The sequence below is a fragment of the Felis catus genome, chromosome A3, assembly GCF_018350175.1.
Source record: "Felis catus isolate Fca126 chromosome A3, F.catus_Fca126_mat1.0, whole genome shotgun sequence".
Lineage (NCBI taxonomy): Eukaryota > Metazoa > Chordata > Mammalia > Carnivora > Felidae > Felis > Felis catus.
Window position 1 is genome coordinate 758,528 of NC_058370.1, and position 118,926 is coordinate 877,453.

At 63.3% G+C, this 118,926-nt stretch overlaps 5 protein-coding genes and 1 long non-coding RNA gene across 31 annotated transcripts; 4 read left to right on the forward strand and 2 right to left on the reverse strand.

Moving 5' to 3' along the window:
• The first annotated feature begins 210 nt into the window (after positions 1-210).
• Positions 211-8,734, forward strand: SRMS (src-related kinase lacking C-terminal regulatory tyrosine and N-terminal myristylation sites). 3 transcript variants are annotated; one of them, XM_019828008.3, is made up of 8 exons: positions 211-834; positions 4,089-4,210; positions 4,679-4,842; positions 5,480-5,663; positions 5,771-5,929; positions 6,389-6,570; positions 6,661-6,817; positions 6,944-8,734. In XM_019828008.3, the coding sequence occupies exons 1-8, from the start codon at positions 473-475 to the stop codon at positions 7,135-7,137; spliced, it is 1,524 nt and encodes a 507-aa protein (XP_019683567.2). In that variant the 5' UTR covers positions 211-472; the 3' UTR covers positions 7,138-8,734. The 3 variants fall into 3 exon arrangements, with proteins under 3 accessions (XP_019683567.2, XP_044909313.1, XP_044909314.1); XM_045053378.1 differs by having other exon boundaries at positions 6,661-8,734; XM_045053379.1 differs by lacking the exon at positions 211-834 and adding an exon at positions 2,755-3,376 and having other exon boundaries at positions 6,661-8,734.
• A 473-nt stretch (positions 8,735-9,207) lies between these two features.
• PTK6 (protein tyrosine kinase 6) lies at positions 9,208-19,554 on the forward strand. Of its 6 annotated transcripts, none has more exons than XM_045053382.1 (8): positions 9,208-10,703; positions 12,167-12,288; positions 12,602-12,762; positions 13,235-13,388; positions 14,441-14,602; positions 15,725-16,014; positions 17,146-17,299; positions 17,643-19,554. In XM_045053382.1, exons 1-8 carry the CDS (start codon positions 10,474-10,476, stop codon positions 17,849-17,851), a joined length of 1,482 nt encoding a protein of 493 aa, XP_044909317.1. In that variant the 5' UTR covers positions 9,208-10,473; the 3' UTR covers positions 17,852-19,554. The 6 variants fall into 6 exon arrangements, with proteins under 6 accessions (XP_044909317.1, XP_011279093.1, XP_044909319.1 ...); XM_011280791.4 differs by having other exon boundaries at positions 9,219-10,703; positions 15,725-15,906; positions 17,534-19,554; XM_045053380.1 differs by lacking the exon at positions 9,208-10,703 and adding an exon at positions 10,745-11,508 and having other exon boundaries at positions 12,633-12,762.
• Positions 19,394-21,000, reverse strand: PPDPF (pancreatic progenitor cell differentiation and proliferation factor). Its single transcript, XM_003983311.6, has 5 exons — positions 20,843-21,000; positions 20,343-20,424; positions 20,097-20,174; positions 19,902-19,998; positions 19,394-19,824 (listed from the first exon to the last, which is right to left on the reverse strand). Exons 2-5 carry the CDS (start codon positions 20,395-20,397, stop codon positions 19,710-19,712), a joined length of 345 nt encoding a protein of 114 aa, XP_003983360.1. The 5' UTR covers positions 20,398-20,424; positions 20,843-21,000; the 3' UTR covers positions 19,394-19,709.
• A 17,869-nt stretch (positions 21,001-38,869) lies between these two features.
• Positions 38,870-48,178, forward strand: EEF1A2 (eukaryotic translation elongation factor 1 alpha 2). Its single transcript, XM_023250968.2, has 8 exons — positions 38,870-39,021; positions 40,344-40,565; positions 42,227-42,406; positions 42,823-43,119; positions 44,595-44,745; positions 46,009-46,265; positions 46,914-47,148; positions 47,773-48,178. The coding sequence occupies exons 2-8, from the start codon at positions 40,422-40,424 to the stop codon at positions 47,898-47,900; spliced, it is 1,392 nt and encodes a 463-aa protein (XP_023106736.1). The 5' UTR covers positions 38,870-39,021; positions 40,344-40,421; the 3' UTR covers positions 47,901-48,178.
• A 584-nt stretch (positions 48,179-48,762) lies between these two features.
• LOC111559736 lies at positions 48,763-59,276 on the reverse strand. Of its 2 annotated transcripts, XR_006594976.1 has the most exons (5): positions 58,749-59,276; positions 57,238-57,312; positions 54,141-54,760; positions 49,413-53,922; positions 48,763-49,326 (listed from the first exon to the last, which is right to left on the reverse strand). It is a non-coding gene; the product is annotated as an uncharacterized LOC111559736 (long non-coding RNA). The 2 variants fall into 2 exon arrangements; XR_002740870.2 differs by having other exon boundaries at positions 48,763-53,922.
• Positions 59,277-59,382: 106 nt separating this feature from the next.
• KCNQ2 (potassium voltage-gated channel subfamily Q member 2) lies at positions 59,383-113,531 on the forward strand. 18 transcript variants are annotated; one of them, XM_023250986.2, is made up of 19 exons: positions 59,383-59,792; positions 76,170-76,260; positions 76,938-77,064; positions 77,480-77,655; positions 78,254-78,379; positions 81,233-81,343; positions 82,046-82,141; positions 86,657-86,751; positions 87,897-87,926; positions 90,733-90,801; positions 94,007-94,036; positions 97,833-97,922; positions 98,023-98,076; positions 101,248-101,471; positions 102,017-102,122; positions 102,456-102,587; positions 104,295-104,402; positions 106,946-107,069; positions 107,322-113,531. In XM_023250986.2, the coding sequence occupies exons 1-19, from the start codon at positions 59,497-59,499 to the stop codon at positions 108,012-108,014; spliced, it is 2,778 nt and encodes a 925-aa protein (XP_023106754.1). In that variant the 5' UTR covers positions 59,383-59,496; the 3' UTR covers positions 108,015-113,531. The 18 variants fall into 18 exon arrangements, with proteins under 18 accessions (XP_023106754.1, XP_023106738.1, XP_023106745.1 ...); XM_023250970.2 differs by lacking the exon at positions 97,833-97,922 and having other exon boundaries at positions 59,384-59,792; XM_023250969.2 differs by lacking the exon at positions 97,833-97,922 and having other exon boundaries at positions 59,385-59,792; positions 102,014-102,122.
• Positions 113,532-118,926: the final 5,395 nt, after the last annotated feature.

Below are 118,926 nucleotides of genomic sequence, written 5' to 3' on the forward strand. Positions count from 1 at the left end.
CGGTGCCTCCTTCTCTGAGGGCAAGGCTCGGGTCAAGGGCGGGCGTGTGGTTCACTTGAGCGTGACCTCTTGCGTGCGCCCCCACCTCCGTCGTCCCACCTGCACCCACGGCCCCGCCCCGAGGCCCCGTCCCCTAGGCCCCGCCCCGTGGCCCGCCCCAGAGGCCCCGCCCCAGAGGCCCCGCCCCATGGGGGGCCCCGCCCCCAGAGGCCCCGCCCCCCGGCAGGTCCTGGGGCTGCGTCCGCCCGGGCCAGGGAGAGCGGCTGTGAGCCCCTGGGCACGAGCAGCTGGGGGGCAGCCGTGGCGTGGCCACCCTGCGCCCCTCCCTGGTCTCAACCCCAGCCCGGGAGGCGGGCGCCTTGTTGGAGGGCTCTGCAGTGACCTGTGGCCCACGCTTCGCGCCACCCGCTGACCCCTGCGGCCGCGGCCCCTCCGCTGAGGGCCCCGGTTTCGGCCCGGGACGCCCCGGAGCATGGAGCCCTTCCTCAGAAAGCGCCTGGCCTTCCTGGCCTTCTTCTGGGACAAGATCTGGCCGGTGGGCGCGCCGGACGACGGCGTCCTGGGGCTCCCCGACCCTGAGGCCGGCGCGGAGCCAGAGCCCCCCGCCGCAGAGCCCCGCAGCTCCCCGGCGCCCGCGCAGCTCTTCAGGGCGCTGTACGACTTCACCGCGCGGTGCGCCGACGAGCTGAGTGTCAGCCGCGGGGACAGGCTCTATGGCCTCAAGGAGGAGGGCGGCTACATCTTTGCCCGCAGGCTCTCCGGTCCGCCCAGGGCCGGGCTGGTGCCCATCACCCACCTGGCCAAGGCCACCCCGGAGACGCTCTTGGACCAACCGTGAGTATCAGCCTGCTCTGCAGCGTCAGGAGTGAGGACACAAGTGAGTCCTAGGATCACATGTCCCGACCCACCCTTCCTCCCTCCTGTCCCTCACGCCCTCCCTCCTGTGGCCCGGACCCACGAGGCCTTGCCATGCGGCGGTGAGCGAGCACACGGGGCGGCGCACACACACCGGTGACTGTCTCCTGGTCCTGCCAAAAGGGAGGACGGTAGTGGCTCCTGCAGGCGCGGTCGGGTCCGGTGCTGAATAAGCCGCACGGCGCGTACACACGCCACTGGCCGGGCCCCCAGCACGGTGGTCGCTCTGGGGCCCGGTCCCGCCAGCCGGGCCCTCCTGTTCTCACACAGGGATTCAGCCTGGGGAGCCGAGCACTCTGGGGGTCTCCACAACATTAAGCCGAGTGGCCATTGCTTGGAGGGCAGGGGCCAGGGTCCTGAGTGTAGTTCCAGGTGAGACATGACACGGCCCGTCCTCCCTGCGCTCCTGATCAGGATGTAAGTGACCAGAGGGGCCCTCCAGATGCAGTGAGGGGGTGAGGGGGTGAGGGGGTGCCATGCTGAGTCGGAGGGCTGCATTCACCTGCCCCTCACCGGTCCACATTCACCCAGAACTCTCCTTGCTGCCCTGGGCCAGGTGCGGGGCAGACATGACCCCGGCCTTTGGAACTGCTCCCAAAGAAGCTTGTATTGAGAGGGGGACACAGGTGGAGAGGGGGGCTCACCCATCCCGCCCTCCCCCCCTCCAGCATGCCCGAGGCCCCCAGGGCCGGGGCATTCCACAGGCAGGGATTGGCCGGCACGGACACCTGGAGGGTCACACGCCCGTCTGCAATCGTGGAGGGAGGAAGACAGACAGTGTTGGCTCCGCTGCAGGGCTTGGAGAGGGAGATGACCTCTCAGCCCAGGCTTAGGGTCTGAACGACAGGGTAGCCGTGGGTCCACCCGGCCCCGTCTTCGTAGACATCGTGCACGGGCCTCAACCATTCGATCCAAACTCTGGTTGTGGCCCCACCTGTCTTTCCCCTTAATGCAGTGGGTCAGCCTGGATGTCATGGCCGTCGCAGTGCCTGACGTCCAGACAGATGTGGCACTGGCTAGGAGGACCTCCGGGGGCGGCAGAGACGCCACCCCCCAGCCCCGGCATGCATGGAGGTGATGTGCTGGATGAGAACAGGCCAGAAGCTGGTCGGTGACCAGGCTCAGCAAAGCCAGGCCCAGCTGCCCAGACCCCTGCCCTGTCAGACCTGCCCAGGCTGACACTGGTTTCTTATCCTGTGCCCGGCTAGGCTAGGACTGAGCCCTAGACATGTCCTCTGCAGACCAGCACTGGGTCTCAACTTCACTCAAGCCATCTCTAGTCCCCTGGGGGTTTTGCATGTGGCCTGGAAAGCCTGAGTCCTAGGAAGGCGCCTCCTGAGGGGACTCCCACCCAGTGACCAGCCTGCTGGGAGCGATGGGAGGGACCAAGCAGCCGTTCTGATGGGGAGGGGGCCCACAGTCACTCCAGGTGTGGAGGGCAGATCCCATGAGCCACTCTTAGAGGTGGCTGGCAGGGCTGGGAGCGTCAGAGGGGGCGGTGCCGGGAGGAAGCAGTAATGAGTGTTTGCCTGGGCCTGGGATGAAAGGGCCGACCACACTCACGGTGTCATTAGCCCCAGACACCTGGCTGTCTGTCCTCAGGGCCAGACTGGCTGGGCAGGGGAGGAGCCTCGTTCTCAGGGTTGAGGGTTGACCTGAGAACGAGGCTCCTCCAATCTTAGCTCAGCCACTGCCCCACCCCGGGGAGAGACTCCCGAGAAGGTGCCTGAAGCTCAGCGTGTGCAGGGTCTTGGCCTGCCATCGGCCTTTGCTGTGGGGCTGGGGACCCTTCTGCCCCTCCTCTCCCCCCCCACCCCCCGCCCTGCTGTCCTGGGAGGGGCCTCTGTAGCCCTTCTGATGCCCTCCTGGCTGGTGGGCCGCGGAAGGCGGGGTCTGGCTGCGTAGTTCCTAGCTACCCACCCCCCCCATAGCTCCCCAGGTGCCCAGAGGCCTCTGTGCCAGTGCCAGCCTCCCTCTGTCTCCCTCCTGCCAGGCACTGGCCTCACCCCAGCCTCCCGGCAGCATCCGCCTGCCTGGGATGGCACAGGTTTGACCACCCAGTCCCCTCTTTTCAGGGCACCCCCACTTTGTGTCGACTCACTTCGAGTCATGCCTGGGGTCCCCTGGGATAACTGCCAGCCCCACACGCCCAGGTGGGGGTCAGAGCCCACCCTCCAGCCCCCAGAACCCTGAGTTTGCCCCCGTCAGAGGGGATGAGAGCCATGCTCACAGGGCTAGTCGCCTAGTGGCTGTGCCTCCCCCTTACAGGAGGCAGGCCTCCTGCCACGGGGTCCCCAGAATCTCCGGGAAGCAGGAGCCTCCAGGGTGGGAACCTGACTCAGGCATAGGGCTCCCCGACCTGGGCCTTGGGAGGCAGACACAGGCAATGGGGTGGGGCCTGGTGCCTTTCCATTTTCCTTCCAAGGATGCGGAGCAGGGAGCTGCACCTGGTGTGGCCCAGGTGGGTTACGGCCCAAAGGGGTGTCGGATGGGGGAGCCCCGGGCAAGCCCTCACCCCCTGTCCCGCTCCACGCTCGGGTGCGTAGGCTCCTGGTATCTGGGCACCCGGTGCTTGGAGCATCTCAGCGTGTGGAGGGCCGGGGGCTGGGGCCCCTCAGAGGCAGAGGTGTTTTGAGCCCCTCCCGCCTCTGCAGGCCTGGCCAGCCTGGCTCAGCGGCCTCCTCCAGGGCCTTCCTGGCCAAGCTACCGTCAGCCGTGCTGTCCTCCCCTCGGGCGGGTGGGCTCTGCTTGGCCCGGCTGCTCGTGGTCCTCCATACACCCCTGCAGCCCGGCTGGGACCGCTCGCTGGGGGCCCTGGTTCCTGGTGCCCCCCTCCCCCGGGCAGGGGGGGCCGGGGCCGGGGCCGGTGGTCATTTTACGAGCAGGGCTAGTGGAGAACCTGCGGCCGAGGAGTGTGGACAGTGTCTCCCGACTCAGGTCCCTGCTGGTGGCCGGCCCAAGTGGTCCCCCTGTCCCCTCCCCGACGGCTCCAGAGGCTGGGCACCAAGGGCTGGGGCAGATGCAGACCTTGGGCCGGGACCCTGCACTGGGCCCTGGGTGCACCTTGTGCCTGGGAAGACGGTGGGAGCCGGGCATCGGGGCCTCTGACCGGTGTGGGGGCAGGGGTCGCTCAGGTCTGGGCCTGCTGGTGACCACCCACCTGCCCTTCGCAGCTGGTACTTCAGCGGCGTCAGCCGTGCCCAGGCCCAGCAGATGCTCCTGTCTCCGGCCAACGGGCCTGGGGCCTTCCTCATCCGACCCAGCGAGAGCAGCCGCGGCCACTACTCACTGTCAGGTAACGTGGCGGCCGCTAGCGCCTGTCCCCGGGCTGAGCCTGCGCCAGAACGCCCCTGACCTTGGGGCAGGTGCTCCCCAGGCCTCGCTGGCCGCACGTCGAGCTCGAAGGCACCTGCAGCTGGTCACCTCTCAGCTCACCAACCTGCTGGTTACCTTCCCTCCTGTGCCTCTGAGCTGCCCGGCCTGCACAGCCGCCCGGCCATCACTCACCCTCCCTCCCTTCTTCCGCTCATTCTCGGACTCTCCACGTGCCCTGGGCTCTGTGCCCTGTGGCCAGGAGCCCCCAGTGCCCCTCTTACTGCGCCTCTGGCTTGCGGCTGTCCACGCTCCCTCCTTTTCCGTGAGGCCCCTGAGGCGGGATCCGAGCCCGGCCCGTGGAAGGTTGTGGTGGCCATCTGGTTGGGCTGGCGGGAGGGTCTGGGGCAGGCAGCAGCCGGAGGAGGCCTTCATCTCTGTGTGCTCACAGTCCGGGCCCAGGCCAGCGTTCGCCACTACCGCATCTGCACGGCGGCTAACGGCCTCTACCTGCAGGAGGGCCGGCTCTTCCCCAGCCTGGAGGAGCTGCTCGCTTACTACAAGGCCAACTGGAAGCTGATCCACAACCCGCTGCTGCAGCCCTGTGTGCCCCAGGTGGGTGGGCCAGTCCCGCCCCCGCCCCCTGCCCAGCACACGTGGGGAGGGGCAGAGGGGGGTGCGAGCCAGGCAGCAGGCCCAGGCCGGTCTCCGAGCGCGGCTGCAGGGGTCTGACACGGCCCGGAGCACTGGGGGCCCTGCCTGGGGTCGGGTTTGCTCTCACAGGTACTGCGTCTCTATCTCCAAGGACTTCTGGTGCCCGCCCCCCCCCCATACCCAGTTCTGTGGGGGGCAGGTGAGGGCCGGGACAAGTGTGGGGAGGCGTCTGGGGAAGGTGCCCACAGCAGCTGTGCGCCCCAGGAGGAAGCTGTAGGAGGAGACGCCGGCACCGGCGGCACACCCGTGCCAGAGCTGGAGCCCCCGGGCCACCACGCACCAGCCGTCCTGCCAGGGGCCAGGCAGCCATCCAGTTGCTCTGGTTTCTAATGACGGTCTGGCCAGGCACAGTAATGAGTGCGCGTGGGTGGGAGTCCACCTCCGGCAAAGGGGCCACTTAGAGCCCGGAGCCACCGGGGCTAGACTCCTGGAGCTCATCACCTGGCTCCCCAGGCCTCCACCAGGCCGGCGTAGGGCGAGCGCCGCGGCACAGGTGCTGGAGGCCGGCGCTCCAGGGGGAACTGTCCCCTCTGTCCAGGGCGCAGCAGGAGGAGGCCCCGAGTGCCCCCCACCCCCTCAGCAGCCTCTCCTGCAGGACGGGTGGGAGCGGCCTCGCTCCGAGTTTGCCTTGCGGAGGAAGCTGGGAGAAGGCTGCTTCGGGGAGGTGTGGGAAGGTCTGTGGCTCGACTCCACACCGGTGGCAGTCAAGGTCATCAAGTCAGGTGGGTGAGGCCTGCCCGCCCCTGTCCGCCCCGCCCTCTGGCCCCTCTCGCCCCGGGGCCGCGGCAGGGTGGCACGGGCGGGGCCTGGAGCGGTGCCTCTCCCGCAGCCTACGTGAAGCTGGCAGACCTCACCGAGGAGATCCAGACTCTCAAGAGCCTGAGGCACGAGCGTCTCATCCGGCTGCATGCCGTGTGCTCGGCCGGCGAGCCCGTGTACATCGTCACCGAGCTCATGCGCAAGGGCAATCTTCAGGCCTTCCTGGGCAGTGAGTCCTGCCCCCGACCAGGGGCCGCGGGCGACCCAGTTCTCCCCGTGCAGCCACGACCGTCGGCCCCCTTCTCGGCTTGGGCCTTTGGCGGCGTGCCAGGCTCGACTGTCAGGGCTCTGGCCCACAGCGGGCTCGGGCCCCGGGCCCGTGCTGTGCCTTGTGGGGGCACTCGGAGCGTCGAGGTTCCAGGCTGAGCGGGTGCACGAGGGGCGGGGCCCGCCCGTGTCACCAGCCCTGCGCGCCTTCCCTGCCTTGGCTCCCCTCTGTGTCTGGTCTCTCCCGGGGGCCCGGGTGGGTTGCCTCACTGAGCGGTCCCTGCACAGCACAGTGACCCTGCAGCCTTGGTGGGTAGCCCTGCCCTCACCCCCTCTTCAGGGTGAGGAGGCTGAGGCACAGGCGGAGGTGACCGGTGCAGACGCCCGGCCCCCTGATGGCCCGCCCCGCCCCGTCCCACAGGCCCCGAGGGACGGGCCCTGGGCCTGTCCCTCCTGCTGGGTTTTGCCTGCCACGTGGCCGAGGGCATGAGCTACCTGGAGGAGAGGCGCATCGTGCACCGCGACCTGGCCGCCAGGAACGTGCTTGTGGGTGATGACCTGGGGTGCAAGGTGGCCGACTTTGGCCTGGCCCGGCTGCTCAAGGTCAGTTCAGCTTGAGACCACCGACCCCGCCGTGGCTGGGAGGCGAGGGCGCCGCTCCGCCCCGCCCACCACCGGTGTCCCCTCACCCAGGAGGACATCTACTCCCCAAGCAGCGGCTCCAAGATCCCCGTCAAATGGACGGCGCCCGAGGCAGCCAACTACCGCATCTACTCCCAGAAGTCGGACGTCTGGTCCTTCGGAGTCCTGCTCTATGAGGTCTTTACCTACGGCCAGTGTCCCTATGAAGGTGGGCCGCAGGGGGGGCCTGATGCCGGCCGGGCAGGGTCTGGCCAAGAGCTGGGGGGAGGCGCCCACGCTGAGCCCTCAGCGGAAGAGAGCCCCCCCCCCCAGCCCTCTCGTTGCCCCTCGCCAGGACTGAGCAACCACGAGACCCTGCAGCAGGTCACCTGGGGGTACCGGCTGCCGCGCCCGGCGTCCTGCCCGGCCGAGGTCTATGCGCTCATGCTGGAGTGCTGGCGGAGCAGCCCCGAGGAGAGGCCCGCCTTCGCTGCGCTGCAGGAGACGCTGGACGCAGCCCGCAGGCGCCTCCACCCCGCCCTCACGTGACCTGGGGCGCTGGACGCAGGGGCTGGGGCCACTCCCCGCCCGCGTGTCCCCGCAGGACAGCACTGGCCACCAACACACACGGGTGCCGGCAGCCTGGAGCCAACTCTGACCGAGGGCTGAGGGCCCTGACACACACACTGACCCACACTGTGTGTGTGGGTAGCTGACACACGCAGACACCCGCTGACACAGGAGGGTATGATGGCCTTTGCCCTGCGTGACCCAGTGTCCCTGCCGAGGGAAGAACTCGGCATAGAAGTCCAGGTGGGGGGATGCGCTGGGTCTGCCGCCCTGGACGTCCTCCACCCCCTCCCAGGTCGAGAGCCAGAGGCCGGACTTCCCAGTGTTCTGCAGGGCCCCCCTGTGGCCAATGTCGGGCTGGCGGGCAGACCCCAGGCGCTGGGCACACACGGCCCAGGAACAGACCCCGGCACATGGGAAGGCAGCGGGCACGCGATGAATGCACACCGAGCTGACCCAGACACACGCACAGACACGCATCACCCACAGGCCGCAGCCCCAGCCCCGGAACAGACCCGGAGCTGTCATGGCCCACCAGCTGGTTCATCGTGGCAGACAGACAGCTGGCCCCATGCGGCCCAGGCCCCCGGCCCAGGATCCTAGCGTCCAGACCGGGGACCCAGAGGAAGCAGGACTTCTGGGCCACTGGCAGGACTCTGTGCCGGCCGCGGGAGCTGTGTGATAGTCCCTTCCATTTCCCTGGGGCCGGAATTGAAGGGGCGGAGGGAGGGACTGGGTCAGGCCTTGGGAAGGTCCGGCTGGCTGGCTCTTTCTGGGGACGGGGCAAAGGTCAGGGAGGCAGAGTCTGGGCCTCAGCGGCTCAGGGCCCCGGGTGCTGGCCTGCCCGTGCAGGGTCAGGCAGGGGTGGGTTGGATGCCACGGTGTTCAGGCAACTGGGTCACAACCCGGTCTCTGAGGAAAAGGAAACTGGAGGTTTCCAGCGTGTGACTGCTCCCCCAGCGGCTGATTTCAAGCCACTGTTGAGGTCACTGAATGAGGAGCTGGGTGCTGGGAGGGGAGGGGGGACGAACAGCATTGCTTCTCAATCATCCTGCCCAGCTCTGGTCACTAAGAGACGGACAGACGGAGGGCCGGGGTCCCGGGCAGGGGAGATGTATGCTCAGGGTCTTTACCCTCCACTCCTGTGCCCCCCATGATGACAGCTGCGCCCCGAAGGCCTGTGGGACGGAAGGACAGAGGCGGCTGAGTCTGCTCACCGTCTCCTGGAGAGAACCGCCCATGTGCACAGTTCGAGGCAGGGTGCGCCTGCTGAGGCCAATTAGCCCCGCCCCGCTTGACGTGAAGTGTTGGGGTTCGGAGCCGACGGCTAAGAAAGAACTCTTGAGATGTTTTTGGTGCAAAAGGTGGTCTTATTAAAGCGTGAGGACAGGACCTGTGGGCAGCAAGAGCCGCACTGGGGTTGTGGGGGGTGATGGGTTATATAAAATGTTCTATCCTATGGAGGGGAACGTGACGTTAGGGCTTCAGGAAATTGAATCCATAGGTTCCCGGGAGTTTGGCTGTTGATAAAATGGCTTTTTTCCTTGTAAATCATGAAGACGGTTGTAGACTGACAGACTCGTGTCCTGCGTGACCGTGATCTCTACCAGTTATCTGTTTGCCCCTTTTCCTTTGTTCTGGGGGCCAGGAGAGCGTGAAGAGAGTCACACACATCCCATGGGGGAGGGGCCGAGGCGGGGGAGGGGGTAGCTTGTGCTCAGCCCTCAGCTGGCCTTTGTTTCCCACATCACCACTGATGACAGGCCCTGCCCTCGGGCTGGCAGGAGGCTGTGCAGGGCTGGATGGTGGGGGGCTTCCCAGAGGGGAGGGTGCTGAGGTCACCAAGGGGAGGGCCGCACAGAGGGAGGAGGGAGGACACGGCAGGGCCCGGGTATGAGTCAGGGTTGAGTGGGGAGAGGACGGGGGCTCCTTACATTGGGTGCCGGGCGTGGGCCAGCCCTCACGGGGGGGGGGGAGGGGGGGCGGGAGGAATGGGTGGGCCTGGCGGCAGCCCCAGGTTCCCCCACCCCCCACCCCCCGGTCCTGCCCGCGACAGACGGAGGAGCAGGTGAGTGTGGCGTGGGGCCGGGCCGTGGCCTCTGAGGGAAGGAAGGGAGGGAACAGCTGGGCTTGGACCAGACGCAGGTGTGCGTGGGGGTCACCGGTGCGTGCCTGGCGTGTGTCATCAGCCACAAGCTGGACGGGTTTGGTGCTCAGGGGCTTCCAGGTGTGGCCCGGACAGAACCGGGACGTCCGTGCCCAGGAGCCGACTGGAGCAAATGGCCCCACAATGAGGGAGGCCTCGTGGCTGGTTGGGGGGGGGGGCTGCCTTGGAGCCCTGGGCGCGGGAGATGCCTCGCAGGCCCCGCCCAGCCGGGCCCCCTCCCCACCCTGCTCTGCCAGTAGGACTGTGACCTTACTGAATGACCACACTCCTGTTCTTGACCCTTCCCTTTCCAAAAGAGGGAAGGGCCAAGAAATCAGGCTCAGTATCTGGTTTTCCCTGGTCCTTGTCCTCCCGGACCTCCCATCAAGGGGGCAGGCTGGGGCAGGCCGACCACGGATGGACGGCGCACCTGGAGCCCTCCCCGCGCCCTGGCTGCCGGCTCCCCTTGGGGGCTGGGCCCCGCCTGCCCCCACCCCGAGGCCCCGGTGGCGCTCCCTCTTTCCGGCGCCTGCCCACCCTGTCCTGTGTCTTGGAGGCCAGCGCAGCTCCCCTGGGTGGTCGGACGTCTGGGGAAGGGAGTGTGTGGTGGGCCCCCAGGGGTCAGCCTTCAGGGAGGGGATGGGAGGCCACACCCACCGGGGCTCCAGGGGTGACTCTGGAGAGCTCAGCCCCAGCGGCCCCGGGGGTCGGGCAGCGCTGATGTGCCCAGGGGTCTCCGACCCCCCTCCCGCTCACTCCCACCTAGGTTCCACTCACGCCAGAGCCCCGGTTGCTAAACTGGACCCCAGGGAGGCCCTGTCTGACCCGCTACTCGTCCCCCCCCCTGGGAGGGCGGGGGCTCAGGTCCAGCCACGCGACCGTGTGGTGGGCACGCTTTCCAGGGCAGGTGGGCGGGAGCAGTACCCAGACTGACTTGGCCTCAGTGGGCAGGAGGACAGGTGGAGCCCAGGGCAGAGGCCCATCCGGGCTGCGGGTGCGGCCGGCCTGGCTTAGCCGCCTCGGCACCAGGAAGTGGGCTGGCTTCTCGGCCGGGTGGAGGTGGCCTGTCAGGGCGGGCCCCACCCGCCGTTCCTAGCCACAGGTGGTGCCGCCACCAGCCCGGTGACAGGTGTTGAGGCCAGGAAGCCGGTCCTGCCGCTGCACCCGCCATGGTGTCCCGGGACCAGCCTCACCCGGGCCCCCGGTACGTGGGCCTGTGGGACTTCGAGGCCCGGACGGACAAAGAGCTGAGCTTCCGGGCTGGGGACCTGCTCCACGTGGCCAGGAAGGGGGAGGAGTGGTGCTGGGCTGTGCGGCTGGACGAGGCGGGCAGGGCCCTGGCTGAGGGCTACGTGCCCCACAGCTACCTGGCCGAGGAGGAGACGGTGGAGTCTGAACCGTGAGTGTCCCCATGGCCCTCGTGGGTCACCCCAAGGCCCCCCCCCCACTCTGGGCCCTGTGGCCCCTCGGGAGCTCAGGGTAGGGCAGACCTCAGGACAGAGCTCTGCACTGCTGCGGCTGGGCTCTGGGGAGGCCGGTGAGGATAGGGGACGTGGGACTCCATTTCCCTATGGTCCCTAGTTGGGGCCAGACCCCACCACGCTGGTCCCGGGAGAGCTGACGAGGCTTTCTCTGTGCGACATCTGGGGATACAGAGCCACAGCGGCAGGCGGCCCCTTCCCTGGGCTCCCCCACGGTCACTTGGAGGTGCCAGGACCCAAATAGGACAGAAGGGTCCACGGTGGGCTTCCGGGCCAGCCGACAGGAATGTGGTCTGCGTAGGCGTCCGAGGCAGGGACTGAGCCTTTTGGGGAGCAAAGCTTCGCTCACCTTCCAAACAACCCAAACCAGATGCATGACCTAGTTAGAGGGAGCAGGAAGGTAATTGCGACATGCCGGGTCTGGGCGTGGGCCGCGGGCTTTCCCATCACCGGCAGGGAGGCTCCTGGAGGTGGTGGTTGGTCCCAAGGGGCTGCCCAGGAAACTTGGGTCACAAGGGCAGCCTGGAGTGGGCGTCCGCACAGCCCTCCCCGAGCTCTGGGCCAGGATGGTCCAGAGTGAGAGGCCCCAGGAGCTGCTGCGAGCCAGTACTGTCGCACGGTGAACGGGCGTGGGGGTTTCCTCCTGCTGAAGAGGGACGAGCAACAGGGTCGCAAACCGCACAGCTTCAGAAGGCAGGGTCCGGCCACGGGGATCGTGCAGAGGTGGGCGTGATCGGTGCTAAGGCCCCGAGGTCCTGAGAACCTAGTGCACTTGTAAAGCAGGAAGGAAGCAGGGTGGTTGCAGGGGTGAGCCAACGAGAGAGACTCCAGAGGTGCTACCTCGGCCAGGCTCAGGGTGGGGCGTGGCCCTCACGAGGCTCCCCGCGGGGGCTTCCTGTTCCAGGGACCCCTGCAGGAAAAGGGGGAGCTGAGGGCCGAGCAGCCGGCAGCAGAAGTCACCTAGGTAATTCCTCAGACCCCACCCTGCAGCCCAGAGTCCAGGGCTCGCCCGTGCCTGGGCACCAGTGTGTATGAGCAGGCATGAGTGTGGGTATGCGTGTGTGAGGGCACACGTGCAGAGCCTTGCCGCTCAGACGCCGACCCCAGGCCCCACAGTCCCACAGCAGAGCGTCTGTGACCAGGGTCACGGAACAACGTGGTCCCTCTCACGGGACAAGATGGCACATCTCTGGGACAGGAGTGGCTCTGAGCCCACAGACAGGGGCTCCCCGGGCAGGCCTTTCCTTGGTGTCCGGACGGGCCATTTGGGGGCTGGGATTCAGCGTGGGCAGGGTGGGAGGAAGCGGGGGCAGAGAGGGCAGGGGACGAAGGTCAGTGTGGGCTCAGGACTGCCCCCCAACCCCTGCAACCTGCCCTGCAGGTGGTTTTTTGGCCGCATCTCCCGCTCCGAAGCGCTGCACAGGCTGCAGGCAGAGGGCAACACAGCCGGGGCCTTCCTGGTCAGGGTCAGCGAAAAGCCGGGTGCCGACTATGTTCTCTCAGGTACAGCCTCCCTGGCCCTTCTCCCCGCTCTGTGTCCCCCATGCAGTTGACTCTGGGGCCGCTTGCCCCCAAACCCAGCCCCGCTGGCCTATGCCTCTCTGTCTGCCACAGCCAGGACCTCCCTCTGGCGGGCGGACACTCCGCCGTCCAGGGCGGCTCGTCCCATTGGTCCTGGGTCTGGGTTTTCTCCCATCGCCGCTGGGCATGCCGGGGGCGGGACGTGGGGCCCGCGAGCGCTTCTCGAGAGGGGACTGTGATGGTGGGCGCGTGTCAACGCGCGTCCCTGCCTCAGCCCACCCTCCCCGCACCCCAGTGCGTGACGGCCAGGTCGTGCGACACTACAGGATCTGGAGGCGTGCTGGCCGGCTGCACCTCAGCGAGGCCGTGTCCTTCCCCAGCCTGTCCGAGCTCGTGGACCACCACAAAGCCCAGAGCCTGTCCCACGGCCTGCGGCTCACTGTGCCCTGCTGGAAGGTAGGGTCGCCTGCACCTGCTGCCCCCACTCGTCGCCCGCCTCCCTCTCTCCTGACGTGGGTGGCGGGGGCACGGGGACACCTGGCCCCAGGGACTCTGGCCATCTCCAGCCATGTTCCCACAGAGCAGGGCGTGGGGGCAGGGCCGTGCCTTCCTTTGCTGGGTCACCCTTGCCCCTGGGCCAGGGAGAGGCCTGTGCTCCTGCCAGTCCCGAGTCTCTCTGGGGCAGTGGGAGCCTGGGGACAAGAGCTCTGTGGGACTGGCACTCAGGTGGATGTCACTGGCCTAGAGTGGGCAGGTGAGGGTGTCTGCAGCACATGGCTGGGGTCACCAGGGCAGTTCCTGGGAAAGCCTGGCTGCGTGCTGGGCCCCGGGGCGTTGCCCTGAATCCGAGGATAGATCAGGGGCTCCCATCCTGGGGTCAGAGTGGGTGGGCTGGGTGATGGGCACGGCACCCTGCCTGTCCCTCCAGCATGAGCCCAAGCCCCTGCCCCACTGCGACGACTGGGAGATGCCACGGGAGGAGTTCACACTGTGCAGGAAGCTGGGGTCCGGCTGCTTCGGGGAGGTCTTTGAAGGGCTCTGGAAAGACCAGGTCCGAGTGGCTATTAAGGTGATTGCTCGAGGTGAGTGGGCCCCAGGCCAGGCGCCCCAGCAGGGACTTCGGGCCTTGCTCCCTGGGGACGGGCGGGGTGGCCAAGCGTCCCCGGCATCCCCCGCACCACCTGCGGCTGTATGTGCATCGCATGCATCGTCTCCAACAGTGTCCACGTGGTGTCTTCCTTTCAATGTGCGTTTTTACCGAAAATGCGTTTATTTTATGAAAAAAAACTTTTTTATGTATATTAATTTTTGAGAGAGAGAGCGAGAGCATGCATGAGCAGCGGAGGGGCAGAGAGAGAGAGAGACACAGAATCGGAAGCAGGCTCCAGGCTCCAAGCCGTCAGCACAGAGCCCGACTTGGGGCTCGAACTCGTGAACAGGGAGATCCTGACCTGAGCAGAAGTCAGTCGCTTAACCGACCGAGCCACCCAGGCATCCTTAAAGGCATTTGTTTTAAAAGGGAATTTTAAATTCTTTTCAAGTTTAGTTTTATTTATTTTGATAGAGATATAGACAGCAAGCACAAGTGGGGAGGGGCAGAGAGAGAGAGAGAGAGAGAGAGAGAGAGAGAATCCCAAGCAGGTTCCATGCTGTCTGCACTGAGCCTGATGCGGGGCTCGAACTCATGAACTCTAAGATCATGGCCTGAGCCAAAATCAAGAGTTGGACACTTAACTGACTGAGCCCCCCGGGCACCCAGGCAATTTTAAATTCATAACGTACATGGAAAGCTATTAAAATAAATAGATCACTAGACATCTGAAAGGGTTCGTCTAAAGTCTCCTGTGAACCCACTAGAGGTCTGGACCCCCGCTTCAGGAATTGGGGCAGGGGCACGTGGGGACACACCCGGGGGGTGAGCCACTCCACATCAGGCTGGGGACAGGGCATCAATGCGGAGCCCGGTGTGTGGCCAGCAGGTGGTGGGTTCGGCACGGCCTTCACGTGGACGCTGTGGGGCGGTGCTGGGGCGCCCCGGGGAGGGCGCCCACGTGTCCCGAGCCGCTGCCGCGAGCGGGCGGGCGGGAGGAGGCCGGGACTGGGCCGCACCCACGGAGGCCGCCTGCCCCCGCAGATGACCTCCCGCACCAGCACACCTTCCAGGCGGAGATTCAGGCCATGAAGAAGCTTCGGCACAAACACATTCTGCCGCTGTATGCCGTGGTGTCCGTGGGGGACCCCGTGTACATCATCACAGAGCTCATGCCAAGGGGAGCCCTGCTGGAGCTGCTGCGGGGTGAGCTGGCCGCGGGGCCGCACTCGGGGCTCCTTTCCTGGGGATAAAAGTGACACGTGCTTGAGGGCGTGGGAAACTTGCACAAAGAAAGAGGAAATCCACATGGGCTCAGTCGGTTGAGCGTCCGACTTCGGCTCCGGTCACGATCTTGCGGTTCGTGGGTTCGAGCCTCGCGTCGGGCTTTGTGCTGACAGCTCGGAGCCTGGAGGCTGCTTCGGATTCTGCGTCTCCCTCTCTCTCTCTGCCCCTGCCCTGCTCAACTCTCTGTCTCTCTCAGGAATAAACATTTAAAAATTTTTAATAAAAAAAGAAAGAGAAAACCCAAATTGCGCCCGTACCAGGGACAGGACAGCCCGGGGGCTCCTTGACAGCCTTACCTGCTTAAGAAATGATTTCAAATATCCTGTGGTAAATGCACCATCCGTTTATCTATGGAGGTCAAGTGAGATAAGACTAGACAGGTCAGCCCTCCATCCCCATTAACTGAGACCATTGTGTTCAAATGCCAGGCGTGGCCGGCCCACCTCTTAGCCTGGGGGACACGCCGGCCTGGTTCTTGCGGCTTTTCTTTCTAGAAGGTGCTGACCTTCTTTTGGTGTCCGAATGTGCACGTACACTTGCACACGCATGTACACAGACACCCTCATGTGCTACAGACACACACAGACACGCACACACTTCAACATGCGCGGACTCACAGACCTCGTCATCTGTACCTCATCGAACACCCAAAGCGAACGCGGCCACTGCCTATTAGCTGGGGCGCCGTTGCTACGAGCCCTTCTCCAGAAGGCGGCCCCACCGACGGCACGCTACCGCACCCACGAGCTGTGCCTGTTTGGCAAGTCCCCTCTTGCTGAAGCTTTCTGAGGTTTTTAGTCGTGTGAATAACGTTGTGATGAGCTTCTCTGCACTGACACTTCCGTGTGGATCCCCAGGAAGGGAACCGGGGAGTGGGGCAAAGGGCACACGCGTGGACCGCATCTGGCCTTCCAGAAGGGCCATGACAGGTGCACTGTTCAAGTCAGGCAGCCACCCTCTGTCCCAGCGGCACACAGGGCCGGTGGAGGGGAGGACGTGGCCCCCTGCCCCTCTGACCGTGGCCTCCCCTGGCCTCTGCAGGCTCTGACGAGAAAACCCTGCCCGTCTCGGAGCTGGTGGACCTCGCATCACAGGTGGCCGAGGGCATGTGCTACCTGGAATCGCAGAATTACATCCACCGGGACCTGGCGGCCAGAAACATCCTTGTGGGGGAAAACAACATCTGCAAAGTCGGGGACTTTGGGCTAGCCAGGCTCATCAAGGTAGGGCCCGGGGAGCACGCAGGACTCCCTCTGCCCATGGAGCTGGGGCTCAAGGGAGGCCGGCTGAGCAGCCACGGGGCGGGACGCCGGAGTAGCGGCAGCTCCCAGGTGAGGCCCAGGGCGCAGCCCTGATGGGGTGGGCAGGCCTCTCCGGGGACTGAGAGCTGGAGGGGCAGGGGGACCCCCGGAGGAGAGAGAAGCCACACGGGGGCCGGTGGGGCGCTCCTGGGCGGGTGGGGCACCTGCTCACTCTTTCATGGTGTCTTGCGTTCAGCGCTCAGCGAGGGGAGAGGGTGGGAGTGGCTTGTGAGCTTAGGGCAAACGTCCCCCCCACAGAAGACACTTTTATCGTGGAGGGTTCTGAAGACAAACGTGGACAAAACGGTGTAACGAGCCCCCCCCCCCCAGCCCCATCCGGTGTCCCCTCCTTCCACGGTTAGACCCAGGTCGACACGTGCACACTGAGACTCCAGACAGAAACAGACACATTTCTGACAATTAATGGGACTCCTTAAGGTCATCACATGCCCCCTCGGAGCTACGTTTCCAAATTCCCGAGAGCCAAGAATTCATTTGTTTGCTCCCACTGCCTGAGCCCTTCAGTCTGTGCTCCCCTGCGGCTCCTTCGGTGCTGGGCCTGGCTCTCTGGCTCCCTCTTCCCAGAAACCCCCCTTGTGGCAGGGCCTTCCACTCAGGGCGGGGTCTGTCAGTGGGCGAGTGGGTTCTGCCTCAGTTCCCCTGGCATGGTGGGGCACTGATGGCCAGAGTCCAGGGCCCTCCACTGAGGGGCTGATACCCTGATGCTGTAGTCCTTGACTGTAGGCTGGGTACTTCTAGAAAGGCATTTCCCTCATTCACTTGGTGGCCGGCCCATCCGGGTTGTCTCTATGAGCCCATGGTTTGAACACACCTGCAGGCTCCAGCGTGGCAGGCACTGTCCCTGCTCGAGCTCACGCTGGCCGACCTCTGGGACACGGATACCACCTGGGAGGGCCACGTGTATCCCAGTGCTTCCTGCGCACCCCCCACCCCCCAGCCCCTGAATCTGGTGGCCCAGGGCCTGCCTGTCTCCCAGTGCCAGCACCACCTCCCTCTAGTGGCAACCGTCCATCATCAGTGCCATCTGCTCTGGCCCACCGCGAACCCAGCTCCCCACGTGCGTCCCCACGTGCGTCCGTGCTGCGGGGCCAGAGCCTGCAGGCTGCCCCATGGCCCGCCCCAGCACATCTCCGCTCGCAGGAGGACATCTACCTTTCCCACGGCCGCAACATCCCCTACAAGTGGACCGCCCCGGAGGCCCTGTCAAGAGGGCTTTACTCCATCAAGTCGGACGTCTGGTCCTTCGGGATTCTCCTCCACGAGATTTTCAGCAGGGGTCAGATGCCCTATGCAGGTACTGGCCCCCAACAACGTCCCCAGCTGTGGGCAGGGTGGGAGGGTGCCGCCACCTGGACTCGGGGCATGCGCCACACAGACCGCCAGGCTGCCTCCCCGGGGCGGCCTCCAGACGGCGTCAGGAGGGTGCAGGGGATGCAGAGGGCAGGAGAGCGGCCCAGGGTCCCCCGGGAGGGTGGAAGACGGCGGTGAGGGGACAGCCCCCGCAGCCCCTGCTACCGGCCCGCCCCAGGCATGACCAACCACGAGGCCTTCCTGAGGGTGGACGCGGGCTACCGGATGCCCTGTCCCCCGGAGAGCCCACCCGCTGCGTACAAGCTGATGCTGTCGTGCTGGAACAGGGACCCGGAGCGGAGACCCTGCTTCCAAGCCCTGCGGGAGAAGCTCTCCAGTGTCAGCAGGTACGAGAACCCGCTCTGAAAGGGACACCCCTCTGGTGCTGCCTCTGAGGCCACGAGGCCCTGTGAAGGGGGGCCCGGGTGCCGCCCTGGACCTCAGATCAAGGGTACGGGCAGACGAAGGTGTGGACGAGTTCGCAGGACCGGGCTGAACGCTTGGGGGACGGAGATCCTCCAGCCAGGGGCCCACCCTGCCCCGGGGCTGGGGGAAGCAGTCCCCTTGAAGTCGGGGGGCTGAGGCTGCCCATTCCTCCTGTCTGCTCCTCAAAGACACCAGCTCCTGGAAAGTGCCGGGACTCTCCACAGCCAGCTCTAACCCTCCAGGAGCCTGGCCACTCTTCTTTCCAAAGGGAGTGGACCTGTCCCTGGTCCTGACTCAAAGCCCATCAGCTGTCAGGACCAGGGCGCAGCTCCCCCAGGTGGGACATGAGGAGGGGCCTGGATTTTGGGCGGGCTCACCCTGGGTCACCTGGCCTGTGGGCAGCTCCTGATATGGGGCGACATGGCCTTCTCAGTACTCTGTGAAAACGGGCTATTTGCTGGTGGGGCACTGCGGTCTGCTACCCAGGGCCGTGGCCATCAGCAGCCGCCACCAGGAGTCCTGAGGGCCTCATCTGGACGCTGTAGCCAGGAGACTGGGCACCTGCCCCCACCCTGGGTCCGTGTGAGGTGGGAATGAAGGCCTCCCCTACAGGCCTCAGCACGGACTACTGGCTTTGGGAGCACAGGGGGCCTGGGTAAGACTGCACCGACCCTGCAGCCTGCCTTGACACGATGAGGGCAGACACGACAGCGGCCCTTGAGGGCCATCAGCTACACGGGATGCCCTGGATTGGACTGAACCGTTTCTAGCACAGAGTGGGGGCAGAGTGGCCAAAGAGGAGGCTGGGCTCCCTCAGTGGCCCGTGGGGCCCCTAACTTCATACCAAGCCCCCATTCACGCCCTCCCTAAGCTGCCCCCTCCTGCCCAACAGACCCGGGCCAATCTCTGCTGGCCACTGAAGGTGTGTGGACACACAGTCCACCAATCACGCCCGCCCATGGAGGCTGGCGGAGGACGACACAGCCACACCCTCCCAAGGCTGGAGTTCGTCTAGAGCCGGGTCACCAGCGGTGGGAAGGTCCCTTGGGAACGCCCCCGTACCACTTACGACTCAGTCTTAATTTTGGGTCCCTGCCCCCAGAGTTGGGGGACCCTACCCAGAGCGCGTCCTGCAACAGGCTAGAAGAGACAACACCCTCACAGGAAGGCTCCGGGAGATAGTCCGGCCCCGTGAGCCGCACACCAGTTGGGACAGCTCTGGTACCGGCCCCTCACTGCCCTCCAGGGTGTCAAGGGCAGGGGCCCTTGCCAAGGTCCTTCCAGGGGCACCAGGTCCCTCCAGCTGACGGCCCCTAAACCCACAAGCAGAGGCCCAGGACTCCAGTGGCTGCCCCGGAGCTTCTTGTCCAACCTCTGAACTGCCTGCTCTTCCAGGCCCCCCACCCCTTCTCAGGTGCCAAGGCTCCACACTCGCTGTGGTGGCTTGCCGCTGTGAACCTGGGCCAGACCCAAGAGGTGGCTCCCCAATGAGGGAACCCAGGAAGGCCCAGGGAACAGGGCCAACTCTCCATCTCTGCCAGGAAGTGAGGTTGAGAAACATCAGCTTCTCCCACGGGCCCCAGGGGCACATGGTCACACACACCATCAGGGCTACTGGCTGCTCGGTTTATTTTCCACTTGGTGCAAGGCACACGGTTACAGGGTGTAGGGAAGGCTTGCGTGTGGCTTGGATAGTAAAGAGTGGGGTTCTCTCGACTTCCTTTTTGGTGTTTTGTTATTTTGATATAAAAGAACCCAAGTGCTTCTGCCGCAGCCCGCCTAGTCTATGGGGGGGGGGGAGGAGGGAGGGGAAGAGGGGAGGGGAGGGGAGGAGGGGAGGAGGGGAGGGGAGGAGAGAGGGGAAGGGGGGGAGGGCAGGGGACCGGCTCTGATGAGCCTAGCGCCTCCTGCAGCCTGGCACGGGCCACTCAGGACTGGGGCCTGGTGTTGGCTTTGCCAGGCTGGCCACCAGGCTGCTTCCTCATGGTTTCCAGAGCCAGGTCGCAGGCGATGGAGCCGCTGGACGCCTGGGGAGATTCCGAGCTGGGGGAGAGCTTGGGGTCAGGGGGGGTTCCACCTGCCCCCACCTCCCATGCTGGCCCCCAGGAATGTGGACTCACCGCTCTGGGGACTCCAACACTGTAGCCATGAACGGGAGAGTGGACTTCCCGAAAAAGAAGCTTGCCCACCAGTGACCTGGGTCAGCCTTGGGGAGACCTGAGACAGGCAAAGTAGGATGGTGGTGCCCCTGCCTACTCCTGGTGGGATCCCTCCAGATAGTGCCGCCCACCGAAGGGGAGTGGCCCTGCGCTCACCGGGGTGGTGAGGGATGGCTTCCCCAGGATACTCCGCACTTCCGCAGGAGCTGTTACTGGAAGTGGAACCCAGGCGGCCTGGAGAAGAGAGGCCTGGTCAGCTCTGCAGGGCACCGAGTCCCCTGCCCTGTCCACCAGGCCAAGCGCTGGCTTTGCTGGCAGCACAGCGGCAGAGCCAGCGCTTCTAGCGGCCCACCCCCCGCCCCGACGGGACCTGTAGGGCAGAGGACGAGGGGGCTGACTTACGCCGGTAATAGTCGTGGGTGGCCACGAGCGAGCCGCTGGAGGGGATGGCTGCCATGCTGTCGCTTCTATGGCCGGTGGAAGCCTGCGCACACAGGGGTCGGGGAGCCCCCCTGGTCACCCGCCGGCCCTCGGGAGGGGCGTTCCCCACTCGGGTACCCGCCCCCACCCAGACTCCGGAGTCCGCCACGCTGAGTTTATTTCCCGAGCGGAGGCGGAGCCCGAGCCCGGAACTCCCGGCCGCCTTCATCGCGCAGGGCGCGGGCGGCTCCAACCGGCCCGAACCGGCCGCGCGGGAGCAACAAAGGCGCTTTGTGCGCGGGGCCGCGGGCCCGGGGTTCCGGGCACCTGCCCAGCCCGCCCGTCCCGTCCGGCCTTAGCCCAGCCCGCGCCCCCGGCCGTCCGGCCTTCCGTCCGCCAGTCTGTCTGTGCCGCCAGCCGTGGCGCACGGGGGCGCCCCTTCGGATCGCTCGATCCCACTCACGCGCCGCCCGGGTCCTCACCTAGGCGGCGACCCCTCGCGGGCCTCGGCGCGCGATCACGGGTGGCGGGGACGGGGACGCTAGGCCACGGAGCCCATTTGCAGACGAGACCGCCTAAGGCCGCTCCACGACCGAAGCGCGCGCGGAGTGCGCACGCGCGGCCGCGCCCGCTTATATAGCGGCTCCGCGCTCGCGTCACGGGGGCGAGGCCAGGCGAGGCCCCGCCCTGAGACTGGCCCCGCCCCACTCGTCCAAGACACACCCCCACTCCCGACCCCCGCCTCTGCGAGGCCCCGCCCCGAGCTCGGCCCCGGGCCGCTCCAGTCCCATTGGGCCCCGCCCCTGGGTCCGTCCGAACCCCGCCCTTAGTGGCCTGGCTCCCGCAGGCTGGCCAGGGTGCAAGTGCCGACCTGCGGCATCGGTCCGGTCTGGGGCCACCTGGGAAGCCCGTCTCGGCCTGGCCTGGAATTGGGATGGTTAAATGACCTCCCTACCCCGTCCCGGAGCAGTGCCTGTCCGGCCACCTCCCCTGTCCTAAAGAGACCCTCTCTCCTGTCTCAGAGCAAGGCTTGTCCACCCTTCCTGAAACCCGGGGACCCCAGGTGGTCCAACCTGTCTCGGCCTCTCCAGCCCTTCAGAGGCGGTGGGGGCGCTGGACGTGGCCACGCAGGCCCAGCCCCTGCGGTGCCTTTCTCCTTCAGCCTTCTCCACTGGGGACAGAGCCAGTCCCACTGTCACCCAGGACAGACTGGGGCCTCTGCTCTGCGTGCCCAGCCCTCCAACCAGATGTGGGTCCCCAGCAGCTCCCTTCTCTGCCTCCGTGGGCTCGGGGTGGTGCCTGGAGCCCTCCAGCTGGGCTGTGGCAGACAAGGCCCTTCCGGGGTGTCCCTCTCCCAGTTCTGGTGGCTCTGGGACCCACACCCCAGGCCTCCAGCTTCAGCCAGCATCCCCCTGCTTGTGAGCACAGCTTGCAGGGGAGGGTGGGGGTGGGAGGGCAGCGGGCCAGGGAGGGGGCCTCATTTGAATGAGTGGAGGTAAAGAACTGCCATCTGGGGATGTCTCCCCCAGCGGGAAACAGAGGCCCCCTGTTTGGGGCAACCACAGAATGTTCCCTGAAGTGTCTGGGGCCTTGCCACACCCCGGTTGGTCAACCAGGACGACAACTTCCTTTTCTGTTGTGGAAATCAGCCCTCCCCCCAGCCCCTCAGCTCCTTGTCAAAGGCCCCGAGCCCCAACCTCCCTCTGCAGGGAGAGGCAAACTTGGCTTTTTGCATTCTAGGCCCTGGCTGGGTGTCTCTTCCCTGATGGTTGGGAGGGTCTTGAGAAGTCCCTGCGGGCATCAGGGAGAAGCCAGGGAGATCTCATAATGCCTTCTGCCAGGCCCTCCCCATCTTCAGACCCCGGCAAGGACCCCTCCAGGATTCCTGGACCTCAGTCCAACTTCTCACCCAGCAGACAGGAAGTCAAGGCCTCAGGAGGGGAGGGACCTGGCAGCCCCTGGACGTGACCCTTTATCTGGCTGGGTGGGGGGTCGAGGCTTCGGACATTCTGACCAGGACCTGGCTTGGGCAGTGGTGTGGCCCAGGGCACTGTAAGAGGAGCTCAGTCTGGTTAATGCCCACTCCTTGTCCACCTTCACCCTCTCTTCCCCGTGGGCGAGTCCCCTGCTGGCAGTTCCGGGGGGGGGGCTCTCACGCAGGGGGTCAACCAGGCCACACGCATGGAGGAGACAGCCTGGCCCCCGCCAGCTCGCTGTCATTTCACCACAACCCCAAGCCGCCTTCACAGCCGACGACCTTCCCCTCTCGTCGACTCCCGCTGTCTCCAGTTTCCTGTCCCTGCGTCAGGCTGATTCTGGATCATAAACTAGGTGTGACTTGGTGCGAATCACATTTAATTGTTAAAGGACATTTGTCATCCTCTACCTCACCCTCACACTCACCACACCTCGAGCCCCTCCGTCAGGTTAGTGGGTCAGTGGCTGTCTGGGGTCCGTGCTGGGGTGCCGCCATGGGCTTCAGTGCCAGCCCCTGATGCTGGCCTGGAATGGGCCAGGCCCATGTGCACCCCCCCCAACTCACGGGGTGCCTGTGCCTTTGCCTGACTCTTCCTCCCCTGAGAAGCACCGGACGCCCCTCCCAAGCTAGGGGCAGCTCCTAGGAGGCTTGGAGCATGACTGGATTTGGTGTTTTGTGGTCCACAAAGGTGGCTGGGGTGGCTGGGTGCCAGCTCTGTGCTGGGTGCTGTGGGGGAAACCGAGGCCAATAGCACCTGCACTCACTGCACAGTAAAGACACAGAGAGCGAGGCAGGGATGCTCGGGAGGGGTTTCTCATGCCCCCAAGAACACAGAGGTGGGCCTGACTCAGACCTTGCACCGTTCTGGTACTCAGTACATGGGTTTGTTGAATATCTACTATGAGCAAATGGCTGAGCCGGACAGGAGTGGAAAGGCCAGTCCAGAGTGCAGGGGGACCCAATGCGGTGAGGCAAGACAGCAGAGGGGGTGTCAGGTTTAAGCTGAGATCTGAGGAAGGTGGAGATGGGGGGAGGGACCGGCAGGGACACCCTGAGACCCAGCTCTCAGTGCTGCCGGGCAAGAGCAGGGAGGCTGGTAGACCCTGGGATGGGGAGGGGCCAGGTCGGCCCACTGGGGCCACTGAGGGTCACTCGTAAGGCAGATTGGTCAATGTACTGACCAGGAGGGAGCAACGTTCTAGTAAGACCCACAGACCTGTGGTCTGTGGCTGAGTGTGTGACTGTCTTGTGGTATGTCTCACACACGCCTCCAACAGGACTGTGGTTTCAGGGCTTGAGGACCTTGGACAGCGTTTATGGCCAGAAAATGGGGTCGGGGCTTGGAGGTCAGGCCACAGTCTCTGAAGCAGTGGGGTGTCTGTTCTGAATCCTGGGCATGGTGGTCACTCAAAAGGGGCGCAGCTGGGGTTGGGGGGTGGCAAAGGCTGATGCTACTCGGGGGGGGGCCTGGGTGGGTCAAAGAGAGTGTCCTGGGGGTGGGGAGACACCAGTGTGAGCAGGAGGAGGACAGGCTGGGATCCCTGGGGCAGACCCATCCTGTGGGGGGGGGGGGGGCGGGTTCTGAGCGGAGACAGCTGGGATTGGGGGCCACCTGGAAGGATGGGGCCAGCTTGGGGCTCCCAGGGACAGAAGGGCTGCCCAGCCTCTGCTGGGAGGGGCTTGGTGCTGGAGGCCGGTGTTGACGTTGCTTTCCCGGCTGAGGCTCGTCTGTCTGTTCTTCCAGAGAGTACTGGAAGCCTACTGTGTGCCTGGCAGTGCAAGGCCTGTGTGTGCAGAGCTGGATGAGTGGGAGCCCCTGCTCTCCCAGGGCTCAGTCCCAGGCTCAGTCCCCAGAGCTTGAGAACGTGCTGTCACAGCCCCCAGGGCAGGGAGGTACACAGGCCCTGGACCCAAAACCCCTCGCACACTGGGCTCAAGGTGCGTGGAGGTTGAAGCTATGTCCTGCCTCCTGGTGGGGAGCAGCGGGCGAGGCGTCCTTCTGCCTCCCCCCAAGTGGGCACACCAGGCACGGCCCTGCAGGCTGGGCAGTCCTTCCCTGAGGCCTCAAAGCTCCTCCTTCAGCTGTGCTCACAACAGTGAGGGCCCTGACGCAGCTGCTCCCCAGGGACCCAGGCCTGTGCCTCTTGGGGGCTTCTCGGGTCTTCTTAGGCCCGGACATCTGGGGCAGAGGGTTCTGGGAGAAGTGTAGAGGGGCCAGGCAGTTGGGGTCCTGACCCCCCTCCTGCAGAACCTCCAACCCCAGGCACGGCTGCCTCCATCGCATGGACAGAAGCTTCAGACTCTCACAGGAGAGACCCGGAGTGGTCAGGCCGGCCTCTGTGGCTTGGAGCTGTGACTTCTTGACATTTTGTCCCTCTTTCACATGTGAGCACCGGTTCTATGACTTTTCTATGACTTGGTGCTTTTCACTTCAATTTGACTAGATTTGCTTCCGTTCACACTGACCCTCTAGCTCCAGCCAGCCAGGCCCTTCCTCAGGCCACATGACGCCCCACCCTGGCTGGGTGCAGACATGTGCTGGGTGTGGATGCCAGGCAGAGCCTGTGAACCCCCCTCTAGGGCTGAGGGCAAAGCCAGCCATGCCCAAGAGTCACTTACCTCAGGGTCGGGGACCCTGTCTGGGGGCCTGGGCAGGCGGGGCACTTGGCCGCCACCTGGCTGTGGTCACCTCCCCTCTGGGGCCCCCCCTTGTAGAAGTGTCATAGGCCAGGCTCTCGGGAACAGAAGCGAGATGGAGACTGAGAGGCAGGGCGCATGTTGGGTGGGGGGCCGTGGGGCCAGTGGGGGTCCTTGGCGTGAGAAGGGACAGTCAGGGGTAACCTGCATTGGCCCCCACCCCACTCAGACCAGCCTGGGGAGGAGTCCTGAGGCGAGGCGGCTCTGTGGCCTGTGACGGAGGCCAGCCCTGCGGGAGCTGTCAGCAGGGACTGTGTGCTGACCACCCCAGCCGCGCAGCGAGGCCTTCCCTGGAGGAGTGTGTCTCCCGTCTCCCCAGGCCACCCTCCAGCTGTCCGCTGGGCCAGCTGACACATCCCCAGCCTCACCGGCATCTTCAAGAACAGAAAATCTGAAAGGAGGCGTTTTTTTTTTTTTTTCTTTAAAGTGTAAACAGAAAAGCTACATTTACTGAGCCAGGAGGGTGGAGGCTCTGCCAGTCCCCCCACTTACTAAGTGTCAGGGACCCAGAAGGGGGCTTGTGGGACAACCTGGTTACAGTGGGGACCCATCGCCACTGGTGCTTCCCCAGCCCGTGTGCGGACTGCGTGGCGTGGCCTGAGGTGGGCGATGCTCCTGTCTGGTGTCCACCGAGGCACCGAGAGGAGGAGTCAGGGCCGCTGTCCTGCCGGCCGGCCCCCAGGTGTGGCTCCAACATGGGGGGGGCATCCCCAGCTCTGGGGCCATGAGGCCTGGGGTCGAATCTGCCTCCACCTGCTGCTGGCAGCAGGACCCCCCACCCAGCCAGCCGCTCAGTATCTGGGCCGGGCGGCCGAGCTTGGACAGGTCAGCCCTTCCCTTCCGCTGGCTCTGCGGGGAGTGTGGCCATGTGCCTGGAGGGTGATCGCGTGCTCAGGGTGCACAGGGCTGGGTTCTGTGTCGGGAAACACCCGAGCCTCCAGCCACTGGGGAAACGGTGACAGAATAATCATTCAGTGGGGCAGAGATGTGCGTGCTGCCTCGGGCTGGTCGCACAAGGTGGGCGGACATCTCTGCTGAACACCAAGTGGCCGTCCCTCTCGCGGCCACAGGCTCCCGCAGGGTGGCAGGGAAAGGCTCAGGCCCCGGGGGTTGCTGGGACTGGGGCTCGAGTCCCAACTGTGTCACAGCCGCGTGACATCTGGAGCCTCCACTCCCTTCTGGGGAGATGAGAGGTCAGGGTAACGACCGTGCGGTCCTAACAGGTGTTCCGTGGTGACGGGCTGGGAGAGGCAAGGCTCACAGCAGCCCCTCATAGCCGGGCACTGTGGCTGTGCGAGCGTGTGGATTGTCACCCTGGCCGCAGGTGTTTGCCCTGAGGTGAGACCTGTGCCGAAGCCAGAGGCCAGGGCTGGGGCCCTCAGGGCTCAGCCTACTCCTGGGGAATGAGGGTCCCCCCGGGAGCCCAGCAGCCCAGCCCCAGCCCCTGGTGCCCCAGGCAGCAGCTTCTGCAGGCTTCTCCAGCACACGCACTGGCACCTCTGTAGGTGGAGTCACCATTTGCAGAAGAAAATAAAACAGCTGACTGATCTTTGGCGAACGATGTGGGGGCACTTTGTGTGGCCGGACGATGTCCTCGGGGGCCGCAAGCCCCACGCTGTTCCCGTTTCCCTACCTGTAAGGTGTAAACGCTTAGACCAGCACTGAGCACGTAGTGCTGAAAGTTAGACATGATCTTTGTTAACAGTGCTTTTCACTGCTGGGAATAGCCTAATTTGTTTACTTGTTGGTTAAACAAAATCTACAGGAAGAGAGTTTGTGTCCGTCGTGCGCCCAATGGCTAAGAAAGAATCGGCCATGTAGTAGACATTCAATAAATACAGTTGATGAAAGGATGAATTGAGTAATGAAAGACCTTACAGATTTCGGGCGTGAAGGGGTGAGGAGGTCAACAAATGTTCTCCCCAGATTGCGACTATACACCTGGAAAAAACTGTCAGAAACAACCGTTTTAGTGCTCAAGGCACACGACAAGCTGAAAAGAGTTCATTCATCAAGAATTCTGAGTTTCAGGACAAAACCCAAAATTACTTGGCATAAAAGCCCCAGGAAAATCTCACCTGGTGTGGGAAACAATAAACAGGCCTGGGAGGCCCAGACGCTGGATGATCGGACTCAGGCTCGAAAGCACCTGTTACCAGCAACTGGGAGCATTCATACCGTGTGCTGGGGACCCAGCCTCCGTCCATGACGACAGCTCAGAAACGAGGATCAGAAAGGTTTTCAATCTAATACAGAGCACTGGCGAAGAACTCATGCCAAGTACGTTCAGCATTGTGCACGTTGGAGAAGGTCTGCACCCCCCGTCCAGGACTGGGATGAGGCAAGGACGTCCACTCTCGCTACAACTCCTCCACACCTCCTGGGAGTCTTGGTCGGTACGATGAGGCGAGGAAAAGAAACACAAAGCCTATGGGTCGAGACTGAGAAATACAACTATCCCTGCTCACCGACAACATGATGCTCTGTGGTCACGGAAAGTACGCCAAGCGGATAGAGCAAACGTGACCGGCATGAGGCAGTGTCAGCCATATTGTGACACGCTAGCAATTTACAACTGGAAGCAGACATTTTTTTATTTTTATTTTTTTTAAGTTTATTAACCCATTTTGAGAGAGAGAGAGAGAGAGAGAGAGAGCGTGTGTGTGAGTGGCGGAGGGGCAGAGAGAGGGAGAGAGAATCCCAAGCAGGCTCCATGCTCTCAGGGCAGAGCCTGATGCGGGGCTCAATCCCATGACCCTAGGATCATGACCTGGGCCAAAATCAGGAGCCTGACACTCAACTGACTGAGCCATCCAGGCGCCCCCCAAACATACCATTTTTCAGTTACCCTCTGTCCGTGAAGCACTTACGTATAAACCTAGCAAGACGTGTGTGCCCAAGGCGAAATGCCAAAGGAAGATGTCAAGCCAGACCTAAGTAAACGGAGACTCAACACAGCGAAGACCAGCTTCCTCCAAACTGATACACAGACTTAGGGCAATGCAAGTCAAGTCCCTGCGAGATCAGTGAAAACAGACAAGCAGGTCCTAGAATTGGTGTGAAAAGACAAATAAGCTACAGTAACCGAAACATGTTTGAAGCCTAAGAACAAGGAACGATCGCGGTACCCAGATCCTTTCATGGAGGGTAAGTTCTAAGTTCCCAGAACATGGACGTCACCGTTTTAGAGCGCGCATTTTCGCACATTCGCAATGTTGTGCAGCCATCACCTCTGTCTAGTTCCAAAGCATTTTCATCTCCCCAGAAGGAAACCTTGTGCCCACCAAGCAGTCCCTCCCCCAGCCCCGGGAACCACCAATCTGTGTCTGTCTCCGTGGAATCAGTGTCTGGCTTCTTTCCGTCAGCCTAGTGCTGTCCAGGTTCATCCACACTGCAGCACGGATCAGTACTTTCTTTCCTCAAAACAACGTCTATTGTGGTAAAATACGCGGAACAACATTTACCACCTCAGCCGTTTTCAGTGTGCGGTTCAGTGGCGTTAAATGTACTCCCAATGTTGTGCGGCCTCAGAGCCACCTGCATCCGCGGTGGATTCATCCGCTGAAGCTGCGACTCTGTCCCCACTGACCCCGGTCCCGTGTCCTGTCTCCCGGTGGCCACCTCTCGGCCCTTTGTTCCCAGGACTTTGGTGTCGGCGTCTCCTGTCTGGCTGTGACGGGGGCTCCCTCCCGTCTTTATTTCCTCTGGTTTAACTTGTTCTCCTCCTCCTAGTTCCCTAAGTCTGAACGTTACATTGTTGACATGAGACCTTTCTTGTGTTTTCACGTGTGTTTATCGCCATAAATGTCCTCCTTCCGGTATTTTAGCCGAGTCTCTTGTGTTCTGATACCTTATGTTTTCCTTTTCTTTCCTCTCCGAGTATCTTCGGAGTTTCCTAGTGGTTTCTTCTTCCGGAGTGTGTTGTTTAGTTTCTACAAACCTGTAGGTTTTCTACTTCATCCTATTGTGGTTCAAGGAGCTATTTTGTGGATCTATCTTTTAAAATCCAGCAAGATGCAGCCTGGGGCCTGTCGTCGGCTCTCTGCTGGAGACCGTGCTGCTGATGCGTGCTGTGTGTGTGTGTCTTAGACCTGCTTGGTTCATCATGTTAAGTCCTGTTTCCTTACCTTCCATCTGATTGTTTGCTCGTTATGGACAGTGGGGTACCGATGTCTCCAACAATTGTTGTAGGAATGCCTGTTTCTCCCTTCAGTTATGTCAGTTTGGGTTCATGTATTTTTTTTTTTAAGTACAAGATCTTTTTTTTTTAACGTTTATTTATTTTTGAGACAGAGAGAGACAGAGCATGAATGAGAGAGGGTCAGAGAGGGGGAGACACAGAATCTGAAACAGGCTCCAGGCTCTGAGCTGTCAGCACAGAGCCCGACGCGGGGCTCGAACTCACGGACCGCGAGATCATGACCTGAGCCGAAGCTCGTCCGCTCAACCGACTGAGCCATCCAGGCGCCCCTGGGTTCATGTATTTTGATGATCTGTTATATAGGTTCACAGTGCCTAATAATGTTCAGTATCTTTTCGTGTGCCCATCGACCATCTGCAGATCTCCTTTGGATAAATGTATATTCATATACCTTGCCCATTTTTTTAAAGTTTATTTATTTATTTTTGAGAGAGAGAGAGAGAGAGAGAGAGAGACAGAATGTGAGCAGGGGAGGGGCAGAGAGAGAGGGAGACACAGAATCCGAAGCAGGCTCCAGGCTCTGAGCTGTCAGCACGGAGCCCGACGCGGGGCTCGGACTCAACAACCATGAGATGGTGACCTGAGCTAAAGAGGGACACTTGACCGACTGAGCCACCCAGGTGCCCCTCCCCTGCCACCCATTTTTAAATTGAGTTGTAAGAGTTCCTTATATATTCCAGACACTGGACCCTTATCCAACATGATCTGTAAATATTTTCTCCCATTCTGTAGGTTGCATTTTCACCGTCTTCATAGTGTCCTTTTTTTGCACAGAAGCTAAACATTTTCAAGTCCGGTTTACTTATTGTTTCTTTTGTTGCCCATGTATTTGGTGCCACATCTTAGAAACCACTGCCAAATCCAAGGTCATGAAGATTTCCACCTGCGTTTTCTTCTAACAGTTTTATAGTTTTATCGGGCTTTTGATCCATTTTGAATTCATTTTTGTATATGGCACGAGGTAGGGCTCCAAATTCATTCTTTCGTGTGTATTTATCCAGTTATCACAGCGCTACTTGTTGAAGAGACCATGCTTTCCACACGCTGCCTGAGTCTGGCAGTTGCTATAAGACTATAGTAATCAGGTCAGCATGGCCTCGGCAAAGACACGGACATAAATCACTGTGACAGAAGAGCGTCCGGAAACAGCCCTCCCACACACATGCCCGACGGTGTTTTGAGAAGATGTGAAAGCAATTCGACAGAGAAAGTATAATTTTTTCAATAGGCGGTACTGGGAGAACTGTACATCCTTATGCAAGAAAAGTAACACTTGACCTAAATCCCACACCTTCTATAAAAATTAACTCAAAAGTGGGTAATGTCTCCAGGTGGGGCACATAGAACTTCACGGCTTTGGAGGAAAGTATGGGAGAAAATCTTTGTGATCTGGGGTTAGCCAATGTCAAAACATGATCCATGTAAGAAAAATATTGATGAATGGACTTTATCAAAATGGAAAATTTTGTGCTGTGGATACAAGTACAAAAAGAGAAGCCACCGGTGGGGAGGAAGTATTTGCAAATCAAGTATCTAACAAAGATTTAAAAACATTTTTTTAACATTTATTTATTGCTGAGCGACAGAGCACGAGCTCTGGGGAGGGGCAGAGAGGGGGAGACACTGAATCCGAAGCAGACTCTGGGCTCTGGGCTGACAGCTCAGATCCTGTAACGGGGCTCGAACCCACACACCGTGAGATCGCGACCTGACCCGAAGTCGGACACTTAACCGACTGAGCCCCCCAGGCGCCCCTACTTTGGCAGTTTCTTAACAGGTTAAACACACACCTGTCACACGACCCAGCAGCCCCTACTCCTGGCATTTGCCCGAGAGAAACCCAGATGTGTTCACACAAAAACTTGCGTGCAAATGTTGATGCATTCATGACTGCCCGAACTGGAGACAACTCAAATGTGATTCAGGGGAGAGGCGGGTAGATAACCTGTGTTCTCGCTGTATATGGAATTTTATCCATCGATAAAAAGGAACAAAGGGTTGCGACACAGCGACCTGGATGAATCTCCAAGGTGTTATGCTAAGGGAAAGAAACCAGCCCCAAAAGGGACATGGTGTAAGCTTCCGTTCACATGACGCTCCCAAGACGACGCCACAGTAATGGAGAACAGCTCAGCGGCCGCCGGGGCAAGAGGACCATCTAAGCATAAAGCGAGAGCGTGGAGGAGAGTTTTGGGGGATGGGACAGTCTGTGTCCTGAGCAACGTGGCTACAGTCATCTGTGCGTGTGCTAACATTCATCCAACTGTGTATTCCCCCAAGAGTCCCTTTTCTGTGTGACAACTTAAAAAGATAAAAACAAAAAATAATTCAAAAAGCACAGCCACCATAGTAGAAATGGATGCAGGTAAGAATCATCAATGAGTGTTGGGTTGAAAGAGGATTTCGATGAGGAACAGGGTATCTACAGAATCCAAGGTGCATCCTCATGGATTAGCTCATACTTACGAGGGGAAAATAAAACTTTGCTACAGGAAAAGCTAGCGGCCACCACCGTCACTGGGTCGTCGGGGGTGACGTCCCCGTCAGGAACTAACCCCGACGTGAGGCACCTCCCCTTCGGATGCGTTGAGGGGAATACGTGTTGCTCGGCGGGGATTCCCACCAGGAAAGTAAAACTTGAACTCATTCGTGCAGAAGCATCAGAAGCTCCAGAAGATGGAACTCTTCAAAGCAACTGGCCTCAACTCTTAAAAAACGTCAGTGTCATAAAAGACACAAACGGCAGAGGAACTATTTCCAGTTAGACGAGATCGGGACATGTGACTTGGGAAACCAGCGTTCGGTCCCAGACCGGGAAAAGCTGCCGGGGTGGCTGGCGCCATGGGAACAGGGCTCGTAGACCGAAGTGTTGTGTCAGTTGGAAGGACGCAGTCGAGTGCTGAGGGCAATGATTTACGCAGCCCCTTCGCAAGTGGCTTGAAAAAAGAACATGCGTAGACACACACACGGAGAGTTGCACAGATGCACACAGAGAGGATTGCATGGACACACACACAGAATTGCATGGACACACACAGAGAATGAGAACGCAGATGGGCAGGCATTGACAATAGGGTGCCGGCGAAGGGCGCCCGACGCTGGGGGCACCTACTCTTGCAACATTTCTCTAAGTTTGCAATGATTTCAGAATAAAAAAATGTACATGTGTGGAATCTACTGCTTCCGGCCACGGTGAAATGGCAGGTGGCAGGCCAGCCCTGTGTCCACGAGGAAGCGTGGAGCTAGACCCCATTGCGGCAGCCGCCCCAGGCGGTGGGGGGCCCAGGGAGTAGGGCTGCGGGTGGAGGGAGGTGGGTTCAGCGGACCCACACTCGCAGGGTCATCCAAGTGGGTCAGGCTGAGGCTGGGGCGCAGGCCGGCTGAAGCGCGGGGAGCGGCTCGGGTCTGTGCCTTCTGGCCGGGGGAGCCTGGGGGGCTCACGGAGAGCAGACACCACGGTCTGTGTCCTAGTGTACTAGTTATCTATTGCTGCATAACAAATGATCACAGGTTAGTGGCTTTACAAAACATGCGTTTATTGTGCACACCCAGCTCCCTGGGTCAGGGGTCCAGGCACGGCTTACTGGGTCCTCTGCTCAGGGCTTCAGAAGGGTGCCACCAAGCCGTCAGTTTCCTTACGAAGCTCACGGTCCTCTTCTAAGGTCACATGGCTGCTTTCTTTGGCTGGACAGCTGGAGGCCACTCACAGCTCTCAGGGGTTCCTTGACCTGTGGCCCCTTACAGGCCTTCTCGCATCTTGGTAGTTCTCTTCTTCAAGGCCAGGAGGAGAATCCCTCGTTCCGGTCTGTCTGCCGAGACAGGGTCTTAAATAACGTAGGCCAAGTAAGGGAGTTATAGCTCACCCCCTCTGTCATGTTCTGTTGGCTGGATGCAAGCCACAGGCTCTTTCTGCCCTCAGGAGGAAGAAGTTACTCCCGGGCATGAATCCTGGGGAGGGGGGGTGAGTTGAGATCGGAGCCAGAATATCAGCAGACATCCCGTGCTGGGCACCACTGGTATCTGGACCTGGCTGGGGTGGAGAGACCTTCTGACTTATTTCTTTAAGAGATAAGACTACATGGGGCGCCTGGGTGGCGCAGTCGGTTAAGCGTCCGACTTCAGCCAGGTCACGATCTCGCGGTCCGTGAGTTCGAGCCCCGCGTCAGGCTCTGGGCTGATGGCTCGGAGCCTGGAGCCTGTTTCCGATTCTGTGTCTCCCTCTCTCTCTGCCCCTCCCCCATTCATGCTCTGTCTCTCTCTGTCCCAAAAATAAAATAAAAAAACATTGAAAAAAAAAAAAAGAGATAAGACTACAGGGGCACCAGGCTGGCTCAGTCAGAGGAGCACACAACTCTTGATCTCATGGTCATGAGTTTGGGCCCTGTGTTGGGGGGTAGAGATTACTTAAATAAATAAAATTAAAAAAAAAAAGAGAGAGAGAGATGGGGTGCCTGGGTGGCTCAGTCAACTTTGGCTCAGGTCATGATCTCACGGTTTGTGGGTTCGAGCCCCGTGTCGGGCTCTGTGGTGAGAGCTCAGAGCCCGGAGCCTGCTTTGGATTCCGTGTCTCCCTCTCTCTCTGCCCCTCCCCCACTCACACTCTGTCTTTCTCCCTCCAAAATAAATAAACATTAAGAGAGAGAGAGAGAGAGAGAGAGAGAGAGAGAGAGAGAGAAGAGTACCACCTACAGTAATGTCTACTCTAGGACCATCTAAGAAAAGTTAAAGCTGAGCCTCATGAAAGGCTGGGGGACCAAGACTGAAAGTTGAATCTTATCCATCTGAGGGAAGTTATGTTGGGTGTTCCACAAATCAACACCAAAAAGCATGAAAACAAGCCCCTACAGGCCCAGCGATTGAATGGCCACTAAAATAAGAACCCACAGTCTCCAGAGGAAGATAACAGAATCCAGAGTCTTTACAGAACATTCAGCATTCAGCCAAAAATTACTAGACGTGCAAAGAAATAGGAGCATTTCCTCATACCTGCAAGGAAAAAAGCCAGCGATCAATTAATTTTCTCTCAGCGGTGAATTTATCCTTCAGTGCCTGCCCTATGGAATGATCTGCTCACCGTAAAGCAGAAATGCTTCGAGTAAGTCTGTCCGTCATCACAGAGCAGGTTTTGAAGTGGGAGTTTAGAGCCAAGAGGCGCTGGACAGATGACGGCGCACACCTGTGGCTCCGAACCCCATCCCCGTGGCGTCCTCGCACAAGTTCACACACAGCGGCACACGGCAACCTTATCGTGGAGCGACACTGAATGCGGAACCCCGTACGGCAGTGAGAAGAAACAACTACCGTGTAGACCGTGTATGTGAAGTCTGAGAGTAGACAACATGATGCACGGTCTAAGAAGTCAGGACAGTGGTCACCTCTGAGAGCACGAGGGAGTGTTGTGTTTCTTGATCTGGGTGGCCAGGTACCTTTGTCATTTGTGCACTTTTCTCTAAGCATTTCCAAGGACAGTCCCCGCACCCCCCCCCCCCAACCTTTTCTCTAGCCAAGGACCAGCTTCCTCAGTCTTGCCAGTAGGGAGGGGGTCTCCCCTGGGGCAGGGCAGGCTCTGGACCTCTACCATTGATGGAGGCTGCCAACAGCCTCCTGCACCAGTCACCCTAAGACACCCACGAGGCCTCCTGCTCTGGAGGCAGGTTATTCCCAATTGCCCTGCCGAGGGTTTGCTCTACCTACGAGGTGAAAACATGGCCCCAGAGTTGCTAAGGAGCCTCAGGATCCCCAGGGTTGTCTGCCTGGAGACACTCCTCCTTGAACTGAGCACTGAGGCCTCTCCCTGCAGCACCTGAGGAGTGGGCAGTGGGTCCGTAGACCCTCCCCAGGGGCTCCCTCCGTCTCTGGGCCCCACCATAGGGGCTGCCCCTTCTTGGCCAGAGAGGCTGACCCATCCCCTGGGCTCTCCAGTGGCCCCCCAGCCTGCCATGGACCATATGGGGGGGGCTGGGCCCCCCCCCTCCTGGTGCTAGGCTGGAGCCCTGGACTCTGGGGGGGCTCAGAGGGCAAAGCTCGCCAGACTCCTTCCCCGGTGGTGGCGCTGGGCTTGGGCAGGGCAGGGGTGGAGCTCTGGTGGCGGCAGGAAGCTGCCCTCCCAAGCACTGGTGACACTAACCCGGGCTCTGGGTGGAGCTCTGCTCCTTCGCCATGGCAACAGCGCCCCGCTGTGTTGCTGGGGGATCGGCGGCCCCAAGTGCTGGTGGCTGGTAGGGCAGGCCCGGCTGACCGTCCCTTCCCTGAGGGGCTGCGTCCCCCTCTTCGGGGCCTCCCACCCTCCAGGCACGCTGGGTTTCTTAAGGTGGGCCGTTTGGGGGCCTAGATTGTCTAGTAAGTCACGCCCTGCACCCCGTTCCACTCGGCCCAGGGACCGAGCCCAGGGCTGGACGTTCGGTGGGGCCCCTGCCTAGCCTTGGGGTCTAGTTGGGGCGCAAGCAGCCGGCCCGCCACCCCCCCTCCAGCCCCGCCCCGGCCCTGCCACCAGGCCGCGGCCCCCAGGCCCCGCCCGCCGCCCCCTCTGGCCCCTACTTCTCTGATTTGGGGCCACGATCTCGCTTTTCCGAGGGGAGTTCAGCAGCCGACAGTTCCTCCTCCATGGACACCACCTAATGTGCGGACTCATGGGCAGCTCAGTTCCCTGGTTGTCCAGCCTGGGGAGCTGGGGGAGGGAGGACCTTGACCCCAAGGCCGTCCAGGGTCCTGCTGCCCAGGTAGGCTGGGAGATGAGATGTGACTGACCCCGCACGTGAGGGTGAACACCGGAAGTCCTGGGGACAGACAGGAGCCTGTGGCCCAAGGCCAGGAGTTGAGGTCATTCTGAGATACCCCAAGGCTGGAGGGTGTGCTCAGCCCTGACCCCCATCCTGCCTCCAAGTCACTGCCCGGGCAGCAGCTCCCAGGGTGACCACTGGCCTTGGCCCCGCAGGAAGGCACATGCCCAGCTGGTCAGTTATGCATTCGCAGGTTATTATTAACCCAGCAGTGACATCACCAGCAGCCAATAGGAGGAGGGTTTATTTCCAGGCTGACAGCTTGATAACGGTTAATTTTAGCTGGGTCTTCTTTCCACGGGCTCATGAAACCTCAGCCCGTCAAAGTGGGGGCTGCCTGTGTCTCCCCAAACAGCTCCCCGCTGGGGGTAGCTGGGGGCCACCGGAGGGGACAGAAGGTGTGCCGTGAGGCGGTGGTCCCTTCTTTGCTCCCCCTCCCCTGCCCTAACCACCCCCTTGGCTGCTCTGGGGGTCGTTGTGACTAGAGGCTCGGATTTGGGAGGGGGGGGGTGGGGGGAGTTGGAGGGGGAGGCGTGGCAAGCCTGACCTGGGAGGAGGGGAGGAGCGCAGGCGGGAACCGGTTGGCCTCTGCCCAGGAGTGACACTGCCGGACTCAGGCCTTCCAAGCTGCCGGCAGGTTCCGCTCTCCTTGCTGTGTGACCTTGGGCACTGTGGCTTGTCTGTCTGTGCCCAGCTGACTCTTGGTCAGTGGGTGCCCCGCCGCCTGGTAGGCCCACCCAGCACTTGATGAACTCACAAGGCCTGGAGACGGGTTATTTAGTATTTGGTGTTTGGTTCTGTTCAGTGACCTGTAGTTATTAAATGCTGTGCGATGGTGAGGAGGTGTTAGTTAGTTTGGGGACTCTGCAGTCAACGGGCTTGTTCAGCACTGTCGGTGTCTTATTATGCAGTCTCACCGTCCAAGAGAGCTTGAGTGTCGCCACCTCACCCAGCCTCCCAGGGCCCTGCAGGCTGCCCCGCTGCAGGTGCACGGGGCGCATCCTGGGGACACAGAGGCACCTTGGAGAAACCACCCGAGACCCCTCGGGGTCAGCGTGTAGGTCCTTCAGGGAGGATGCTGCATCCCACCGGCAGCGGCTGCTCCCCTGAGCAGCACCTCCCGGCACCGGCCTGCCCCCGGCAGGGGTGTCACAACGTGATTCGGTCCCCACCAGGCTGACGGCCGTGGGTAAGCCCAGAGTAGGTGCGCAGTCCAGACCTGTTGACGGGGAGCGGTCTGCAGGCAGCCCGGGGTCCTGGGCGCTGGTGGTCCCTCTGGGGAAATGGGGGTGGGCATCTCCAGGGACCTGGGCCTCCCTCAGCCTTGGTTTGGCCCACCCCAGCTTCAGCCAATCCCGATGTCTCCCAGACCCCTGCTAACCTTCAGGCGGGAGGGACGCATTAAATATAGAGGGCAGCTGGGCAGGGGGTGGGGTGGGTCTCCGTTTCTTGCCAGGAGTTTATTTTTAATTCCTGGCTCCTGCGTGATAGTATCAGCAGCACTTAGAGGTGCCCGGAGTCATCTGTGAGCCCCTCCCTGCCTGAAAGGGCCAGGAGTCCGTCTGTCTGTGGGTGCAGACCTTGGTCCTGTGGGGCAGGTCCCCTGTCCTCACAGCCCAATGGGGCAGCCTGTCCCTCCCTCAGAGACCTCTCCCTGAGCAGGGGAGACCTGCTTGCCCCCCCCACCCCCACTGTGCTGGGCCCCTTTCCCCCCTGACCTCTGAGGGTCCCATCTCTGAGGGCTCTCTCAGCCACTGCCCCCGTGCAAGGAGCTGGCACTAGGCCTCTGCTCTCACCCACTCAACACACATTTCTAAAGACCCTGCAGTCACTAGGAAGAGTAAGACAGGAGCGGTGGCCGGACCATGGCAGATGAGGCCACGGGGAGAGGTGCCAACGGCGGAGAGGCCTGTAGACTTGGTTTTCACACAACACAGCGCTTCCCCGTCCCTCCCCTGAAAACCCATTTTGGCCATTGCCCTGGTCTGCCCAGGACCCTCAGAGGTCCCCCATCTGTGGCCTGGGACTCTGCTTCCCTGGGGGCTCCTGCCCGTCGTGCACACCAGGGCAGCCCAGGAGGCACCAGTGGGCTCTGGGAACAGACCTGGGTGCTCCCTGCATGGAGAGAGGCCCAGGGTGAAAACAGTCCTTTCCAGAAGCCTCGGAGGGACGGTGGTGGAGGTGGATCGCCTCAGGCCTCAGGTCACTCTGGCCAACTGAGGGGACCCCGGACACACCATTTTCAGTCTGTCCCATGGGGCCGGACTGGGGGCACGCCAGGGTGAGGCCACGTGGCAGGCACCCAGGCACAGGGGCCTGGAAGCAAGCAGATTCCAGGGTCTCGGGGAAAGGACCCATTCCGCAGAGGCCACACTGAGGAGGCAGAACAGAGGCCTGTTAGGGCACCAGCCACGTGGAGGGCCAGGCCGGGGCTCAGTCCCTGACCTCAGTCCCCTGACCTCAGTCCCTGCCCCCTCCTGGCCGAGGCCTTACCTGCTGTTACCCTGACCCCACCTGTGTTTTCCGGTACCTGGGGCTGACCCCTGGCCGGAGACCTCCCTCGGCATCTGCAGTGCCCTCTCGCTCTCTCCAGGAGCGCCTGAGCCTGGCCACTCCGGCTCTGCTTCATCTGCCCTCCATCTCTGGCTGTTCCTCTCCCGTCGCCTCCCTCCTCTCCGTCTCCCTCCCCCTGCCCCCCTCTCTTCTCTCCGCGCCTCCCTGCCTGCACTCCCTCCGGGTGCGTCCGCGCCTTTGTCGCTCGCTCCCTCGCCGCATCTTTCTGTCGCGTCCCTGCCGCGCCCGCGCGCGTCCGCCGTCCCCGCATCCCCGCATCCCTCGCGTCCCCGCCCCGGCCCCGCCCGCCCCCCTCCCCCGCCGGTACCGCATTGCCGTACTGCAGGGGCGCGGTGCACTGCGCCCGCTCCGTCAATAGGTGGACCCCCTCCCGGAGAGATAAAACCGCCGCGCCGGCGCCGCTAGTCCCTCTGGCTGAGATCTCGGCTCTGGGTAAGGACGCTCGGCCTCCGGGTCTCCGGCTCCATCCCCAGCTTTCCGCAGAGGGCCCTCTCTCGGGGGACCGGACCTGGAGGCAGAGAGGGGCCAGGGAGGCGCCTGGCCAGGCTGCGCTGCTCGCCCCGGGCTTCGGCCAGCCATCCCACGCGCCCGGACCGGCACCAGGGTTCGGTCCCTGCGGGCGACAGGGGCTGGGGTGGGGGCACCGCGGTGGCGCTTGTTTATGCGGTGGTGGTGGCGGGGGAGCGGTCTTCTGGGCGGCGGCGATGGCCCTGCTGCCGTGACCTTGGAACCGGCTGGGGCCCTGCGGGGTTGGGGCAGGGTCGTCCTTGCTGGGGGCTGCTGGAGATGCCCGCGGAGGGGGAGGCAGTGAGAGCCCGGAGGCACTCGCCACCCTGCCCCCACTGGGTGGGCCTAGGGGTGTCCGCTTGGTGTCTGCACCCTAGGGTGCACTCTTTCCCTCCCCCAGGCACCTGTCCCCTCCCGGGCTGCCCAGATTTCTTCACTGACCTCCAGGATGGGGCAGGGGCTGTGACCTGGGTTCTGACCAGAGGGAGAGGGGGAGGGGGTGCCCCCCTGCCCCCACCAGGCTGCAGGCATCGCTGTCTGGCTCTTGCTGAGCTTGGCTGCGGGGCCAGATTCTTCTCTCCTCTTTCAGAGCCGGCACCCCACTCCCTTGCCCTACTGTCTGCCCCCTGCCCGGGTCCGGGGAGGGCCCAAGCTATTCTAGGCCCCCTGTCTGGGCACCACCGCCTTGTCGGAGCTCTGGCCCGGCCTGTCTCCCCTGGTGCCAGCCTGCCTGGCAGGGATGAGGGGAAGATGGCTCCCTCTCTGCTGGAGGAGAGGAGTGGGGAGCACTGACCGCCTCTCCACCAGGCGACAGCTATGCTGGTGGGGGTGGGGCACAGCAGTGGGCCTGGGACTCCCGGTAGGGGAGAAGCATCGGGGACAGAGCCCCGGAGAGCAGGGCAGGGTGACTCATCACCGGGCTCCTGGCTGGTCATGGGGCTCGCCCAGCTTGGCGCTCCTCCCCCGCCTTCAGGGGGGGTTAGCCTCCTTCATGGGGGTGCCCTGTGGGCACAGCACCCCGATATTTACTGCAGATTGGACTGCTGGGGCTTGCCACTTGACCCGAAAGGGCCAGGCCCAGGCTGGGGGGTGGTCTTCCCTCCCTACTAAATGTGGGAATGCGGCCCCTGCCTCGGGGCCAGGTGTGTGGGCAGGGGTGGGGGTGTGCTGGCAACCTGTGCAGGGCAGTGTCTCTGCTGGCCTCCGTCTGAGGCTCTCTGTGGCCTGTCCCCCACCCCACCCCACAGAATCACTGCCCGACAGCCCCCTCATCCTGAGCCACAGCGCTCCAGCTCGGTCCGGCCCCTCCCCCCACCCCGGGCAGAATGGGCAAGGAGAAGACCCACATCAACATCGTGGTCATAGGCCACGTGGACTCCGGCAAGTCCACCACGACAGGCCACCTCATCTACAAGTGCGGAGGCATCGACAAGAGGACCATCGAGAAGTTTGAGAAGGAGGCGGCGGAGGTGAGCCTGGGGGCCCCTGTCTTTTTCGCCACACTGAGGGGACAGCTTCCCGCCTTGGAGGCCGGGCTGGCGCGTCCCTGACTCCAGGCACAGCTGATCTCCTCCAGGGCACGAGGGCGTGAGCCCTAAAGGAAGCCGCGTGGGGGACAAATATCTGAGAGAGTCCAGGTGGAGTGGCATGGGCGGGGGGGGGGGGGGAGGTGGGGTTGCCTCCCTCTGAGGATGTGCTTGGTGTTGGCGGGGGAGGGGTGGCCCGCTGGCTCTGCCCCTGGGCAGGGGAGGTGGCCTGGACGCAGCATTTCTGCTGCCCCCCTGCCACAGCAGGCTCCGGAACTCTCTGCCACACTGGACTTGAGAACCTGGAACGGGTGGGGTTCCCGTGTCTCCAGGGCCGAGTGCTGGGGCTGCAGGCACTGCTGCCCTCACTTGTCCCGGGGCTGGGCCACGACTCAGGGTGGCTATTAATAGCTCACTGATGGGCACCCGGCCCCGGCCCGTCAGCTCCACTTTCTCATGCTGGGCTGGGGAGGGCTGCTTGTCCAGGGCGGCACTCTTTGGTGGGGGGGGTTCCTGGTTGCCTGGTGAGGATGAGAGGGGCCCCGGTGACTGAGCTTTCTCTCAAGTGGCAGAGACCCCCGAGTGGGAAGTGGTCACGGAGTGTGGGGGTCTGCTCTTTGCGACCCCTGCCCCCACCCCTGGGCTCTGGGAGAAGCCCCCGTGTGGGGGGCTGTAAGGGTCCTCTCCTGGATGACAGAGGGGTGGGGGCCAGGGCCCAGGAGGAGCCAGTTGCTGGCCTGGGGTGACCTCGCTCGGAGTGTGTGTGTGTGGGGGGGTGCTGGGCCGCCTCCCTCCGCGCCTGGGCCCAAACGCTGCGTCACTCCCTCCTTCCCTGCGGGTTTGGCGCTGGGGGGAGGCCGTGGGTGTTTGCAGGATGTCTGATTCAGGTCTAGCTGGGTCCCATCTGGGTCCTGGCAGGGCGGCCCTCCTGGCCGGGCAGCCTCACATCAGCCCAGCTGGGCGGCAGTAACCACAGCTCTGGGCCCGGCACGGGGGCCTCGCTGGGCCGGGCACAGGTGTTTGCAGGTGGGGCGAGGAAGGGGAGGAGGGGCCTCAGAGCTACTAGGAAGCCTTGGCTGTCTGTAGAAAGAGCTGGAAAGCCCGGCCCTGCCATGCAACCTCATCCAATTTCCTTTTTATTTTTTGTCTTAAAAAAAAATCACAGAGGGGTTTTGGGCTTGACACGTCGACAGCGGTGTTGCAGGCCTGTGGCTGACGCAGCGATCTGCACCTGCGGGTGCGGGGGTCGCCAGCTTCAGATAAAGGGGAGCCCCCAGCCAGGGGAGGGGTTTAAATCGCCTGGGGGCTTCTCCGCAGGCCTGACTCCCAGGCCCTCGCGCCACCTACTGGTGGACGTTCAAATGGCAAGCATCGAGGTGGCAAAGGCCAGACCTGGGGCCACAGGATGGCAGGGCCGAGGTCGAGGTGTCCCTCAGAGGTCCTTGCATCTGACTCCCTCGCTCCGGAGATGGGATCGGGGTCCTGGGGTTCCAGTGGGGAGCGAGGGAGGCTGTCACCCAGGTCTCTCCGCTGTGACATGCTGCCGTGGTCCAGGGGCTGAGTCCCAAGCCCCTCCCTGAACCATCCCCCCCCCCAACCCCCAGATGGGGAAGGGCTCCTTCAAGTACGCCTGGGTGCTGGACAAACTGAAGGCGGAGCGGGAGCGCGGCATCACCATCGACATCTCCCTCTGGAAGTTCGAGACCACCAAGTACTACATCACCATCATCGATGCCCCCGGCCACCGCGACTTCATCAAGAACATGATCACTGGCACGTCCCAGGTGGGCAGGGCTGCAGGGGGCCGAGGGGGCACCCGTTCAGTACACACCTGGGGGCCCGGGAGCCTGGAGGGGTAGCTGGGTTTCCTCTGCTCCCTTGCCAGGGCACAAGGAGAGAGAGGGAGAGGAGAGGGAGAGCGAGATGACCTCATCACACCTGGACAGAGTCCCCCACAGAGCTGACCAAGGGCCCCGTCATCTCAGCTAGGCAGAGGTGCCCACAAGGACCACTGGCCACTGTCAGGGCCGCCTTTGCAGACAGACAGACCCAGTCACTGTCAGGCCATTCGCGCGGATGGACGAGCCCCTGCTGCTGCCCCTAAGGCCCAGAGCCCGAGGGCCCGTCCCGGGGCACCTGCCCGGCGGGGGCCCAGTGCGAGGCGGGGCCCGGGGCTCACTGCACCTGACCTGCCGGGCAGGCGGACTGCGCGGTGCTCATAGTGGCTGCAGGAGTGGGCGAGTTCGAGGCGGGCATCTCCAAGAACGGGCAGACCCGTGAGCACGCGCTGCTGGCCTACACGCTGGGCGTGAAGCAGCTCATCGTGGGGGTCAACAAGATGGACTCCACGGAGCCCGCCTACAGCGAGAAGCGCTACGACGAGATTGTCAAGGAGGTCAGCGCCTACATCAAGAAGATCGGCTACAACCCCGCCACTGTGCCCTTCGTGCCCATCTCCGGCTGGCACGGCGACAACATGCTGGAGCCCTCCCCCAACGTGAGTTGCCCGGGGCTGGGCGGGGCGGGAGGGGGGGGGGACGGGGCCGCTCGGAACCCTGCCCGGGAGCCCAGGGCACTGGGTCAGAAGGCCTGTCCGCAGGCTCCCCTCAGCCCCACTGTGTTCCCTTAACCTGCATGACCCTGGGCACCCGGCCCCGTGGGTGTCTGCCTGGCGGGCCGCCGCCTCCTCGGGGCCTAGGCGCCGTGCCCATGAGGCCAGCAGAGGCCCCTTCTCTGGCCAGGGGTACCGGCTCTGGGCAGGCAGTGTGGGAGCAGCGGCCGCCACGGCCTAGGCCCAAGCGCTCTGTCGCAGGAGGCTCTGCCCTTATGGGGTTAGTTGTCGTCTCCCCAGGGTGTGGAGCGGGCTGGGCTCTGGGAAGGGCCGAGGCCCCGCTCTCCGCTGGCCAGCTGGGAAGTTTCTGGCTCCCGCAGCCGGCATCTCAGGGACTCTGACTCAGCGGGAGGTGACGAGGTGGGGCCCGAAGTGGTTTTCAGAACGTGAGAACAAGGGCCTGGACGCAGCGAAGGCAGAGGACTGCGCTGGCCTAGAAGGGTGGCCTTTTGCTCCAGCCAGTGCTGCAGCCACCCACACTGAGCTGGGCGGGCGTGGAGGGGGCCCTGGGCCGAAGCTGGGGACCCTGCCCCCGTCCCGCTAGGCTGCATGCTCGCACGTGGTGGGTCCCGCACAGGATGTCACGGAGCAACCAGTGAGCCGCCACTCCCCACCCTCCTGGCCGGGCCGACAGAACACCCCAGCCCTGAACTTCCCGCTCCTGACCTGCTGCTCAGGGAGCCGTCTGTTGATCTGTGCTGCCGGGAGGACACAGCCCCTGGGAGCGGACTGGGCAGCACTTCCGGCCCCCTCCCCTTCTCCCTGCCTGTGGCCAGTGGGTCGGGGGGCTCCAGGCAGGAGAAGCCCTGGGCAGTGCCGGGTCAGCCGTGCCTGGAGACAGGTGGCATAGCGGTCGGGGGCCGAGGCCGGACCCTCTGCCTCTAGCCTGGCCGCTGGCCGGACTCTGGCCCCTCCCGCTCTGGTGCCGGCCCCGCCCAGGGATCTGAGGGCTGCCAGTAAGCGGGGCTGAGCTGGGCTGGGCTCCATGCTGGACGCTTATTCAGGGGTGCCAGAACCCGCCTCCGTCTGAGTGCGGGGTGAGCAGTCTGGGCTGGGGAAGGGGCCCCGCTGTTTTTTTCGCCAGACCTCCTTTCCCAAGGCTTCTGTGATGTTGGGAGCGTGGACCGGGGCTGGGGAGGGTGCAGGGCTGCGCAGCGTCTCGATGGCACGAACAGGCTTAGGGTGAACCGTTGGCCGTTAGGTAGCGGCGAGTCCCGTGCTCCCCTGCTCCCCAGGCCCTCTCAGGTCACATGCCTCCACCGGGATTTCTGGAAAGGCCTGGGGAGGCCCTGGGGCTGTGGGGCAGGGCGGGGCAGGTGGAGGCGGTCTCTGCCTCCAACGGACACCTCCTTCCTGTCCAGATGCCGTGGTTCAAGGGCTGGAAAGTGGAGCGTAAGGAGGGGAACGCCAGCGGCGTGTCCCTGCTGGAGGCCCTGGACACCATCCTGCCCCCTACACGCCCCACAGATAAGCCCCTGCGCCTGCCACTGCAGGACGTGTACAAGATCGGCGGTGAGTGACGCTTCAGTGCTGGACGCTCCACCTCAGGCAGCTGGCCCAGCCCACCCTGGCCGGGTCTACCCCTCACACCCAGCTCCTGAGACCAGGGCCCCTGACAAGGAGGGTTCGAGGCCAAGTTATCTGCCTGTCCCTCAGTGCTGCACACTTTCTGGGAGCCATCCATCCACCTGTCCATGTCCCATCCATGCTCCATCCATCCATCCACCCCATCCATCCATCCGTCTATCCATCCACCCCATCCATCTGTCCATCCACACATCCATCCACATGTCCATCCACCATCCATCCATCCATCATTCATCTCTATCCAGACGACTGTGTACCCCACACATTCATCCGTCCATCCATCCATCTACCCACCCATCTGCCTATCTGTCCATCCAGACATCCACCCACCCCTCCCATCCATCTATCCATTTATCTGCCCATCCATCCATCCATCCATCCACCCACATACCTACCCACCCTTACCCGTTCATCCGTCTGTCCAGGGTCTTTCTCTCTTCAAGTAAGCACTGAGCCCTGTGCCAGGAGTTGGTGGCATAAGGGTAACTCACATGTCCCCTTCCCCCATGGCCGTCCCAGTCCTGTGGGAGACATGACCTACCCCAGGCATGAGAAATGCTATTCGTGAGATGACAGAGAAACCACAAGCAAACATGAGGCCCACAAGGGGCACCGTGGAGACCCCCAGCCAGGGGGCTCGTGCAGAACGGGGGTGTCACACTCACCTAGCACAGAAAACCGCCACCAGCCTCAATGTCTGTCATACCACAGCCAGGGATATGGGAGTAGGGTCTCCCTGCATGCACGCTGGGGGACCCCGCATAGCCACTGAGCAGGCACACAGGCGTCAGCAGACCCATGAGAAGCGCTGGTGCCACAGTGTCCCTCTGGGGGTGGCTCCCTGAGACAGGCAGGCAGTCCTGGGTGGATGACCTTGACCCGTGCTGCTGCTGCTGCCTCGCCAGGAGGGGCCTCAGAGAAGGGAGGGGTCCCCACAGTACCGCCCCCGGTCGAGATGGGCCTCCCTCTGCCCATGCTCCCCCCCCCCCCCACTTTGCTCCTGCCCAGCACCACTAGGGGTTCTTTCTTGTTCAGTCCTTTCTGTTCCCGACAGAACAGGCCAGGGGAGCCTCCACTTCTGTCTGAACCTCAGTGTCTGCCTTGTCTGGGGTCTCCCCCGTCTCTGCACTCTGCCCATGTGGCCACACCTCTCCCCCACCCCTCACAGCCCTCTTTCCCTCCACCCAGGCATTGGCACCGTGCCCGTGGGCCGAGTGGAGACGGGCATCCTTCGGCCGGGCATGGTGGTGACCTTTGCACCCGTCAACATCACCACGGAGGTGAAGTCAGTGGAAATGCACCATGAGGCCCTGAGCGAGGCCCTGCCTGGCGACAACGTCGGCTTCAACGTGAAGAACGTGTCGGTCAAGGACATCCGCCGAGGCAACGTGTGTGGGGACAGCAAGTCCGACCCACCCCAGGAGGCTGCCCAGTTCACCTCCCAGGTGCGCGGCTGCAGGGGCCGGTGTGGCCCGTTCCCTCAAGGGTGGTGGGGCTGTCATCGCACGGTGCTGGGCGCCTGGGAAGACGTAGACCCCCGCTTTACAAACGAGGCCACCCAGGCCTGGAGAGGCTGGATCAGGGCTGAGGGCACTCACGGGAAGAGCGGACACCGGAGGCGCCCGGCCTCTGAACCTCACTGAGGTCCCGCTTGAGTCCTGAACACGTTTTTAGTAGTTTATTGCCGGAGACAGCTCTACATTTTTCTTTTCTTCTCTTCTCGACGTTTTCACGGCACCCTCTTGGTCACCCCTTCGTGTGACAACAGGTGTAAAAATTGGCTTCCTTGACATATAACCGAAGTGTAATAACTGAGGTCCGCTTTTCTCATCCCCCTGCCTCAGCTCTGGCCAGTGCAGACAGTATGAGTCCTGCCCAGTGGCCCTTCATGCAGTGCACTTGCTGGCTGTTTCTCTCCTGTGGTTTGCCAGATGCTTGATGAGGACCCTGGGGTCCATGTCAGGGGTGTGGGTCCCTGACCTTTCCCCACGGCCAGCACCTGGGCCCCTGGGCCTAAAGCTTCGCTCCGATGCCGTCTCACCCCCTCTGGGCACGCCTGACGGCCTTGTGCCCTTGTGCACCTCTTCCTCCAGGTTATCATCCTGAACCACCCAGGGCAGATCAGTGCCGGCTACTCACCGGTCATCGACTGCCACACGGCACACATCGCCTGCAAGTTTGCGGAGCTGAAGGAGAAGATTGACCGGCGCTCAGGCAAGAAGCTGGAGGACAACCCCAAAGCCCTGAAGTCCGGTGACGCAGCCATCGTGGAGATGGTCCCTGGGAAGCCCATGTGTGTGGAGAGCTTCTCACAGTACCCACCTCTCGGTGAGCTGGGCAGGTGGTGGAGGAAGGTGCGGCCTGGGTGGGGCTGGTCCGGGGCCGCCAGAGGACCACTTCCGGGTGGGGGGTTTGGCGGGGGGGGGGGGGGGTCCTTCAGTTTGCTCCGCTTAGAGTTTAGCAGGAGACCTGCGGCCTCCGTCCCATGAAGCAGCCCTGCCGGCCAGCTCTGGGATGGTGTCCTCCTCTGTAGATGAAGGCCCCGGGCCCCATAGCCAGTCTAGTGGCAGCATTAGGGCTGACTGCCGGAGCTGGACAGCAGCTGGCTGGCCGCACACACGTCCCTGGGATAACCCACCGGCCTCTATGCGAGAGCTGCCTCGTGCAGGCTGCCGGCCAGCTTCGTCGTAGCTGTGCCTCGCCAGGCGCGCTCCAAGAGCGTCGGCGCGTCCTTGGACCCCCACACGCCCGGGGCGCGTCCTGCAGTCGTTCCTGCCACCCGAGAACCTGATAGCGCTAGCGTCCCACACTCCTCGGGCCGTGGCCGCACCGCGCCACCTGCAGCCCCGCTGGGCAGGGAGCAGCGGGCGCGAGTGCGCCTGCGCCCGGCGTGTCCCGGCCGGGGCGGGGCCAGGCCGGCCCTCGCCCACCCCTCACGCCCTCTCCCCGCAGGCCGCTTCGCCGTGCGCGACATGCGGCAGACGGTGGCCGTGGGCGTCATCAAGAACGTGGAAAAGAAGAGCGGCGGCGCCGGCAAGGTCACCAAGTCCGCGCAGAAGGCTCAGAAGGCGGGCAAGTGAAGCACGGGCGCCCGCGGCGCGACCCTCCCCGGCGGCGCCGCGTACCGGCCCCGCCCCCGGCCCCGCCCCCGGCCCCGCCCCCGGCCCGGCGCCCCGCCCCCCCGCCAGGCGCATGTCTGCACCTCCGCTTGTAAGAGGCTCTCGGTCAGCGACTGGATGCTCGCCATCAAGGTCCAGTGGAAGTTCTTTAAGAGGAAAAGCGCCCCCGCCGCCCCCGCTTCCGCGCCCAGACTTCGCCGCGCTCAGTGCCCGTTTTACCAATAAACTGAGCGACCCCAGAGCCGTGTGCGCCTGCTTCTGGGTGAGGTGGGGTGGGGTGGGCGGGGGCCGCCCTGCGCTCTCCCCTAGCCCCTTCCTTCCGGCCCGGATGGCCTCCCGCGTTTACCCAGGGTGGGTGGTGGGGCGGGGGTCCCCACACACGCTGTGGCCCAGTACTGGAGGCCCGATCCGAAGTGCAGCTGGTCTGGCTGGCTACGGAGGGGGCGAGTTTTGGAATGCCCTCCTGGGGGCATCCAGCACAATCAGTCACTTCGGATCCACAGAAGGGGGCTGTTTTGAGGGTCTCTCTGAGAGCTGAGGGCTCCTCCCCCACCAGTGATTGTCAGGCACACTGGCCCCCGCGTCTCACTCCCCTCCCCAGCCAGTCGCCTGTGGCTGGAGGAGCACCACCACCTACATCCCGCTCCCGGCTCCTCAGCTGAGCCCTCCCCTCGCCCAGGAGCTCCAGCCGCGCAAAACCCTAGAGAAAGCCCTGACTTTGGTCATCGAGGTTGCGGGTGGGGGGGGGAGGTGGCAGGGTGGGGGGGGGGAGGTGGCAGGCCCACCCCTGCCCCGCCATCCCTGCTCCAGGAAAGCAGTCCCAGCCTGTGCCCGGTGTTGGTGTTGCAGAAGGAGCTCGGGGTGGGGGTGGGGACGGGCAGCTGGGTCACCCAGGCTCACAGTGCAGACGCCGTTGCCTGTGGTGGGAAATGGGCTGGGGGCTTCCCCTCCAGGGTGGGCAGCAGGCCAACCACGTGAGTCTCCTAGGGTCACTGCAACAAATCACCTCAAACCGGTGGCTTAAAATGACAGAGGTGTCCTCTCTTACCGGCCAAAGTCACCACCAGTGGGACAAAATTCAGGCCTTGGCAGGGCTGTGTTCGCCCCAGAGGCTCTAAGGGAGGGTCTGTTCCTCACCTCTCGCAGCTTCCGGTGGCTCCAAAAGTGGCTTGGCTTGTGGCTGCGTCCCTCCAATGTCTGCCCCATGGTCACGTGGCATCCCTTCTGTGTGTCAGATCTCTCTCCGTCTCCTCTTATAAGGGTGCATGTAGTTGGCTTTCATGATGGTCCGGGCTAGTCTCCTCATCTTGAGGTCCAGCATTTAGTCACTTCCGCAGGACCCTTTCTGGCCACACAGGCCCCATCAAGGTTCCAGGGATTGGGAAACCTGCGGGGGCACAGGCAGGCCACCACACTGGGTGAGGCTGCCAGCCAGGAGAGATGGGCCGCGGAGGGGCCGCTGTGTGTCCCCACCTGTCCCAAAGTGAGCATGGGTCTCAGGAAGGCGCATGAACAGCGCGTGATGAGAAGGAAGGGCCGAGTAGCCAGGCAGAGTGCGGTTCCCAGTCTGTATTCCGGGCAGTGGCACTGGGGGGGCAGAACCACGTGGGAAGGGTCTGGATTGATCCGTGGAGGCCGCCAACGGAGATGGCCTGAGCGGGAAAACACAGACACAGGGAACCCAGTCAAATTTGGATTTCAGATAAACAGTGGATAATTCTTTAATATGTCGTATACAGTATTCACACCAGAAAAGTACTTGTTCTTTATCTGAGATTCGAACTGGACTGTCTGTTTTGTCTGCGACCTTGGGAGACCAGGTGCCTCCCGGTGCAGGCTACCGCCACCGGTGGGGGACCCGCTGACCCTGCAATGTGTCTGCTCCAGGAGGCTGTCAAGTCGAAGAAAGCTGTGAGCCGGGGACAGGGTACGAGTGAAAGAAAGCCTCACTGGGGTGAAAGCACTTCATGGTCTGTAGTGGTCCCTGCCCTCCTGTCCCAAGCTGTCGCCACCTGGCTCCCTCTGGGAGTCCTGGTCACCTAGACACTTCGGGTGGGACGAGGTCAGGTCCTGCCCCCCAGAGGTCTGTGCTCACAGCCCCTCTGCTGGCCCCGGGTGAGGTGATGGAGGCAGGCCCAGGAAGGTCCAAGCGCCCGGATCTGGAGCCTGGCAGGGCTCCGGGCCTTGAAGCACCCCTGCCTGGTACCAGGCTCAGCGTATGGCCCACGGGACGGGCAGGGGATCGTGGCTGGAGGAGGCAGAAACCTGGGGCCTCAGCCCGGCGGGGTGCGGTGGCTCTGGGCCTCCACAGGAGCAGCACGCCTCCCCGGGATTTTCCCCAGGGTCCAGCAAGGGGGCTCCCCTGCCTCCAGCACCCTGCCAGCAGGACGGCGGGAAGTGCCCAGGCTGTTCTGGAGCCGCCCACACTCGGAAGGTGGGTTCCTGGGGTCCGGTGGGCATTGGCCACACCTCGGGCTTGAGACACTGCAGGGAGATGAGCCCCCCCCACCCAGGGGAGGGCTGGGGTGGGGGGACTTGCACAGCCTCTCGTGTGACACTCTGGCCCTCGGTTCTCACCCCATCACACAGTGACAAACGTGTGGCGTCATCACACGTCACGGCCTCTGGAAAACTCCACATATAAGAGAGAACAGTAGTGACAGAGACAAGGTCTTGGTAGGACTATGGAAGCAGTTTCGACCTCTAGGGCCTTCTAGAAGGTTCTTGGGACCTGAGGGGCCCGGACCGAGCTTTGACAGCCCCTGGTCTCAGTAGCATTGCAGGTGGCAAGGCGCCAGGGACAGAGCAGGTGTCTGAATAAGCGACACTAAGTGCGTGCTCACAGGTGCGGCCGGTGGGCTCCCCTCCTGTCTCTGCCGCTGTCCAGCTCCGGAGTGGCCACTGGAGCCGTGGCGGTGGCCTGCAAGAGTCAGGTGGGGGTTCAGGCTTGGGGTGTGGAGGGAGCTGGGGGGCCTTCCTTTGCCCCAGTGGCGGGGGGGGCCCTTTCCTACCGCAAGCAGGGGCTGCCGAGCAGGGTAAGGGGCAGGGTCCACCAGGCGCTTGGGGGGTAGGGTGTCAGCTTGAGGAGCCCCGTGGGCAGCTGGGCACCACAGCCCTACGGTGCCGCCCGGGGTAGGGGGGCCACAACCTGAGGCCTGGGGGCCCAAGTCGGGGACACGGAGTAGCACTCACAAAGGGCTCGTGTGCCTGGGCTGCCGAGGAAGATGTGGAGGCCCAGGGAGGTGGCCTGCCTGCCGGCCACAGGGCTGGCTCCGGCCGGGGCTCAGGGAGGCTACACCTGAAGTCGGGGCCTTGGGGCCAGATGCTACCACCCTTGCTCGGCTGTGAATAATTTAAAGCAGGACCCCCGGGACCCCATTGGCAGCTTCGCTCTTCACTTTGGGTGCCTCTGAAAAATTCATGAGTCTGTGGGGTCCTGCTGAGCTGGCCAGATCTGATCCGTCTCCTGCCCTTGTCTGCCCGGGGCTCCTGGCGCCCTCCCCTCAAAGCAGAAAGCTCGTTCTCACCGTCCCCCAGGGTCCAGGGTAGCCCTGGCAGTGACAGTTTTGGGTCTGAGCAGCAGTTTCAGACCCCAACAATGGGATTTTGGGGTTTCTCACAAGAGAGCCACCGTCTTGTGGGTGGCCGTGGGTGAGTCCCCTCCTGGGTGCCCTAGTGTGGCTCAGAGTGGGACCACGGGAGTGCCCCTGGTGCGTTCCCAGTGTGGGCTCTGCGTTCCTGTGCATGACCCGGATGTGGAACTCTGCGCATCCGTGTGTGGCTCCGTGGGGTGTGGGGAGAACTCGGTGGGCGTCGCGGAGCCCTCGGGAGCTGGTGCGGTGTGCGTGTGCACGTGTGTGTGCAAGTGCCTGAGGGTGTAGGTGATGTGCGTGCACACACGAGCACGTGTCCCGGCCCTTCCTGTGCCGCTGGCAGGCTGCAGAGTCAGAGCTGAGCTCCTGGGAGGCATCTGTGGGAGGCCGGGTCCAGGCCTTGCTGGCAGTCCTCTCTGTCCCATAGCCCTGCGGGGAGAAGCTAGCGGGGGCGGGTGCACCGTCAGGGGTACGATGTCTCGGTTGCTCCCAACGCCGCCGGGGTGAGTCCGTGGGAGCGGAGCACGGTGTCAGTAGGAGATTCAGGGTGCCGGCTCCTTTCCTGGCCTCACTTGCTGCTCCTGGTGTCTCACCGTGGGGGTCAGCGGGGGAGGAGGTGAAAGAGGGTGGAGGGGGCCTCGAGTCAAGACCAGCCCAGACACGGGCTCGTGGGCCGGGAGTCGGGCCGTGGTGGCGGCCAGCAAGGAGGCCCAATCAGCCTCATCACAGGAGGGTCTGGGCCCGGACTGGGTCTGAGTGGGGGCCAAAGCAAGGGTTGGGGGAGGTGGCGGCATCTGGGTTCTCCTTATCCTGTGTCCACCTTGGGCAGAGTGGGTGGGCCCGGAGGGGTCAGTGAGGGCGAGTGCCAGTCAGTCTCTGGGCTGTGGCCCTGAAGATACTCGGAGGGCTCGATGCTGGCAGCTCTGGTTGGAAGGGGAGCTTTGTTCCCCCAGGCTCCCAGGAGGGGGCTTGGGGGCTGTGGGCTGGCACACAGTGCCCGATGGCCCTGGTGGGGTGCCTGGCCCGGAGAGCCCACCCTGGGATCTGACGACTGCCAGCCGCCACTCGAAACTGCGCCTGTCAGGCGGGCCGGGGCCCCTGGGTTCCAGGGCTCAGCTGCCTGCACGGTGTAGGGCAGCGCTGAACCAAACGGGGAGCCGGGGGCACGCAGAGGGAGGGAGGTGGAGCAGAGGGGTCCCGTGGTGGGGGGTTGTAAAATGTCTCCGTTCACCTCCTGGCCTTTGAGCAAACCTCTTGCTCCCCAGAGCGGGTGGGGCCCGCACAGCAGCTGTCTGCACCCTTAGGGCTGCCGTCTGGGTAAAATGGCTCTCCCGTGTCCCCCAGCTTTCCCGGAAGGCTGCGGCCGTCTCTGCTGGGGTGGGGGTGCTCCCGGGACGTTGGGTGCCTTGGGTGCCCTCTCTCCTCCCTGTCTTCACTCTGTGTGTCTCCCGACACCCACGGTCTTCATCTTGGTGGAGAAAGGCAGTACACGTTGTAAATTCAATGCACTCAGAGCCGGCCCTGGTATGGATTCATTTGTGTTTCCTTTGATGCTGATAGAAGTCTCCCTCGTGCCAGGCACGGTCTAAATGCTTTACAAACCTTAACTCATCTCACTGTCGTAACAACCCTGTGATGTATGTACTGTTATTAGGCCCCATTTACAGGCTGAGGAACCGTGGTACAGAGAGGTTCAGCAACTTGCCCAAAGTCACACATGTAAATTAAGCCTCCGAACTGTGAAACCGCAAAGACTCCATTGTTCTGTGATGGGGTGAGAGTAGTGTTTTGTCATCAGGCTAGAAAAGAGCATCCTGGAAGGTGCGGGGCTACTGTGTTACGCTCTGACCGCGAGCTGACGATGAGCCCGACCTGTGTGGACCCTCACAGAGATGCTCGCCTGCCCAAAGCCCTTGGCGGGGCGCCCTCCTTTCCAACCCCTCCCAGATTCCTGCCTCCTTTCCCATGAAAATGCTCATCGCTTGGCTTGGGTATTGTTAGGAGCCTTAGGGAGAAAAATCCACGTATTTGCACTATTTTATGCGAAGGTGTGGATGGTTAACTTACCGGAAATATTTGCATTTTAAGAGAAGACCTTGTTAACCTAAATCATGGTGTCTTAACCTCTGCCCTATTGACATCCGGGGATAGATAATTCTCTGTTGTGGCGGTGGGAGGGCTTTTCTGTGCCTTGTAGGAGGGGCCGGTAACACCTGCCCCAGGCATGTTAGACAAAGATGTCTCCGGAAGGAGACCACCCCTAGGGGAGAGCGACTGGCCTGATGGATCTCATCTCTGTGGGTAGGACGTCAGGAAGGGATGGGGTCAGCACACCGGAGCTGGGAGGAAGGATGGAGCACTTTCTTCAACTGCAGCCTGTGTGTGGAGGTCTGTAAGAAATGAGGGGAGAGGGAGCCTCCAAGTGGGGAACCGGGGCTGCTGGGGCACCTCCTGCCCCCCCCCCCCAGACCCCGGACACCACTCAGCCGACGCTGCTCGGGGCACTGTGCTGCTCTGCTCCGTTCAGTGCCCCCGCAGCCCCACCAGGTGGGAGCCATCTCTCCCCGCCTGACCAGTGAGGGAGCCAGGGCCCTGCCAGCTCGCTTACCTGGTCTGCCCAAGGTCTCAGAGCTCAGATGAGCTCACCGGGCCATCTCAGCGCTGTACTCTGCAGCAACAACACCCTGCCTCCGGTGATGCTACGGGGTGCAGCCTGGTGTCGGGGCGCAGCCCGGTGCTGCTGGCAGAGTGGGTCATCAGGGGCCACCCCAGCAGAGCCCTTGGTGCTGGCCAAGGACTCCAGCTCTGTCTGGGCCGACGTGTCGCCGGTCTGCTGGCTGGAGAGTCCAGCCTTTCTGTCCCTTCCTCCTAGCTTGGCTCGGTGGTGACCTTGTGCTGGGTGAAGGGGTGGGTGAAGGCCTCTGACAGCCCATGGGTTCTGCCCCAGGTTAGATGGCTCTGTCCAAAGCCTACTGGACATCTGGCCAAGCAGGCAGGGCACTCAAACGAGCCCAGGCCAGCAGTGGGCGGGCAGCCAGGGCCCAGATGCTGACAGCCTGTGTGTGGGGGAGCTGACCACTCTGCTGGCAGGGAGCCAGTCTCCATGGCATTGAGCTCCAGCTGCCCATGTCCTCCATGGTCTACCCCAGCAGCCCCTGAGCCACGCAAGCCCCAGGCTGCAGTCATCAAGGGCACATCCTGGCTCGAGGCTCCAAGCGATGTCCAGCCCTAGAACAAAGTGACTGTCATTCACAGAATGTTGATGAACAGCTTCTGTGGGCTGTGAGTGTGTGCAGGGGGCTGTGAGTATGTGTACTGCCTGTCCAGTGGGGAGATGAACAGGAGGCAGCAAACACGTGACACGGCTTCCTACCACGCTGGGGAACCAGAACTGAGAAGGAGGGCGGGGGTCCACTTCAGGGAAGACCCGTAAGCAGGGCCTCCCAGAGAAGATGCCCAGAGACCTCCCTGTGCCGGCGGCTGCGGCAGAGGTCAGGCCAGGGGTTACCCCTCCCAACCACCACCCTGTGTGTTCCGTGTTCCCTCCTGGAGAGGGGGGCAAGGGGGTGGGAGGGCGTGGGGCCGCGAGCAGGGGGTTCCCTTGAAGGCCCAGATCCACCTCTACTCCCCAGCCCGTTTCCACTGTCACAGGCGACCACAGGCTCCTGGTGCAAGGAAGGGCCTGTGGCTGATAAATACAAATCAGCCCTCATATGATTAGCTGTTCTGCTGGGGGCTAGGGAAGCTTGTTGGGGGCTCTGATCCTTGAAAAAAAACCTATACGTTAAATTTTCATTGACTTTAGTGTGAGATGTTTCCAAAAAATCAATGCTTTCGTATTGAATCTTTTCCTTATTGTCCTGTTCCCCCATGAACTGGATAAATTCAGCCCTTCCTCCTCCTAATGATGGAAAATTCCCCGGAGGGGAGGGCTGGGACTTTCTGTCGGGTAGGCACTTCCTGTTGTCCAAATTACAGAATTAAGACAACAGCTCTGACCCAGGTTAGGAGATTGAGAGCCTGTCTCTTCTCATTTCCCCAAATTAAGTCTTGTTTCTTGGCCTGGTGGAGTGTCCTCTCTGGGCCTCCGCCAGGATCATCTGTTTTCCTGAAGGCACCGCGATTGGGGAAGGAGCTTGGTCCTCCTCTACTGGGAGGAGGTGGGTGGGTACAGGGAAGTCTGATTTTCAATGTCTGTCCCCAGTGTCCCCATGGTCACTGGCCCACGGAACTCAAGTGTCTGCAGACACCTGGGCATAAATATCTTCTCTGTCAACAGAGCATCAGGCTGGGGCTGTGCTAGAAGGGCCCCCACAGGCAGGGTGACAGAGCAGCCCCTACTCTACCACGGAAGGGCCAGTGCAGCCTCACCGCTGACCTCCCTCGGCCAGGACAAGCAGCCAGTGGAAGCCTGTTCCTTCTAGACTTACTTCCCCTGCACTCTGATGTCTTCTGGACCCACCGTCACGTGTTGTCTGTGAGACTAGGGTCGTGACTTCCCAGGACTGCATTCCAGGAAATGCCAAGCCCACTCCCTGTCCTGACCACTGTGGGAAGAGTCACCATGTAGCTTCTCCACGGAGGGTATCATCCAGATGTACTTTGATTTGGCCTGCACCAGTGGCAGCTGTGATAGCTACCGTCCACACATTGTGGACCCTGTGCCAGGCTCTGGGGGACACGGAAGGACACACACAAAGGCAGGGGTGCCAGGCTGGGAAGCGGGGTCACAGCCCCGTGTGGTGAGTCCCTGATCGGAAGGGAACACGCAGGAGCGCTTTGGGGGCAGGTGGGGACTTGTGAGAACTCGGAGCTGTCCTTCCGTAAGACGGCAACGGTGGCCAACGTTCGTTTCTCAGCTCAGGAGTCCGATCTCGGCTGCTTGGTGTAGCCAGCGATGTGGGGACAGGAGGAGGAACCGAGAGGAGAGCCAGGAGCAGGGTGCTAGGCCCTAGGTTCTGGGGGGAGTGACCGGAGCTGGAGGTGCTGAAAAGACAGCGCACAGCCCAGCCTGCCCGCCCGCGTCCCGGTGAATGGTCCCTCCGGACCCGAGCTGGGTGCTGTGTGCATCTGGATTTTTCCACTTCTCTTTCCTGGATCCCACAGTGCAGTTTTGGCAAAGATGGCTTGAGCCTGAAAGTCTTTCCCATCTATTTTTAAATAAATGAAATTCCTGTCTCTTGTATGGAATTCACCCCAACTGAGCATTTTCAACGAACTGCTTCCCTGGGCTGCAGGGGTGGAGGGCACTGTTGACCAGGTTGCCGACAATGCAATCCTTGTACGTAGCACAACACTGAAAGCATACACGTTCAATGAGCCAGCTCACTGAAAGGACGTCCTAGACAGAGGAAGCAAAGATCTTCACGCCTTGAGGTGGGCTTCGCGCGCCACAGCCCCTGAGGGTCGAGGCAAAGCTGAGTGTGCAAGAGAACAGCGGGCTTGCGCGTCCCCAGCAGCCTCCCCTCCAGCCTGGCTGTCGGTGCTCCTGCTGGAGCCTCCCCCAGGGGACTGTGAAGGCAACCTGGGGCATGTGGGTCCCCTTGGGGTCCCTGCGGAATCCTGGTCCCCTCCCACCTTCGGGGCACCCTACACTCTGGGATGAGAACAAATGTCACGTTGATGCCTGACTCTGGTCTCGGCGAGCACACAACTCTCCCTGTGGGCCTCCCTGATCTCTCCCGCCTTAGCCTTCCGGAACTTACCACGAAGACAATGGAGACCAAGTTGGTGATGTAGGCTGGGAACCGATGTCTCCAGGTCAGCTTCACCAAGTCCACCTACAACAGGGAACAATGTCGGGTCACCTGGTGCGAACCGTCACAGAGGAGAGAAGTCTGTGCGCACGCGGTGGGGTATGGGTGAACAACTTGGACAAACAGAAATACTAGGAACACCTTTTTAAAAAAATGCTTGCAGGTGATGAGTAAAGCAGACACCTAGCGTCCAAGGAGGGGTCTGGGGTCTCACTGCTATCAAACGATGTCATGCAACAGTAGAAATAGCGTTTAAAAATGTGGTTCGCCTGTGTCCAGGGCGTAACAGCACCAAACACCTTTCTAAAGTAGACGCTTAGACCCACGTCTTGTCCTGGACGCCAGACGGCACAGACTTTGCTCCCACTCAATGCTCATGCGTCTGCAAAAACGATACCTGGGAGTCACTCCTTCATCCTCTGCGAAACGACCCTAACCACGGATCCACTTCACTCTCACATTGAACCCTGACAAGGGGCTCCCCGAGGAAAGGCCATGCCCAGCATACGTGGCACCCCACAAACCAGGGCTTCCTCTTAACAGGATGAGGGGGAACGAGGGCTGCTCAGAGTCCGAGCAGCAGGGCCAGTCTCGGCAGCTTCTTTCCTTTTGCGATCTAGGCCATTGTCTTCCCCTTGAAGTGACCAGGTGGGTCCCCCTTCCTGCGCTTGACCTCAGCGATGGTACACATACTCAAGAAAACTGCAGCCATTTGGGGACATGCTGGCTGATCGCAGCTAATGACCGAGGGGCAGGGAGGTAGGGGTCAAGAGTGTGGTCCCTGGGACACACCTGTGTGCACAGGTGTATGTGGGGCCTAAGTGGCACTCCGTCCCCAACATTCTAGATGACTTACAAATGAGCACTGTGCCTGCATTGACCATTCTGTTTTCCGCTGAATATAGAAAGCTATAGAAAGAAAGGGGCAAACGACACAGCGGACCCAGTGCGGTAGAGCGTGCTGGCTTGTGAGCCTAGTAACTGGAGAGGACGGTTCAGCACAGGGCCTCTCTCAGTGGACCCCTCGGTGCCGGGCAAATGTGGGGAGAGGCTGGTTGCAGTCGGGAGAGGCACCTGCGGCCAACACCATCCACGGGGGATCAGAGGGAGGCTCCGGGGGGGACACGGTGGGGACTGTCAGCATGGAGTGCACCGGGGCCTCTAAGTGGCTGAGGCATGGGTCCTTTGGCTTCCCAGAAGCAGGTTCTAGAAAGACCCCTCCCCCCCAGGACACCCTGGCTCCCTGGCTGTAGGAGGCAACCTCTGCCAACTGCCCTCAGGAGGACTCCGTGCCATCTGTGTCCAGAACCTTCCCTCCTGGACTGTGGCATCGGTTTCCCCATTGGCCTCCGGCCTGTGTCTTGCCCTGGGGCCCACCGGCCACCCCCCTGCCGCGGGCCCTTTCTGGGGTCTGCCTTAGAAAGCCCAGGCCCCCCAGGGGCAAGTGTCTCAGGTCTCACCTCTCTGACCACCTTTGCCCCTCTTCCTGCTGCAGGGGCCTCTGCAAACCCTCCTCGCCTTTCCCCTGCTGCCTCCCTTCAGGACTCCTTCTCCAAAGCCCAGTTCAGGTAACCTCTTGGGAAGTGTCTCCAGATGCCTCCCTGTACACTCAGGGGGGACCTGCATCTAAGGGGTCTTCATGCCTGGCCCACCTAGAGGCCAAGAGCATAAGTTCCTAGTGGGCTGGGCCTTCACGGAGGGTCCGGCAAGAGCCGGTGCCTGTCTCTCCGTCCTGGGCGTCCCTCCGTCCTGCTCCCAGGCGTCCAGTCCGGGGGCCCAGCTGGTAAGAATCCGACTGGGGCCAGGCGCTCCGATCCACGGAGAGCTGGGGGCCGCTCAGGCGGCGCGCTTGTCTGGCCAGGGAACGACCAGGGGGCCCGATTCCCTCGTCAGGGCACACCGGGCCGCGGGAGCGGGGCCAGGCGGCCCGGGGCGGCCAGACGCCTGGAGCAGCCGGGTCCCCTCCCCCCTCCCCTCCCGCGGCCGGCGCGGCGTCGCGGGGGTTAACGGGGGCGGGGCGAGGCGGCGGGCGGAGCCAGGCGGCCGCAGCGTCTCCGGCGCGCGGCCCGGGCCGGCAGGAGCGCGGAGCCGCCGCCGCCGCCGCCTCGGCCATGCGGCTCCCGGGCCGGGGGCCTGGGCTCGGGCCCGCGCCGCCCCCCGCGCGCCTCGCCCGCTGAGCCCGCGCCCGCCGGGGCGCCGCCCGGCACCATGGTGCAGAAGTCGCGCAACGGCGGCGTGTACCCCGGCCCGAGCGGGGAGAAGAAGCTCAAGGTGGGCTTCGTGGGGTTGGACCCCGGCGCGCCCGACTCCACCCGGGACGGCGCGCTGCTCATCGCCGGCTCCGAGGCCCCCAAGCGCGGCAGCATCCTGAGCAAGCCGCGCGCGGGAGGCGCGGGCGCCGGGAAGCCCCCCAAGCGCAACGCCTTCTACCGCAAGCTGCAGAATTTCCTCTACAACGTGCTGGAGCGGCCGCGCGGCTGGGCGTTCGTCTACCACGCCTACGTGTGAGTGCGCGCCGGCGGGGGGCGCGAGGGGCGGTGTGGGGGGGGTCTACGGGTGAGTGAGCGCCGACGGGGGGCGAGAGGGGCGGTGGGGGGGCCCACGGGTGAGTGCGCACCCGCGGAGGCTGGTGGGGGGCCTACGGGTGAGTGCGCGCCGGCGGGGGGCGGTGGGGGGTCTGCAGGTGAGCGCGCGCCAGCGGGGGGCTCGGGTGGTGGGGGGGCCTACGGGTGAGTGCGCGCCGGCGGGGGTCTCGGGGGACGCGGACGCGGGGTCGCTGGGCAGCGTGGGGGGCCTATGTGTGAGTGAGCGCCGGCGGGGTCGCGGGGCGCACGGCGGTGGGGGGGGGAGCTCTATGAGTGCACGCCGGCGGGGGGGCGCGGGGCGGTGGGGGGGCCTCTGTGTGTCCGAGCGCCCGTGTCGGTCACGCCGGTGTCGTGCTCTGAGCCGGGGGACCGCGTTCCCTGGCTAAAGCGAAGGGCGGAGACGGTAGTGCGATTTGGAAGGAGTTCTGGGGCCCGGGCGTTCAGGCGGGTGTGGGGGAGCCATCCCCCTACCGCCAGCGGCCTGGTTGGGTTTCATCAGCCCCTCCCCCGCAGGATGGGGAGATGTGCGGCGCCCCAGCCTCCCTTCCTCGGCCCGAGGCCCCTCCCCACGGCCGCTGCGCTGAACAAAGGGCCAGCCGGGAGGGAGGGTGGCGCTGCGGGTCCTGCCACTGGATCTGGACTCCTGGAGGCCCCCTCTGGCCTAGACTCCCCCAAGGAAGAGGGCAAGGGGCTGGGGGAAGGGGCTGGCCCGCTGTTCCTCAACCCCCAAGCCGCTCACTCTCCAGCTAGGGTGAGCCTCAGGGCTGCTGAAATGGGGAGGAGGGGTGTCCAAATATTACCTCCCTCTCCCAGCTCTAGGCTGAGGGTTGTGGTCTGTCTTGCCCCACGGTTCCTGCCCTTCTCCTTGGTCCGGCCTGGACCCCCCACCCCCCCGCACACAGCAGCCCTGACCCCTGTCAGCTGGAGGGGCAGGTATGTGTCTAACGCAGTGCACATTCTGGGCTCTGGAGCCCCTCCTTGGTAGAGTGGTCACCCAGGAGGAGCGGTGCTGCTGGCCCAGGAACGGGCTCTTGGTTTCCCAGGCCCTGTTCGGGGAACTCCTGGCTCCTGGGGCAGGTCCGGTGGTCTCGGACCGGCCTTGTGCGCACATGAGTGTTCACGTGTGTGGTGTTGCGGGAGCTGCTGTGTGTGGACTGGGCCGTTGGCATGCACAGTCTCTGAGCAGGCAGGCGCTCTCTGCCATCCCAGTTAGACTGGGACCGGGACTCGGCCATTTTGTATGAAAGAGGCATTTTGGGATGGGATTGAGGGACGGATTCTGGGAAAGCACCTCCATGTGCCCCCTCAGGACGGGAGGCGTGTGTGCCCCATGAATGTGCCCATGTGCCTGTGAGTGTGTGCCCTGGACAGATCCTCCGTGGGATGGGGGAGAACACCCCGGGAGGGAAATGCTGGAGGGGAGGGTGTCTTGGGGAGGGACCACGGCCCTGGCAGGTGCCTCGGGCACGTCTCCAGGCCCAGGGCTGAACCACCTGGGAGTCCAGACGGGCGGGGCTGTTCTGGCAACATGAGTGTCCCCCCCCCCCCCCCCCACCGGCCCCAGTGAGGGGACTGGCTCTTCCCATGTAGGCGTACTCAGGTATGCTGTTCATCCTGGGAAGAGCCCTGTGTCTCCTCACCAGTGGCCCTCCTATCACCACCTCCCTCCCCGTCTGGTGGGACCAGCTCTGGTCATCCCGTTCGCGGCCCAAGGTGGCCTCCAGTATGTGGGCCAGAGCCCGCCCCCAGCCCCTGGGTGCCTCTGCCAGACCCGTGGTGCGGCTGCCGGAGCGAGCGCTGTGCCTTGGCCCTGCACGTCCCTGGCTGAAAGGACGTCCTGGGGGTCCCGTCTGTGTGGCCCCGTCTCCAGCCCTGAGTGGCTCCTCCCTGCCACTAACCCTAACCCCTGAAGCAGCCAGCCCCTCCTGCCCCCTAAAAGCTGCAGCATCCAGAACGGGGAGCAGAGCAAAGCAGAGCGTGAGGGAAGCCTGAGTCTGGTTGCGGCTCTCGTGTCTGTGGGGTCTGTGCTGGGGTCCACCTCCGGTGTCTGTGAGCCTGGATGTCCAGACCCGTGGCGTGTGGGGGCATGGGGGACAATGGTCCTCGCTGCCCAGGCGGCCTGCTCGGCCCCTTCCTGCTTCTCTACCGAGGGCACAGAGCTCTCTCCGCACCCCTCCCCCCCCAACCACCCCCCCCCCCCCCCGCCTCGCTCACTAGCAGGAGGGGAGCAGAGGTCTCGGCAGCTGCTGGGTTCGACACTTGAGTGCAGTCACAGAATGTGCAGGCCTCAGTCTTCCCACAGTGAAATGGGCATCATACTCCCTGTTCCCAGGGCCCCGGAGACCTGAGCTGCTCTCTCAGGGTGGCCCAGTGGCTCTCCCCGGATGGTGACGTGTCTTCTGCCTGCTTTTGTAGCTCCTACTCAGCCCCCAGGCCCCCAGGTGTGGAGTTCTCCCCCGTCCCTGTGCCCGTGCTTGGGGCCCAGCCCCACCCTGGTGCTGGTCTCCTGCTCGAGGCCCAGGTTACTCGACGGTGCGGCAACCCTCGCATCCCCTTGCCCGGCACAAGGACTGGCCCGTATCTGAGTGTCATTTGGTTTGTTGATTCATTAATTAAATGAAGTCCAAGCCCCTCTTCCCTGCCTGGCGCTGAGTGGGCCTGGGGAAGCCAGTGGAGGGCAGGCACAAGGCCTATACAGTCTGTCCCGGCCAGAAAGGAGTCCTCGGGCCTGGGGCAGCCCTGAGCCCCCTGGGACCACATTTCTTCTCCTTTTGCCACCATAGCCTGGCTTCTGGAAGATGGAGGTGTGCCAGCCCCTCTGGGTATCCCAGGGGATCCTGGGGGCAGTGGTTCTCAGAGGTGGGGAGGGAGGGTGGCCACCCTGTGGCCTCCCGGCTTGGTGGGCCTCAGGCAGGTTCCCCCTCTTCCGTCTGTGGAAGGGGCTTTCTCCGAAGACACGCCTCTGGGACCAGAGCTATGGCCATCACTCCTTCCTGGTGTGAGCTTTTTGAGACCTGCTTCTGGAGACGGGAGCCTTCCCTGCGTCAGGGGGGATCCGACACCGGCTGAGGTGTGGGCCCTCCTGGGCAGAAACAGCTTGCACCCCCCCCCCCCCCGCCAGCCCTGACGCCCCTGGAGGGTCCCTTCCTCTGCTCGTAGCGAGATAGACAGCCAGCTCCGGCTGACCTGCCCCATGTGACGGCCCACCCAGACTCGGGTGAGCAGCCCAGGCTGCACGTGGGTCCAGGGTGAGGTTGCCGGGGACCTGACCGTGTTGTCAGCACTGGGTGGGGCCCTGTGTTGAGGACCTGGGCGTGTGGGGCGGGAAAGGGGTCAGACTCAGCTGCAGGAGGCCCACAGATTTTCCTCACCCCCCTCCTCTCCTCCCCACTGCCTGCCCCTCCTCACTCCTCAGGCTGGAGCCTCAGGGTTCGGACGTTCTGTGCACCCTGACAGCGGGGGCGTTTTTGTGTGAGAGGGTTTTCGAGATAGAAGGTCTGGAGTCTTCATGACTTTCTCAAAGCAGATGTGAGCCACAGAAAAGGCTTAGGCCACCTTTCAGGGGTGTGTCCCCCGTGCTCGATGGGAGTCCTTCAAGGGGATCTCCTTAGGGTGGTCTCTCTGGCTGCAGCTGGGGGTGGGGTTTATTTTGTGTCTACAGTGTGTGGGTCTCGGATGTGTCCCTGGGAGCCTGGGAGGTGCCCATTCTCACTGGTGGGGAGACTGAGGCCAGGCCAGGTTGAGAGGGTTCCGGAGCTGCCCCACTCAGGCTGAAAGGGGTCTCTGCCTTGGAGATGAGAGTTTGGGGGTACAGATTGCTCAACCTTTCCAACATCTGAAAGCCACTTTAAGTTGTCAGGATGAAATTGCATTTAAAATAGGCCGGGTGGAAAATGCCGGTGACGGCCACGGGGCTGAGCCCGTGAAGTCTGGGCTCACTTGACTGGCTCACTTTTTGTGAGCTGTTTTCTCTTGGGCTCGACTGCCAAGCCCTCTGTGTCCTCAGATGGCATCTGCTGTAGGGCCGGTGCTGGGGGCTGTGGGGCCCCGTGTGACCTCTTGCCCCCTCCAGCAGCAGGCTGGGGTCCGGGGCTTCATGGCCTTGCTCCAGTCCCCTGCGTGGCCTTGGCTAACCCAAGTGGGGTCACACTGTTGGCCCGTACAGGCCGCCTGCTGTCCCCTCCCGCTCATCTGCCACCGGTGGGCCACCTGGGTGGGAGGTGGAGCCTTGGCCCTCAGCCTTGACCCTGAGTGTTGGCCACTCTGTTCCTTGGTCTGACTGCATTTGGGGGTTGAGTGTGGCCCCGGGGTGGTGGCAGGGTCCCTCCTCTGCTGACGGAGCATTCTGTGTTTCCAGAAGAAGGCTGTATTCTCAACTGCTTGTCAGTCGCAGACCTCTCTATAGGCCTGGGGAGAAAGTGTCCACTGGGACTTGGAGAATCTTATGGAAAATTCCACAAAGGTGGGAATGCCAGGAGAGTTGTGGTTTCCAGGGAAACCAGGGCTTAGCAGACCATCCTCGCTGGCCTGGAGACCTCGGGCGTCTTTGCAGAACTTCCCACCCTCCGTTGAAAGTGAGATCACTCTGTACCAGTATAACATTTTTTGATCACTGTCCACTGTCACACGGGGTCAGTGTCCACACACATTCTTGGGTCTGCAAGGCGATAGGGTAGGTGGGAGGCTCAGTGCTGGACAGCTTCACAGATTCAAGCAGAAAAAAAATCTCGGTTTTTTTAGAAATCCGTACAAGTCAAATATTCCAAGTCCGAAGTCTCAGAAGGAGGGAGGCTCGGCTTGGCTAGTGACGTGGGCACCACTGTGCGTTGGGGACCCTGAGACCCCAGATGCTCACCATGTGGTGGGAGGGCCACCCTGCTTCTAACAAAGCTTAAACCCCAGAAGGTCAGGTTACCGAGCCAGATTACTTCCAGGAGGCACAGGCAGGGTCCGGATGGAGTTCCTTTTTTTTCTTTTTTTAAAGTTTATTTTTATTTATTTTGAGAGAGAGAGAGAGAGGGAGAGAGGGAGAGAGGGGCAGGAACAGTCGGGGAGGGGCAGAGAGACAGGGAGAGAGAGAATCCCAAGCAGGCTCTGTGCTGACAGCACAGAGCTTGACATGGGGCTTGAACCCATGAATTTCGAGATCATGACCTGAGCTGAAATCAAGAGTCGGATGCTTAACTGACTGAGTCCCCCAGGCGCCCCTGGATGGAGTGCTTCCAGGTTGGGTTTTACCAGTTTATTTTAGTTAACACGTTAATCCGCAGATCTTTGTTAATACGTGCACACCTGCCTGACCGAGGCAGGCCCTGTGGGTCTCTGCATGAGCGTTACTCGGCAGACGTTCTGGGTCCTTGTTAGTGGAGCCACAGGGCTACCTTTGGGAGCTGGCTTTCTACCCGTCCCGTAGAAGGTATAAGGTCCAGAGGACTGAGCTCTTGGGACATTTCACGGGAGGCACTGACAACGGGGTCTTGGCTGAGGGGAGGGGAGACCCCTCAGAGGCTTGAACCTTTGTGCGGGACAGGGAAGCCCACGGAGTGCGTGTTCTGTGCCCCCTGAGCGTCTGCCCGAGGCTGGACAGGGCGGGTGGGGCCAGAGGCAGGTCTGGGCGTCAGGACCCGTCCTGTTAGAAGGCTCATGATGGCGGATGGGCCCTGGGCTGCAGGCTGTTCCCCTTCGGGGGCAGAGCTTATAAGGGACATCGGTGACTGGTGTGTGCCCAATGTCTTGTGTTACCGTGATGGTGCTGGGATACCTCTCAGGTGGCTCTTTTTAAGTATTCTCAAGTACAAATGTTGGGTCTTCCTGGATGGACATTGCAGGGGGCGCGTTGGTAGCGGATGTCACCACGTTCGCCCTCGCTGAGGTCATGCTGTCTCAATTCCTCCTATTGGGTGTGTCACTTAACCGCTCACTATTCATGGCGTGACGTTGTAGCCAGTGGAGATGGTCCAGAGGGCACGTTCCTGTGAAAGACGGCGAGCGGTGGGGACCCCTAGCTCTAGGCTCACCTGACTGGGGTCCTGCCTCCACTGACGTCCCGGGACCGAGTCTTCTTGTCTGTAACGGGGGCTAAGAGCTCCGTGTTCATCTCCTGCAAATCATTCGGCGTGGTGTTTGATGTGTGTGGCGCTCACGAAGCTCGTGGCCGTTGTTGCCAGGTCTCCGTGGTTGTGGCTTAGCAAAATGAAAAGCGTCGTCCTGCATAGAGACTGGTCAGATAGGTGGACGACGGTTAGCAAGCATGTCCTGGACAGCGCCCTCAGCCATCTGCCCCTCGGCCCAGCCACGGCCAGTCCTCAGCCATCAGCCAGTAGCCGGGCCTGGATCAGGAGGTTTGTGGCTGCTGTTAGTGAGCCCGCATGTGAACATGAGGCCTCTGACACTTCAGACGCTTGCTTGTGTGTTGCAGGGGGACCTGCTGTTTTCCTGAAGGAAGTTGCTTGCTCTACAGCCGCCTGGGTCCGGGGACACGTCTTCTGTCCACAGCCGAATGGCACACATCCCCAGCATCCTGAGCCTCCAGACACGGAGGCAGAACGGTTTGGGCTTGAAGAACACTGTTGCGGGTGGGTTGGACGGGCGGACTCTTGGGACCTGAAAGAACTTCGCCGGGGACATCTGGTTTCCGCCTGGGCGTCCCGACCAGCCCCCTCCCCCCCACCATCCTCGGCTAAGTCATGTAGTGACTTAGGTGTGTGTGGGCCTCAAGGCTGAGCCCACCTTCGACCGCGCTGTCCCCAGAGCGTGGGAGACGCTGCGGGCACGGCTGCTTTCTTCTGCAAGGCTGGAGCTCAGTGGTGCTTTCCAGCAGCAATGTGCTGACAGCTCCAGCAGCCTCTTAAAACGGCTCCTCACTTGTGACGATGCGCCGGGCCGTCGCTGCGGGAGGAAGTGTGTCTTCCTGTTGGGGCTGTGTGGCACCCGTCCACCCTGCCCAGCAAAGCTGGAACAGCTTAGCTGGGTCCTAGGTACGAAGAAGAGGGCCGTGCAGACCTAAGATTGTCCCCAGAGAACATCGTCTGTGCTGGGGGGAGGGTTTTGAAGAAAGCAGTGCTTCTGGAAATGAGTCCCGTTTGTCCTTGTCCCCGGGGCCCCTTTCAGCAGCTGGGCCCCACCCTTCGCGGTGGTGATGCGTTGCACTGATCCGTTCGTTCTCAGCTCACTTTCCCAGCTGCTGGTGGCACAGTGGTGAACCCCCGGAGTGAGTTTGCTCTCCTGTAGTTCTTGGGGAGGTGCATGCGTGTCAGAGAGGGTCAGCAGTGGCAGAGATGGCTCTCCCTGTAGCCTGTTCCTCATGTGAATTTAAAAAGCTGGGGCCACAGAGTCGGAGGGGAGGGGGTCCACGGGCTGTTCAGTAGGTGGACTGGTCTGGAGCTGGGGGCAGGGAGGGCTGGAGTTTTTATTGTTTGAAGCTGGTCTAGGTCATGCTGAAGGCCCTGAGGACTGCAGGGTCCCTGGACTGGGGGCCCTCCGGCTGAGCTGCCTAGGGGCAGCTGTCCGCTCCACATTTCCAGGGGAGTAGGTGCTCCTAGAATGATTTGCTCTCAGTAAGTTTGTGCGGCTTTCTCTGCAAGGGTCTTGCTGAGCATGGCAGGATGGGTCCTCGTGGGGTGCCCAAGGGGACTAGGCTGGGGGCTCATTGTGGGGAAGGAAGGGCCTGGTATAGTCACACTGATGGGCACTGGCTGTGGGTCTGAGTGCTGATTAAGGAGCCTCTTGTCCCTAAAGCAATCCACCACCAACCCTGCCATACACCAGTAGCCTCACCCTTTCCCGGTGCAGAGAGGGGACTGTGGCCCTTGGGGATGCTGGCCCCAGTGAGGTGTTGAACCTAACCCTTCCTCTTGCCCCCCGGACTCTGGTTCCTGCGGGGTTCAGTCACAGGGGCAGTCAGGTCTCAGAAAGGGGGTCCTCTGACCCTTCCCCGAGTCTCCAGGATGATGAGCAGGGGTGGGAACAGGATTGTTTTCAGGTGCTCCACACACCTGCTGTCCGTCAGCCCCCAGATGCTGAGGTCAGGACCCCAGGTGAGTGGTCATGGACTCAAGGCCACTTGATGGTAAGTGGGGCAGCTGGGATTCAGGCCTGGCAGGTGCTGGGTCAAAGAGGTCATGGCCTTCTCCAACAGCCCCCCACAAATGGGAGAGGTGACCTGACTTGGGGGGGGTTCTGGCTTCCCCCCCAGCCACCAGCTGCCCAGAATCTTGGTCCCACTGTTTAGCACCTGGGGTTAGTTGAAGGGAAGGGATGCTGGGGGGACAGGGCCTTGGCTTTCCTGGCGGCTCCTTGCAGAGACCATGAAGGTTGGGGCCACGGCTGCTCCCCTTGGGGAAAATGGGGGATGGGTGTGTTCCGGGTCAGCCCTGAGCCTGACTTTCATCTCCAGGACGTGCTGCAGAGCTGAGTGTCATTAGTCTCTACTGGTTATGTAGCCTGAATACAATTAGGTCTCTAATTTTTTTGGATTACTTGGAATAATGTTGTAAATGTACAGAAAGTCCTAATGGGAGTCATTGGTAACAGTGTACCCGGATGTCCCTTAATCATTTGTGATGGTGGCAGGTCGGCTGCTCACAGTGGATGGATGGGTAGTGCCGAGTGAGCCCGGCCGCAGAGGGCATCCCCCTGGATTGTTCCTGGTGGCCTGCAGGGTGCGGCCGTCCCCTGCCCAGCTGCACTCCTTCCCCCTAGGTCTTGTCTGCTTTGCTCTTTCCGTCCACGGAATTAGAGAGCTTAGAACTTCTGAGTTTGCTTTTCCATTTAGGCTTGGAAAAAAATGTTTGAAGTGTTTGGAGGAAAAGGCCAGTTTCTCCTGGGACCCCAGGTTTGTGGGGAGGTGGTGACAAGCTGCAGGAGGCGCAGAGAGAAGCCAGTTCACTGGGAGAGGATGTGGAAGTGCCGATTCTGGCCCAGCAGCCGACGGCTTGCCGCAGGAGCCTGCTGGGCCCATGGGAGTTTGTTCACCCACAGACAGACCCTCAGTGAGCTTCCCTCAGGAGGGCAGGGCCTGACCCAGTGTGCTGTTCATCACGTGCACAAGGGCAGAGCAGGGGAGCATATTGGAGCTTAGGTCCCAGATGGGATTAAGAAGAAGCAGGTGGGTTTCCCTTGGCCTACCCCAGGCCTGTGGGCAGGAGAGGGTGCTGGCCATGGTGCTGGGCAGGAGAGGGTGCTGGCCATGGTGCTGGCCATGGTGCTGAACAGGAGCCCACGGCCCTGGCCCTTCATGGGCACCAGCCAAGGCCCATGGGGCGTGAGGGGCCCCTTGGCCCCTTGGCTGGTGCTGGGGAAGGGGCTGGGGAGGCTGCACAAGCACCAGCCCTTTTCACCTGGACCACTTGCTTGCATCTCCAGATTTAGCTTGTGCTCCCAGCGATCCTTTCTTCCCAGTTAGCATTCTTGCCTGCGTGTCTGAGGCATGTGTGGCTTAACTAGCCAAAAGCTGAATGAACGTGGCATGGACGGAAAGCAGGTGTTTCAACCCTGCCTGAGTGAGGGGCGCCAGCAGCTTCTTAAACCATTGGGTATGGTCTGTCGTCTTTGCTGATGACAGAAATAATACACACCCCTCGTGGGGAGCTGGGAAGATACAGTCAAACACGGGAAGAACGTTTGTGTCACCTGGTTTATTTTCAGGCATCTGTGCCCATCCTATGCGTTTTTTAAACGAGATAGGATTCAGACTTCTCTAGTCCTTTTCCACGCTAACGACGTATTGTGAAGTTTCCCTGTGGAATTACATGTGCCTGTTTGGCGAGCACTGGGCTTTGTCTCTGTCATAAGAGCTCCTGGTGCTCCCTGGGTGACAAGGTGGCCCTGTCCCTGACTCCCCTCACCTTGTGCCCTCAGTGGCTTATAGCTTGGGAGGAGACAGTGGCTGTGGGTGCTGGCCTGGAGAATGGACCCCACGCACATGCCTGGGGGAGGACTGGGACCAAGGAGGGGGCATGTTAAAAAGGGGTTCTGCCTGTGGGTGAGCCTCCTGTCACTTGGAGGCATGTGAGTGGAGTCCAAGAAAACACTCACTAGGGATGATTTTAGGGGACCAGTATGCCAGAGCTGTGAGCCGTGGGAGCACAGGGGATGGGCCAGCCCAAGAGCCAGTTGGAGGCTCTTCAGGAAGAGTCTGGGGGAGACTGACCCTGGGGGAGGCAGGCCTGGCTGTCCCATCAACATCAGGGGGCAGTGGGGCAGGGAGGCAGGTCTGTTGGTTCCTGTGCTCATGTAGGGAACGTGGGATGTTTTGTGGGGCGTGGTCCTAACTGATCCCACTGCTGAGCACCTTCTCCCCAAAAGCTGATGTCTTCTCAGCAGATGATAGTTCTGCTGTGTCCTGACCCCAGAGCTCACATCCACAGCAGTGCTGGCTGCCTCAGAGGAACCCTCCTCATCCTGCACAAGGATTCCCTGTGATTGTACGGACGGGCACGAGTTACCTCCGTCATTTTCTCTGGGGTGTGGCCTTGCTGGAAGTGAGCCACATCTACCCTGTTGTGGGTTCCTGTGTGGCCAGGCTCCTCAGACAGGGCCAAGCCCCCCCCTGGTCTCAGGACCCCCATGCTCTGCCTTTGGAAGCTCTCTGGGTCCCTCTAGGACACAGGCCTCCTACCCATGGGCCTCTTCTTTCCAGTTCTTTCCAGTGGTGTTTAGAGACTGCTCAGGATGCACCACGGAGCCTTGTCTGAATGGGGCCGGGGGCTGCTCTCCAGTTGGATCTGACCTCACGAGGGCCATCTTGGCTGTCATGCGTCAGGATGCACATGCCACCCCTGTGTGTGGGTTCTGGCTGTGTACTCGGGGGCCAGCAGGGAGAGCAGGAGAGGAAATGAATGGACCCCTGCTCAGAGGGTACCAGTGTAGGAAGGCTGGGCAGCCTGTCAGAAACCTGAGGACAAGGAGGAGGCAGCCCTATGGTGGATGTGCAAGCAGGAGAGAACTCCAGGCAGTAAGAGGAGTGTGTGCAAAGGCCCTGGGGCAGGGAAGCTGGCTTGCGGAAGCTGAGAAATAGACAAGAGGGGAGCGAAGCACACTTCCTATGGTCTCTGTTGGGGGTGGCAGGTGTTTGCAGAAGGGCATGGTGGACACGGGACACAGGGTGCATCAGATGGAAGAGCCAAGATGAGGTCTTTGGAGGAAAGGAGACACCTAGAAGGGTTCTGACTGGAGGCTGTGAGCCTGGAGGAGGTCACAATCATCTATGAGAAGGGTGGGGTTGGGGAGGCAGAGAAGACCCAGGAGTGCAAAGTAGGAACTGTGGCGCAGCCCCTGTGTGGGCGGGGTGTGGGGTGGGGGGAGCCCCTCGGGTGTGCTCGCGTGAGCCAGGTGGTAATTACCCCGGTCTCCCAGGATCGAGCAGGAGGCACCTGGGGAAATGGCCTTTATTGTGTGCTGAGCCAGCGGGCTTCCTGCCCGGGCCCCTTGGGTTCGGTCCCTTTGCACACCTCCCAGTCCTGGAGCACCTGGCACTTCACCAGGATGCTGGCTCTCTTGGGAGGGGGGCAAGGTCTGCAGTGGGCAAAAGGGGGGCTGGGGGCCCCTGTGAACTTGGGGCTTCTGATGGGTGGATGACTAGGGGGCGAGGCTCAGGGAGGGAAGGACATCTGACCTGCATGGCCCCCTGTCCAGAGAGACCTTGGAGGGACCCTGGCCATCCTAAGGTCACTGGCCAGTGGGGGGCTTCAAGGGGTCCCCTGAGAGCACCTTCCTGCCCTGGGTGTTGGGAGAGGAAGGGGCATTAGTGTGAAAGGTGTGGCTGTGGGGTGGCCACGGGCGCCAGTTGGTGGATGGGTGCAGTGAGGTGGGGGTGGGGTCTGGGCAGGCCAAGGCTGTTTATGGGGGACTCAAGTGCCGGGCCAAGAGCCGGACCTTCTGAGGTCTGGGACTTCCTCAGTTGAGGCATCCGTCGCACCTCCATCACCTCCCCCAGCCTTAGGTGCAGGTAGGTGCCACCAAGAAGCCTCCGTTCTCTGATTAGCAGGCTCAGGTGGGCTGGGGGCAGTTCGCGCCCACGGGTGAGACTTGGCTCCAGAAGAGGGGTCTCAGGAGTGCGGCCTTGGCCTCCCTCCAACACTGGCGGGATCTCAAAGTGATTTTTCACATCTGGTTTACGCCTGGAGCAGCCGTCAGCAGTCCGGGCTCCGTCGCTACTGGAGATTGGAAGTGGCAGCGTGTCCTGCAGGCAGAGCAGTTCATTAGGGGCGAAATTAGATTCCGGGCTGTAGCGCCGGCTGCAGTCCTAGCGGACGAGGTGAGCGGGAGGCTCCCGCGGCCCGGCGGCCAGTCTGGACGGGAGGGCCTGCTTTGGCCTCACACTGGAAGCTAGCCCAGTCCCGGGCCCTGCTGGGCTTCTGGGCCACCCAGCCCCCGGGGAGGCACAGCCTGATTGGGATGGACGTTATTCTGGGGAGAGGGAATTTCTACAGCGGAAGACGGTGCTCAGGCTCGACCCTGAACGGCCACAGTGAGCTGCTTCAGAGCCTCTGTTTTCCCATCTGTTAAATGGGTGAGAACATTTTCTGCCTTTAGGGTTGTCGTGGGCCTGGTGCATAGTAGACTCACTGTGAATTCTAGCCTGGAGGGGCGGGGCTGGATGTCAGAGACCCTTCCCCACTTGCTGAAGAGCAGCCAGTGGGGGCTGGAGGGACAGTGGTGTGCTGGCAACCTTCTCCGATCCCGGCTGCTCCCTTGTTAGATGGTGATTTCACTAAGTACACAAATGAGATTAACAGCCCCAGCCATCTCCTGAGTTAGTCTTTGGAGGCTGTGAAGGGGTCTGGGGTGGGCCTGACCGCGGGGGCTTTGCCCTGCCAGTGCCGAGGGACCCTCCCAGTTGGCCCCACAGCAGTGAAACAGGACTGAGGAGCCAGGTGGCAGGGGTTCTGTCATCTTTTCCCAGAAAATAAATAATTCCCTGCTGCCAGATGGGGCGAGGGTGTGGGACGGGGAGACGGAAGCAGAAGCAGAGGAGTCTCTCCCCGGAGGTGGGCGCTGCCCCTGTCTCAAGTGCAGGGGCAGGCGGAGCACACATGTGCACACACCCGCACAGGCGCACACGCATCCGCACAGGCGTGTGCACACCCACACACGCGCACACGCCCACAGAGCGCACCCCGTGACGTGCAGGTGTGGCTGCAGGCTGACCACCAGGAGGGGCCCCTCTGGCCAGTGTGATTGCTTCCACCGTCCTCTGTCTCTCCTGTCACCTCGCGTCTGCTCTGGGCCCCTCCCTGCACCGCTGTCCGTGTGTCAGGACCCCAGCCCTCAGGACCCTGCCAGTCCTCTGCTCAGAGCTCGGGCTGTGGCTCAGATGTCCCTCCTGACGTCTGGCTGCGGTTTCTCCTGCTGCCGGGTGCAGACAGTGTTTGCTGTGGGTCCTGGGGCGCAGCAGCAGGCAGCCAGCGGGGGTGTGCTTCCAGCCAGAGCTGCGTCTCCAGGTGGCCCGCTTCCTCGCTGCTCGTGAGCGTCATCTGAGGTCCCTTGTCACCCTGGCTCCCCCTCCTCACCCCCCCCAACCCGGCCCCTGGAATCTGGGCTGCTTGAGATACTGGTCTCCTTGGCAACCGCTGCCGGAGAATTCACGATCATAACCATTCTCGGGCTGCAGGGAAACCGCCCCATTCTGGCACCGGGCTTCCTCCCTCCTTTCTTTCCCTGCAGCCTGGACGGTTCCCAGGCTGGAGGGCATGAGAAGGCCCTCCCCCACCCGGGCCTTTGGGTGCCGGAGAGACCAGGCTGGGATGAGCCTGTGGGGTGGGTAGAGCCACTCACCTGTCCCCATCAGGAGGAAGCAGACCAGCCATCCTGCGCTGGCACAGCACAGATTTCTATCTGAACGTTTCCTCATGAGCCGCGTCGGTCCTCGGGGCCTGGAGGGGACACACTCTGAGCACGTGGCCCTGCCGTGAGGGGCCCCCGCGGTGGTGCTGGTCTTCCCTGTGCACCATCCCCAACATCTCTCCTAGGGCGAGGGGTGGGAAGAAGGGCCCCTTCCTCCCACAGCTGTCAGGAGCCGGGACTGAGGGTCACGGGGTCACTGAGGGAAAGGACTGTGGGAACACTGGCCATTTGCAGACCCCTGAGCACCCACAGGAAACTCCAGGTCTGCCCAGGGCCCCAACCGCTGCAGCCCAGGGGCCCCGCCACGGGCTGCGGGGCTTTGGTGACTCTCCCTGTTGCCTTGCAGGAGGCTGGCCCCTCCTCCAGGCTCCCCAGGGCTGGACCCCACCCACGTGTCCCCATCACCAAGGACACTGTGCTCTGGCATCATGAGGCCAGAGGCAGGGCCCCCTACCACCTTTCTGAGACTCAGTGTTCCCCTGTGTAAGGTGGGTATGAGTGTGGATGTGGCAGGGGGCGTGGCAGGGCACCCTTGTCACCAAGGTGCCTGCAGATGGGAAGAGGCCTGGAAAGAAGTGTATTCCCCGTTGCTCAGTGGCCTGCAGGGCCAGCTGGGGAGCGAGGGAAGGCTCTGGGATCTGTGGGAGACTCGAGGCCTGGGCCTGGAGGCTGGGCGGGTGGGCGGCCTCTCTCCATGGGGATCTGCTTGTCTTTGCTGCGGGTGTGGGGTGCCCCACGTGGCTGCCTGCCTCCTTCCTCCTCCTCACGGGTGGGCAGGCCCCACCCCTTTCCCCCGCCTGCCGTCTGTGGCCACCTGCTCCAAAACCTCAGAAGCCGGGTGGCTTCTGCTCGGGTTCACTCTGCTCACCTGGTGGCCTAGGAACATTCACCGTGTCTGGCTTCGGGTTTTTCTTCTCCTGTATTGCTGGTGTGGCCCTGGACATCCCAGTCCCTGCCTTCTGGGAAGGGCTCTGCGTCCGTAGAGCACGGCCAGGCCATTCTGGAACGTTCCAAGATGCCAGTCAGAGCTGCCCTCGGGAAGCAGGGCCGGGCGGGCCCGGTTGCTTTGGGACTTGGGCCTTCCCTTTTTACATCAGGGTAACGTTTCTGTACAGTGTGAGTCTGAGTGTGGACTCTCCGGGTCCCCCCACATGGATGACAATGGCATCAGGCCCATCAGGCCCCATTCTTTAGTCTCGTTGGACTTGCCCTCTGCTGAGTCCTGGGACCCCCTGTCGTCCCTTTCTCTGGACCACCCCTTCCCTTCTCCCTTCTTGGCCCCACCGATTCCTTTTTGCCTTTGTGGACACCTTCTTGGGGAAGCCTGCCAGATTTCATGTCTCCCCTGGGCTCTCTGCACCTCTGCCCCGGGCCAAGCTGGGCTGGGTGGCCTCCTTGCCGCGGGCTCTCCTGTCACCCAGGCCTCCGGGGTCCTGACCCAGAGCCCTGGAGTCTCCGGGTCCCCCATTCCTGGCAGAGGCACGGTGTGTAAATGCTGCTTCCCCACTGACTGAATCGGGAAAAAATACCACCAGGCAGAGAATTATGAATAAATATAAGACACATGAGATAGCTGGACGTTTTTTTTTCCAGCGCTCGGTTAATTGAATAAATTGTCTAATGAGCAAAGGAAATTAATTGTGGTTTGGAGATGTGACTGTTTCTTCGCGTGGTTTTGTGTGTGCCAGCGGGCACCGGCTTTGCCTTCGTCATCTGCTGTCCGTGCCTCTGCTCCGGAGTGGGGTGCGCGCCGGGAGCGCCCTCACCAGCCACGCTCCTGGGAGGGTCGTGTGTCTCCGCACGCGGTTGCCCATCTTCGGGGAGCGTGGGGCCGACTGCCCGAGATGCCCTGGGATCCGGCCGAGGCCCTGACGTCTGGGGGCTGCATGTGCCGGCAGGACATCCAGCTGCAGGCGGCTGGGGGGCAGGGCTCGTGGCGGACCACGCAGCAGCCTCCCCACTGTGGTCTCTCCCCCTGGCACGTCCAGGGTGGCAGTAACACACGGGAGGGGTGTGGTGTGCGGGCCCCTGTCCAGCTTCCCCACACTGTGTGCTTGGTGCCCTCAGACCCCACCTTCAGCCTTTGGACAGACACCCTGGCTGGTGTCAGATGGGGCCTCCTGGTTCCACCTCTCGGGAACCGATGGGTCTTCTGCGCACCCGCTGGGTGCGGCCCGGACGCGGGTCTGCGGCCGAGGCCCTGGGCCGGTGCTCCTTGGAAGATCGGCGGTTTCCGTGTTGGAGCCGAGAAAGGGATGTTACGAACAAGGAGGATGAGTTTCATTGAGGGGTGTCCACGCGGTAGCCGGTGTCCCCCCGAGAGCCCGGGGGCCGTCTCAAAGCCCAGGGCTGTTGAGGCAGGAGTCCCGGGGGCGCTGTGGGCGTGCGTGCGGCGTGCTTTTCCCTGGCCCCTCTGTGGCGGCCACTGACACCCTCTGCCTCTGCCCGCAGCTTCCTGCTGGTTTTCTCCTGCCTCGTGCTGTCCGTCTTCTCCACCATCAAGGAGTACGAGAAGAGCTCCGAGGGCGCGCTCTATATCTTGGTGAGCCCGCGCGGGTGTGCGGCCACGGAGGCTGTGGTCGCTGGTCCATCCCCATCCCTCCGAGCCTCTGACCGCCCCCCCCAACCTGCTCCTGCATGAGCCTGGCCTCCCCCGCAGAGATGCTCCCCCGCCCCCCCCCCCCCCACTGTGGCCCGTGCTCTTCCAGCTCCAGCCTGGTGGACCTGGGCCCCTTCCGGCCTCACCTCCTGACATGAGCCATCTCGCAGCGTCCACCACGATGGTCACAGTGCTCCCACCCACTTCTCCCCACACACGGTCCACCCCGCTGCCCTCCCTGTGTCCCCACAGCATCTGACAGCCACCCCACTCCCCCACCGCTTCCCCCCCTGCTCACTGGAGCCTGAGGGCCCAGGCGGCCCCCTGGCCCCGAGGTGTGGGGTGTTTCCTGGCGGGCGTGGGCGTGGGACGGGGGTTGAGAAGCTGACAGCAATTGACAGGCAGGGGCGGGCGCCATGGCAACCACAGAGCGATGTCTCCGTTGCTGTTGGCGACAGAGGGGCCGCTCGAGGAGGCTGATCCGGGTCCAGAGTATGGGACCGCTCCCACTGACGCCGGCCCACACAGGCCGGGCCCCCCCCCCCCTAACTCCCGCTCAGCCGGGCTGGTCCCAGCCCTGACGCAGGCCCGGGGGTGGCTCAACGCGGCCTCTCCTGCAGGAAATCGTGACCATCGTGGTGTTCGGGGTGGAGTACTTCGTGCGGATCTGGGCGGCCGGCTGCTGCTGCCGGTACCGCGGCTGGAGGGGGCGGCTCAAGTTTGCCCGGAAGCCTTTCTGCGTAATAGGTGAGCGGGGTGCACGTGTGCACGTGTGTGTGCACGTGCGTGTGTGACAGGTGAGCGGGGCGTGTGTGTGCGTGTGTGTACGTGTGCATGCAGGCGGGGGCTGCCAGCTCCGGGAAGAGCTGAGTGTGTGTGGGCACGGGAGGCGGGCTGAGGCTGAAGCTGAGGACTGGCTCCTTCTGGAAGTTTCTCCCACCTGCCCTCTTGGCATCCGAGCCTGTGGTGAGCTCGGCCTGGTGGCGGGAGGAGGGGACAGGTGGCAGGACAGCAGCCGTGCCGGGCAGGGCTGGACTAGGTGGACGGCCGTGGCGTCCCCATGCTGCCACGCGTCCACGTGGCTGGGGGCCCCGCCCTCATCTGCACCAGGCACGGAGGTGCAGGGGGCCGGCCCCGCCTCGAGCCGCGACGTCCCCCGCAGACATCATGGTGCTCATCGCCTCCATCGCCGTGCTGGCCGCTGGCTCCCAGGGCAACGTGTTCGCCACGTCGGCTCTCCGGAGCCTGCGCTTCCTGCAGATCCTCAGGATGATCCGTATGGACCGGCGCGGCGGCACCTGGAAGCTGCTGGGCTCCGTGGTCTACGCCCACAGCAAGGTGAGCGCTGGCGCGGGGTCACAAGCCCTGCTGGACCGAGCCCAGGGGGCGGGTCAGGTGGGAACCAGCCCATCCCCTCTTCTGGGGGCGTCTTTCCATGACCCGGTCCATCTGGTCGTCTCTCTCCAGAGCGGCTGTTCTGCGGCTCGCTCTGTGCTTGGTGGGTGAGCCTGGGTCTGTGCCACCCGGGCTCACAGCGGCTGCCCCCTGCCCCATGTCCTGGCAGGAGCCCAGCCCTGTGTCCCAGGCAGCCCTCACGAGGCCCACACTGCACCCCGCCAGCCCAAATGGCCTCCTTTCCTGTCCTTGTCTGAGTCCTGAGGCTGGACGGGGCAGGGGTCTGTCCCCAAGGAGGGCAGCCAGTGGGCAGTCGGGCTGCCTGCTCCAGGCGTGGGGAGGTGCGACAGGTTCTCAGCAGTCCCAGATCTGTGTGTCCCACACACACCGTCCCTCCCGCCCCCGCAGCGGCCCTGTGCTAAGGGCCATGCGGCCAAGCAGGTGCCGGCCTGGGCTGCCGAGGGCTCTGTGGGGACAGAGAGCTGGATTGGGCGTGGTGCCTGCTGGGGCCAGGGAGCCAGGACGTGACCCTCTCTTTCAGGAGCTGGTGACTGCCTGGTACATCGGCTTCCTCTGCCTCATCCTGGCCTCGTTTCTGGTGTACTTGGCAGAGAAGGGCGAGAACGATCACTTTGATACCTACGCTGATGCCCTCTGGTGGGGCCTGGTGAGTCCTGGCAGCTGGGGTCATCGTCCTTCACTGGGGACCCGCTTGCTTGGCACCGCCTTCCTTGGGGGCCCTCCTCCTGCTGTCCCCCACCCCACACTCCAGGATGTGCCCCCTGCCCCCAGGGCATGGCAGAGTCACAGGGGCTCTCTGCCTGCAGAGGTCTCTCTGGGGCTGGGCAGTGGGCGGAGAGGCCCTGCCTGGTCACCCACCTTCCTTACTGGCCACTGGTGTGTGAGGCCTCTGTGCTGGAGGGAGGAGGGGACAGCCCTTCTGTCACACGGAGAGTCTGGAAAAGCGAAATCGAGCCCCTGGCCCTCCTGGGCCTCACCTTCCGGGCTGCCCGTCAGGGCAGGCAGAGAGTCTGTGGGCCCACAGCCCCTGCTCACGGCCACCCAGCTCCCAGGGCCCCGGAGCGCCCCTCCCCTGTCACCCGCCTCTTCCTGGGTCAGCCTCTGAAGGGTCCCTCCCACCCTGCACGGGGTAGTGCTGTGTCTGTGGCCCTGCCCTGTGGGTGTCATCCCCATTAGCTGGATGGAGCCTGGCCTGGCTCCTTGCCCGAAACCACGGATGTCCCCAGGCAGGGTGCTGGAATGCCCCGAGGGTGCGGGGCGCTTGGCCTGGGGATGCGTGGCCGGTCCTGGGACCCCAGGCCCCCTTCCACAAATGCTGGCTGTGTGGCCTTGGGAAGATACTTCAGATCCAGTGGCGAAAGGAATATGTAGCTTTTACACGCATCTCAGTGAGAACGCACTTTATCCAGAATCATCTTATCGATTGCCGTGCAGCCTGGAGTCTGTGTGCTGTGCCCTAGCCGAGCGGGAAGGAGAGGGGTGGGCCGTGGGCCAGTCGCCGGTGACCAGGCTTGCCCTGCCCCAGGCCTTGTTCGTGGGCCATGGCCTTCCCATCTGGAAGAATGGAACCGAAACGGCTACTTAAGTGTTTTATCCAAGTAGTACTTAAACATGATGAATAGTGTGTGCGTGTTAGAGTGACCACGCAGTTCCCCGCACTCCCTCCCCGCCCTCTGGGCAGGGCTCCTGTGGCTTTTCTTGGGGTTTGCCTCCATGCTCCCAACAATATGCTTACGCTGCTGTTTCCGGATTTAAACTTCAGACGTGAATTATTCACTCTGTGCTGTGATAGAATGAGGTGGTGCCCCGTTCCCTGTGCTCGTCATTCTTGGAAAACGTCCAGCCTGAGCCTCCCCTTTCTTCTGCCCTGTAGGCCTGCGCGGCTGTGGGGGACCCTCTCGGGGGTTGGGGAGTCCCCGCAGCTCGTCCCGCCCAGGCCCGCCTCGATGCCCCCCTCGAATCTGCCCTCATTTTGGAGGAGCAGGCCGATGGCTTTCTGAGAGTTTTCTCAGACCCGGGCGTCTGCGAGGTCCCACTCCCACGCCCTCCCGGCTGCCGGGAGCCACACTTCCGGGATCCTCTCCCACGTGTTTCTGGAATGTGGCTGGGTGGGGGGTCCTCCTGTGCACGTGAGCTACCTCGTTGCCCTCCCTCCGGGCCCAACGGGCCTCAGGATGTGTCCTCTTATCTCTGTCTGTCTCCTCACCCCTTGTCCAGCCCCGAGGAGGCGTCTGGAGCCGTACATCTCCGCCTGCTTGATTTTAATTTCATTTTCAAGATTCCTTTGTCATATGGATATGATTTCTTCTGTGTGAGGACCAAGGTGTCCGGCCACAGAGTGGCCCCGTGGACTCCAGGTTTCTTCCCACCTCCTGACCCTGAGCCCCTCCTCCAGGTCCTACCCTTGCTCTCCAGGCTTCTTTGCACAACTTTGGCGTTTTTGCAGAGAGTGGTGGTTTGAAGCGTCTCCTGTCTTTAAAATACGCTTAGTTTATGTTAAAAATCTTGACTGTAATCCTCACACGAGGTGAAGATTCTACCAGGGAAGCTTTATGGTGAGAAGTGGGTCTCCTTCCTGCCCACACCCACTCCTGGCTGCCCTTCCTCATTACCTGTGACTTTCCAGAACTTTCTGCACCGGCGGGAATGGGGACGGTGGCCCCTCGCCTGGGCCTGTTTCTTGCTGTATGTAAACAGGCCCTGAAGGTCCTACCCCCGGGGCCTCCATTTACCCAGGGCGTCTCCCAGACTCATGGCAGGCCCTGTGCGGCACCCGGGGACAGCTTCCAGGGGCTGCAGGTGGGTGGTGACAGGTGCCCCTGTCCCCAACAGCGTGAGCCCATCCCCACTGGCAAGTCTGCTAGGGGCCACCTGGGGCTTGCTCCACGGGCAGCGGGCCCTCCTGTGTGCCCAAGCACCCTCTGCGTGGGCGTTGCTCTCCCCGCTGTACAACAGGGCAGCTTGCGCTCCGGCCACACCTCTGGGGACCCTTCCCGTTCTAGCCTTATGTCACCTCCATACGTCTCACTACACGGTCCCCATCCTGTCCCCCGGGGCTCCTGCTCAGCACCGTTCCTGTCCAGCCCCTGACTCTGCACTTCCTGGCTGCTGCCTGGCCTTGAGCCCAGAGCTGCCCCCGCCTCCATCCTGGGGGAGGCCGCTTGACGGGTTCTTCTGCCCTCATGCGTGTGAAATGGTAACACAGGCTTCCGGTGACCCCCACATCCTGCCCTGGCACGTAGGGCAAGACAAAGGATCCGGAGAGTTCTGATGTGGTTGTTGCAGGGGGGAAGGATGGTGATGGGGACCCTGGTCCCCTGGGCCTCGTATGGGTGGCGTGGGAGGGTGGTCCCCATGCCTGTCCAGCTCACCCCGAACGGTGTGGGAGGTCGTTGCGTGTAAGACTCCCGGGGGCTTTGGAAGCGTCCAGCTCAGGGTTGCAGGTGTCCATGGCGGTCACTGCCAAGCTGGCCGAGTGACTGGCCTTGCCGCCCTACAGATCACTCTGACGACCATTGGTTATGGGGACAAGTACCCCCAGACCTGGAACGGGAGGCTCCTGGCTGCAACGTTCACCCTCATTGGCGTCTCCTTCTTTGCTCTTCCTGCGGTAAGTCCTGTGGCCCCTCTTGCCTTGGCGAGCCCCTGGGTGGCCACACGCAGCTTGGGGCACCTGTCCACCTGGGGTCCATGGGACGGGAGCGTGGCTACCATCAGGGTCCCTGGCACCCCAGGAGCCGCAGGCAGCAGGTATGGTGCAAGGACACCCTTTCCCGGGCTGTGCAGGCAGGGTGCGGGTGGCTTCTGTGAGCCTCTGTGGGAGCACACTGACCTTCCTCCAGCTGTGGCTTCAGACCCTGCATCTGTGGTCACTGTCAGCCCCTCCCAGCCCTATGGGATTGACCAGTAGGGTCCCTGTGAGCCAGAGCAGTGCTTAGTGGTGATGAGGCTGCCTTGTCAGATCTCCGGGGGGGGGGGGTTGTTTCTGGTGTCACCCACAACTGGACAGGTCAGAGGGGTGGCTGGTGGGGACACAGCTGTCTCAGGTGGCTGCCACCCAGAGCTTGGGCTGCACTTGCTTCAGTGCAGGCCAGCCGGGAGGGAGGGAGGATAATCTGTGGGCCCGGCCCACTCCCGCAAGGTGGAGGTTTTCCTTTACCCTAAATCCGAGTGTTTCTCCCCAGCATGGTCCCCAGGTGATGGGCGGCTGAGGAGGAGGGAAGGCAGAGCCCGCGAGGCCCCGGGGTGTGCAGGCTGGGGCGGGGGTGGGGCTGTGGTCCCCAGCACGTGGTCTGACCCTGATGATCTGCAGGGCATTTTGGGATCTGGCTTTGCTCTGAAAGTTCAAGAGCAGCACCGGCAGAAGCACTTTGAGAAGAGGCGGAACCCTGCAGCAGGCCTGATCCAGGTGAGTCCAGGTGGCCCCACATGGGATTCCCGGGGCGCTCCTGGCATGGCCCTGCTAAGGGGGGGCCACCTTGGCCCCTGTGTCTCCCCTGCCCCGGCGACGTGCACGGCCCTTGTTCCTTTGCAGGAACGTGTTCGGCACGGAAGCCAGGTGCAGACGCCTAAGGCTGCAGTACCTGTAGTGACACCCGGGGGGGGGGGGTGGCCGTCGTCCTGCGTGGGCCCCGGGCCCTAGACCAGGCGGTCACAGGTACCCCTGACGTGCCGCTCACGGGGCCCCTGCCGGGCAGGTGTGGCATCTCAGCTTCGCTGCCCGCGCTCACACAGCCCCTCCCACTGCTGGGGTCACAGGGGCCCCTCGGGATCTAGCAGTGCCTCCCGAGCCTGAGCAGCAGGCTGCCCGAGAGGCCCCTCCAGAGCCCATGGGCGCCGGCGGATCTGGGGAGCCGTGGTCTTCCCAGGGGACAGCCTCCTGCGCATGCGTGCGGCGTGTGAGTGCGTACAGGCGGCGTGCGCGTACTGCATGCGTGTGAGCGCGTGTGCGTGTGTGCGCGTGTGCACTTACCTTTCACCATAAAAGCTGCAAATGGCTATTTTTCAAACGCGAAAGAGCGTGAGGGACAAGGGCCACGGCCTCACCGCGCACGTGCACGTGGCGCCGAGGTTGGAGGCCCTCTTAGCAGCCGCACGCCTGCCCCGCTTCCCCCCGTGAGTGTCCTGCGTGCCTGTCCCCCGTCAGGACTCAGGCAGCTCAGGGGCGAGGCTCGCGTGTCCACCCGGTGGATGGACACTGAGCTTGTGGGCGGGGCTGCAGGGAGTCCCGGTGCACGGTGGCGGGCGGTCACGGGCGATGCCTCGGGGGACTGCTGGTCGGAGGGCGGTGCCTGGATCCTTCTTTGGAGGCAGGTGGTGGGACCGCAGCCCCGCTGCTCGGGATTACAGGCTGGGACAGCTGCACAGCTGCGTAGCTGGTCACCTGGCTGCGATTCCCGGCGCCCAGGCGGGAACAGACCAGCGGGGGAAGCCCCAGCAGAGGCTCGGGTCCTCTATGCTCTGGAAGTCTCCAATGGTCTGTGTCCTTCTGGCAGCTAAGGTGCCCGGGCAGGTATCCACCCCATTGCCTTTGCACGTGGTCCACAGTTTGCCAGAGTGCCCCCCCCACCGCCAAGGGAATGGACATCCTCCCTCGGAGGACCCGGGACAGGCTCTGAATAGCAGCGGGACAGGGAGGGGAGGCATCCCCTGCCCTGTGCTGAGGTCCCCACAGGTGGGCAAGGTGCTCTGGTGTTCTGTGTGAATCCGGGTTGAGGGTGGGCCCAGACGGGGGCCTGGAGAGGGAGGGGCAGGAGGGACAGGACCCAGAGAGGGAGGGAGGGGAGGGCAGAAGGAGATGCCCCAGGCTTTGCTAGGAGCGTCCAGGAGGATGGAGAGGTTGGGAGGAGGTTTGGAGTGTGGGGTTTGGGAAGCCGGGTCGGCCCTCAAGGGCAGGTGCGCACAGCGGCTGGCCAGAGGCCTGGAGTGGAGGGGTGAGGCCCTGGCTGGACGCAGAGGTGCGGGAGAGGAGATGCGTGTGCAGAGGATACCGGGCCCTGAACATCGCAGGCAGGGAAGGGGGCAGCATGGGGGCCCCGAGCCGTGGAGAGCCCGTTGGGGAGTCCCCGGGGCCGGTGGGCAGGTGATGGGGAGGCACCGCACAGACTACAGGAGCAGGGGCCCGGAGCCTCTCTCTCAAGACCCCACGTTCGAGTCGAGGGTTTGGATTAAAGCTTAGGGACCAAGGAGGTCACTGGACGTGGCGGGGGACAGAATTCCGGCACCTCGTTTCTGTGCTAAAGGCACACGGATTAGCAAACCTGTCCGGATCCTGTTCTGGGGACTCAGGGGCTAAATCAGAATTTTACAACAACCGGGGGAGGGGGTGCTTGTGAGCACAGGACTGTGGGCTGTGTGTGGGCTTAAAGGCACCTGCCTGCCCCTGCCCTCCGCCCTGGGGAGTCCCTGGCGTGGCCTTGTTCCAGAAGGTCAGCACAGGGCTTTGCCTGTGTTTTGTCCGCCTGGAGACCTCAGGGCTGGAGCGGCCCCGGGGCTGTGAGCGTCGGTAAGAAGGTAACCGCGGGGTAAATGTCAAAGCCGGCCGTGGTGTGCTTTTGACTTGTGACTCGTCTTTTGTTTCTTCGTGTGATTTAAAAGGCAGACGCATAGGGCAGTGATCACAGATCCGTTTTTCTGGCGTGCAGCGTGTAGAGATGAAGGGGCTCAACACCAGGGGGTGGAGGAGAGGCAGGGGGTGGAGGAGGGGCGCGTTCGCGCGCCGTGGCAGCTAAGCTGGTTCAGACTAGATGCTTGTGTGAGACGCTCACCGTGAGGCACACGGTCGCCGTTAAGAAAACAATTGCTAAAAATTCAGAAGAGGCTCAAGATAACCTAGCAGAAAAAGCGAGCACCGAAGGCAGAAACGAGGCGCTGGGAGCCCGCACACACAGAGGGCTCTGTCCGTGACCACTTTGCATGTAAGTGCACCCCCCTCTCCCACTTGAAAGGCAGCAGTTGGCAGAACGGATCTGAGATGTGCCTGGCGGTGTGCTGTCTGTGGAGACTCCTTAGACCCAAGGACAGCGACAGGCTGCAAAGTGCAGCAACGAAGACAGGAACCCCTCAGGGAACGGTGGCCCGGAGGGGGCTGGGAGGGCTGTGGTCGGAGCAGACAAAACACACTAAGGCAGACACTGTTAAGAGAGACCAAGGAGGTGATGACGCGTTGACAAGAGTCCGACTGTAGGGACAGGGGTGGACGTGTCCACACTGGGGGCAGAACCCCAGAGTATGTGCAGCCAACACCTGACAGAATTACAGGGCGACCTAGATGCTTGTGTAATAATAGCTGGAGATGTCAGCACCCCCCCCCCCTCCATCCTCGGTACAAGGACACAGGATGTAGAGGACCGGCAGCCCCCCCACATCCTGTCAGCCCCACGGGAGTGTTCCCCAGGATAGACCATGTTTTAGGCCCCCAAACAAGCCCCCAAACTGTGATGTTGCAAACCTCCAAAGGGAAAGAATGTCTCTGCAACAAACGGTGTCGGGACTGCTGAAGATCCGATTTTAAGAGTGAAGTTTTACTTTTATGCAGAATTTACTCAAAATGGGTCAAAACCTAAATTTGAGGGCCGAAACTATACCATCCTTACAAGAAAATAGGTGTAGAGCTCCATGGCTTTGGTGTCTCAGATCTGGTACCTGAAGCACAAGCAGAAAAGAAAAATACATGGGAATTTATCAAACTTGAAACCTTTTGTGCCTCAAAGGACACTGTAGAGAGAGTGAGAAGCTAACCCACAGAATGGGAGAAAGGATTTGCAAATCCCGTTTCCGGTAAGATTCTGGTATCCAGAACACATGAGGGGGCTCCAGCAATTGAACAGCAAAAAGACAAACCGATTAGGAGATGAATTCGGACAGACGTGGCTCCAGAGAAGATGTCCAGGCGGCTAGTCGGCACGTGAAAAGACGCTCAACGTCATTCATGAGAGAAACGCGAGTCAGAAGCGCCTCAGGCGGTGGGAATGTGGCGGGAGCGGGATGCTGGCGCATTGCTGGTGGCGGGTGCAGGGGTGCAGCCCCTTGAGAACCCTGGGAGGTGCCTCAGAGGGGTAAGTGCTGCCTTACGTCACAGCAGACCCCCCAGGTGTGTACCCAAAAGAACTGAAAACAGATGTTCAGCCAACAACTTTTCCACAAACGTTTGCTCCTGGGGGATTCACAGCAGCCAGAAAGTGGAAACGACTCGAATGTCCGCGAACAGACGAACAAAATGCGGTGTTTCCGTGCCGTTGAACATTATTCGATCATTAGAACAGAACGCTGACACTCACTACGACGTGCACGGGCCTTGAAACCTTCGTGAAAACAGCCGGTCACGAAAGGCCACGTGTTGTGTGGTTGTGTCCAGGACAGGACGCCGTAGAGACGGGTGCAGGTGATGCCCGACGCCCCCGCGCTGGGGCGTGTGCCCCTTTGGGGGGATGCGAGTGTGGAGCGAGATGGGGGTGGTTGCACGGCAGCGTGAGTGGACCTGGTGCCCCCGGATTGCGCGCTTTGAGACAGCGGACCGTGCGCTCTGTGTATTTCGTTCGCCACAATTGAAAGGAAAGGGAACAGGAGCCCAGGCCGGGCTGAGGCTGGGCCACTGCCCTGGGGAGGGTCCGGCTGTGTGTCCCTGGCTCTGCCCCTGCCCCCCGGCTCCTGAGTCACCCCCCGCCCGCACCCAGGGTGGCGTCCCCATCAGGCTCGGGGAGTGCAGGAGCGGCCACCGTGGCAGGTCCCAACCGCCAAGGGTCGGGTGAGGCGGACGACGAAAGGCTCGCTGTAGACGGGCTGCGAGCGTGACCTGCGGTGACGTGTGCCCCTCCTCCAGAGGGTAAACTGAGGCGGGAGTGGGGCCGGACGGGGCCCGGGCAGGGGCGAGGCCCTCAGGGGTGTGGGCATGGTCTGACCCTCGCCCGCTTCCCATCCGCAGTCCGCCTGGAGGTTCTATGCCACCAACCTGTCTCGCACAGACCTGCACTCGACGTGGCAGTACTATGAACGCACGGTGACCGTGCCCATGTACAGGTACCGCCCGCCCGCCGGGACCCCGCCCCACGGCACACCGCCTGCTTGTCATCGTGTCTGTTCTGAAGCCCCATTTTTTGGTTGTTCATTATTTTAATTGAGTTTTCCTTTTTTTTTTAAACAACGTGTGTACTTTCCACGGAGTTCTGTGTGTGATTTATTTCGCAGCATTAATTTTGTTCTTTGTTTTATAGCTCGTGGTTCTTACTTTCCACCTCCACCCACCCTTTGCTTCCCTTCCTTGCTGTGGGTCACGTTATGTTGTGAGCATCGTGAAGACAGGCCCCTCCCGAGAACTCGCGGAGGCCCGCGGCCCGGCGTAGTGCCCACCAGGGCGGGCCCCGGAGCTTTGGAAGTGAAGGGTAACCTCTGTCCTTCAGCGAGGACCAGGGTCTCTGTGTGGGGGAGGGGCCACATCGAGGCTGTAGGAGCAGGAGTCCCCCGACAGCACGGAGCACACAGACGCTCGAGGGCGCCCTCGGGTGGGACAGAAGGGCCGGAAGCCCGCGCTGGGGGCAGTTGGTGGAGGCAGCGTGGTCACCAGCAGCTGGCAGTCCCGGCCACCCCGAGGATTTGTCTGTGCTGGGCTCTGGCTTAGAACGAGGTCTGAGGCGAGGGGGGCTGGGGACCCTCGGGGCAGACACTGCCCCGCAGGCCCATCCTTGCCTGGGGCGGGGTGCGGGGGCGAAGCTGAGCCCGGGGGCGTCCGAGCCCCTGGACGTCCCTTACCTGTACCTACTGGTGTCCAGCCAGGAGCCCTCACCGGAAGAGTGGGCTGGGCTGCCGGAGTGGGTTGGGGCTCTGGGCTGGGACGACGTCCCCCTGGGGATCCTGAGGTAGCGATGTCCAGGCAGGGTACCACCGCCCCGCTCTGTCACCTGGGCAGAGGCCGCGGCCCCGCCCCTCCTTCAGCAGCCACGCTGGCGGGCACTCTCTGGAACGTCCCCCTTCCCCGGGAGTGCTGAAGGCTCTGGCTTTCCCGGCACCGTCCCTCGGGCCTGAGTGGGCCGACCCTGGCGCTAATTTTCTTTGTTCTGTTGTTTCCCCCACTTTCCTCAACCATTTGGTTAATTTTCTTTTTCTTATCCCGTTCTTTTAAAATTTCCGTTCTCTTCCCTTTGTGTGTGTGTGAAAACACTTGAAAGCTCGCAAACTCAATCCTACGGGGCCTCCAGGTAGGAGATGCATGGGACGGACAGCGTGTGTGGTGTGGTTGTTCTCTGTCTGGGACGGTGCAGGGCCGCCCCGGCCCCCGGCCCCCGGCCCGCCCCGGCCTGCAGCCCTGTACCCGTGCCCGGCCTGTGTCCCCCACGCCGGGCGCGGGCGCTGCCCTGGTCCCCCTGTGGCCTCCCTGCCTGGAGCCCGGTTCCCCCCTTGACTGGTCCCCTCCCCCGTCAGCTGCTTTCTCCGGCTGGATCCGTCTGTCCTGCCTTGTCTTCTGTTCCTCGTCCTGCTTCTGCCTCGTCTCAGTAGCTGAGCCCCTCCCCGCCCTCCCCCCCTCCCCACAGGCCCCATGTGCAGAGCGCAGAGCGGGTGGACACGGCTTCCGCTGTCCCGGCCGGGGGTGCTCCCTCCCTGGACCCGGGAGGACCGTGAGCGCTGTCCCAGTTGCTGTGTCTGCACGGGGTGGGGGTGGGGCTCTCACTCCCGCTGATTCCCTGTGGGATGGGTGGGGCATCGGGCACAGGCCTGCCGACCCAGGGCCCACCCTCCCTGTGTAGACCAAGCCTGGGATCCCCCTGGCAAAAGCTCTTGCCTGTGGTGCCCTGCGTGGGGACTGATTGAACGTTCCAGAAGAGGGGGGTGCTGTGGGGGCAGGGCCGGGCAGCCCCCGAATCCCACGGGCATCTCCACCCCAGCACCTGCCCTTTACTGGCCGTACACCCCAGAGACCTCGCCCAGAGGAGAGGGTGGGGGGGGTCAGTGTACATCCCCCCGCCCCCCTGTGTACTGACCCATCGCTGCCCGGGCAGTTGGGGGTTCCCTGCTACAGGCCTCTCTCCTCCCTTGTCCGTCTTGTCCAGCTGGTCCCTGGCCCCCGTCTGGAGCAGCCTCTCCCTGGCCTGGGTGGTTGGAGGTGTCCTCTCGGAGCTGGCTGACCCCCGGCCAGCCGCCACTCTCTCCTGTGGGGCACCCCCTCCTGTCCCTACTCCCGCGTCCTCCACAACCGCCCTCAGCGTCATCGGGGCTGTGTGCTGCGTGCACGTCCCTGCCCGTGACCCTGCCCCTCTGTGTTCTGTCCCCTGCTTCTGTGTCCAAGGCATGACGTCCTATCTGCGTATCTGTGTGTCCCTGAACTTGGACCTGCGTGTGTGGGGGCCGAGTGGGGGGTGCTGTCCAGGGTCTCTGCTCCAGGCCCAGGGGTGGGTGCCTGAGGGGCGGTGGGGAGGCCGGTTCTGTCCCCATGTCCGGTCCTGGGGCCTCTGCTGTGCCCATGCCGTGAGCCAGCCTGACTGCCCACATACCTCCTGCTTCGTCCTGACCCACTGGGACTGGGACAGCCCTGCGGGGAGGGGAGGGGAGGGGAGGGGAGGGGGAGGGGGAGCGAGCTCACTGGTCTCCCCTTCGCAGCCAGCTCTGAGGCTGTGACCTCAGACCAAGGGCAGGCCGCCCTCAGGGAAGTGTGGCCGGACAAGGAGGGGTGTGGAGAGGCCTGGCCGTCAGCACAGAGGACTCAGGGCAGCCAGCAAGCCTACTGTGGAGGCACGGGGGAGCCATTGAGTGACGTCACGTGAAGGCGGGCGGTGGGGGGTGGGGGGTGGAGCGGATCACACCTGATAGCGGGTGAGGGCTGAGCCGGAAGTGGCCGTGCCCTCCACACCAAGTAAAGGCTCCGACGCTGATCCTTGACCAGGGCCACGGGGGGTCTGGACGGGGCAGTGGTCCCCAGGGTCAGGAAGGACAGGGGCTGAGGACAGGACGATAGGGATGGGGCTGAGGCTGGGTGGGGGTCTTTGAGCATGGTTTTAAAGGAGTGGTTGGGACTCCACTTGAGGACGAGTAGGGGTCACAGAGCTGGGGGGGGGGTCACAGTGCAGGATGGGGGCTGGGTCAGGAAGGAGCAGGGGCGTTTCCTCCTTACGCTGAGATGAGAAATGTGTGAGGCAGAAAGTGGTGAGCTCCCGAGTCAGGGGAGGGTGGGTGAGGAGGGACAGAACTTGCCCCAGGAGTTGGGAGGGGACTGGGGTCCCCCCTCCCCCGTTAGCCCCTCTGGTCCTGCAGCTGGGGTCGGGGAGGCCCGAGGTCCCCCAGGAACCTGGCAGGATTTACAGATCTCTGCCTTGGTGTCAAGGCGGAGACTTGACTGTCCCCTTGGCTCCTGTGGAAGTCCTGCCTGGAGCTGCCCAGTGGCCACATGGGCGAACGCCCACCTGCGGGCGGGGGCTGGGCAGCAGGCTGTCCTGGGTGGGCGTGGCCCGGCCAGGGAAGAGGGGGCTTGGAGCAGAGCCTTTTCTTCCAGCTGTCCAGGCCGCCCATCTGCAGCGGGCTTCTCTCTGCCCAGCAAAGCCCTTTTCTGTGACCTCGGTCCCTGCCCTGGCTTTGCAGGGCGGGATCTGGGACCATGAGTATGTTGGGATGCTGTTTGCAACGGTACTGCCCCTCGGGGGTGTTCAGGGATTGGGAAGGGAGAGGAGACGGTACATGGCCCCCCAACCTGTCCTCCGGTGCCCTTCTAGACACTCCCACACTCTCCATGGACGGCCCAGGTGCTGTTCCTGCCCCCCTGCCGTGCATGTTGCTCACTGCCCGCCTCCAGCGCCACGGACCCCAGGAGAAGTGTAGCCCAGAGAGTGCGGGTGGCCCCCCAGGGCCACCACTGCCGGGGAGCCGTCCCCTCCCTCTGCCTGGGACAGGCCACACCCATGCCCCCAGCATTAACACCGTAGGTGCCTGTGTGTGCAGTGGACGCTGGTGAGAGCAGGGGTGAGGGTCCCCCAGGCCTAGGCGGCCAGAAGCTCACTGTGCCTCTTCTCGCCACAGACTGATCCCGCCGCTCAACCAGCTGGAGCTGCTTCGGAACCTCAAGAGTAAATCTGGGCTCACCTTCAGGTCAGCAGAGGGCGCCTGGGCTGGAGCTCAGGGGGCAGCTGGGGTGGGGGGGGAGTCTCAGCCCTCCTGGGGGTCCTCGGTGAGGGGCAGGCAGCCACAGGAGGTCCCCGGCACTGCTGGCCACGGGGCCTGGTGGTCTTGGTGGTTTCCAAAGCTTCTGCTGACCTGGTTGAGGCTCCGATCTCCAGAGGGTGGCCGGTGTGGGGGGTGGGCACAGAGGGTGCTGCTCTGTGTGGGGCCAGGGACTCCTCCCGTGGCTGGTGTGCCAGCCCCAGGCAGGGGAGAGTCCATCCCTACATCTCTCCGGAGCAGCGGGCGGACGCACACGCTACGGTGCCTGCTGGTTCTCTCGTAATCCCCCCAAATCTGCGACTCGAGTGCAGGGGCACAGAGCCGGGTGTGTGGAGGAGTGGCCGCCTGGGCCCCCGCGCAGAGGGCTGCCCTGCGCGGCTTGCCGCCTCTGAAGAGGGGTCAGCGGGGTGGGCCACCCGTAAGGGTTGAGCGGTGACCCCCATCCCCTGAAGGTATGTCTGCGCCCCGGAACTCGTGAACACAGCCTTCTTTGGAAAAAAGCTTTATAGGTGTTATTACGCGAAGGATCTCAACATGAAACCATTCTGGATTAGCATGGGCCCTAAATCTCAAGACAGCATGTCCGCGTGAGGGGAGGCAGAGGTGGGAGGGATGTGGCCAGGGGCCCAGGATGCCTGGGGCCACCAGGAGCTGGGAGAGGCAGGAGGGACACCCCCCCCCCCCCGAGGCCCTGCCCGGAGCCTCAGGGGATCTCGTCCTCCCCAGCTCGACGGAGTAGCTCTGTGTTGTGTAGACTGCCTGGTGTGTGCTCCTGTGCGGCCTGGCAGATGAGTGCAGGTCTGTAACCAGACGTTAGGAGCCTGTGGCACTACCCACGGTGCCTGGGATGGGATATGGGAGAGGACGGTCTGGAAGAAATGGAAAAAAGACACAGGAAAGTCCTGGGTTCCCTGGAGGAAATGATTGACGGGAAACACGGCCGTGGGGGTGGTTCCAGTAAGAGCTCCGGGGAGTGAGGAGCGTGGCGGGGACGGTCTGGTCAGGGCACAGGCCGCTGGAGGGTGCCGTACGCGCTGCTGGTGAGGTCTTGCATGGAAATGGGGATCGCTGGCTACGGGAGGAAGGCCACTCTTGTCACAGACGGTGGCAGACAGGCCGAACCTCATGGAAGACACTGTCTGGGGCGGTGAAGGGAAATTGAATCAACCTCAGAGCAGAGAAGCCAGTGCCTGAAGACTCGGGGCCGCGGCCCCGTCGAGACTGCGGGGGACACAAAGTTAGGAGATGCGCTCTGGAAGGAGGGTCGTGGGCGGGGACAGCCTTGGTGGGAGAGCTCCGTGTGTTGCCGGGCGGGTCTAAGCTCTCTTGGCAGAGGCGGTAAGGTGGGTCACCCGGGAGAGGTGTGGGAACCCTCCTGCACAACTGCCTGTCCCCGTGGCGTGTGCGGGAGGCCCACGCGGCTATTAGGAATTTATAGCAGCATGCCCTGGCCGGCAGGGACAGACAGACTGAGGGAAGGAGGGCTTGGCAGTCTGGGGACCCGCGGGCAGGAGACAGGCTGACGGAGTTCCCCAGCCACAAACACGCTGGGCCTTCGGGGCGAGGGGAGAACGGCTGGGGCCCGGGCGGGTGCGGGGCGGGTTCAGGCCGGGGCCGCTGGAGACCACCGAGGCTCTTGTGACCAAGAGGGGTTTCCTGCTGGGTCTCAGACCTTGGGCACTGGTGACCCTTTGTGCCTTCCAACTTCTCCCTGTTTGGGTGGGCCTGTCTGGGCCTGTCTGTCCTGTTGTATTTTGGGGACAGATCACTGGTTTTCTAGAGTTGACAGGTCCCCACCTGGAGAGGACTTTTACCCAAGTGTGGATCACATGCACTTTTCCTCGCATCTGGCCCAGATGAACGAGACCCCGCGATTATGGGTTCTCTGAGCTACTGAGCGTTAGTTGAGATTTGGACGTAGGGCTGATACTGTCATGGGTTGAGACTTTGGGGTGTTGGGGTGTAAGGTGGACATGAATTTTGGGGTGCTAAGGCACAGACCGTAGTGGGTTTAGTGGTGGCCCCCGGAAGGTGTCCATGCCCTTGAACCGTGAGTGGACCTCATTTGGGAAAGGGGGGTTTGAAGATGTAGCTAAGGATCTCAAGGGAAGGTCATCCTGGATTGGGGTGCCCCTAGACCCAGGGACACGTGTCCTGGAAAGACCAGACACAGAAGAGAAGCCCTGTGACAGGGAGGTGGAGACTGGAGGGACACGGCCACAAGCTCAGGAGTGCAAGGGGCCCCCAGGGGCCGGGAGAGGAGGAGGGACCCCACGCTCCGGCCCCAGGCGGGGAGCTGCGGACCGACACCTGGATTTCTGACTTCTGGCCTCCAAACTGGAAGAGAAGCTCCCGTGGTTTTAAGCCGCCAGATTTGTGGGTCTTTGTAATACCGTCACCAGAGACTCACCGCGCGGCTCTTGGCGTCTGAGCTCCAGGGCGGCTACAGGACGGGCATGAGGGGTCCCACGGAGGCCTCTGCACCCCGCGTCGCTGGACTGTGGGCAGTCTGGCACCCCTCCTGCCTCCTCTGGCACACGGATCCGCCAGCCACAGCAGGACGGTACCTGTTCCGCCAAGACTTTGGACACGCCCCGAAGAGCCCACTCGGGTCACCTGCGGTTGCCCCGCGATTCAGCCGAGGAAAGTCCAAGCCGCCAGCCTTCCATTCAGTTCATGAAGAGCGTGGGCCCTGGAAGTCACCTACCCCCAGTCAGGGTGCGCTGGAGAATTGCCCTGGGCCGAGCCAAGCACAGGCCCGGGACCACAGCCCCGTGGCCTCTCCGCTGGGAAACAACACGGAGAAGAGTGACCCCAAGAAGCCACAGTGGGAGCCAGAACTGGGGCAACTGTCCGTCCCGAACCTTGGCTCTGGAGCCGGAACCCTCCGGCTTTTCCATCTACGCTCAGTTAATGTTGGCGGTTCTCATTAAAACGTGTGCCCCTCACGTGGGGTCTCGAGCACTTCCAGAATTCCCTCTTTCCTCCAGGACCTGCCTCCTCGGGCCCTCCAGGGGCGGGTGGGCCTGAGGTGGGGCTGGGTGGGGCTGGGGGGCGGGTCCACTGGGCCCTGCGTGGGGTCGGGTCCGCCTGACCGACCTGCTGCTAACAGTCTTGTCGCTTCTGTTTAAAGGAAGGAGCCTCAGCCGGAGCCCTCTCCAAGGTCAGTGCCCGCTTGCCCCCCGCTGCCCCGGGTATGCTGCCGTGCGTGGGGGCTGGCCCCTCCGTGTCTGTGCACTGTCATCGCGGGCCCTGTGCCCACGTGTGGAACTGTGTGTCTGGACCCTGCCGGCCACGCTGTGGGCCCTTAAATCACTTTGCCTGTGCTCAGCGCCCCCCGTCCGCCCCTGGCCCTGAGGCAGGAGACCTCTGCGAGCACCCCTAGTCCAGGGCAGGGCCAGACGCCCTCTCCCTGCCTCGTGCCTCTTTGGTGGAAACTGAGCCCCGGCCCTGTGAGTGTTTGCCTGTCCGGCCCCTGCAGGTGCCGCCTTCCGGTGTGCAGTCAGGCAGGTTAGAGACGGGGTCGCCCCCAACCCCACCGTGTGCGGGGACTCCGAGGGCTATCTCTGCTGGGAGCAGAGAAGGGCTGATAGCAATCTGATGTTTTCCTGTACTAAGAAGAAAATCGACTGTTTCATGACTTCCAAGTCTGATAAACCCCAGCCTGCCTGTGTATCACCATGCTGAGCTTGGGGTGCCCCCCCCCCAACACCCTGCCGCGAGTCTAGTCCCTTCTGGACCGCAGGCCACTTAACTGGCCGCTCAAGTTAGGCTGAGCTCTACCCTCTCCATGCACCGGGGGAGGGCACGCTCCTCCCCCCCACGTTCCCCCAGAGGGGGTGACAGAAGACTGGCCACACTCTTGCCCCGAACCAGCCGCTGGAGCAAGGGTGACCAGCCCCTCAAAGCGGCTAAGAAAGCCGACCCTGGACCTGGCTGGTTTACCTGGCACACAGACCCCGTGCTCACCATCAGGGGGGATGCAGAGCACGTGCCCAGCACGGCCTGGCGTGTGGGGGACCGGGGGGGCTGCCCCCTGCGTCCTCAGTCCCCATCGCTGCTGCTGTGTCGGCCCTTCCGCACCCTGAGCCCGGGGGAGGCGGGCCCGCAGCTCTGCCCCGGTCCATCTGAGGCCCCCCGGCCTCGTGCGGCCTCTCGTTCTCCTCCCCACGACTCTCGTCTCAGCGTCTCTCTCTCTCTCTCTCTCCTGCCCTCCCCCCAATTTGGACACTCTTGCCTGCCCCCCCAAGTGCCTTTAATCTTGTCACTGCCCTTCTTGGGCCCCTTTCACGTCCGTCTGTCTTTGGGGAGGAGGTGGCTGACCCTGAAAGCAGGACTCAAGGTGAGGACACACGGGAGCCCTCCCCCGGGCTCTCCGGTACGTTCCGTGGCTCCCCTCTCCCTGCTTTCCGCACACCACTCCTCTGTCTCCTCCCTGTGTGTCCATGTGTCCCTGCCTGCCCGTGACCCAGTGGCTTCCCCGAGGGCTGGCCTGGCCCGGCCCTCCTCCTGGCGCACCCCGGGCTGAGCCCTGGGGACAGAAGGCCTCTCCTGGGACGTACGCTTGTCAGCTGGGTGACGGAGGGCAGCATTTCTGTCCCCTCACTCGGGGTGGCCACAGATCCCCTTTTCGGCAGCCAGAGCACCGTAGGGATGCCAGAAATTCTTCTGCCGCCAGGGCCCCCGAGGGGGTGGGCCTGTCCCGGGGCTGCCGGGCAAGGGGGCCCTGTTCCGTGAAGTGCTAACGGGGGTGCGGTTCCCCAGCCCCTCCTGCACGGCAGTGGGAGGTAGTGGCCTCCTGCCACCTGCCACCTGCGTGCCAGGATCCCGCTGGCACGCACCAGTCTGGGCAGGTGGATGGGTGGGCACAGGGGCCCTCACTCAGCTGCCGTGAGACCCCCTCCCAGTCCTGGCTCACGACGGGCGTGCGCCCCAGCTGTGTTGGGGTCCTCGGCTGGGCCGGTGTCAGACCAAGGCCGTCTGTGCCCGGCCAGGGTGCGGGGGCAGGCCGCGGGGTCTCGGGCTGAGCCGCTCTGGGTGTGTCTGATCTGCCCTTCGCCCCATCCCACTTCTCACTGCCCCCCACCCCCCGTGCCTGGAGGAGACCCCCCGTCCTCCAGCTGCTTTCCCCTTGTCTGTGTGGGTCCCTCCTCGTCGAGGCAGCCACGTGCTGTGTCCGAGTGCCTGTCTGTTCAGTCTGGTCTTGGTGAGTGTCTGTGGGTACCTCTTCCACTCACTCAACCCCCAGGCCCCCTGGGCGTGCCTGCCCACCCCTCCCGGACCCTTGCTGTCCGCTGGCGGTTCTCAGACCGGCCGGAGCTCCGCTTGGCTGCTGCGGGCAGGGAAACCCCAGCGCTGGCCTGAGCCCCGAAGGAACGAGCCCCTGAGCTGGGGGGCCTTGAGCCACGAGGCCCGTGGGGCAGTGCTCAGGGAGGCCGTGGGTACCCCCCGGCTCTGGTCAGGCTCTCAGCGCACTGTCCCATGGGGGCGCCGCTGGCCACGTGTGACCGGTTCAGGTTTTACTACACACGAGAGCCAGTCCTCCGACGCAGGTGCTCAGGAAGCAGGCAGCGGGCGGACAGGTGGGTGGTTATGTCTTCGGTGCAGCTGGGAACGTGTCCCCAGGCAGTGTTGGGCCCTTCCGGGGCCGGCGTCTATGCTGGGACTTTTGAAGGCAGCAAAGCTGTTTGGGGGGGTTGGACAAAGCTAAGGTCCTTCTAAGGCGCTGGAGGCAAAGCCCATCCCCCCATCACCCTCTTGCCCTGGACAGAGCCTCTGGGTGGTGGGGGCTGGGGGCCGTGTGCAGGCCCAGGGAGCCCCGGGGGGCGGGGGGGAGGCAGCAAGGGGCTCTCAGTCTTTAGCTGTGGTGGGACTGTGGCTGACGTAAGGGTGTGCCTTGGGCAAGAGCATTTGCCCCAAATTTGAGGGTCTTCTGTGGACAGAGCTGCTAGGTGGCAGGGGCGGGGGGGGGGTGGTCCGGGTCCTGGGGATACTGAGTCACAGGGAAGTTTGCCCCCACGTAGGGCACTTTCTGATACAGCTGGACCCCAGTTCCCTCACCGAGAGGACCCCACAGGGAGGAAGTCCTCCCTGGAGGGGAGGGGGCTGGGGGGCCCATGGCCCTCGGCCCCTGGGCCGGCATGGAGCGCTCTGGGCAGTCTGAGCTGTGCACTGGTGGGAGAGCTAAGTGTTGGGGACCGGAGGCGCCCTGTGGGGACGCCGGCAGGTGCCGCCAGTGTTTATGTGTGTGGACGTCGGGCAGCCCTGCCTGGGGCTGGGTTGTGTGAGCAGGGGGGAGGGGAGGGGTCGGCGTGTCTGGTTCCTGTGCCCGCGGTTTGAGAGCAGCTGTCTCAGGCCATAGCTGCAGGGGTGGGGGGAGGGAGGGTGGCCTCAGGAAGACCAAAGACTCTTGTGTGTTTTCACTTTTGCTTAAAAATGTGCACGATCTAGTGCAGAGAGATCTGGGGCCTTCGGGGGAGGTTCCTGGGGACCGCAGACCACTGGGGGAGCCTTTTCTGAGCTGCCCGGCAGGTCCAGCCCAGCCCAGCCCAGGGCTTCAGCACCGAGACCCGGACTGAACCGACTTGGGCGGTGCCCCCAAGGCCCCTTTGCTGAGCGTCCCTCCAGGGACAGGCAGCCACTGGCTCCTGGATGTGCCGAGGCCACTGCCGACCGGCGGCTGGCTGGGCTCGGCAAAGCCTCGGTGATCAGTTTGTGACGCCAGAGTGCACGCTTTCCCCCCCTAAGATGTGTGCTTTCCGGAATCCTGTCCATCTAGAACAAGCCTTTTGCCAAGTCTCGCCCGTGTATTATTTTTTGGTTGGCATGAAGATAGCAAAAAATAATACATTTTTAAGAAGACGTGGCCCAAAACTCTGACTCTGGAAGGAAAAGGTATTTTTGGAGGAAAAAAACGGGAATTTTTTTCTCCAAAAATAGGGCACTGTTTTCTTTTCCAGGCCGGCGGAAGACTCTCTGTGCAGGCCCCTCACTGTCATTGCTCAGACCCAAGTGCGGCTGCTGGACCCTGAGCCCAGGGCTGCATCAGGGTCGGCGTGGTGCCTCAGTGTACCTGTGCTTTCTGCCCGCTCGCCCGGCCCAGGCCCCTCTGGGCGCGCCCAGGACTAACTGTGCTCTCCTCATTTCCAGTAAAGGCAGACCGTGCAGAGAGTCCCTGTGTGGATGCTGCCCTGGACACTCTAGGTACCGCGGGCGTGTCGCACGGACCGACCATTGCTGCACGGCTGTACTCCACCTCCTCTCCCGCTCCAAACACTGCTTATTAGAGGTTCTAGATGAGTGAGGGCGAGGCTGGCACCCCGCCCCGGCCCCCCAGGCCCCAATTCTGATTGGCAACTCGGCCTCCACGGCCCCTCGCGGCGGAGCCCCGGGCCCCCTCTGATTCCAAATGACGGCCGGTGACGGTGCTGGCTGCTGGCGGCACAGATGCTTTTGTCCCCAAGCCAAACGATGCCCTGCTCCAAGCAGGAGGTGGGGGGGGGGGGGGGGCCGGCCAGGGGCTCTGAGGCCAGGAAGGGCGCCGGTGGTTTCCGGGGTCCTCATCGCTCTCCGGTGAGCCTTCCCTCCGGGGCTCGCCATCTAGCACCTCTACTATGCACCGAGGGTGGCCACTCCTCCCCGGCCGCCTCACCTGCGGGAGGCATCTCCGTCCTGTGTGTGCGGGCTCCCCGTGGCCCTGACACACCAGACGCGCCGGAAAGCCAGAGGCCCACGGCCCCCCCTTCCCCCTACAGGCCTGGTTTTGGGCGGACCGGAAACGGCCCCCTGCCCCGTGGGCTCCTTGTCCGCACCTTTACTCTCCGTCCACTGTCTGCTGTGGGGTGTGTGGAAGCGTCTGTCCTGCTTGCTCTGGGTCCCCACCCCCGCCCCGTCCCCCTCCCGCCTGCCCCCCTCCCCGGCCAGAGCAGCACGCAGCCCCACGGCGTGTGGGCAGCTGCACTCGCCTGTCATCTTGTGCATGTGGCGGTGCTGGCCCTGGGCGCACGGGTGTCGAGCGGCGGGCGTGGGGAGGGGCTGTGCAGCAGGACCAGGGGCAGGGGCATGCTTGCCCACCTGCATCTCTGCATGCCTCGAGTCCCCACCGGAGGCGGCGCTTGGGGGACACTCGCAGCTCCGGGACCGGAGGCGTTGGGCCCCGGCAGAAGCTGACTCGCTTGTCCAGAGCTTGTGTCCAGGGGGCTTCTGGCCACAGGCTGGGCCCTCGGGTAAGGGGCCGTGGTCAGGCTGCTGGGGGACCAGACGGCCAGTCCAGGAGCCCAGGCCAAGCTCAGCCTCACGGATGCCCCGTCATCGTTCGCACTTTCCCTGGGCATCCGTGGTCGAGCGCGGGCGGGAGGTCCTCCCCGCGGATGCTGGCTCCCTCCCCGCTGAGCTGGGCCCCGGCTGTGCAGACCCAAGCGTGGCCGATGTCGGTGCGGGCCTCCCCCCTTCCCCCTCCCCTCCCCCGGGTATTTAGGGTTTCGCTGTGGGCAGCAGGCAGGGGAGGAGAAGGCTGGGGCTTGGCTGTCTCCCCCAGACCCTCCGGAACCTGCTCCCCTTGTCCCGTGTGAATGCCAGAGCACTGGTGCCAGGAGAGACCGCCCTTGCACACACACGGCGGTCTCGTCCAGGGGTCTCTCCGCCGGAGCAGGTGGCCAGAGCCCCAGCCCGCGTTGGTTTGCTTCTGTCCTTGGCTTGTGAGGTTATTAAGGCAGCCCTTCCCTCGACCCCTGCTGCAGCAGGGGCTGCGTGGACACCTGGACGTGGGGCGGGTCTGGGGGACCGGGGGCCGGGTGCTGCACACACTGAGCTGTGCAGTCTGGGCACCCACATGGCGGCCTCTTGCGGCAGAGCGTCCCTCACCAGTCTGCACATTCCGAGAGCTGGGACAGCAAGGCCTTCCTGTGGCTCCGTCCTCGAGACGGCTGCGTGGGGCCCAGCTCCGGGGGCTCAGCGGGGCCGTTGCTTCGTACGGTCTCCCTGGACCAGCTGTTGATCTCCGTTGGGAAGGAGGAGGTCGTCTGTGCGGAGGGCCGCACGGTGCCTGGATTCCGGCGTCCCTCGCACCCGTCTGGCCTTCTTGGCCGTGTGCTGGGCACAGCCGTTACGGGCTCGGGCCAGTGTCCTGAGCCAGCAGATGCCTGCTCCACCCGAGTGGGATCCACACCGCAGCTCAACTTCTATCTCTTACGGGCTCCTTTCTTCCCTTTTTCCCTGTCCTGGGGATACCTGCTCACTAGCAGACGGGTGATCTCAGCTGCTCAGGGAGGTGGGAGGGGATGCTGTGTCCAGGCTGGGTAGACCAGGCCACTGGCCGTCTCTTCTCCGTGGCCAGTCATGTCTGCGCCGTCTCAGGGACCTGTCTCGGCTGTGGGTTCTGGTTGGGGCCGATGGGGGTGGCTGACCCAGGGGAGCCACAGTGGGGTCTGGCGATGTCTGAATGGCGAGCAGGTGATGGTGGCTTCCCGGTGACAGCAGAGGCCCCCGTCGGGCCCCGGGAGCAGCGCAGGGCTTTGCTCAGAGGCTGTTCTAGAAAGTTCTGTGGCTCCTTGCATGTGCTGGGTGTGAGCAGGTTCACAGTTCACAAGAGCCATGCTCTTCCACAGTGGAAACTGTCCAGTGGGAGGAAGCCAGGGGCCAACTGGTCCCTGGGCCTGACCTGCCCCCGGGCCACAGTGACCCACTCCTGTCTCGTGGCTGCTGCCCAGAGGGTATCAGACCCAACTGCACAGGGAGGCCCGAGGACCCCTGGCTGGCCACGGTGGCCCCTCCCTGTGGCACGTCCCTTCCACCCCCTGGAAGTGTGGGCGTTCAGTTCCCGGATGCATCCTGTATGTGGGGGCGGGAGCCTGTGCTGGCCCTGGTGCCGGGGAGAGGGGACGAGCCTCACAGGACACCCCGGCCCCCTCCACGCTTCCATGCTTCCTGCTCCTGCTCCAAACCTTCCTCCAGGTGGCTCCCGGGGTTTGGCAGAAGGGGTTTTGGCAGCTGTGGACCTCACCCCCCCCAGACCCTGGGGCAGTTACGGGGTATGGAGGGGCAGGCAGGGAAACCAGAGAAGGTTGCCAGGGAAAAGCCACACCCACGGGGCATTTGGGGGCCCTCGTGCCGCAGAGTGTCACCGTGGAGTTGGAGACCTGGCAGGACAGTGTGGAGAAGACCCAGCACCTTTCCGTAGCACCCAAAGTGATTTAAGAGTCCACTGCCCCCCCCCCCCCCGCGGCCATGCCGAGCACTGAGGGGCCCTAGGGGCGCCCGTGTGTGCACGTGTCGGCGTGGGCTGTGAGCGGACGTTGGGGTGTGAGTGTCCTTTGCACAGTGACTTCTCTTGCTGTCTTTCTGTGTGTCCGCCCCTGTCGGTCCTCGTGGGAGCAGTCAGAAGGTCAGTTTGAAAGACCGTGTCTTCTCCAGCCCCCGAGGCGTGGCCGCCAAGGGGAAGGGGTCCCCGCAGGCCCAGACCGTCCGCCGGTCACCCAGTGCTGACCAGAGTCTGGAGGACAGTCCCAGCAAGGTGCCGAAGAGCTGGAGCTTTGGGGACCGTAGCCGGGCACGCCAGGCCTTCCGGATCAAGGGCGCCGCGTCCCGACAGAACTCAGAAGGTGGGTCAGGCCGCCGTCTGCCTGTGCTCTCGCTGTCCCCCGAGCACCACCCAGGGGCCCGGAGCCCCTTTGAGCAGCGACTCTCCTCGACCCTTTCTTCTGAGGTGCAACTCCCGTAACGTAAGGTCAGCCACATCACAGTGAGCACTTTGGTGGCAGTACACTTAGCTTTCATTCCAGCACATTCTTTGGCTCGGAGCAGACCTGCACCTGTTAGGGCCCCTCCCAGCCCCGGCCACTGCCAGGCTGCTGCTGCCCGTGTGCCTTGGCCTCCTCTGCACTTTTCACACAAGCGAGTCACGTGCTGTGTGCTTGCACGCCCGTGCGGGGCCACAAATCGGCTTCGTGCCTGTTCGTGGCTGGACGATCTTCCATGGTTTCTGTCCACTTTGAAGCCGTCCTGTGAGCCTCTCGGCTGAGGGGAGCAGGTGGGCTGGAAGGTGGCTTCCCAGGGAATCAGGGCACTGCTCGGGGGAGGGGGGCGGCCCCTCTGTCCTCGGTGCAGCTCCACCCCTCACGGGCCACATCTCGCTCCCGCCCAGAAGCGAGCCTCCCCGGGGAGGACGCCGCGGAGGACAACAAGAGCTGTAACTGCGAGTTTGTGACCGAAGATCTGACCCCAGGCCTCAAAGTCAGCATCCGGGCCGTGTGGTGAGGGACTCAGCTTCCGCTCTCTCTGGGATGCGGGCCCTCTGGGGGCTGGCGTGGGGGCGTGTGCTCTGGTGAGACACCTGTGCCTCGTGGCTCCCGTGGCCCCTCATGCCACGGCTGTCACCTACCCGTCCCGGGTGCAGAGCACGGAGGCTACCGGGAGGAGGCTCCCGTGGGGGGGGGCGGGGGACAAGGGTCGTCTGCACCCCAGGGCCCGGGAGTGGCCCGTGTACACAGAGGGTGGGAGACCGGCCCGGATGATCGTGGCGTCGGCCGGTGCCTGTTCTTGGAGGTGCTGGGGGTGCGCGGGGCTCACGGCTGCCCCCACCCCAGCGTGATGCGCTTCCTGGTGTCCAAGCGGAAGTTCAAAGAGAGCTTGCGGCCATACGACGTCATGGACGTGATCGAGCAGTACTCGGCCGGCCACCTGGACATGCTGTCCCGCATCAAGAACCTGCAGTCCAGGCAAGAGACCCCCCCGCCCCCTCCGCCCGCCAGCCCTGGGGCGTGGAGACTGGGTCTTTCTGGGCCACAGCCGGGGTGGCTCCGGAGGCCGGGGTGGCTCCGGCGGGTGGCGTCCCTCAGGGGCCAGCACGGGGGGGTGGGGGGCGACGTGGGGGTCCTCGTGCCGCCCCCGGGGGGCTGGCGGACAGGGCTGTGGGGACGCGGTGGTCGGCCCTGCCTGCCGCCGCCTCCGGGCCCTTCCTCTCGGGCCCCACGCCGGCCCTCCGTGGGCCTTCTGCACACCCTCGTGTGGTCTGTCTGTTGTAACCTTTCCGTTGTCTCTCCCTTCTCGCCCTCCTGCCCCCGCTCTGGTGGGCGAGCGTGTACGTGTGTGTGCATTCACATGCACGTGTGCGCGTGCGTGTATCGTGTGAACGCACACACGCGCGTGCACGGGTGTGGGCGCCTGCGGCCACGGTACAGGTGCACGTGTGTGCACACGTTATGCATGCGTGTGGCGTGTGCATGTGCCTCTGTGTGTGCTGTGGGTCCACGCATGTACGTGTGCACCCGTGCACACCGGTGTGCGTGCGTGTTGGGGGTGAGGGTGGTTGTCTCGAGAGAGGGAGCCGTGGGGTTTTGTGAGCCCCGCCGGGAGCTGCTGCTTATTCCAGGACAGGGGCTCGTCCACCCCTGTCCCTCACGGGCGGCCCCCTGCGTTCCAGGACACGTGTGAGGGGCTGGCCTCAGCAGGGCAGGTACACGCGTGTCCACGGACCCGGGCGCACAGCCGAGCACAGGCGCGGACACATGCACACACGTGTGTGTGGTGTAAGGAGCCCACGTGGCTGTTGCCGTGGTCTCTCTGGAAGTGAGTCACACGCTTCCGCCAGCAAGAGCCCCGCCCCTGCCCGTGGTCCCTCAGACTCCACTGGTCTGCCCCGGCCACCTGGGTCCTGGCTGCAGCAGGGTCCGGACGGTCAGGGGACAGTCGTAGGGCTCAGCCAGCTCCCCGGGCCCTGGCGGTAGTGAAGTCCTCGTCCTGGGGAGGGCAGTGTGCCCCTCCCGCACCTGGACGCCAGGGAAGGGTCTCTCTGGGCCTTAAGCTGCTCCCGTCGGGCGGGTAGCAGGGGGTGACCCTGTCCTCCACACGGCTGAGGCTGCGCGGTCAGCTGCTCACCGTCCCCCACCGCCCCCGGGCGGCAGCTAGACCTGTGCCGTGCACGTGGGCATATGTGAGGTGCGAGTGTGTGCGTGTGCAATTATGCACATGCAAGCAAACGTGTGCCTGTGCAGCGTGCGTGCAAGCTGAGGCGTGCAGAGTGTGGACGTGCACGTGCACAGGGGTGTGTGAGACAGAGCACTGCAGCGGCTCGGCCGCTGGGCCTGTTCCCATGTCTCTCTCACCAAGGTTGATTTTGTTAACCAGGCTCCTCTGTCCTACCCGCCCCCCTCCCCCTTCTGACCGGAAGAACAAAGCACATGGGCCGCCCCAGGAGCCCTCACTGGCAGGGCCCCACCGTGGTTCGCCGGCACCCTCGGCGCCGTGCCCCGGCTGCGGTGGCTCCGGCGCACACACCTGCTGGCCCGGGCAGGCCTGGGGCCAGCCGCGTGGTTGCGGGCCCCCCTAGTTCTGGGCTCGCTCGGGCGCCTCCCAGGTTAGGTGAGCGCCTTCCGCGCTGTTTCACGATGCATTTGGTGGTGTCTCTTTTCTTGTTCACTCGCCAGGATAGATATGATTGTGGGCCCCCCACCCCCTTCAACTCCCCGGCACAAGAAGTACCCCAGCAAAGGACCCGCGGCCCCTCCGAGAGAGTCACCCCAGTACTCACCTAGGTCAGGACGCCAGCCCTTCCCGCCTTGTGTCTGTGGAACGGCCAGCCCCCTTCGCTCCAGGCCACATGACGGCAGCACCTGGCCTGTATCCCGACGGGACATCGGGGAGGCGGGGGGGCCGCTCCTGGCAGGGAGGGGTGCTGTGTCAGGGTCCCGGGGAAGCTTTCCGTGGGGGGCTCCTTTCCACGGGCGTCCCAAGTGACGTCTAGCCTGGGCGGGGGCCCCCCAGCGGGCGGTGTCCTTCCCACCCCAGCCCCCCTGCCCCTTCCCCCTGCGCCCTCCCTGCAGCAGGGCTCACCTGGGCTGCCTCGCGGATCTGAGGAGCGCCTGTTGCTTCTCCCGCCTTGGAGCCACCCGGGTAGAGTAGTAAGGAAGCCCCCCCCAGGCACCCAGCACTCGGCTGGGTGCCAAGGGGACGCGTGACAGTTCACTGCGTCATCTCCAGTGGGCAGAATAGTATGGAAGCCGGTCCCGGCTGATGGGCGGAGTGGAAGGTGAGGGCACGGTTAGGTGGGGAGTTCACAGAAGCAGCTGTTCTAGTGACGAGTTCAAACTTCGGTACCTTTCTGCCTCCTTGGGACAGATGGTGGCCGTAACCTGTGGCCCTTGGGCAGGGCTGCTCAGCTGAGGGACAGCGGAGCCCCCAGGGCAGAGAGGAGGGCCAGGGCAGATATGCCCTGGCTTGCTGGCAGCTCAGGGGCAAAGGGGCCCAGGAGCATCCCGGAGGCCAGCAGGGACACTGCCACGTGGATCCAGGCTGGCCCCTGGAGGGACTGGTGTGTTTGACCCGTCCTCCCCGCGTGCCAGGGTTTCTGCACGTGAGGCTGAGGGTCAGCATGCTGGACCTCTCAGCCTGGTGGCTCTTCCGTCAGAAACGGGTCCCTGACGAAGGAGGCCTGACCCAGGGCAGCCTTTGACAGTGTTTGCTGCTCCGCCGCTCTGCCCGTCCTCTCCCGCCTTGAGACGCCAGCCCGTCCTGGGCATGGTGCAGGGGGCAGGGGTGGGCATCCAGAGCCGTGAGCTGGGAAGGTTCTGTAGCCCTCGGAACTGCCCGGGCCTCCGGACCGGCTGCAGCCAGAGGACACGCAGATTCTCACAGAGAAGGGGCTGGAGACACAGCGTGGGCACGTGGGGGTTTAGCCTGACCCCTCAGCCCGAGGCCAGGGGGCGGGAGGGCACAGGCCCCTTAGAGGCCCCTCCCCCAAACCCCGGCAGCGTCAGCTCCAGGCTCCCAGGGGGGACCGGCCAGGCAGGTGGCCCGTCATGTGGCAGGGGTGAAGGCGCTGAGCACCTGTGCCTGGACTGTGTGGACACTTGGAAACACCAGGGAACCCTCCTCCCTCTCCACTGGCGTCTGCTTGGAGCCCGAGGGTCCCCCCGCTGCCCCCCGCCCTTCCTGGTCCTTCGTGCATGAGTCAAGCATGAAGTTCAGACAGAGCATGAGGCTGTACTGTGGCTGACGCAAGCCTGAACCCCTCTTCTGCTTCGTGCAACAGAAAGAGAACAATCCCCCCGAGCCCTGCTCCCCATTCAGAGGCAGACAGAGCAGCCTGTGGGTGAGGAAGGAGGCCGAACGTGGCCCCGGCCAGCTCACGTGGCTTCCTGCACTCCGAGACCTGAGGAGTGTGCCTCGTGCTGGAGGCTCCTGACCGCCCGGCGGGGATGCCGTTTGCCGGGCCGGTCGGAGGGCTGACCCAGCGGCTTGCACACAGCCCGGGCCTTTGTTCCCGCGCGAGCCCCCGCGTACCTGTGGGTCTTGGCTCAGTGTCAGGAGCCCACACCGCAGCGGTGGCCCCTTCCGAGCCTGTCGGTGGCCCATCCCGTTCGGCCGGGGATCGTACCGATGTCCTCCTCCCAGATGGAAACCTTCCACCTCCGGCTGCCGTTCGGGACCCGTGGCCTCCTTCGAGTCGAGCTCAGCCGCGCTGTCCGTCCCACACGCGCGAGCACACGCGCACACACACACGCGCACACGCCCAGCGAGCACACAGACTGGTTGGCAGTGGCTCTGTCTGCCCCCACCCCGTGTTGTGCGTTGGCGGTTTCCTGTGTTGGTCTGTGTCCCTCCCTGTCCGGTGTGCATGGAGCCGCGGCCCTCATCATCTGCTTCTGTTCCTGCCGCAGACGTGGAGCTCCGCCCTCCCCAGGCCGCCCCCCCACCCCCACCCCCTCCCCGGGTTGGGCTGACTGAGGTCACATTTAGAGGAGTAAAGCTCAGGGGAGGGGGCGGGGCACGGGGGGGAAGGGCAGCTGAGGGGTGAGCGGTCCGATCTCTCTCCACTTTACTCCTCGTTAATGTGCCGCCCGCCGGAACGCAGTGGGTGGGAGCAGGCCCCTCAGGCTCAGAGAGCAGGGCGAGACCAGGTGCCCCACGTCTACCTGCCCTGGCGCCCTGCTGCCCCCCCTCCCCACGCCCCGGGCGGCTCCAGGCCCAGCCCGGAGCCTGGATCTGGGGGCCCGTGGCCTGGCCCGGGAGGAAAGGGCCACGGGCCCCGGCGCACCCACCCGAGCTCATGCTGGGGGGTGGGGTCTCTTCCCGGCAGAGTGGACCAGATCGTGGGGCGGGGCCCGGCGATCACAGACAAGGACCGCACCAAGGGCCCGGCCGAGGCCGAGTTGCCCGAGGACCCCAGCATGATGGGCCGGCTGGGGAAGGTGGAGAAGCAGGTAGGAGGGTCCCCCAGCCCAAGGTGGGGGGCGGGGGGGGGATGGGGGAGGCCACGGCCCTTCCTTCCCTCTGGACGGTTCGCTCCAAGGGGTGGACCCACGGTGGACAGCAAGGCGGCCCAGAGGCCACACAGGCTGGCGGGTGGGGTCGGGGGCAGAGCCCCTCCTGCGTTTGCTTCTGCGCCCACGCTGGGGAGGGTGCCCGCCCGCCTCCCGGCAGCTCCAGGCCTGGTCCAGTGGCCCCTGTTTCAGGTGTTGTCCATGGAGAAGAAGCTGGACTTTCTGGTGAACATCTACATGCAGCGCATGGGCATCCCCCCGACGGAGACGGAGGCGTACTTCGGGGCCAAGGAGCCCGAGCCGGCGCCGCCCTACCACAGCCCTGAGGACAGCCGCGAGCACGGGGACAGGAACGGCTGCATCATCAAGCTGATCCGTTCCGCCAGCTCCACGGGCCAGAAGAACTTCTCGGCGCCCCCGGCCCAGTGCCCGCCCTCCACCTCGTGGCAGCAGCAGTGCCACCCGCGCCAGGGCCACGGCACCTCCCCTGTGGGCGACCACGGCTCGCTGGTGCGCATCCCGCCCCCGCCCGCCCACGAGCGCTCGCTGTCCGCCTGCAGCGGGGGCAACAGGGCCAGCACGGAGTTCCTGCGGCACGAGGCCGCCCTGCGGGACAGCGACACGTCTATCTCCATCCCGTCCGTGGACCACGAGGAGCTGGAACGTTCCTTCAGCGGCTTCAGCATCTCCCAGTCCAAGGAGAACCTGGACGGCCTCCACAGCTGCTACGCGGCCGCGGCGCCCTGCGCCACAGTCAGACCCTACATCGCGGAGGGCGAGTCGGACACGGACTCGGACCTGTGCACCCCGTGCGGGCCCCCGCCGCGCTCCGCCACCGGGGAGGGCCCTTTCGGCGACGTGGGCTGGGCCGGGCCGCGGAAGTGAGGCCGCCCGCCCGCCTCCCCCCGACTCTGGCTTTCCGGGTCTGCAGACGGGACGCTCCTCAGTGACGTGGGCGGGGGCGCCTTGGTCTCGAGAAGTGAAGTCTGGCAGAAGTTATTTCTTAACAAGGGGCCGCCAGGCCGGCCGTGCCCTCTCTGCAGACCGCTGGCTGGGGTGTGAGCAGGGGTGATGGCAGAGGACAGACCCCTGGCGGTAGGGAAGAGGCGTGCGGTCAAGGAGCAGGGCCCGGTGAGGGTGGCAGCCAGGGGCAGGATCGATGGCCTTGAGGCCCGTGGGGCGGGAGCTTGGGCTGAAGGAAGCACTGTTGCCCCGTGGGCGTGGCTTGGTCTTGTCCCTCTGTCCCCACAAGGCTGGCACGACGACGCCTTCTCTCCTCCAGGGAGCTGCTGGCCTGCAGAGGAGGGGTGAGACCTCAGGGCCTCCCGGCCTCTGCTCCTGTGGGGAGGGGCCTGCTCCACAGGCTTCTGGAACGGGGCCGTTGCGGGGGGCTCTTGCAGCCACCGGAGACCTGGGGATGGGCACCCCCATGTGCTCCAGGCCACGGCCAGCACCGGATAGAGCCCCGTGTGCAGGGAGCATGCTGGGTGGTTGCGGGCTGGTGTTTCTAGGCCCCAGGGCCGGGTAGGTCGTGGTGAGCAGGTTCACGTGCTGTCTTTCCCTGGGGGCCCTGCCTCACTGCTCCCCCACTGGTGCCTCAACAGGACCCAGGGCAGGACGATGCTATAACCCCTGGGGAAAGCCTTCAAAGCCCCCCAGAGGTTGGGGGGCCCCCTCCCCCCGTGGAGCTGAAGCAGCCCCGTCCTGTAGGGTGCCTCCTTCGTCCCCGCTGCGGCTGACCGTGCACCCACCCGCTCTGCACTGACTGGTCCCTTGGCTGTGACTTCTTGGTATCCTGGGAGTCAAGGATGACCATCTCCAGCCTGAGCCTCAGGGAGCAGGGGCCCTTGTCTCCTGTGGTTGGCACCTTGGCCCCAGGAACAGCAGCTCTGAGCCAGTCTCAGCAGTCTGTGGGGTGGGAGGCATCTGGCATTTGGAAGCGCAGCCTGGGCACCTGGCTATCTCTGCGGCAGTAACCCCTGCGTGTGGTCGGGCTGGACGCGGCCAAGCCCACTATGGAGTGACTTCCCCCCAAACACTAGGTCCTGGGGGAGCTCTGTCATGACTCGGACCAGAAGTGGTTGGCGAGAGAGTCTGCCTTTGTCCTCGGAGAAGGGCTTGGAAAACAGTATCTGAGGGTCATGTGCCCCGGGCACGAGGTCCAGGTGCTCAGAGCTCTTTAGGGAGTAATGTCTCTTGACCGGGCAGGGGCCATTGCTATGGGCTCTGTGCCTGCCCCCTCCCCTTGCCAGGATACCCCGGGTCCCACCATAGGCGCCTCTTGCTGGCCGGGCAGCAGGTGGCTGTGCTGGGTCTGTGTTTGCCCACAGCAGAGGGTGGAAGGCGGAGGGCGGAGGGCACAGGCTCAGAGGTGGAAACCGCTGTTGCTGTCAGGGCCCAGCCTCCGGGAGGGGAAGGTGTGGAAGTTGCCACGGGGCCCGGGAAGGAGCGCTTCTGGGGCCGTGCTGGCTCCCTCATGCTGAGGACCGTGCTTCTCCAGGGCTGTGTTTCTCCGGCCTCGGGCCTCAGGGTGGTGGGAAAAGTCCCTGCCCGTGCAGACGCCGCGGGCCTTGGTGTGGCCTGTGCGGAGTGGCTCGGGGAAGGTGCCTCTCCCATCGCCATCTCCCTCTGGGCTGAGCCCCCTTCGCCCTCCCGGCACGGGAGAGGGGGGTTCCAGCTGCAGACCGCCAGGCAGGGCAGGAGCGGGCGGTCCCTGAGCCGGGCAAGGCCGGGTCGGATCTCGAGGCCCTGTGAGGGTTAGAGACTGTCGCCAATGACAGACCCGCCTTGTTGGGTCTCGGCCATCGAGGACTCCACGCCCTGGGTGGAGGCGCCTGTTGTCCCGAGAGAAAGGTTGCTGTCCCGTCCCACATGCTCCCTGCGTTGTGTGCCCCTGCAGACGGGAGGAGCTGGCCTCAGACGTGCTCCCTGTCTACAGAGCCGCTGCACAGGGGGAGGGGTCTCTCAGGCCGCAGCAGGAGGGGTCTCAGGCATGTTCCACGTCCGCAGGGGGGACGAGAGGCCTCCTGCCTGAGATCTCTGGCCCCTCCGAAGGGAAGAGGCACCCAGCTCTGGGGGATGGTTTAGGGGCTCGGCTTTGGGAGATGATGTCATAGAGGCCCCCTCTCGGGACGCCCGGACCGAGGCCCGGGCGGTGCCTGTCCCTCACGGCACCCGCCTCCTGCCCCGGGGTCCCACCCTCAGAGAAGCATAGCAGGAAGAGGCTGGACGCCTCCGCAAGGAGCCTGAGCGTGTGCGTGATGGGAGTACGGAGCCGGCCGGTCACCCTTGGCACACGTGGCAAAGGTTTCCTAAGACAAGGGCACTTGTCCCCCACCAGAGTATGTGCCCCCACCAGCCCAAGGCCCTGTGCTCATGTACACGCTTGCATACGTGCAGCACACGCACATACACAAGCACACCCACGGGGATGTAACTTGGCACACACATGCTCACACGCACGCACACACTCATGTGCACGCACGCTCGTGCACACGTACACACGTGCAGCCCACCCACACATGCACACAATGCGTGCACGCACGGGCTCACTCATACACACACTTACAAGCTCACACGTGCACACGTGCGCGCACACACACACAAACTTCACACGCACACGGTCACCCACACATGCTCACACACACTCATACACACACAAGCTCACACGTGCATACGTGTGCACACACACAACTTCACACGCACATGCTCACCCACACACGCTCACGTGCACGTGTGCACATTCGCACACAAGCTCACACATGCACGCTCACCCATACATACTCGCACATGCACACGCCCACGTGCATGCACTCTCCCACGCTTGCCCAGTGTGCGTGCACGCTGCATTTCTGACCTTGGTGGCCCTTTGTCTGACCTCTCTCTCTGGATCTGTCTGCTTTACGCCCTGAGAAGCTGACAACTTTGAGTGGCAGGTGGCCGGCGGTCCCGGGCTCCTGGGCAGAGGGGCCACCGGGGCCCGTCAGGGGCCCATGCGCCTCACGTCAGCCGGCCCGGCGGCTGTCCAGAGCCTCCGTTCGGCCGGATGCCGCGACGTGACTTGGGCTGGGCTGGGGAGGCCCGGATGTCCGGTTGTAACCCTGGGGCCCTGACCGACTCCCTCTGCCCTCCCTGGCCACACGGGCGTCACCCTGTCCCTCACCGGCACCCTCTGGCCCAACGTCTCCTGCCTGCCCACGTGAACTCATGAGCCATGGCCTCGCTGGGCCTCCCTGGAGGATGGAGGGGTCCTGGCCAGGTGGCAGAGGCCTCCCTCGGCCTGCCCGCCTGGCCCCTTGTACGGGAGGGCGCTCCCCTCGTCGGGGGTGCTCGCCTCAAGCCCATTTGGAGGCTGGAAAGGTGCCTGCGCTCTGGGACCCCACACTGCAAAGGGTGCTCTGTGGAAGCCCATCTGGTTAGAGCGGGAACTGCCCTGTGGCTGCCCCTGGTCCCCGAGCACACGAACCAGCCAGGTGGGGCAGCATCATGAACTAACCTTGTCCCTTGTACTAGGCTCACGGATTCAGCACGTTAACATGGGAGAGAAGCGGGGGGGGAGGGGGGGGCGCCCTCTCTTCTGCTGGCCCTCACATTCAGGGGGCGCCCCATAACGCAGGTGCCCCTGCCTCTGCTGTTTGTGGATGGAACTCGGCCCTGAGACCGTTCTAGATGCTTCCTGAAGCCCAGAGGTGTGGAGGGCTCCTGGGAGGCCTTTGTAGAAATGTTGACTCTTTGTATCTATTTCGTATTCACCCCGAACTGTAAATAGTGTACAGACCGTGGTGCAGGCGTTTGTTTGCCTCTGACGTCATGCTGCGAGACCAGAGTGGCGACAGTGTCCCCGCCCTCTGATGTCACAAGCCCTTGAAATAAACACGGTGTGCAGAGGGGCAGTTTGACAGCCCTTGGGGGGCTTGGGGACATCTTGCACCCGAGCAGGGTGGCTGGGTTCCGAGCAGCAGGACGGCTCTGTGCCCCTGCTGCCCCTCCCCCCACCCCATGCTCACCGGCTCCGAGGCAGACGCTCCCTTCCCCAACTGACTTGCTGTCTTGCGTGGTCTTCCACTGCCTCTGGTGGTGATGAGGACAGACCTGCCCTCTGTGACCCCGGAGCCGGTCCTCAGGCCACCTGCTTGGATGTACCAATGCTGGGTGAGGGGCGGGAGGGCTGGGTAGGGCCCAGAAGTAATGCGCTACCTGCTTCTAGCACCCAGGGGAGCCTGTGTGGCTGCTCCCGGGGGCAGGCTCTGCTGGGCCCTTGCTGAGCACTAAGTAGGAGAAACGACCAGGGAGGGCTTCCTGTAGGATGTGGTGTGGTGGGATTAGGGGCTTGCACCTCTCCTCTCTCCAGGGGACCTGGGAACACCAGCTGCCGAGGCCCGGACGCTGCATAGCCCCCAGAGCGTGCACGAGCAGGGGCCACGGGTCACGGGATATGCCATCTTGTGGGGGTGGGGGCTGACCGCAGACGCCAGGAGGAGACGTTGGAGGGAGAGAGGCTTTAGCAAACAGGGTAGAGACAGCACGGAAGAGACACTCCCTGGAAGGGGAGACCCTCTGTCAACCTCTCCAAGGCACCTGTGGGACCGGAGGAGCCGGCTGACCTCTCGTCTTGGACCCCTGCGTGGTGTCCCTGGCTGGCAGAGGACACCAGGGAGACCCTCAGGACCGGCAGGTCAGGTGCTGGGGGAGGGGGCCCCGAGAGGGGCGGCCCACACGGCTGGCCCTCCCCCGCCACACCACACGCCCAACTCTGGCTGGGTTTCATAATGTCGTTGCCTTAATGCACGTTGACGGAAATTCACCGAGGTCGCCCCATGCCCCCCGGCGTCTGCCGGGCACCGACACAGGACCCCGCCTCCTCCTCCCCGCCGGCTCCGCAGATGGACGCAGAGTGGACGGTGGACCCGGCACCAGCCTCACGTCCGCCGGGCCCTTCCGCGCCCCGTCCCGCGCCCGGCGCCCCGTTCGCCGCCCCGCAGCCCTTGTCCGCGCCGCTGCCTTGGCTGTCTGCACTTTGTTCTTGCTCCAAAGAATACTCATAATGCCTTCAGTACTGCCGTGTACTTTCCACCACTCGTACGCGCCCCTGTACCATTGCCACCGGCCTTTCTTCTCGTGAATGTGTTACCACCGCGCACTTGACCCTCGACTTGTGCATTGTCCGTTTTCTAGGGATAGACGCCCAGGGAATGAACTCTAGTTTTCTACGGACCAGCCGAGACGCTGACTTACTCAACTCACTGTCAGGTTGACACTTGTACCTGAGAGCAGGGCCCAGTACGGCTTTGCCCAGGACCGCAGGGGTGGAATCTGGCAGCAGGGACGCATGTGGAAAGTTCCAGAAAGTTCTACTGCCACAGGGACCTGTGCACTTAGTAAAACACAGTGATTCAACCTGCACGGTGTGTGGCCTCTTTCCTCTTGCACGCTGTCTCGGGGCTGCTGGCCTCTGGCCCTGCTCGCAACGGGCCGGGCGGTGTGAGGCCTCTGTGCTCCACGGTGGGACTCCCACTCTCCAGGGTCAAGGCCTTGGGTTCTGTCAGTGTCCTTTGCTGCCGTAACACAGGACCGCAGGTCGTCAGCTTAAGGCAGTAGGAATTCCTGGGCCCGAGCCCGCCAAAGCCCCTTCCTGCCCCTGCTGCTGCCAGAGGGCCGTGGGCTCCAGAGCCGTCCCGGGAGCCCTGGAACCTGCACTGTGTGGCCCTTGGGTGTCTGGGCCAGCACAATCCACTCTGCCCAGATTTCTCTGCAGCTCTGGGGGTCCTGGTGAATAACCCTGCTCCCATGTGCTCTGGGGGTGGGGGGAGTCCCTTGCTACCCCCTCACACACTGGCCCCCCGCACTGCACAGAGGAGGCTGTGGAGGAAGGCAGGAGCCTGCCCGTGACCGCCCTAGCCTCACCGTGACCATGGGAGAAGGTCGTCTCTTGCATTCGATGGTCTTTGGCTTATTTCTCTGCGCCAAGAAGTTTCGCTCAGTTTCTCTAGAATTGTCACCTAGGGTTAGGGTTAGGTTTGGCTGTGACTAACAGAGAAGCCTTAAGTAACCATGGGTTCAACAGAATAGACTCATATTTGTCTCTCATGGTCCAGAGGGAGGCTGTCTGGACTAGTGTGGCCCTCTGGTGCCAGGGACCCAGGACCCTCCTGATTTGTGGCTGTGCTCTACATGACCTTCTCCGCAGGGTCACCTCAAGGACCAACATGGCTGCTTGAGTCCAGCCATTACATCTTCATTCCAGTCAGCAACGGGGGGTGAGGGAAGGACACCCTGTCCCTTCAAGGACCAGTCTCTGAAGCTACACACACACACACACACACACACACACACACAGCTTCTGCTTACTTCCATTGGCTAAAACCCAGTGACGATCTGTACAGAAGATCAGAAAATGTGGCCTTCGTGCCGGTGCCATGTGCCCGCCTATGCTCTCTGGCAGCCCACCCGGCCCAGGGTCTGCTCCCTGCAGGGCTCACCCGCCCAGGGTGGACACTGGCTGCCAGACCACAGGGTGCAGAGAGTAGAGTGGGGAAGAACAGGGCAGAGGGTGACCCCGTGGTCCCCGCTGCTCCCCACGCATTCAGGCCTTCCTTGCCACTCTGCGCCCAGCCCACGTGGCCGCACAGCCCTGTGTGTCAGGCCAGCGGCGGCCGGTGCACACCTGCCCCCCTCCCCGCCCCACTATGTGGTGGGAGCACGGATCACCACGTTCTCCGGGGCGGAAACCAAGGCGGGAGAGGTAAGTAGGGGCCGGTTTGTGGCCCCAGAGCCTGCCGGGAGAAGCGGCCAGAACTCACAGGGGAGCCCGCCCCCAGCTGAGCCGCCTTCTGTGTCCCGGCCACAGGGGCCCTGGTTTCTGAGAACATCTGCATGTTCCTTGTCCCCATCCCGGTACGCCAGGCACAGGGCTGCCTCCCGCTGTCTCCTGGGCCCATGGGCCCCCTTGTCCAGTGCTGGACACTGAGGCCAGCACCGTGGGGGACTGGACACTGGGGCCAGCACCGTGGGGGACGATGGGGAAGGCTGCAGATGGTGGAACCGGATCTGGGCAGCCTGTGGGGGCGGCTGGGACGAGGGCAGCTGGTGTCCTGACTGGTGTCTGAGACTGGGGGGGAGGGGAGGCTGCAGATGGGGCACAGGGCGGGCGTCCTTGTGGAACAGAGCGTGGGGGCAGGTTGCAGGTGCCTCTGAGTGTCCGAAGGTGTCATCCCCGGGGGCACCCAGGAGTGCGTATGATGTCTGGCAGAGGGTCAGTGGGGCCACAGTCAGCGGGAGGACGGGACGGGGGCAGATGGGACGAGGGCGTGGCTCGAGGGAGGCTGGTGGGCGAATGCCACTGCCCGCACCCGACACCCCCTCTTGCCCTTTCTGGAGCCGCTGCGTCCAGGACGCCACTAGGGGGCAGCGCTCACTGGGAGGAGGGCCGCCGCCGGGGCCAGGCCAGGCCCAGGCCAATGGGACTCCGAGTGGACCCTCCAGCTTCCCTCCTGGGATTCTGGAACCTTCACCCTGGGTGGAGACCAGTCCCTGTCCCTCCTCCACTTGCGACTGAGGTTAGAGTCAGTCCGCAAACGAGGCCAGTGTGAGCTCCTGCCGGGAGAGCTCCGGCCTCCAGGTGGCCTTGGCCGAGGGGTTATTGCCACCTCGCTGGCTCGTGTGTGAGCACACGCGTGTGCGAGATGGGAGGCCAGGCTCCGGGGATCCGGATGGACCCCGCAACGTCCATGAACCAGCCGACAGGAGGGGGTCCTTGTGGAGACCCGGGGGCGGCACCGGCTTGGTGGGGTGGTCACAGGCTGGCCCGAGCGGCCAAGCCTGGGTCAGCGGTTCCGCTGGGCCCTTGGAGCAGCCTGGACCCAACGCCGGGGGTCCCTGGAGGAGCCGTTCCTTACTGGGACCGCTGTGTCGGGCTTCACCGGACCCAGATCCTGGGGCACAAAAGGGGCACCCGCCCAGGCCTGTCCCCCGACCTCGGACGCCAACCCTCCCCGGACGAACCTGTTATTATACTCTCACTTTCTGGAAGCTCCCGGAACAAACCTCCCCTGACCTTCTCCGGACGCCCCTCAGCTCCGTCCCTGCAGATGCACGAGGCTTGTTTGCTGACCTTTATCACACGCCCCAGGCCCGGCTCCACTCTGCAGAGCCCTGGCGGAGGGAGCAGCACCCCAAGCTCCCGCTCCCTCTCCTCTGAAAGCACCTTTATGGGGAGCACGGTGGAGTGCGGCGGGGGTCCACAGGAAGGCCCGAGGGGGCTGTGTGAGGGGGCAGCACCCTCCTCCCCGCCGTGGGCACCGTGCCCTCCCTCCCGCTCTGCTCCGGGGCTGGGCCTCCCCCCACCCTCCTCACCTGCTCCCAGCACCCGCCAGCCCCGCCCCCTGTCTCCTGGACAGAGTATCCCTCCAGGTGTCCTGTATTCTAGAAACACGCACCTCCCCAGCCCCGCCCCAGATCCTATGGGTCTGAGCAGGCCTCAGGGTGGGCATGGGGGGCTCTGAGTGTTGGGGGCAGAGGGCCTGGGGATCAGGGGCTCCCTTGCTGAGCCAGGCCGGGTAGTCTTGGGATTGTCTGGGGTACCTTGTCCGGTGCCCTGGCCTCGGATACCGTCGGGAGCCCACCCTCTCCCCTCTCGAAGACTCTCCCGCGGCCCCTGTGCACCGTGCCCACGCCAGGCTCCCAATCGCCCCCGTCTGCAGCCGTGGTCTCTCCCTGCTGTCCCATCGTGACTTGCTGAGAAACCCACCTCGCTCTCTGCACGCACCCACCTCCCCCTGCACCTTCTCCCTCCAGCACGGGTGCGGAATCGAGACCCGGGCTGGACCTCAGAGTGGGCTGCAGATGGGCACAAGGCCCCGGGCTGCTCAGCCAGGGCGGGGGGCCGGCCAGGCGGCAGGTAGAACCCGGAGCCAGCGGGGGCTCCTCACAGCCCCATACACCTGCCCCTAGCTGTTAAACCGGGCAAGTCGGGGTCCCACTGTGAAATTTCCAGCTTTCGCAGGCAGGAGAGAGGGTTTACTAAGAGAGAGGAGGGACCCCGGTGTGAGCCCAGGGAAAGGCCCGTTCGTGCCTCACCCAACAGAGGGAAGGCCAGGTTTCTTCCGTGTGCGTGCACGTGCCCAGCTTCCCTGCCGAGTCCTGTGAGACTTTCTGTGCTCCCCTCCACCTGGCCGGCCCTTTCCTCCTCTTCTCCCGGCCTCAGTCTCCTCCTTCAAGGCTTCTGCCCCTTTGGCCATGCACTCCCTACTCTGAGGTCTTCCATGGCTCCCCAGTGCCTGGAGGGGAAAGTCTCACCTGGAGCATCCTGGGGGGGCCTTCACCACCTGTCTCTCCAGCACACCAGGATGGCTCCACTCTCTGTGCTGCCCCCTCCCTACCTTCCCTGCCCTCTGCCCTCCTCCCAAATCCTCCTAGGCCCGCCAGGCCCTCCTCCAGCCCTGCCTCTTCCTGGGGGTCCCCACAGTGCTCTGCACCAGGGTCCCTCCCTCGTCTGGACCTGCATCCTGTGGGTGACCTGTGGCCCCTTCGTTCTGCCCTATGCTGTTCTCCGAGGACTCCGCCTCCTGAGTGTCTTTTCTCCAGCCGGGCCCAGGTCCCTTCGCTTGTCCCTGGCCTGGGCGCCCGAGTCCTTGGGCACATGCTAGGGGTGGGCTTCAGGAAAGTTCTAGAAGCCCGGCACTGCTGGGTCCTCAGGAATCCATTCCTGGTTGCAGCCATTATCTGGTTTTATAAGACGCAAAAAAAAGTCACTTAATTTTCAATTTAAAAATGAAATGGTCCAGCTCATGATATTGGCCTTTCCTTCTGTGCAGAGGAAGGTGTAACATCGAGGCTGGGGCCTGGCTTGTTGCCGACACTTTCACATGGAAACGGCTGAGGCAGGCTGAGCGGGAAGGGGTCGGCCGGTGGGCGGCTCGGAAGACCGGGGCTGTCCCAAGCGCCTCTCCGCCCGGAGCGACCCTGGGTGGCACCCGCCGGGGTGTGCAGTCGGCCAGTGGACCAAGACGGAGCCCAGCCCGGAGGACGCCGAGCGCACTGAGGAGCAGGGGCCGCAGGCGCCCCGGGTCCCGGGCCCGCGGGAGGCTCAGGGACGCGCAGAGCTCTGGGTCGGAGGAGCTGGGGGCAGTGGTGCGTGGTCCTTCGTCTCCCTTCCCCAGATGTCACCTCCATCCTCTCTGACTCAGGACACGGTCAGCCCTGCAGTCCCAAGACTGGTGGTCACTCGGCCTCCGTCGCCCCAGCCTGTCCACTGCCCTCAGATGACCTAGTTTTCACACCCGCATTGGCCGCCTTGTGGTAATTCAGTCACCCACACCCTCCTCGGCGTGGAGCCCACAGCTGGACCCAGGGCCCCAGGGCCCCCTCCCTGGCAAAGGCCAAAGGCCCTGTCCCCTCCTTCATTCCAGGTAGGAGAGCTCTCGTGATGCAGCCAAATTAAGTCCTGGGCAGCCTGTGGTCCACTGACACCTTCAGTCTTTTTCTTGTGACCCAACTCCAGCCCAGGGCAGTGAATTCAGGTGTCGGTTTGGCAACTCTGGGTCAGATGTCACTTTGTACCTATTAGCTTTTGTCTTCTGGGTCTGGACTCAGCAGACCTGATGTTGTCATCTGCAGCCCGCTCTTGGAGGGAGGCTCTCGGGAACACTGCTCCTGGGGCCAGATTTCCCGGACTGGGCTCTTGCTCTGCACCGGAGACAACGAGGCCTGAGGTTGGCTCCCTGTGGCTTCACAGGAGGGCGGTGGCCCCGAGGCCCGGGGGGCTGGAGGAACGCTTCCGGAGCCACACGGCTGGAAGCAG

What these genes read in the sequence shown, in the direction of transcription:
- PPDPF (XM_003983311.6), bottom strand. Translation starts at nt 20,397, where the DNA reads ATGGCAGCCATCCCCTCCAGCGGCTCGCTCGTGGCCACCCACGACTAT. An exon ending in CACCCACGACTATTACCGGC is followed by an intron (nt 20,175 to 20,342) that starts GTAAGTCAGCCC and finishes TCTCTTCTCCAG; the next exon opens with GCCGCCTGGGTTCCACTTCC. An exon ending in GTGTTGGAGTCCCCAGAGCG is followed by an intron (nt 19,825 to 19,901) that starts GTGAGTCCACAT and finishes GCTCTCCCCCAG; the next exon opens with CTCGGAATCTCCCCAGGCGT.
- KCNQ2 (XM_023250986.2), top strand. Translation starts at nt 59,497, where the DNA reads ATGGTGCAGAAGTCGCGCAACGGCGGCGTGTACCCCGGCCCGAGCGGG. An exon ending in TGGTCTACGCCCACAGCAAG is followed by an intron (nt 77,656 to 78,253) that starts GTGAGCGCTGGC and finishes CCTCTCTTTCAG; the next exon opens with GAGCTGGTGACTGCCTGGTA. An exon ending in TGGGGAAGGTGGAGAAGCAG is followed by an intron (nt 107,070 to 107,321) that starts GTAGGAGGGTCC and finishes CCCCTGTTTCAG; the next exon opens with GTGTTGTCCATGGAGAAGAA.
- EEF1A2 (XM_023250968.2), top strand. Translation starts at nt 40,422, where the DNA reads ATGGGCAAGGAGAAGACCCACATCAACATCGTGGTCATAGGCCACGTG. An exon ending in TTGAGAAGGAGGCGGCGGAG is followed by an intron (nt 40,566 to 42,226) that starts GTGAGCCTGGGG and finishes CCCAACCCCCAG; the next exon opens with ATGGGGAAGGGCTCCTTCAA. An exon ending in TGCTGGAGCCCTCCCCCAAC is followed by an intron (nt 43,120 to 44,594) that starts GTGAGTTGCCCG and finishes CTTCCTGTCCAG; the next exon opens with ATGCCGTGGTTCAAGGGCTG.
- SRMS (XM_045053378.1), top strand. Translation starts at nt 473, where the DNA reads ATGGAGCCCTTCCTCAGAAAGCGCCTGGCCTTCCTGGCCTTCTTCTGG. An exon ending in TCTTCAGGCCTTCCTGGGCA is followed by an intron (nt 5,930 to 6,388) that starts GTGAGTCCTGCC and finishes CCCGTCCCACAG; the next exon opens with GCCCCGAGGGACGGGCCCTG. An exon ending in GCCTGGCCCGGCTGCTCAAG is followed by an intron (nt 6,571 to 6,660) that starts GTCAGTTCAGCT and finishes CCCCTCACCCAG; the next exon opens with GAGGACATCTACTCCCCAAG.
- PTK6 (XM_045053380.1), top strand. Translation starts at nt 11,197, where the DNA reads ATGCCGGGTCTGGGCGTGGGCCGCGGGCTTTCCCATCACCGGCAGGGA. An exon ending in GCCACGGGGATCGTGCAGAG is followed by an intron (nt 11,509 to 12,166) that starts GTGGGCGTGATC and finishes CCTGCCCTGCAG; the next exon opens with GTGGTTTTTTGGCCGCATCT. An exon ending in TATTAAGGTGATTGCTCGAG is followed by an intron (nt 13,389 to 14,440) that starts GTGAGTGGGCCC and finishes CTGCCCCCGCAG; the next exon opens with ATGACCTCCCGCACCAGCAC.